This window comes from Eretmochelys imbricata, chromosome 3 (assembly GCF_965152235.1).
Source record: "Eretmochelys imbricata isolate rEreImb1 chromosome 3, rEreImb1.hap1, whole genome shotgun sequence".
Classification (NCBI taxonomy): Eukaryota; Metazoa; Chordata; order Testudines; family Cheloniidae; genus Eretmochelys; species Eretmochelys imbricata.
The window spans coordinates 7,290,377-7,407,947 of record NC_135574.1 but is presented as its reverse complement, the minus strand read 5'-3'; the positions used below and the strand labels follow the sequence as shown (position 1 = coordinate 7,407,947).

General features: G+C 47.5%; 1 protein-coding gene across 1 annotated transcript; it reads right to left on the bottom strand.

Moving 5' to 3' along the window:
* Positions 1-64,282: 64,282 nt before the first annotated feature.
* Positions 64,283-117,043, bottom strand: ZNF395 (zinc finger protein 395). The gene is given in 11 exon segments (XM_077812337.1): positions 64,283-72,568; positions 80,668-80,771; positions 81,148-81,240; positions 84,805-85,063; positions 88,461-88,561; positions 89,397-89,632; positions 94,004-94,116; positions 96,051-96,310; positions 100,898-101,155; positions 116,854-116,883; positions 116,885-117,043. Coding segments are annotated over 11 exon segments (1,725 nt in total). The 3' UTR covers positions 64,283-72,456.
* Between the last annotated feature and the right edge of the window lie 528 nt (positions 117,044-117,571).

Sequence of the window (117,571 nt, the reverse complement as noted above, 5' to 3'; positions counted from 1 at the left end):
CCTGAAGGATTCTAGGGATGGCAGCCTTATTTCTTCCTTCACAGTAGGACGCATTCCCACACCACTCTTTACAGAGTTCGTCTGGCATCATTGCAGTAAACAGACTAGTGGCATATGGGTCCAACTGGCTTTTGGATGCCAGCAGCAGCTGTGTTCTCTGTGCCTTTGTCACTCTCAGGGGTGAGATATCAGCTAAAATCATGGCCGCCTGTGGAAATTAGAGCCAATTTTCAGTGCCATTGCCCTATGCTTGTACCCACGGATATATGGACCAAATTGTTTCATGCAACTTAAAATGTTAATTTCATTCTCCTTCCCCCCAGTCCCAGTCCCTCATGGGCAATACTCATCATAGCTGGGGCTGGAAAGCAGTACAGTGCAGAGGCACTCCACAGCAGAAGTGTCAATAAGCCATGCCTTACTAAAAAATTGTTAATGGGGACGAAGGAAGAGAGTTTTGAAATGTATCTTTCACTTTCCATTGTGATGGTAAAGACAATACGTTTGTCTGTTTTATCTATAGCTGCCGCCATTGTGGCCTTGAGGGGGAATCTTCCCCACACCCACAGAATGCCTGACCCTGTTGCAGAGGAGAAAGAAGAGGATTAGGGAGAACATGTTCAGCAAGATGCTGCAAGCCAGCTCTGCATCGAATTGTGAACAAAGGGCCTGGCAGGCCAACATGGCAGACAGCATGGAGAGAGATAGCGAGGACAGGAGAAAATGGAGAAAGAGCCAAGAATCACATCAGGAAAAAAGGAGAGGGAGATTCACCAGGACACAGTGGGGATTCTCAGGCAGCAAACACAAATGCTGCAGACTCTAGGTTGACCTACAGGTCCAACAATCATGGACTCACCACCCTTTGCAGTTCCTGGAGATTCCTCCATGATGGCAGGTCCCTACACCCCCTCCAATAATCCAGGTGGCACCATGGGTCACATCCTTACCACTGTATGCTGGGAGACAGTAAGGACAATCACAGCTTCACATACAACAACCATGCCTCTCATAGGTCAGTGTATGTGTAGCCAAACTGGATTGTATTTCTGCACTGAAATGGACAGAGCTGTTTGCTGCCTTTCTATATTTAAAGTTTCATTTGGTTAATTTATGTTTGAAGTTTGCATTGTATTGTCCTCTTACTTATACATTTTTTACACTGCTTTTGTCAGTTGATAAAATTCCATTTAAAAAACAATATAGCTTCATTAGCTCACTGCACATACTGCAGAATGTATAGTAGGACTCAAAGCACCCAGTACTTTAAGTGTGCAGCCCGACAGTACTCGTACCTTCAAGAAACCACCCAATCGTGTGTAATGTACAGCAAGCATTGCATAATGCATTGTGTGAGTGAAAGAGCGTCAGTTATAAATGCACAGCAAAACAGGAGAATTCCTAGGTTCACTATAAGACACAGGGTTATACGCATAAACGTACACCAAGCACTACAATGTTGCATTCCTAACAAACCGTTAGGGCCAGAGCAGTCAGGCACAGCACATTACTGTAGCTGATTGTTAAAATGCTCTTTCAAAGTCTCCCCTAACCACATAGCTCCACGGTGGGCTCTGGCAATGGCCCTTGTGTCCAGCTGTATAAACTCAGCAGACAGCCACTCCACTTCCATTCTCCACCGCAGCAGCAACTTTTCCGACTTTGCCTCATGTCAGGGTTCCTTCCCCACTCTGAACTCTAGGGTACAGATGTGGGGACCTGCACGAAAACCTCCTAAGCTTACTTTTACCAGCTTAGGTTAAAACTTCCCCAAGGTACAAACTATTTTACCCTTTGCCCTTGGACTTCCACTGCCACCACCAAACTTTATCTGGGTTCCTGAGAAAACGTAGTTTGGGCACGTCTTTCCCCCCAAAATCCTCCCAACCCTTGCACCCCACTTCCTGGGGAAGGTTTGGTAAAAATCCTCACCAATTTGCATAGGTGACCACAGACCCAAACCCTTGGATCTTAGAACAATGAAAAAGCATTCAGTTTTCTTACAAGAAGACTTTTAATAGAAGTAAAAAGGAATCACCTCTGTAAAATCAGGATGGTAGATACCTTACAGAGTAATTAGATTCAAAACATAGAGAATCCCTCTAGGCAAAACCTTAAGTTACAAAAAAGACACACAGACAGGAATATTCATTCTATTCAGCACAGCTATTTTCTCGGCCATTTAAAGAAATCATAATCTAACACACACCTAGCTAGATTACTTACTAAATTCTAAGACTCCATTCCTGTTCTGTCCCCGGCAAAAGCATCACACAGACAGACACAGACCCTTTGTTTTTCTCCCTCCTCCCAGCTTTTGAAAGTATCTTGTCTCCTCATTGGTCATTTTGGTCAGGTGCCAGCGAGGTTACCTTTAGCTTCTTAAACCTTTACAGGTGAGAGGATTTTTCCTCTGGCCAGAAGGGATTTTAAAGGGGTTTACCCTTCCCTTTATATTTATGACACCTCACATATAATATGCGGCACACAAAACAGGCATCTAACACGATTGGGATATTTTTCATACTTAAATCCAATCTAGTGAGTAAACAATACCAGCGACCCTTCAATCTACCAAAAGCACATTCAACTGTCTTTCTGCAGCTAATGAGCAGATAGTTGAATCTTTCCTTGGTGCTGATGAGGTGGCCGGTGTATGGCTTCATGCACCAGGGGAGCAAGGAGTAGGCTGGGTCCCCCAGGATCGCTATTGGCATTTCAATATCACCAATCGTAATTTGCTGGTCATGAAAGAAGCTGCTTGCAGCTTTCTGAACAGTTCTGTGTTCTTAAAGATGCAAATGTCATGCACCTTCACTGGCATCCGTGTTGGCTAGTCAGAGACGCATCTGCAGTGATCCACCAAAGCTTACATAACCATAGAAACTATTAACCATAGAATAACCATAACCATACACCATTACATAACCATAGAAACCATATACTATGTATGTAGACTATAGCAACATGGGCTGGTGCCAAAATAGGGATATGCATGCCATCTATTGTCCCATCAGAGTTCATAGTGAGAGTCACAATCCTGCATAGCAGGCCACAATTAATGGCCCTGCACACTTGCATGACAATGGCCTCCATTGTGGATTTTCCTACTCCAAAATGATTTCCCAGTGACTGGCAGCAATGCAGCATTGAAGTTTCCAAAGTGCAATCACCACTCACTTCCCCACTGCCAGGGAAGCTCTCATTCTGGTGTCCATGAGCTGAAGGGCTAGAGCGATCTCTGCATACAGACCCAGAAATGTGGCCCTTTGCATCTGAAAGTTCTGCAACCACTGCTGATCATCCCAAACTTGCATTATAATGCGATCCCACCAGTCAGTGCTCATTTCTCAAGCCCAGAAGTGGTGCTCCACCATCTGCCGCTGCTCTGTGAACACCACTAAGAACCTTGAATTGTTTTTCACTATGTCCCTCAGCAAATTGTCCTCAAAGAAATCATCATGTCCCCCCCACTGTTACGGACCTTCCTGCAGCGCTGATAATACTGGAAAAATTTGAACACTGCAAATACAGGATGCATGACACTAGTACACAGCTGTGTGGGCTCCATGCTTTTGTCAGAGTTGGCAGACACTGAATAGTGCCATGTGGATTTGTGGGATTTTTTTTTAAGCAAAAATTATGGGATATAGATGGCATTAGGGAGGGAAAAAGTTGCATGCTGGGAACTTGACCTCTACCTCCCAGAGATCCCTACGTGAGTTATCTGTCCCCCAAACTATTTTGTAAAAGCTTCCCAGAAGGCATTGCACAAGATGGTAGCACATGGCACACTGGGATACCTACCCATGGTGCACTGCACTTTGCATCAAGACTCAAGCACTCTTGGTATGTGCAGCACCAATGCAAAACAGCCAGGTATGCACGCACATGAACAATACACTAACTTCCGCAGCTGAATGCCAATGTAACTTGCATCGACCAACGTTTGTAGTGTAGACATGGCCTCCCATCCAAGAACTGATCCAGCCATACTGGCTGATAACATCTCTTGGTGTACATGCAGGAAGGAAAGGAATGAGCTTCCCAAAAAGCTGCATTTAATAAAAACTACACAACAGCTGTAGGGAAAGGAACCTGCTGGGACCTCAGAGTTCAGAACACCTCAGGAATGGAGGGTGTTCGTATCTTTGAAATGTTCGTAACTCTGAACAAAACGTTATGGTTCTTTCAAAAGTTTACAACTGAACATTGACTTAATACAGTTTTGAAACTTTACTATCCAGAAGAAAAATGCTGCTTTTAACCATCTTAATTTAAATGAAACAAGTACAGAAACAGTTTCCTTACCTTGTCATATCTATTTTTTTTTTAAAAAAAAACTTTCCCTTTTTTTTTTTGTAGTTTACATTTAACACAGTACTGTACTGTATTTGCTTTTTTCCCCCTTGACTCTGCTGCTGCCTGATTACTTCCAGTTCCAGATGAGGTGTGTGGTTGACTGGTCAGTTCATAACTCTGGTGTTCATAACTCTGAGGTTCTACTGTATCCCGATTTTGGTTAAGAACAATTGTAATTTGGTCTGCATTTAGTGCAACTACCTGTTCAATCATTTACTCTTTCAAAAGACAGACTGAGAGCCTCAATATACACAACACAATGATCCAGGCAGGGGAATGGGATTTTTACAGTTGTGCTTGAGGAACCTGAGATGTCAAAGCAAGTTCCCCTAGGCCCATTCGTGGTCTCTGTTCAGGAGCAAGTTACAGATGCCATGGCCACGTTCAATCAGGGTAGGGAGTGCCCTGGCCCCAGCTAACCTTTACTCTCTCAGGAAAACAGCTGCTAACACCCACAGCTGCACGTGAGCTACAGCTGAGTGCAGGAGGGCTGATGCATTTACCTGCAACAGTCACAGCACAGGAAGTATAGAGCTCATTGCTTTGTTAAGTGCCTAGAGTATGAAAGACACTAGTTATAAAACCATATTCTATCCGAATAGGAATAATGGTCTTGGCTTACAGGATTTTTTGTACGTTAATGGCCCACAGCAATCAGCTCTTGGCAGGGAATTCGTTTCCCTGGAAATCCCACATACTTGCACCTTTTTTCTGAAGGAGAAGGAAGTCTGGTCATGTAATTAAAGACCCAGATCCCAGCTCTACTGCCAAGAATTTCCTAAGCGACTTTGGGAAAGTCACCACCTCTGTGACTTAGCTTCCCTATCTGTAAAATACGGATCATATCTTTCTGCTTCACTGGGATATTGTTGCTGTAAGCCAAGGGGTTCACCAGCTGCAGAAACAGGGGAAACACTGGTGTTTCTCTCCCCATCCTCTTCTCCTGCTGAGCTGCTCCTTAGCTTCCTTACCAACCCTCAATAATCCCTGCAGCTCTCCCAACAAAAGCTTCTTCCCCCATGTTCTTAGGGCATATGACCAGTCTATAGGAATAGGGCTTCTGGGATAGGAGTTTGGAGGCACCCACGCCCTCCTAAAGCTCACAGGGATTGTGGGACCCTTTGCCAACCAGGTGATACAATTGTCTGAGAACAGCTCTATTCCTGTGGAGCCCCTATGGTCAGCAGAAAATGGGCTCCCCTCCTAGAGAATGTCGGAGATGTGCATTAGTCTGGCTCTCACCCTGCCAACCTCAGGAAGCCACGAGGAACGGAGGGGAAGTCCCCAACCTGAAAACTTCCATCATTCACCAGTACCATGCCATGCCTGTTTTAAAAACTAAGGAAATTTCTACACCAACAAACTTCATTAAAATGAAGTTAAGGCTGCAGGCACATATTGTTAAGGAAAAGTTAGCACATGTGACTCCATTTTGGTTTGGGGCCCACCATTGTTTAAATGCCAGCACATCATACACCAGGAGGAGTAATCCTTAGATACTGAATCCCTGTGAAAATCCTCCTCCTTGTCTCCAGCCTGCCTTGACTCCCAGTATCTGGTTTTTGTCAGTCTCTAACTCCCTGTCTCTTGGCCTTGATGTGAGGCCTCCCATCCTGATAATAAAAGTTACTGATGCATGGCTTTAGGACCATGCTGTGTAACTAACGTACTGGTATAGCACGAGGAATGCACCAAGCAGGGATAGGTGGTAGATAAGACAAGGGTTTGTTTATTGGCTAAGGTTTCCGATGCACGAGGGCAACATGCTTTGCTAAAAGGTATATAACCTTTGTATAATCTGCATTCAGGGTCCCCTCCTGACTAGCAGGGGGGCACCACGCTCGAGCGTAATAAACTTAGTGTCTTTTGTCTGCAGTTGTGTCTTTTGTCTGCAGTTGTGGACTTTATTTCTGTGCCTCAGCCTAGATTCGAACTGTGCGTGACCTATCAGGTATAATTTGCAGCACTTGTGTGCGTGTCCTACCAGGTGTAATTCGTAGCATTTGTGTGCGTGTCCTACCAGGTGTAATTCGTAGCATTTGTGTGCGTGTCCTACCAGGTGTAATTCGCAGCAGTTGTGCGCGTGTCCTACCAGGTGTAATTCGCAGCAGTTGTGTGCGTGTCCTACCAGGTGTAATTCGCAGCAGTTGTGCGCGTGTCCTACCAGGTGTAATTCGTAACAATATCAATGGTTGGAGTGCTTATTACTTTCCTTGAATGTAGGAGTTAAAACACTCTCAAGCATTAGATACCCAGGAAATGCAGAGATAAAGATATATTACTCTAACAAGATACCCAGCTCGCCTTAGCACTGCATATGTATCAATGCCCTTAAATAAAATAAACACTGCTATTCTTCCTCAACCATCCATAGAATATAGAATCATAGAATATTAGGGTTGGAAGAGACCTCAGGAGGTCATCTAGTCCAATCCCCTGCTCAAGCAGGACCAACACCAACTAAATCATCCCAGCCAAGGCTTTGTCAAGCCGGGCCTTAAAAACCTCTAAGGATGGAGACTCCACCACCTCCCTAGGTAACCCATTCCAGTGCTTCACCACCCTCCTAGTGAAACAGTGTTTCCTAATATCCAACCTAGACCTCCCCCACTGCAACTTGAGACCATTGCTCCTTGTTCTGTCATCTGCCACCACTGAGAACAGCCGAGCTCCATCCTCTTTGGAATCCCCCGTCAGGTAGTTGAAGGCTGCTATCAAATCCCCCCTCACTCTTCTCTTCTGCAGATTAAATATCCCCAGTTCCTTCAGCCTCTCCTCATAAGTCATGTGCCCAGCCCCCTAATCATTTTCATTGCGCTCCACTGGACTCTCTCCAATTTGTCCACATCCCTTCTGTAGTGGGGGGACCAAAATTGGACACAATACTCTAGGTGTAGCCTCACCAGTGGAGGACCTGACAAATTTTGTGAGAACAGTGCCAGACAAATTCACAATAAAATGATTAAAAGTAATAGTATGCCTTGCCCAGGAAAACAATACAATAGAAATACTGAAATCATCAAGATGCTTTGATACAGACATGGTATTCCTATTCTGATAGGATAATCAAGAAGGATATACAGGGAGGATAACAACAGAATTACATCCCTCTTTCTCCTTTATCTTTCCTTTCTTTCTATTCTCCTGAGATACTTCCCTGACCAGGAAACATTCTGCTTCCTCCCCGCCCCCAAAGAAGTTAATATGAATGGTATAGCATGTTAAGGTTGTCTTTAAATAATTGGGGGAGGGGGTGCTATAACTATAGATGGTCAATATACAATATGTTGCTTAGTATTGGTAATTCTGTAATATGATATGTACTTAGGTGTGTCAAGACTATGTAAACGACCCAAATGATCCTTAGGAAGCCCCAGGAGGATAACCAATCAGAAAGGGTCACACAAAAGGAAATGAAGACTTAATCTCTCATTGGTTATTGGTAGCTTCTCACTGGAAAAAGAAAAATAGCCCAACCATGGAGCATGGTTAAAAATATATAGGAAGTTGTGGTTATGGAAGAATTCACACACCAATTACGTACTCAGCAAAATTGACAGAGGACAGATAGATACGAAGATATTTGGTTATCTTTTATTCAGTACTCAGACATAGTACATTCACCTGCAAAAAGCCCAGCACACCTGTCCAATTATTTTTAATATTAACATTTGATAGACATACCTTGTCTGTTAAATGTGTATGTAAAGATTTCACTCAATTTAATAAAATCACTCGAAACATAGGTGTTGTAATGATGCTCACTCTGTAACATGGTAGCACCCTGTTAAATAGAAAGATCCAGTGACTATATTCCTGTATCATGTCTCTTTAAACAAAAGATAACTGCTGTAATGGATTGTTTTGTTTCTGATAATTGCATGGCAAGGATTTGTAAACTTGTTAAAAACTTCCCAAATAAATAGTTTAAAAAATTAAATAAATGAAATCTCCCTCCCCTCCAGAAAAACAATATCTATAACACTCTTTTCATTTTCAGTCATATAGCAGCTGGGTAGTTTTGTGGCTTTCTTTATCATCAGACACATACAGGGTTTTTACAAAACCCCATTGCCTTCAGCATGCTATCATTCTCCACTCTTCTTTAAGGGGCCTGAGCCTGCAGAAGCAGGCAGGAGCGGGTCATAACAGAAGGCAAACACTCTGGAAAGGCTTTATTCGAACACAGGATGAACACAGATAGCCTTTGATGACATCATAATGTAGTCATCATGTCTATGGTTACAGGGAGCTGGCATCAAGCCTGTTTCCCAGCTGGCTTAGGATGTGTTTCTGAGGACACCATCCAGATGTTATTCACCTACCAAATGTAGGGTGCTTGGAAAAAAGACTGTCTTGCCAATAGGGAGGGAATCCTAAAGAAGGGATTTCCAGAGAAGGTCTCTGAGAATCAGCTTGTACCTGTAGCTTCCAGGTAAGTGACGCACCTGTAAGCCTCAGCATTAAATCAAAAGACTTAGCTCTGCTTATCTTCTCCATCCCGTCCCATTGTATTGTTACACCCTATTCCATGTTTGTTGTAACATGATAATTTTGCCTACAGTAACAAAGGCATCAGAGTTCTCTCTGATCAAATTGTCCCACATTCTGCTCGATAATTCAGCGCAAAGGAATGAAATTCTCCATCTGCTTTCTCCTGCCTGCCAAGGTATGTCTAAGCTGCATTGTGAACCTGGGTCTGCAGGACCCAGGCTTGTGGACTCAGGGTTTCCGGTCCACATTTGAGCATCCCCACTGCTTTGTAAATCTGGACTTCCATTTGCTGGACCCAGGTCTCACAGCTGTGCTAACGCCTCTGTACTACACTGCGCGGACCTTCTGACTCAGGTCTGAGGCTTGAGCTGCGTCCAAATTGCAAAATAAGAGGAATTGTATCCAAGTCAGAACAGGATTCAGGCTCTGACCCATCCCTCTAGTGATGTCCTAGCACCTGGGTACTGAGTGCTTGCTGACCTGAATCAGACTGATTTGCGTGTGGACGGAAGGAAGGTTTGGGCTCAAACCTGAGTCAGAGCCCAGGCTTAGTGTGCAGTGTAGACAGACCCCCAAAGGAATGCCTGCCTTCTTCTCAGCTCCCTCTGTTTATCCAGCAGGAGCCAGGCCTTTTTGACTATCTAGTCTTTGCACTCTCAGCTCTCCTATAAAGCTCATGCCACCTAGAAGAGCTTACCTGTATTTCTCCACCTGACTCACTCCAGTTTCAAATCTCATCTTCAAGCCTTAGGCCAGAGTCTCCTGTTCATTATTACGGCAAAACTGCCTTAAAACTGGTACATCCAGTTACCAGAAAGGATCACTGGAGTGCAGAGAAATCCTCTGGTGCCATCCAGATGCTGTAGAGTTTCATGCTGACCATGTTGCAAAATCCTTTATAGAGATGAATAATATGAGACAGCTGTTGCTCCAATACCACCCCTCTCCTAACCTGCCAAGCTGGTGGCACGTCTGGGGAAACAGGGGCATTTCTACACCCCTGCAAGCCTCAGCAGCAAGAACAGTTCCTCGGGACCATTGTCAGACAATTCAGTTTACAGCAAGAAGATCAGGGGCCACAAAATGGCCTAAAGACACCTGTTCACTCCTCCTGCACTCTGGGTGTTCTGCTCCATACAGTTCAGCCAGACTGGAAGACCTGGGCTAAGATCTTTTCTCCCTTCCCTAGACATACACACACCCGCCAGTACCTATCCCCCTTTGTTATTAGCAGGGCTCTGTGTAAATCACAAAATTTTGTTTAGAAAATTAATGATAGTATAAAGGGGCAAAGTACTGAATGTCACAGTGCATACATAAGTAATATTACAACTAAAGTCACCAGTAAACACAAAAATATACAGTTCCCTAAAGGTCACTAGCAAGGGCTACCATGTGGTTATGTCTAGCTGCACAGGGCAGTGAAAGGCTCTGGCAAGGAGGAAGCAGTAGGACATTACCCAGCTTTAAATAGCACCATAGACATTGGAGACACTGCTTGGGCATGTAGAGAGCCTATATAGGCTACATACCCTTGGGGGAGGAGGGGGGGAATCAGGCATGTAGGGCACTCCACTAGCTTAAGCCACACCTCACAGTCTACATTGTTATTTATACCCATGGTAGCTGGGCATGCAGTGTCTGTACTCTACACACCACTGTAAGTGTAGACGTACCTTGAATTAAGCAGTGATCCCTGATGTACTGGACTGTAAACTTTTAACATGTACGATGCACTGTCAGCGATAAATGCAGCACTATCATCAAAATCCACCCCAAAGGTATTCTAGCATTTTACAATAGCTTGTGCAATGGTGTTGTAATTAACAAATCATATCAGCCAGCACAACTTTCAGTTCTGAATTAGATGTGTCTTCATCGTTTAGGCCTTGCAAAACAAAATAAAATGTGACACATATGGATTGTGAGCATCAGTCGATTTGACAGTGATCATGGACAAACAATCAGACTGCTTTAGCAATGCTATAATCTCATCCTTGTGACAATTGGTAACATTATATATTCACGTCTTAGTGAGGCTGATGAAGGAATCGATCAACCATTTGCTACATTAGGACTGAAGAATTCCCATAGCGTTTGGTTGTCCATATTTGTGCAAACAAACCCCTGTGTAAGGTTAAAATTTAAAGTTACGTACTTTACAGTTTTCCACAGAATTTTGAAATGAGGAATTTTTGTTCCTTCACAAGTAAAGCCGTTGCCACAATTTGAATTTCCATCTTTCTTTTGGTGAAAACCCAAATCCAGCTGCCTGTCAACAGACCCTTTTTGGTAGTGATCGACGGTAGCATTGCAGGAGGTACAGAGGAGGTTGCCTCCATCACTGTGTAAAACTCCTGGTGGATATCGGTGGCTGGTACTTGACGAGATCTGCGGCAGACACCTGTTTAGCTTTTTTTAGAGACATCCAGTTTCCTGTTTCAGCGTCTCCCACCTAGATTGCATTTAGATCAATTCCCTTACACAGCACTCTATGTTGCGCATGCAGAAGAACAGGACACACAGGTGCGTAACAGCTGGGCTGCACAGTTTGCTACGCTGATTTTTTGGATAAATTACTTTATATTATACACTTGAGAATATTGAAAAAAATTATGGTATTGAAGTATTTTCATGATTTCCAGGCATTCCATGAAATCATGATTTACACAGAGCCTTAGCTATAAGTCCAGAGCTGAGACAGCTGATCAGAACTCCAGAGAAGGCTGAATGTGTATGTCCATGTCCAAGCTCAGGGCCATCTCTAGTTAGCAAGCTGATGACTGAATGCTTCCATTTACTCTCCATATGATGGCCCTGATTCTCCACTACTTTGCACTTTCGGACATTTACATGAGTTCCCAGTAAGTGTAAAATGGAGCCCTCAGATGACTGTAGAGACCCTTGAGAGAGTCCCATGTGTGAGTTAGAAAGTTTGACTCTTTGCATGGGTGTTTGCATGTGCATGTTTGCTTGTGTGCATGCTTGTCTGTTTGGACTGTGGTATGTAGCTAGAGACAGCACCTGCCACAAGGTGAGCTAGAAAAGCCCTTGAACTTCCTGCCTTTGGTTCATTCTGTCATCATGGCCTCTGGGTTTCTGGTACCAGTCTTGAAGCTGCAGGGTTTTGTTTGCAGACACCGCAGTATGATGAACTCCACTATCAGCCAGTCAGAAAGTGAGGTCTCTTCCATGGCCCGGATCCTCCACAGGGAAGACCTTCAAAGATACCTGGATGAAGGGGAATATCCTCCCTTTCGGTCTGTTGCAATGTTTGAGAGCAACTTCATCCAGGTAAATGGGGACTGGACATTGAAGTGGGAGGGTTGGATCGCAGACCTGGGAGCCTTGAGTACTTGGTTCCAGCACCTGGCTTTACCACTGACTTTAAGACCTTGGGCATATCACATCACCAATCTGCAAAATGGGGATGGGGCAGAAAGGGGATAGTAACATCACGCCTGTTCAACAGGCATAGAGATTTAACAGCTATTGGAACCAGAGATCAGTAGAAGCATCTCCCTGGCAGTTTTAGGCATCTATCTCTCAGCTGTAATCCACATGCTGTCCCTGTGCAGCGGTGGGGGCCGGGTCACACGTAGGGGTTGATGAGCCAGCTACCGTGTCAAGTAGCTGAGGTGTGTCTTTTGGCTCAGGCAGTAAAGCTCATATGTTAAGACCCAGAGTTCCCAGGTTTGATCCCTACTGCACACTACCCACACAGGTGTGCAGTATTACAGAAGGAGGGAGTGGCCAGGTGGAATAGTGCAAGGAGGTTCATTCCCATGCGCACAGGCCCCCTCCTGGATCATACTAGAAACTTGGGTCTTATCAGTCTACTGCTAAAGCAGAATATGTCCCCTTCTAGTCCACGGGAGAGGCCTCAGACACTCCCCTTCTGCTCCCATGGGTCGGAAGGGAAGATACCCTAAAGGTTAACATAAATGCTGAAGAGTTTATCTACTGCCCCCAATCCCAGAGCTGAAAGAGATCCCTGGGTGTAACCCCCTTTCTCAACATGCTGCTATTTATACGGGTGCCATATACAGGCGTGCCAATCACAGCTCCACCACACCAGGCACTGTACAGACATGCCAGAGAATGACAGTTCCTGTCACAAAGAGCTCACAGTCTAGGTTATGATAAGAAGCAGCAAGTGGACAAAGCAAATAAATCAGATGGAGATTTGAGGGGGAAGTAGCAGTGAAGTGAGCAAGTTATTGTACAGTATCCACTCCCTTGTATTGCAATGTAGCTATTGCCATGATATCTCAGGCTTTCTGCACAGATTACTAGGAAGGGCAAGAACGTGGACGTCCATAATCATCCGACCGAGGCCACCATCGGCATCATCTCCACCGACAACAAACTGCCACTGCCCAACATAATGCTTATCGCTCGCCCAGTGCCCAGGCAGAACGGCCAGGTCTCTGCAGGGTGCCGCACTGAGCAGCTGGTGCTCACCAGGTGAGTTCACAAAGGTCCTGCCCTTACGCGGGCTGGCTTTGGGAGGCGGGGGTGTTGACTTCTACTCACTCATGTAGCCTCCTGGGGTGTATCTATGCTGCAGCCAGGAGGTTTGATTCCCAGAGCGAGTAGACAGTCAACTAGCTCAGGTCAAGCTAGCACCCTAAAAGTAACAGTGTGGACGTTGCCGCACAGTCAGCAGCTGGAGCCAACCTCCCAAGCCCAAGCCTGCCTGAGGCCCTGGGTCTGAGCCCAGCTGGCTAGCCTGAGTTGCTGCCTGCACCACAACGTCCGCACGGCTCTGGCTAGTTGTGACGGGTTGGGGCACAGAAACTCCCCCAGGACTGTCACTAGATGTTCTGGGATACCACTGAGAACAAACCCCCAGCCGGAAAACGCTCCCCTCCACTCCTGTCTTCAGCTGGCTCAAGAGATGGCCCCTCCACCCCAAAGACATGCCTGAAAGAAACTTGGACAAAGGACAGTAACTACAGGGGTGTACGCGATTGCTGGACCCAGACCATAAACTACAACGTTGGTCTCAAAAGGATCGGGCCCAGATTAGGAAGGAGTCCAGTCTGTGAAAGAAGCTTATTGGAACATCTCTAAGGGTGAGACACATCTAGGGACAGTCCTGAGGGAGTTTCTGTGACCCAACCCGTCACACTCATGTGCTAGCTTAAGCCTAGCTAGGTCAATTTCGTCTACCCGCACTGGGAATCCCACCTCCCAGCTGCAGTACAGACATACTCCTAAAGGAAAGGGAGAGAACACAGTTATACCCTGGGCTAAAGTCTGTAGATTAGTATCACCACAGTGCGTCCGCCCAGGTGAGTATGTCTACACTGCAGCTCGAGGGGAGTCCACCCAAGCTAGAAAATATACCCGTGTGCTAACTTTGATTGAGCTTGCACACCAAAACCAGCAAGGCAGCTGTAAGGGCGCAGGTAACGGGATGAGCTAGCCACCCCAGTATAATTCTGTCCAAAACCTTAAGTGTGTAGGTGGCTAGCCCGTGCCACTGCAGCTACACCTATTTTCATTGCGCTACCTCGATCAAAGCCAGCGTACGTAGGCCTACCCAGGCTGGAAATTACACCTCCAGCAGCAGAGTAGAGGTGCCCTGTGAGGCCAACCCAGGTGCAGAATGCTAGTGGGAGTAACACAGCTGAACTCTTTTCCCCAGCTCTAGGGATTGCCCAGGTGGAAAGTCAAGATGCCTTTGCTTCTGCTCAGACACAGCAGGGATCTAACCCAGGCGTTCTGGCCAGCATCGTCATCTGTTTATAAAATTGATGTGCACAGAACAGCCACTGCACTAGCCTGGGTGGTCCCGGCACCAGACTCCCTGCTGTGCAAAGTGCTTTGGCGCTTAACTTTGGTGCTTTAACTCCCTGTCTGTTGCCCAGTGTACTGGGTACCCGGAGACAGAACGCAGCTCCAAAATAGGATTGATTCCCTATAGTTATCCCAGCTTCTTTTTTTAGAGTCTCCCAGGGCTATATTGCCTGTCTGAGACTGGAGCATCTCCCTAGGGAATAGAGTTCTAGGATTCCACTCACCTACAAGCAGAAGCCGCAAAAGACTAGGCTATCCCTAGGGAAGATGATATGACCCCCACGCTAAGCTTTTACTAGCTGTTTGGAGCTGCTGTTGTTTAAAGCTCTGGCAAAAAGCTTGTTCCCAAAATTAAGGGCAAAAAGGCCCAGCTTGCTCCCACAGATACTAGTGCATGCTGGGCTGAGAAATGGCTCCTGGAGTCTCTTCTTAAGCCAACAGCACATTACCAGCATACTCCCCATGCATTTCCACTCAAGCTCTTCCCTCTGCACTCCGAGTTCCTCCACACAGTGATAGGTGCAGAGGTTCAGCGAAGAGGCATTATTTGGTCTCACACTGGGGTTTCCTTGCAGGCTCCTGCCCTTGAAGTTTGTGCGCATCTCCGTTCACGATCCCGACAGGCAGCGCATCAAGCTCAAGCTGATCAATGGGCGCTCCTACTACCTGCAGCTTTATGCCTCCCCGGGTGAGCAGCAGCTCCTCTTTGATCGCTGGCTGTCACTCATCTACCTGCTGCATCACCCCCCGGACTGCTACCTGCGCCCCAATTCCTGCATGTGCAGAGACAACCTCAGTGTGCAAATCCTAGCAAGCGAGGAGGAAGACGAGGTGGTGGTGAGTCCACAGTGGGCACAAGCCTCACCTTCAGCATATGCAAATAAGATAAGCTCAAATACAACCTGCCTGCAGTGTCCGCCCCAGCATCCACAGTTGCCTCCCATGATCATCCCCTCCCATATGGCTTCTCCACTGTCTCTTTCAAACTGTAAGTTAACCCTAAAATCTATGGTGCTGTAGCCTCTTCATTATCTCTGGCCCATCATATGCTGCATTGCTACAGCTCTTTCTCCCCTCACCGTCACACCATAAACTTTAGTCTCCTGATGTAGCTGTCTTGCTGTATGTTTGCTGTCTCTGATTTGCTACTGTGCTTAACTCCCTAAAGCCAGAAAGCCAGAACAAGGCTCAGGAGGATGCAGATGCAGAAGAAAAGGGAAAGGAGGAGGTGGGCAATGCTGCAAGTCCTCTTGGAGAGAGCAGCAGCAGAGAGCACCTCATCCAAGGGCCAAGCACAGACACCAAGCCGGAGCTCAACTCGGAGTCCAAAGAGCATGAGAGTCTCACACAGACAGATGTGGTGAGAAATGAAGGGGATCTGGGAGAAAGGGCCAACAGCAGCTCACTGCACTCCAGCACAGCATTAGATCAGGCCAGGTATGTAGGTGGCAAAGGGGCATAGTGGTTCTGACTGAGGGGCCTGCCACACACCATTCTCAGAGGACGCCACATGGCATAGACCTCAGATGCAGGGGATCTTTTAATTCAGAATTGATTGGTACATTAAATCACTACTAAGAACCATTCCTAGTGTTGTAAACTTACAGACATCGAATGAGACACAGTCCTTCCCCTGAAGAGCTTCCATCTTAAGCCAGCAAAGAAAAGAAACAGGACAACAGGTGAGGGTGTGAGGAGAAGGGAAGAGTGGGTTTTAAGGAAGGATCTGAAGGATAGAGGATACTTAGCCAAAAGGGAGTGGGAGATTGTTTCAAGCCAAGGAGGAAATATGAGTGAAGGTAAGAAGAGCAAGAAGAGTATAGGTTGCAGGGAAGGTGGCAGGAGATTATGTAAAACTGTGAAGGGTTTGCTCAGATCAACATGAAAGCAACGCATTCTGGGACCTGTACTCTCCATGGGCGCTAACTCTGTACTGAAGATCTGAGTGATTACAGTCTGCTTACTTTCATCTAAATTGGCTTCAGCCCTCAGGCTCCTGACAAATCAAACTGCAGACCTTGACTGGGCAAAGCTTAGGCAGCCCCGAATGTACCTAGCATGCCCATTGGTCAAGGCAAATGTGAGATCCAGACTTGCCCACACAACTGGAGCTAGTTTTGTCCTTGTCCCACAACTGGCTCCTGGCTGTGCCAGTAAGAGCTGCTGCATCCAGGGACATATGCAACTCCAGGAGAGGCCATAAAACACTTCCACTGCTGCCTTTCCTTGGGAGTTCATGCGGCTTTCAGTTCCATAGAACTTAAGATTGGCTATACTGGGTCAGACCAAAGGTCCATCTAGCCCAGTATCCAGTCTTCCGACAGTGGCCAATGCCAGGTGCTTCAGAGGGAATGAACAGAACAGGTAATCATCAAGTGATCCACCCTGTCGCCCATTCCCAGCTTCTGGAAAACAGAGGCTAGGGACACCATCCCTGCCCATCCTGGCTAATAGCCATTGATGGACCCATCCCCCATGAACTTATCTAGTTCTTTTTTAAACCCTGTTATAGTCTTGGCCTTCCCAACATCCTCTGGCAAAGAGTTCCACAGGTTGACTGTGTTGTTTGAAGAAATACTTTCTTTTGTCCATTTTAAGACTACTGCATATTAATTTCATTTGGTGACCCCTAGTTCTTGTGTTATAAGGAGAAATAACTCTTCCATATTTACTTTTTCATACCAATCATGATTTTATAGACCTCTATCAAATCCCCCTTAGTTGTCTCTTTTCTAAACTGAAAAGTCCCAGTCTTATTAATCTCTCCTCCTATGGAAGCTGTCACACACCCCTAGTCATTTTTGTTGCCCTTTTCTGTACTTTTTCCAATACCAATACATCTTTTTTGAGATGAGGCGACCACATATGCACGCAATATTCAAGATGTGGGTGTACCACTGATTTATATAGAGGCAATATGATATTTTTGTCTTATTATCTATCCCTTTCCTATCGATTCCCAACATTCTGTTACATAAATAATTCTAGTAAATCAGCGAGACATGATTTCCCTTTACACAAACCATGTTGACTCTTCCCCAACAAATTGTGTTCATCTATGTGTCTGATAATTCTGTTCTTTACTATAGTTTCAAACAATTTGCCCAGTATTGAAGTCAGGCTTACCGACCTGTAATTGCCGGGATCACCTCCGGAGCCTTTAAAAGAAAAAAATAAATAAGTGGGTGTCACATTTACTATTCTCCAGTCACCTGGTACAGAGGCTGATTTGATAGGTTACATACCACAGTTAGCAGTTCTGTCATTTCACATTTGAGTTCCTTCAGAACTCTTGGGTGAATACCATCTGGTGCTGGTGACTTATTACTGTTTAGTTTATCAATTTATTCCAAAACCTCCTCTAATGCCATCTCAGTCTGGGTCAGTTCCTCAGATTTGTTACCTAAAAAGAATGACTCAGGTTTGGGACTCTCCCTCACATCCTCCGCCATGAAGACCAAAGCAAAGAATTCATTTAGTTTCTCCGCAACGGCCTTGCCTTCCTTGAGTGCTTCTTTGGCATCTTGATCATCCAGTGGCCCCACTGGTTGTTTATCTGGCTCCCTGCTTCTGATGTACTTACATTTTTTGCTGTTACTTTTTGAGTCTTTGGCTAGCTGTTCTTCAAATTCTTTTTTTGGCCTTCCTAATTATATTTTTATATTTCACTTGCCAGAGCTTATGCTCCTTTCTATTTTCCTGAAGAGGATTTAACCTCCACTTTTTAAAGGATGCTTTTTGACCTCTAACTGCTTCTTGTACTTGGTTGTATCCCTGAGACAGGTGCTGCCATGGGGAAACTGAATCAGTTCACACACACCCCATCTGAGCTAGCCACGCCCCTTTCCTGGCTAGCATTAACCATCTCGATGGACAGAAGCTTGCAGCACCTTTGCTCTGCAGTAGCCTCTGCTCCAGGTGGAGCTTTCTGCCATGGGGGCCTTGCTCCTGAGTCTGGACTGGTGGTGCAGACCATGAAATGAATGTGGACCCAAAGTGATAAAGGCTGACCTTTGGGGATAAAATAGCAACTCTTCTTTCACTCCGCTGAACTCCACAGGGGCTGGGAGAGACTTCCAGAGGGAAGGAGCATCTGGATTATATCTTGGCTATATTTATTAGGCTCCCACCAACGTAGGGTCCTGTTCACAGCTCTGCCAATCCCAAGTAGACCGGGGCCCTATCTCCCAAAAAGTGGGAGACCGGAGTGACAGGCGTTCACAGTTTAGTGAGGGGATGGATATCCTGGCAGCACTTTTGCTGCTAATCACGTCTGCACCAGGATATCCAGGTGAGTGTGACAGTACAGAGCCTACCAGTAATGATTGAGTTGTCTGTGTTAATCTGGGTTCTTTGCTTCCAGGGAAAATACAGCAGTGTCTGACAGAACAGACAAAAAAGCTAAGGATACAAACACATCATCACAGACTTCAGGTATGAAACAGATCCTGTTACATTTTTACATATTCATCCCCTTTAACTACTGCAACAGTTCCCCCCCTCGCAGAGGTCAAGACTGAACAAGCTAGGCACTCCCCAACAATTAACATCCTACACCACTCACTGCCACACCCTCCTGCTGGGGTCCCCCCACTGCCAGTACTCCTGCACTCATCCCCTGCTAGGAAAGGCTAGAATTGAATCCCCTACAGGTGATGCTCCTTCACTGTTCCCGACAGTGAGATTCTTTTTATTTCAGGCTGCAGGGCTTGAGGCCAACTCATGTAACGGTTTCTTACAATAGTTGTTAACTACTTTATACTAAACAATCCGTTCCACCTTGTACTTAGCTGTGACACCCTGGGTACATCTACACTGCAGCAAAAGACCACAGCTGGCCCAGGTCAGCTGACTCAGGCTCAGGGGTAGGGGGGCACTTGGGCTGTGGGACTGTAAAATTGCAGTGTTGACATTTGGGCTCAGGTAGGAGCCTGGGCTCCAAAACCCCATGAGGGGAGACGGTCTCAGAGGCTGGGCTCCAGCCCGAGTGTCTACAATGCTATTTTTAGCCCTGCAGATCAAGCCCCTAGGAACCTAAGTCAGCTGACCTGGGCTCTGAGACTAAGTGCCACGGGTTTTTTAATCGCAGTGCAGACATACTCTCTGAGTACCTTTCCCAGACCTGAAGAGCTCTGGGTAGCTCAAAAGTTTGTCTCCCTCCCCAACAGAAGTTGGTCCAATAAAATATATTACTTCACCCACCTTGTCTCTCTAATAAGCCTTAGAAGTGTCTATTCAAGCAAGGACACTTGCCCTTCTCTACATCATGGCCCTGGTTGCGTTGGAATGTACTAGGCATGGCTCAGACAGCATGGACCATGCTAGAGACCATGCTGTGTGTTGTACAGAGACTTCCCCTCTTTGTACTAATAATAAACTCTTAACGATTCCTGCCTGCAGATGAACGAGTCAATCCATCTCCCTCCTCCCACTCCCTATTGTCTTGTTGTGTTCAGATGTCTGATGAGATCTTCCGTAGGTGAATTTAGACTAAATAGAGCTCACAGACGCCAACATTTGGGTTCTTTCCAAAACCCACCAGCCCCACCCCCTACCCAAGAATTTTCCCCAAATACACTTCCTCTTCTCCCTTCAACAAACGGTTTTGTTCAATATCTTCATAAATGATCTGGAGCATGGTGTGGATTGCACTCTCAGCAAATTTGCAGATGACAATAAACTAGGAGGAGTGGTAGATACGCTGGAGGGCAGGGATAGGATACAGAGGGACCTAGACAAATTGGAGGATTGGGCCAAAAGAAATCTGATGAGGTTCAACAAGGACAAGTGCAGGGTCCTGCACTTAGGACGGAAGAACCCAATGCACCGCTACAGACTAGGGACCGAATGGCTAGGCAGCAGTTCTGCGGAAAAGGACCTAGGGGTGACAGTGGACGAGAAGCTGGATATGAGTCAGCAGTGTGCCCTTGTTGCCAAGAAGGCCAATGGCATTTTGGGATGTATAAGTAGGGGCATAGCAAGCAGATCGAGGGACGTGATCGTCCCCCTCTATTCGACATTGGTGAGGCCTCATCTGGAGTACTGTGTCCAGTTTTGGGCCCCACACTACAAGAAGGATGTGGATAAATTGGAGAGAGTCCAGCGAAGGGCAACAAAAATGATTAGGGGTCTGGAACACATGACTTATGAGGAGAGGCTGAGGGAACTGGGATTGTTTAGTCTGCAGAAGAGAAGAATGAGGGGGGATTTGATAGCTGCTTTCAACTACCTGAGAGGTGGTTCCAGAGAGGATGGTTCTAGACTATTCTCAGTGGTAGAAGAGGACAGGACAAGGAGTAATGGTCTCAAGTTGCAGTGGGGGAGGTTTAGGTTGGATATTGGGAAAAACTTTTTCACTAGGAGGGTGGTGAAACACTGGAATGCGTTACCTTGGGAGGTGGTAGAATCTCCTTCCTTAGAAGTTTTTAAGGTCAGGCTTGACAAAGCCCTGGCTGGGATGATTGAGTTGGGGATTGGTCCTGCTTTGAGCAGGGGGTTGGACTAGATGACCTCCTGAGGTCCCTTCCAACCCTGATATTCTATGATTCTATGATTCACCCAACTCTGATACACTTCTTGGTCTCCCTGCTTCTAGCCTCCTGGCACAAACTGAACTTCTGTCTGATTCTCTGTCCAGGACCCCACAGACCACTGGACCCACTTCTCAAAGATCCCACCTTTGCTCACCTTTGGGGCAGTCTGTCAGTATGCCTGTGAAGGAGTCCAGTTGGCCACCTGTGAGCTCCTGTGTGTGGCTGGGTCAGTGATGTTCTCTTCCCTTCCCTGGAGAGTCATGTTCCCGTATCCATCTGTCTGGTTTCCATTGCCAGTGGGTCTCTCCCTTGTCCCTTTCCCTGCTGCCTGTCACAATATTGCCAAGCCCAAGCATTTAAAAATCATGAGTCAGGCCCAAAAAAGTCATGAAAATTTTAAAATAAAAGTAATCTTTTTTCCATTTGCCTTCTTGTTTGAGCCTTTGGGGGTGCACTTGAGTCACATTTTCAAGCTTTTCTATGCAATTGTGAAACTTACTTATTTTAACAAAAGCCTGAGATTCTCACCTCACACACCTCCAGGAGCTAGGGCTTTGGGAAATGCACCAAATATCCCAAGAAAGAGTTGGCAGCACTGTCATCACCCTCTTTGTTTGGTTGCAGTGAAGGGGAGATGCAGCAGCCTTAAGACTGTGACGCTCTTTAGTGTCATTTCCAAAATACTTCTGAGAAAGGGGAGTGAGGAAGAAAAGACTGAAGTTGACCATGGATGATGGAGAAACTGAGACCAATCAGCACAGAGGAAAGAGAACAGAGACCCTAATCATGGGAGGAGAAGGTAACTTACAAGGGAAGGCTTCTGCCCAAGCCATTCATTACCACTAGAAATGGGGCATTCCCAGCAGTCTTCCCTATTCCCCATCCAGACCCTGAGGGCCTCCAACCCACATGTACCCACCACCACCACCACCTTTCAAGGCATACATCACAGGTCCCAGCTTTTTGAAAAGCACTAGATAAAATGAACTCAGAACTTGTGAGCACAGCTCCTTAAGGCCAGAGGAGTCATAACTGAACAGTCTTTGGCCATCTCACAGAAGTGAGTGTGACCCACTCACCTCCTGGGTGTGGTGTTCTGTCCCCTTTACTGGCACCAAGACCACTCAGAGAGAGATTAATGAGTCTGTTCTACAGACACATTCATATGCCACAGTCATATGGCTTTTAGCTCACGCAATATAGGTTCATGCACTAAGTTCCAGAGGTCCCACGTTCGATCCCGCCTGCTGACAACCAGGGTCTGTCGGCGTTACATGAGCATGCTCCCCCACACCACCAGTGCTGTGGGGGACTATCTGGGCTCTCTCCACGGCTGTGTCGAGTACTAAGGCCTGGCTACCGTGTATCATTCTCTGAGCCTGAAATCAGAGGGAACGGTGCTGGATACAGCAATATCCCTCCACTGCAGGAATCACTGGGAGAGATTCTATGGCCTGTGCTATGCAGAAGGTCAGACCAGATAATCATAATGGTCCCTTCTGGCCTTAAAGTCTATGAATCTATTAGCCACAAGATACTAACAACTGAAATGGGACAAAATAAAGTTAAAAACAGTGTTCGATATAGGATGAGCTACATCAGATCAGATGAAGTGTCCCTTAGGTACCCTGCCTCTACTAGGGACCAGGACTGATACTTTGTAGGAAGGCAAAATCCTCAGAAGATCCATTTGAGGAAGTGAGATATTCCCTCCTGACCCTAGCAAGCTAAGGGGCCCTGAATCATGAGATTTAATTTCCCTCATCTTAGCAGATATAACTATAAAAAGGACCATTATGATTCAGGTTAAGATTTCATCACAGTTATTTTTAGTAAAAGTCAGGGACAGGTCGCGGGCAATAAACAAAACTTCATGGAAGCCCATGCGTGACCTGTCCCTGACTTTTACTAAAAGTAACTATGACAAAATGAGGCTGAGCCAAGCCCTGCTGCGGATCGGGTGGGGGGGGGGTCCAGCATCTGCCACTGCCTGTGGCAGCTGGGAACTGCGGGGCCCTCTGCCAGCTGACAGCTCCAGCCCCGCTGCCCTGAGGCTGAAACAGAAAATGTCACGGAGGTCACAGAAGTCATGGATTCTGTGATATAATCTTAGCCTTAATTATGATTAACTAGTCTGACCTCCTCAGTCCAGAGTCACAGTCCAGAGAACCTCACCCAGTAATTTCTGCACCAAGCCCATGACTTCTGGTTGAGTTAGAGTGTATCTTTTTAAAAGACATCCAGGCTTAATTTAAAAACTTCAAATGATGGAGAACCTACCATCTCCTCTTATGTCACTTACAGTTACATTTTGGGCAAGTGTATACAACAGGGACTGAATGGTTTTACCAGACCTGTCATAATCAGAACTACCTGACTAAAGTCTCCTCTAATAGGTAACCTTTTTCCAGTCTAAGGAATCATTTTCTGCCATTTGTTCTCATATGCAAGTCCCATCAGGACTTCTCCCTCCATCTAGCTATCTTCACTGCCCTTATCTGGCCCTTTTCCATCTCTACCACATCTCTACCACACAGTGCTCCACACGAGGGTGCCCAACATTTGACAGCTCCTCATTGTGATTTGTTATCCTGCTACACTTTCTGATCCTCTTTCTCTTCTGGTTTGTTTGCAGGGAAGCAGAAGGGCAGTGCCCAGCTGGAATGATCCAAAACTGCTTCCATATAAGAATGAAGAGAAAGAAACAGAAGAGAAATGGATGGAGAATGGGAAGCAAAGTTTACCACCTAAAAGACTTATCCATTCCCTCCTTCTCATGCATTTTAATCCTTTAAAATTCAACATTCTTCTAAATATCAGTCAGCAACACTGTGCTGAAAAAGCCAATGTCCAGGCTAGAGAGAAGGCTGCTCTGAGACATTTACAATTTATATTTACAAGACAATTACAGCCGTCAGCAAGAGGGTCAGAAGGGACAAATTTTAAATACTCTAGCCTCTGCCTAGATTTTTGTTGCATTATCTTTCACACTTTTCTATTGTGTGAAATGCTCCTGATGGTCAGCTCTCAGAGAGTTGGTCATAACGGGGAACAAACAAGGAGTTCTGGTTTAATCACAAGAAGCAGTTGCTACCCGCATGTACTGGAGCCGAATGCATCAGATACATCCAGGTAGAACTCAGTTGCTGAGCAGCTAAATTGTCAAGTACATTCAAGAAGTCAAGCTCTGTTGCTAATGTATTAGTTATATAATGTAGTCTCTGCTCAAGATAGATCTGGAATAGCAGGGGCTGTTGCAGGTCTGGACTGGTACATTGGCAGAGCTGCGTGAGGGGTCCAGAAGTGGAATAGTAAGGGGCTCAAAAAGCTATTTTTACCACCCCACAAGTAAAGATAACAGCTCCTACTTTTCTTTTTGCGAATACAGACTAACACGGCTGTTACTCTGAAAACAGCTCCTACTCTGTAGAACTTACAATCGAACATTAGATATGACACAATGAGTAGAGCAACAAAGAGTAAGGAGGGAAAAGCAATAATACAGCAATAAAATCCATGGTTACTCAGTTATGGCACGTACACACAGATTCATAGATTAAGGTCAGAAGGGTCCATTATGATCAAATCAACATGTTCAACAGCCTAAGGGTTACTGGAAAGGGTTTAATTATTTTAAACATAACCCACTGGAGCCAAGAGCTTAACACCTACAAGGTACTGAGGGATAAAAGGCTAAATCCCAGTTTATAGCCACAAGAGAAAGAAACAAAAAAGTGACACATACCTCCATACTGGGGTTCTTTACTGCAGGGCAGGCTGCTGGTCTTTCCTTTTCTAGCCTGTCTCAGAATGACTCCTCTCTGGTAACTCTTATTTTATAGCCTAGCGAGGGTTCCCAGCCTGCCCTACTCTGTCACAGGCAGGACAGATTTTTTTTTAAGGAGGGATTTGAATGAGAGCATCATGGTTTGGCAAAACCGTCAAAGTTGAGCTTGGTTGCATTGGCAGAGCTGTAGTAGGAGTGTTTGGCCTTGCCGGGAAAAACTGCAGAGAACTTCCAACCTGAGACTCCAGCCAATAAGAGAAGCCACAGCCAAGCAGGGACTGCTACACTGGGGGAGGGGGGTAAAATGGGGCCCAGCTGATGCCACCATCCCCTCAAGCACCTCCCTAGACTCGGAACTGTGCAGGGAAGACCCCCCTCTTGTAGCAGGAGGGACCTAAGTGGTGCTTTTCCTTTCCTTCCTCAGTGTGTGGCCTTGGGGAAAAACAGCAGAGAGCAATCTGCCAGACTCCAACTGGTAGGGACACAACAGCATCCAAAGCAGGGACATCTTTGGTCTGGACTGGACATTACAGTCAAAACCATACATTGTCCTCTGACTGATTCTCTGCCCTGTGCCAATTGGCTGTTTGCTCCAACCCTCCGCCTCCCGGCCACAGTCACTTCACCCAGCTTTGTCCCTCCTCTCCTCTCCTGCCCTGTCCTGTCTTCCTCCCTTTCCTTTTCTTTCCATTTAGCTGATTGCAGGGGCGTGCACAGGAATAAAATTTTGGCCACTTTTGGAGGGGTACTTTCTGTGCCCCCCCGCAGCCAGAGGAGCTGCCTTCCTCCCCCACCCACACAGCTGGAGAAGCTGCCTCTTCCCTCCTCCCCACCCCCACCCCCACCCCAGCACCGGCACTGGTTGAGCTGGTTCTCCTTCCGCGGCCCCCAGGACCGGTGGAGCTGTCATCTCCCACCCCAGCCTAGGGCCAGAGGAGGTCACTCTCTTCGCCCTGGCACCAGAGGAGTTCTGTGCCCCCACTGATTGGAGGGCCGTACCCCTGCTTGAGCGCCTCTTGCCCACACCCCTTCCTAAGTAAATCCATCAACCCACCCACCCAAAAAAGCGACCAATAAAAGCAAATTGTGGAACAAAACATGCCATTTGCTACTATCCCTCTGTCACTCCACTTGTGTATTCTGCCCCTTCCCCCATCCTGTGTCTATCTGGTCTATTTAGACAATATCATCTGCTTCCTTGGTGTAATGGTCTCCACTCAGAGTCTGGTTGGGAAGCGTGGCCTAGTGGTCATGGCCACAACCCCGGACTGCCAAGGAGGTTCTGGGGAGGGGAGCCCGGGCCCTTCCACTCCACCGACCACCAGGTAGGTGGTTTCCTCTTTCCCTATTTTACATTTTGTAGGATTTGCTGTTAGTCCAGCCTGTCGCAGGGAGCAGAGCACGAGCGTCGCTTGGGCCAGATGTTCTTCCCGGCTTCAGCTGTAGATGACTACATCATCTAAATAGACTGTGATGTATGAGTTATGGGGCTACAACACCTGGTCCATAAGGCATTGGAGGGTTGCGGGTGCCCCATAAAGTCCAAAGGACATAGTTCAAAACTGCTACAGACCGAATGGAGTGGCAAAAGCATTTTTTTCTTGAGATTCTGGTGTGAGTGGGATTTGACAATACCCCTTTGTTAAGTCTAAGGTGGTGATGTACTGAGCTTCACCCAGCCGTTCTAGTAATTCATCCACACAGGGCATGGGGTAGGCATCAAATATGGAGATCGCATTAACCTTCCTGAAGTCAGTGCAAAATTGGACAGTGCCATCCGGCTTTGGGACTAATACGACAGGGCTTCACCACTCGCTGTGGGATTCCTCAATGACCCCAAGCTCCAACATGGTCTGGACTTCCTATATTACCACCTCACGCACTTTCCAGGGAAGCGGCCGGGGGTTCTCCTGGATGATCGGGTCCAGGTTCCATCTGGATGTGGTGGTGTGTGAGGTGGGTCCTTCCTGGTAGGGAGGAAAACACTGTTGGGAAGGCTTTCACTAGACTCTGTACCTGGACTCTTTGTTCAGGGCAAAGTTGTTCCCCACCTGTATAGCCTCTGGGGACATGGTGTAAGGTACTTGGGGCCCCAGTTCTGGTTCTGGGGAATACGAGTTGATGAATAGAATTTCTCATTCTTTCCATGCCTTCAGCAGATTGATGTGATAGACCTGGGTGGGCTTCCATTTGACAGATTGTCTAACCTTATAACTGACTGGTCCGACTTGGCGCACAATTACATAGAGTTCCTGCCGCTTGGCCAGTACTTTAGACTCCGTACTTGTGAGTAGAAGGAGGACCTGATCGTGTGGCCTGAAAGTATGTACCTGCGCTCCCTTGTTATAGGAGAGTTCCTGGGTTTGTTGGGTGGTGAGGAGGTTTTCTTTAACCACAGCTCCCACAGTCTCAAGTCTCTCCCTGACTCTCAACACGTACTGTAGGACATTCTGAGTTCTCAGAGTTTGTCCTTCCCACATCTCCCAGACCAGATCGAGGATTCCTGGGGCCATCTCCCATACAGGAGCTCAAATGGGGAGAAGCCTGTAGAGGATTGTGGGATTTCCCGAATGGCAAACAGGAGTGGGAGGATCAGTTGATCCCAATGGTGGAGGTCTTCTGGCATAAACCTTTTCAGCATCTGCTTCAGGGTTCAGTTGAAGTGTTCAACCAGGCCATCCGTTTGCGGGTGATAAATGGAGGTACAGAGGCTCTTTATTCTCAAAAGCTCACAGACCTATTTCAGCAAGCCGGATGTGAAATTGGTGCCTTGGTCAGTGAGAATCTCCTTGGGAACTCCTACTCAAGCAAAGACTTTCAAAAGTTCCATGGGAATAGTCTTTGCATTGGTGTTACACAGTGGGATTGCCTCCGGATAGCGAGTTGCATAATCAACTATCACCAATAGGTGTTTGTATCTGGCGGCACTTTTTTCCAGGGGGCCGACAAAGTCTATTCCAATTTGTTTGAAGGGGACATCAATGACTGGGAGAGAGACAAGGGGGGCTTTCATCCCCCATTTTGGCCTGACTAGCTGGCATTCCGGACAGGAGTTGCAGAAGTTTTTAACTTCTTGATGTACACCAAGCCAGAAGAAGCGGTCTAAGATCTGGGCCAGAGTTTTCTCCTGTCCAGGGTGGCCTGCGGAGGGGATGGCATGGGCCAATCGCGTGACTTCTCGCCAATGCGGCCAAGGGACAAGGAGTTGTGAATGGATTTCCCCCATCCAATGGTCCTTTTCCAGCTCATATAATCATTCCTCTTGGAGTTCAAAGTGGAGGTACTGCGCATCCTGGTGGGGATCTACAACCTCACCGTTAATCTCTGGGAGTTGTTCATGTGCATGGGTCAAAGTCTCATCCTTAGAATTATAGAATCATAGAATCATAGAATATCAGGGTTGGAAGGGACCCCTGAAGGTCATCTAGTCCAACCCCCTGCTCGAAGCAGGACCAATTCCCAGTTAAATCATCCCAGCCAGGGCTTTGTCAAGCCTGACCTTAAAAACTTCCAAGGAAGGAGATGTCCACCACCTCCCTAGGCAACGCATTCCAGTGTTTCACCACCCTCTTAGTGAAAAAGTTTTTCCTAATATCCAATCTAAACCTCCCCCACTGCAACTTGAGGCCATTACTCCTCGTTCTGTCATCTGCTACCATTGAGAACAGTCTAGAGCCATCCTCTTTGGAACCCCCTTTCAGGTAGTTGAAAGCAGCTATCAAATCCCCCCTCATTCTTCTCTTCTGCAGGCTAAACAATCCCAGCTCCCTCAGCCTCTCCTCATAAGTCATGTGTTCTAGACCCCTAATCATTTTTGTTGCCCTTCGCTGGACTCTCTCCAATTTATCCACATCCTTCTTGTAGTGTGGGGCCCAAAACTGGACACAGTACTCCAGATGAGGCCTCACCAATGTCGAATAGAGGGGGACAATCACGTCCCTCGATCTGCTCGCTATGCCCCTACTTATACATCCCAAAATGCCATTGGCCTTCTTGGCAACAAGGGCACACTGCTGACTCATATCCAGCTTCTCGTCCACTGTCACCCCTAGGTCCTTTTCCGCAGTCCTTCCTCTGGTCCTTCACAAAATCCGTCTCTTGGGTCAGTAACTCCCCTTCCAGGAGCAGGGTTTGTAATGTCTCCTGATTGGGCGGATCTTCTGGCAGCATTCCCTCTTGGCGGGAACCCCCATCCCCGGGGTCCTGCTCCTCACCTACTCCCACCAGGGTCACGGGCCGAGCTTCCCTGCCTGCCCTGGTTCCCTCAGGCACTTCCTCCGTGCTCCCGGGAACAGGTCTACATCCCCTCAATAGGTCAGAAAAGTGCTCCCAATCCAGACCCAAGATAACAGGGTAGTCTAGGGCTGGGGCTAGCCCTACTATAAGGGGCCTTGTGTTATCCCCTATGGTGACCTCTACCCGGGTACTGGTGTGATGTCTCCATGAATGCACTGCAGGAAGATGGTCTCTCTGGGGGCTTCAGGGTTGGGGACCAGGTTGTCCCAGACCAGGGTTTGCCCACACCCTGAGTCTACTACACTGATTACCTCAGTCCCATTTATTTGTACAGGAACTGTTAGTTTTGCTGGGGTGCACTTCTGGGTACGTCTCTCTGCCATCCATACTTGCCCATAGCTGCTCTCCATATAGGGGAATTCCTGATAATGGTGGCCAGGACACCCACAGGAGAAACAGGCCCCCATGGTTAGCCCTGAGACTGCTAGTCAGGGCCCAGGCCTCGGGGGATGTCATCCCCCAGGTGCTTGGCCCCCTCACCCTTCCTGGCCTCGCAGTTTCCAGGCAACAACCCGGGGTCGGGCCCCTGGAGGGTACCTTCCCCTCCAGAACCTCTGGAGGAAGGTCTCCTCAGTAATGTTGAGGTACTCCAAGATGGCCGCTCTGACCTGGGGGGTAGTCTTGGGCGCTCTCTGAATCCAGTCCCCGGTATGCAGCCTGCGCCGGCCCCGTTAGGTAGCGTGCCAACAGGATGGCCCACTGGTCAGGGGGCCATTGGGCAGCCGTCACCACCCGCTCAAATGTTGTCAGAAAAGCCTCGCGGTCATCCTCTGGGCCCATCTTTGTGAGCTTCATGGGTACTGGCAGGGCTCCTGAGCTTGGGCCCAGGCCCCCTGATGGGGAGGCTCCACGGGACCCCGGGACTGCATCAGCGCCACAACTTGTTGAACTAACCTTTGCTGCTGTTCCTGTTGCTGGGCCGCTAGGTCCGAACCGTTTGCCGCAGGAGTTGTTGCTGTTGCTGCGCCACTTGCTGCTGCTGCTGGTTGTCGGTCAGCCATTTCAGCAACCGTTCCCACTCCATCATGGATGGCTGAGCAGCCCACGTTGCTCTAAATCAGGCTGTTTGGCTGCCTGGGTCAGTCAATCGCCCCTTCTCTCAGGGGTGGGATTGAATGCCCGCATTCTCCACCAGCAGTAATGGTCTCCACTCAGGGTCTGGGTGGGAAGCATGGCCTAGTGGTCACAGCCACAACCCCGGACTGCTAAGGAGGTTGTGGGGAGGGGAGCCAGGGCCCTCCCACTCCACTGGGCTCCAAACCAGGGCCCTTTGGGCTACCAGTAACCTGGCAACCAAGACTACTTAAGGCTGTCCTCCCTGGGCCTCTTCCTCTCGTCTCCCCGCTGGGGTCACCTCAGTCCAAGACCTTCACCTGGTGGGAAAATCCAAATCACAAGGAAGCAAGAGGGAGTCACCACTGTCCAGGGCCACAGGATACTTCCCTTTCTGCTTGTCTCTGCGGAGGGGCCTCCCTTTCCTCATGGAGGGCCCCTTTGGGCAGCTGTGTCAGAGCCTTTAGATTTTGCTTCACTCTGCTTTGCTGGAGCTGTGGGCTGCAGGTCTGCTCACCTTCAGCACCACCTGTCAACTGAGCTAATTCACTGCCTTTTAATTCTTCCGGCAGATGGCACATTTGCAGCAGATGTGGTGGGACGGGGCTGGCTGAGCCAAAAATGAGCCCTTCAGCCCTTGTTGCTCAGTGTGGGGTTTGTACACCCCATCACACTTAGATTCCCACATGTGTCTGCAGCTAGCTGTTGTCTTTTTTCTTATACTTAGATTGTAAGCTCTTTGGGACAAAGTCTGTCCTTTAGTTCTGTGTTTGTACAGCACCTGGCACAGTAGGGTCCTGGTCCACGACTAGGTCTCCTAGATGCTTGATAATACAAATAATAAAATAACATATTGGACTCTAGAAAAAGGGGTTCATTAATCAAAATTAATATGGCACACAAATGGATTAAAAGCTGGCTAACTGGTAAGTCAAAATGTAATTTTAAACTAGGAATCATCAAACAGGTGTTTCTCTGTGGGGTCTGGCAGGGATCAGTTTTTGGCCCCATGCGATTTAACATTTTTATTAAGAAACTGGAAGAAAAAACAAAATCATCACTGATAAAGTGTGCAGATGACATAAATTTGCAAGAGTAATAAATAATGAAGAGGACAGGTCACTGATACAGAGAAATTTGGATTGCTTAGTAGCTGAGTGCAAACAATGTGTGTTTAAATAAGGTTAAGTGAAAATATATACATCTAGGAACAAATAACACAGTACCCTGTCTTCTGACAGTGGCCAGGGCCAGATGCTTCAAAGGGAACAAACAGAACAGGGCAATGTCAAGTGATCCATCCCCTGTTGTCCAGCCCCAGTTTCTGGTAGTTGAAGGTTTACAGACACCCAGAGCATGGGATTGTATTCCTGACCTTCTTGATGGTCCTAACTTCCATGATGGACCCATCCTTCACGAACTTGTCTAATTGTTTTTTGAACCCAGTTATACTTTTCACCTTCACAACAAGTTCCACAGGTTGACTGTGTGTTGTGTGAAAATATACTTCCCTTTTGTTTTAAAGCAGAGGAATCTTGAGGAAGAGTAGAGAGGTTATTTTACCTTTGTGTTTGACACTGGTGTGACCCCTGTGTCCAGTTCTAGTGCCCAGAATTCAAGAAGGATTTGATAAATTGGAGAGGGTTTACAGAAAAGCCACAAAAATGATTAAATGATTAGAAAATATGGCATAGTGAGACTCAAGGAGCTCGGTTTATTTAGTTTCACAAAGAGAAGGTTAAGGGCTGACTTGAGTTTATAAGTGTCTATACAGGGAACAAAGATTTAATAATGGGCTCTTCAATCTAGCAGAGAAAGGTATAATACAGTACAATGGTTGCAACAAATTCAGGCAGGAGATAAGGCATAAATTTTTAACAGTGAGAATAATTAACCATTGAAACACTTTACCAAGGGTCATGATGGATTCTCCATGACAGACAATTTTTAAATCAAGATTGGATGTTTTTTTAAAAAGATCTGTGATTACTCTAGTAATTACTTTGGAGAGTCCTATAGCCTATTATACAGGAGCTCAGACTAGATGACCACAATGGTCCCTTCTAGCCTCAGAATCTATGAATGACATTAGCATGAGAACTAAACTAACACACAAAATGTTATAGAAGAAAAATATGATGAAAGTGTTAAACCCTAAATGTCACCCTCAGAGGATCTTCAAACACTGGTGCCTTTAAGACAAGGGTGGTTCTTGAGTCTGCAAATGCCCATGCAGCTCTCCCCCAAGAGATTACAGAACAATTACAGCTAGCTGGAGAACAAGTATCAAGTGAATAAAAACATTTGAAGGTGGTTTGTCACACAGACTCAGGACAGTACTGAAGGACTGCTAGAATAAAATTACCTCTGACGTCTTTACACACTTTAGAGCAGGGACATGGCAACTGGTAATACTCTAATATCATGGTTAAATGGGCTGGGATTATAGGGGGTGGGGACAGACTGGGACCTAGCATTGTTTGTGATCCGGCATCTGTAAAAATGAGTGTGAAGTTAAGTGATTTATTTGGGTGCAATGATGGAAACCAGGATGTCATTCACGAGTAGAGATTGGTGCTCAGATACCACAGGACTGGGAGAGTTAGGAGAAGACGTTATAATAAAAAGTGGAAGAAATCGCTCTTTTTGCCATGGAAATCAGGACTGGGACAAACAGAGCCTCATTAATATACCCCATAGAACATTTCATTACAAAGTCATTGAGTGGCTCAGAGAGAGTTTTAATATTAGGTCTCTAGTTCAAATCGACCCCATTTTGGTAGCCAATAAAACTGCTACCATCTCACAGCTATTTAATGGCCCTGGTCTGAAATTAGTTGAGTGGATCTCACTCCAGTTTCATGCAGGCAGGGATCTGCATCACTAAAAACACTAATGGGTCTCCTCATTGATAATGTCAGAGAAACCCAGGAGTTAATAACCCATGGGGATTAAATGCCTCTCAGAGGGTCCTTCCAGGGCAGGGAATATGGGGAGCTGAGGATGGCAGTCTACAGGGCTGTCAATGCAGTATATTCTGCATCATGGCATTTGTCATTGTAAACTACTTGCTATTACGGAGGAAGAGGGGATGATTTTTGTATTTCAAAGGAGTGACTCATTTTAGTAAGTTCCCTATCTTCCCTATCTTTAAAAAAAATATCTCCTTCACTTCAGCATGCATCCGGGATGGGGAGGAAATTGAAGAAGGGGTTAACTCAGGATTCGGGGAGACAAATAAATAGCGACTTCAGAGCTATTTTTAGCATTTCCATAGAAACCAGTGTCTTGTGGCTGCAGTTCAAATATACCCAAAAGGCATATGGGTGGTGTTGGTTGGGGAGAAAGGGGTGGAGGGTCAAATATCCCTCAATTCTCTATCTATACAAAGTTCTTGTAATACTTTAAAGATGGGCTTGAACAAAAGTCTGGGCACAAACACACACACTCTGAACTCTGCAGGGGGATCGTTCAAACCCAGAACTCCTGCTTTTTCTTGATTCTCTGCTATTCACACTACTAACTATTTTTTCTTCCTCCCATCTCATTTCCAGTGCCCATAAAACACAGATTAGCACAGGTTTCACCTCCCAGCAAACAGTTGGCTCTGTTATAGCCTCAGGAATGATGAAGTCAGTTAAATAAGAGAATCACAGTTTAATTTCAGAGAAACAAATCTCCATCTACATTTTCTAGTGCACTGAGCATAAAGAAATATGAAGAAACCCCCACTGGATACAAGTATATTTCATTAGCAAGATCATCATCGGCACCATAAATTTGTCCAGAGGGAAATTCCACTAATTAATATTTCTACCCATATCAACTGCTACAAGACCAGACTGGCAGGGAGCATCATTCTCTTAGGTCTTACTGTTGGCCACATTACATTGTTTGCTACACAATGCACCTTCTCTTTTGGGGCGGGGAGGCATAATACAGCATATCCATTCCAGAGCGCCCCCTTGCAACACTGTCCAGCGTAGCAGCCAATCAGACCCAGCTTCCCTGTTGATCTTCCACTGCTTTGCCCAGCTTCCAATATTCCAACATCTTCCAGGTTGCAGTGACTTAGCTCTGTGACTAGGTCACTTACAGCTCCACCCCTTTGGAATACCCAAAGTCCATAACAAATACAAAAAATAAACATCTTTCCCCCCACGTGCCCTGATAAGTCTTGCCCCAGCCAGCCCTCTTCTGCATAGTGAGAGTTGCACATCTGCTCTCCATGTCTTCCTCTCTCCAACTGAGCAGGGGCTTTAACTCCTCCTTGGAAGCCTGACTCCTGCCCCAGGCATCCAATAGCCCAGTAACCTTCTCCTGCCTTTTGTGGAGTTTGCATGCCCCATCACAGAGGACACCAGGTTTGTCTCCCTAGAATCTAGACATGGGCCACAAACCATAATCCCAGATTCAGATGTTGATGGAACTTTGGTTTTGAGCTTTGTTGTCAGCTTTTTACCTTAGATACTTATACCATTACAACAGTAGTTGAGCACCTCAGCTAATGTATCCTCCCCACACCCCCCGTGAGATAATACAGAACTATTATTCCCATTATACAGGTGGATAACTGAGGTACTGAAAAGCCATATCCACAATATTGCAGTGCAATCCTCAGCCCTGAGTTAGACACCCAGGCTCTCCATACAATGCATGGGGAGAGTTAGGTGCCTAAGGAAGAGATTTTCAGAAGCTAGCACACTGAGCAGGGAGCCACTTAAGCTAATCTGGAGTGAAATGCAGAGGAAAGGAGCAGGGAGATAAAAGAAGGCTTCAGTGCCTGGCTGATGGGCCAGAGATAGGCACATCCCTCTGGTTCGGATGTTCAGCCATGACTCTTCTCCTGTAGTTAGGCACCTTAACCAAGTCAGCCACTTAGGTAGCTCACACCCTAGCAGCAAAAACTCATCTGGCTGAAACAAAGACCTGCCTCAAGAAAAACGAGAGAGAGCAAGAGACACCCCTCTACAGCAGATTGATTATTAGGGCACTAACATAGGATGTGGGACCCTCAAATTCAAGTTCCTACTCTGCCTGATTCAGACAAAAGACTTGAACCCATATCCTTAGTGACTGCCCTGACCCCCAGGCTGCTGGCTATTCTGAAGTGGACCTCTCTCAGTTTCTCCTACCAGAGCCATTCCATTGTGTATAAATAATTAAATATTCAAGGGAGCAGGGACTTGAACCTGAGCCACTCATCCCAGGTGAGTGATGTAACCAATGGGCTATAGAATCAGACTCTCTCTGTCTGGTCCAGTGCATTATTTATTCAAAATTATGTACCCAAAGGTTTTGTTGAAAAATTCCTGATCTGCTCACCCCAGATGTCTTTCATGACAGGTACCAGGTGTGCTCAAAGCACACCTACAGGATTGGATCCTGCTGGACAGATATGCACTCCCCTGCCTAGTTTGAGAATCCAACTTCGGCTTGAGCTAGGGCTCCGAGCAGCTCATTGTCTGCACATAGGTGGCTTTGTGAATGCTGACTGGTGGAAGCTTAGGTACCTAGGGAACTCAGGCAGTTGCTGTACAGTTGTTTTGAGAAGGGAGTGGCACTTAAATTGTGAACTTACATGCCTAAAGACCTTTGCACATGTGGTCCTAAGTGATCTGTCCAAGAGTATGGGAGAGCAAGTAATTGAAATCAGGGCTCCAGAGTCCTTGGCTAGCACCCTAACCATTGGACAATTCTTCTTCTCTACAACAGGATGAACCAATACCATGGATCTGACTCCCACCCACTTTAGGACAACTTGGGTCCATCTCTGCTGGAATCACATATTCAACTCCCAGCAGGGTCAGGTCAGCCTTTTGTCTTTCTGCGGTAAATTGATAACCAAGAGGATGGCTATGGGAGTCTTTTGGATGAGACTTTAAAGATCCAGTGGGATTTTTACAAGAGTGAAATAAAATTGTAGAACACCATGCCACCTGGTATGGGCTCACTTCCACCTGCCGTGGTCAAGCTATGCATTATGAACGTGACTACCTGAGGCAAAGCTCTCCATGCACGGGTTACATGTAAAGACCACAGCCAAAGAACTGAAGGTGCCCAGACATGGTAGTGGCACGCATGAGAACAGGACAGATATGTAAATAAATTGAGCCAACAGATCCACTTCAGGCAATGAGGTGGAGTAGCTGAACATTTGCCCACCAATTCTCAGCAAGCAGAAGCACCATTCAAACAGAAACACAGCAATTGCCATGCTGGATCAGTAGCCCCTAAAGTCTGGTATCAAAGGCTTCAGAGAAACATACAAGAATCCATATGATGGACAAGCATTCCATAAATACATACATATACACACACTAGCTAATGTAGCTGTGGAGGTTCTCATTAGACATAGAAATGTCCAATCGTTTTTGGAATTCTACTAAGCTCTCAGACATTACAGTGAAGAGATGCTGCAGCTCAAGCCTAAGGTACAATGGCAGATCAATCCTGGTGGAGGGCAAGGCTGGAATAACAGGAGGCTGCTGCAGATCAGGACTAAGGTGTGGTGACAGAGCTGTGCAGGGGTCCTCAGTACTGCAATAGAAGGAGTACTTCTGATGAGGACTCCAGTGCATTGGCAGATCTGTGCGTAGGAAGCTTTAGAGCGGCTGCCTACACTGTTAGGCAGATGATCCTGCTAATACTGCAGCATTTTTATCATCCTGAAGTTGAAATTAATCCACAAGTTTTAAGAAAAGAATGGTTTCCCATTGCGTAAATGAGAGAGGAAATAAAGCAGCCGACAAGCAGGTTGGCAACATAATGAAGAGCTCAATGATTCAGAACGAGTTTATTTTGCATAACCAGCAGCAACTCTTGTCGTCAGCATTCATAAAACAAGCCCTGGAAGTATTTAGTTTTGAATGACGTTCCAGCCTTTTGTCAAACTGCAATTCCTGGTCACACTTGGGAGGTTGAGTGACTATCATAAAGCCAGCCCAACAGAGAGAGACATGACAATTAAGTAGTTTGGAGTAATTTATGTTTTACAGACTGAGGGGGTGAAAAGGCCAACAGCCGCCAACTTTGAAGTTAATCATTTTCTAAAAGGGTGTTAGTTTTATTTGTATAACTGGCTATGACACACTTCAGAAAAGAGCTGCAGGACTTCCACATCACCTTGAGCAGTGACCTATCTGATCTCACAAGGTTAGGGAGGTTTGGGAGTTGGTATTTAGAAGGCAAACTCATGCAGCACAGGAAGAGGTGATGATGATGATTCAATCAGTGCAATTTAAAGCGGGTCAAAAGTTTTATGATGGAATAGTTTTCCCCACCAGAAAACATTGATTCCGCTAAACTTAAATATTCCACAGAAACATGCTGACTCTGTCAAAACGTTTGACAGAAACCAAGCAGGCAGACTGGCCATCCTGCCTGCTTTCCTGGCCCACCCACCTCCCCAGGCTCCCCAGCAGCTCACCGGGGAGGCTGCTTGGGTTCATGGGCTCTTAGTCAGCTACTAAGCTGCCCAACAGGAACAGGCAGGCAGCTAGGAAGCTGGCCAGCGAAGGAACCAGGCAGCTCACCCACCCACCAAGTGGGTTGCCATGGAGCCAGGGAACCTGCCCACCCCTCAGATGAGCGGCTAGCAAGCCAAAACTTGCCATTTCAGCTCTGCCAAAACAGAATTTTCCTCCCCTTTTGTTCTTGTGAAAAATTTCATTTTTTTTTTCTGGTTCTGATTTGGAACAAGAATTTTTTCAAAATCTCAATTTTTTTCCTTGGGAAGGAATATTCCATTCTTCCACTATTCTAGTGGCATTGTTCCTTCTGAGTCAGCACTGAACCAATGACCCATAATGGTGACAGGGGGCTGTGTGGTTGTCATGCACAGGAGCTGTAAAACCATTTGCAATCATCAGTCAAGGCTAGCCTGCAAGCTAAATATCAGTTAAGGGTAATTACATTCTGCTTCTCTACATTCCAGTGGTATCAAATGCAGAAGTGCATAGATGCAATACACACTTGCGGACACTAGAGAGCCTGGAGGGGTCTAGACTCCTCCCCCAGTGGAGGCTGCTTACATATTCGTACATTTGATGAACAAAGAATCCTAATTAACTCTACTAACTGCTTGCTTTCCTCAATTAAAACACAATTCCCTCTGCAGTTTCACTTCAAATATGATTCCTATTCACTTCCTTTCCCTGAACTGTTGGCTGTGTTGTTGTGTACTGCCATAAGAACACCACAGAACGCAGAGATGGATGATTAATTACTGATTAATTATGTTTGTAGCACCCCCTCTCCACCCGGTTACCTTCTTTAATGCCAATCTGCTGACAGGTTTTGATGGACAGGTCTGGGTTCTTCTGGATCCCGCCACCCACTCAGCGGGATGTATCTTCTTTATTTTTCCCTATGAATTTATTCGGCAGTGCCTCCACCCCCCTCCCTCCTTCCTGGCAGGGTCACCAGGGCAGCTTGGGAGGCAAATTCTAACCACAGGGTAATCCCCACTTACTTGTCAGATAGTTGGAAACTTCCAAGAAATAACACAAACACATACAATATGTTCAACACAATAATTATATTAAACAGGAGACAAATATAACATAACCGGGTAAAACACTATTTTTAGGTTCATCGGTGCCCACGCTGCTAATACCTGTGACTTTCCCCAGTCACATGACTTGATGTAGCAAACGTAAGATTAGTGTCCCGTTGGTACGCGTACTTTGTTGGGGCCCTTGATGACCTATGACCACAAAATTCTTCTCTGCAGGGGTTTAGCAGCGTGGCTGACTGGGTTCAGTACAGCCCAAAGGACTCATGTGTGAGAAGGTGGTAAATCCCTCCACAGGTTTAATATGCAGCAGGTTATAAAATCCCTAAACCCTTACGCCCTGGCTTGAGGACACAGTTCCGGGAGTAGGGGGTCCCCAAAACAAATTTCCTGACTGACTAAAAGATGGTGCACTCACAAACTCCATGAATGATCCTCAGGTTCAGAGATAACTCTGGACTCCTCCGTCACTGCAGAGGGGCTGATCTCTGCTGGCAGGGATCCTCTTCCGGCAGGAATCAGGCTGCTTTGGTCCCAGGATTTCCCCTCACCACAAAGGGGTACAGGGCTCAAGCTGCAGATTACACAACTACACTAAAATCCAAACTGTAGTCTCCGAGCCCAGCGTCCAGACACACACACAGCAGGCAGCAGCCCTGAACTAGCAGACAGAGAAGAGCTGACCATGTGGTGGTGACTGGTCTCACCTAGGGAACTGGAGGGCTAACTCAGCCTGGCTGGGGAAGTTTCCCAATAAAACTCTACAAACTAGGAATCATCTGTGGAGAAGGAAAAGCCCAGCTGAGGGATCTTGCTTTCGGGTCCCTAGAGGCCAGTTCTCAGGGGGAACCCTGCATGCAGGCCTGGGACTCACCAGCACCCAGGGCCATCCCTAGTCTGGGGCCCTATGCAGCCCCCCTGCGGGAAGGGGGGGGCCGGCAGGCCTCTGCGGGAGGGAATGGGCCCCAGGCCTCCAAGGGGGGGGGGAGCGGGGCTGGCTTCGGGGGCAGGAGGGAACCACCCCCCAGCACTCACCAGTGGCACAGCTGGGGCTGGGTTGCTGCACTTCCCGCCACCGGTGAGTGCAGCCCTGGCCCTGCTGCAGAGCTCAGGGGAGTGGGGGCAGGGCTGGGGTGGAGCAGGCGCGGGAAGAGGTGGGGCTGGGGCAGGGAAGAGGTGGGGTGGGGTGGAACAGGGGCAGGGGCCCTGGGGAAGAGCCAGAGCAGGGGCTGGAGCAGTACGCAGCTGTGCAGGTCACCACTGGTGCCCTACGCAGGTGCGTACTTTGCGTATGGGTAAGGACAGCCCTGCCAGCTCCCCACACAGCGAATCCTGCCCTGGCTGGCTCCAGACGGACTCAAAAATGGCTTCTCCCCTTTCCTGAACTCCCTGGGAAGGGCATCTCACTCTCTGTCGGTTGCCCAGCAGACTCTTAGTTTGCCTGGGCTCCCCCTCCCTACCAGGGACAGTGCGCCTCTCCCTGAGCTGCCAGCAGCCAGAGCCCCAGGAATCTAGGTCATCTCCTTGGGGGTTACATGTACAATCCATTCATCAGAAATGGCTGAACTGTCCATATGCCAGTGAGGATTCTCCCCAAATCATCCATTCATAACAGCCCAAACGTCAGACGTGCACATTTTTGAACTCCCAGGGTTTTACGAATGGTTCCAAGAAGCATTAATTCAGTATTCTGGATTCAGTTTGCAGCTGGGTTGTTGGAATCAGATGACATAATTACAGTGCTATGATTGACTGTCCTAACCTTTACAAACAGAAGCCGCGCCTACAGAAATCACTGGTAAATTGACTTGCAAGAAGAGGGTGGGCAAAGATATAGGAAGAAATGAGCAGCTCTAGCAAATCTTAGAACATTTTAGATCGTTGTGTTCTCTTTTGGCTACATACATGAACCCTGGACCTAAAAATTCCAAGCAGAGATGGGCAGCAGGGGACAGGGGCAATATATATGGGCTATTATCTAGCACACTTTGCATTCTTTTTCTCTTAAACATTGACACCAAGTAACCATGTCTATATATTCCATTTGTGAAGAATGCAGCCAGATCCTTGTCTGACTCATTTAATTCACAGAGTGCGAGGGCTCTGGCCAGGGAGTCTCGGGGAGCTGCTGTTTATTCCCACACACAATCTGCCATGTGCATGGATTGAATCCATGGGTGTTCATTTTATGCCATGCTATCATTCGCTTCCCACAGTCACTAACTATATTTCAATGTGAAGCGAAGTGTGTACTGACTCATTTGATTGACTGCCAGGGCTCTGCATAGGTGGCTTGGGACCTACCATGTATGTTTTAAAGGTGACCTGCAGTCAAAGAAAATAATTGGCCTTCTGCCCTTTTCCCCTTCTTTTTGGGGGTGTAAAGATGGCTTGAAAGGCATTTTTTAAATTTCTGTCTGCCTTTACATTAGCATTTCAGGGCTTGTCAATCCTAGAGGATTCTATGGACAACTGGTCAAAAAATGGAGAACATCTCTGTCTCCTGCCCCCACAAAACTCCCTCTTTCCCTTTTCACTTTTTCACAAATATGAATTAATGGGCAGCTCTCTGAATATATTCAAAGAGAGAGAGAGAGCCTGCAAGTGATGCTAACTTGCTAGTTTCATTTGCCAAAGTGCTAGTAAAGAAACACGTAAAAATAACTATTTGCTGAGCTCTAAAGATAAGACAAGTTCTGGGGAAAATTCCACACTTAAAATTCAGTTATAAACCTAGATGTGATATGCTGTCAATTTGTGTTAACGTTACTTTTACACAAATGATGAGTATCCAGGAAGAGTGGTCACTGCTGAAGATAGATTTGCTTTAATTTGTTTGAAGGCCTAGGTTTTTATGGTCACAAGAGAAAAGCAATGACGAGGTGTGATCTAGGGTCCAGATCCTCAGCGGTATTTAGCCTCTTAAATTTCCATTTTTCCCATTACCTTTGATGATCTCAGCCTAGGAGACTACTATTGTGTGATTTGATCTTGCATTGCTTGGGCACTCCAACCTCCAAGCATTCAAAATGAATGGAGCCAGGCACCCCAGAATCACAAGATTAACCAAATATAACAGTTTGCTGCCTGCCTTCTGATCCAAGAGGAAGCTTTCCATTCCCGATTTGTGTGTGATCATTTTCAGGTTCAAAATTCAACACTAAGTGTATGCACAAAAACGTGAGTCTCCACACCAGCTGTTTTTGATAGAGGCTCCACTTACCCTTTAACCTTTGTGGGGGTGGATCTGCCATTTTTATCCCTCCCCACTACCTCTACCTCTCCATCTAGACTGCTTCTTCCCTTCCTGTCTCATTCCCTGCCCTCCGCCCCCAACTCCTGCCCACCAAATGTGCAGTATCACTGCTTCGGGAGCCAATCAATGGTTCCCACCATTCTGGGACAAAAAACGGCATTTTGCAGATTCTGCATTTGTCTGTGTCCTGTTATAGAAACCATCAACAGCATCTGCCTCTCCTCGCTCCTCCACTCCCAGCCTCGGCAGCAGGAGCCATCCAAGCAGGAGATAGGTGTAGGGCCATGGCAGGACAAAGCCACCCTTTAGTATTAGGGTTTACTCATGCAAAGCATTCACATTGATCGGAGAAGTGGGTCTAACACAAGGGTGCAGCAAGTGTTTTGGTCAAAGGGTAAGTTAAAATGGAAGGTACAGTTCCAGACTGGACCATAAGGAGGAGCTGCTCACCGGGGCCTCCATCTGGCATGCTTGGAAGTAGGAGAGTGGGGTGGGGGAGCCAGCCCAGGAAGGAAAAAAAACAGACACTGTGGGCCCTGCCCCTCCCACTTTTGTTGGGCTGTCAGAGAAGCCCAATCCAGAGTGGGTTCAGGAAGAGCTCTGCACAGAAAGGAGTACCGCACCGAGGGAAGGAAGCACCAGGAACAGCTACTGACCATAAGAGTTGCAGTCTTGTCACTGTCAAACTGCTGTGTCCACTTTCTCAGGCATTTGAGCCTGTGCATTCCTCCCAGTCCTCCCTTCCATTCAGAGCACAGCACTGGGAAGGGGCAGAGGTTGGACATTGGTGTTACATACCCAGCCTTACCAGCCCAGCTTGAGCAATCGGTATGCCTTTAAGAGCAAGTCTGCTGATGTGCATCACCACCACGTAGCTCATAAAAATCAGCTATTGGGCTTGTGGGCATGATGTGTAGATTAAATATGATTTTTCATTCAAAACAGTGTTCTCTCCACCACTCATTCTCCACACTCCCTTGCTGTCCAAGGTCACACTAGTAAATCCTTTCCTCGCTGATGTTAGCTAATTAACTCCATACCAACTTCTGGCCGCTAGTGCGTCAGAGGCGCCCACGTGAGCAAGTTAGAAAAGCTGCCAGTGCACGTTAGTTTTCATCCTGCTGCTGGATTAGGGCGAGTTCCCTGCAGCACAGGAAAGAGACAGCATATTTTGCACCTTCTTGTTAACTCTTACGTTTAATTTTTCTATCATTTCGTGTTTCTGCAACACAGAGATAGAGCCCTTAGAAAAGGCCTAAGGGAGAGTTTATACCTCTAGATTCGTGCAGTTTGCTTAGAATGAAATCACTAAGAGTATGTCTACAAAGCCAAAAACCCCTGCAGCAGCAAGCCTCAGAGCCTGGGTCAACTGACTCAGGCTCGCGGGGCTTACACTATGGGGCTAAAAATAGCAATGCAGACTTTCAGGCTCAGGCTGGAGCTCAGACTCTGAAACCCAGTGAAGGGGGAGGGTCTCAGAGCTCAGACTCCAGCCTGAGTGGGAATGTCTACACGGTTAGTTTTAGCCCCACAGTGTGAGCCCAAATCAGTTGACCCAGGCTCTGAGACTTACTGCTATGGGTCTTCTTTTGCTGTGTAGACTGTAGACATACCCTTTGATGCAGATCCTCAGTCCCTTCCTGCAGAGCAGGACTCTGGGAACTTGTGAAAGGGATCCCAATCCACCACACTTGCATGCTTCAGAGCACAGTTCTATGGGATCATTGCCCCCCGGCTCCAACTTATAGACCAGGGGCTCTCCTTCTATCTCACACTTTTAGTCTCTCCTTTCTTTTCCATTGTGGTTTCTTTCCTCTTCATTTCTCTTTTCCCACCTGGTTTCATCCCTCAATATTTTACCCTCTGTCCCTTTCACCTCTTATCCCTCCCACCTTAACCTCATTGGACTCTCCACATTTTCCATAAATGACAGATTTTTACCAAGCTTTTCTTATCTAGAGACAGCTTTTATATCCAAACACTGAAAGTGTGATTTTCTAGGTGATACAGACTCAACAGTCATGGACAAGTCTTTCAGGGCAGGAACATGAGGTTGGAAATCAAGGGCTGATGTGGGATGGAGAGTTCTCCAGAAATGTAAGACATTGCTCATTTTCCTGTAGTGACACAGATCCAGATTTTAAAAGGCAGAAGGGGCCATGATGCTCATCTAAAAGACTGTTCTCCTGTGTAAGACAGGCCACAGAATGTCATCCAGTTACTTCTGCATTAGATTTGGCCAAAGCAACTCTTCCACAAAGGGACCAAATCTTGATTTGACATAAAGAGATGGAGAATCCACCCCTTCTTTTGGTAATTTGTGTGATGCTGGCAAACCAGGTGCCAGCTCTTGCCAAGGCTTTGGGCCTCAGCTGAACACTGACAAATTCACTGGTGGAAACTAGTCTGTTTTACCTGTATGTTAATATGGTTAAGAGAAGTACTAGACTTCTAACAATGTGTTTGCTGTTTAGACTTTGTGAAATGCTTGTAAATTACTGCATGCATTTACAATTTCTTTATCACATGCTATACGGTAATATTAAAGTTTTTGCTTTTTAACTGTAAAAAATGTTTGCTCTGAAACTGTGAACCCAGTCAGGAGTGATTATCTATGATCTCCTGCCTATCAATAAGGCCTATCAAAACTAAATGGGCCATTGTGGGACGTTACAATACCAAGACTTTGTTTATTTCGCTTATGTGCAAAAGGGCTTGTCCCATCAGCTTGAATTCTGGAAGAAGGAAATAAAAATAGCTGACAAGAAAAATTTTCATCTCTTTTGCTGTTTGGACTTGGAGCTATGAAACAGAAGCAGAGATCCCCAGGGTCTACTTGGGTAAGCCCTACAAGACATTTCTAGCTGACAGATTACTACAACTCCATCACCCTTTGAACCCACAGACTAACTCGTTTGTGTATATTTGTTTGCCTGCTTTAACCTTGTAATAATTCATTTCTTTTCTTCGGCCAGGTCTACACTACAAACTTGTATCAGTAAAACTATGTCGCTCAAGGGTGTGAAAAATCCACACACACCCCCATGAGAGATGTTGCTATACCGACCTAACCCCCAGTGTAAACAGCACTAAACTGATGGGAGAGCTTCTCCTGTCACCATAGCTGCCATCTCCTGGGGAGGTGGATTAACTAGACCAATAGGCGAAGCTCTTTCCTGCACTGCACTGATGCTGCTATAGCGCTGTACATGAAAACAAGCCCTTTGTTAATAAATCCTTAGTTAGTTTATTATAGGATTGGCTACAAACAGTGCCTTTGGTGTGAGATGTAAGCTTCAAATTGACCTGGGGTAAGTGACTAGTCCCTTTGGGACTGGGAGTAACCTGAATCTTTTGTGATCTTGGTATATAGCAACCATCTATCACTAAGACCAGTTTGCCTGAGTGGCAAGATAGACTGGAATGCCCAAGGGTCCTGTCTGTGACTCCATGGTAAGACTGTTACAGTGCTTTTGGAGTTCACAGTTCTTACTGGGTTGGTGGAATCTAATTATAGAACATACAACCAGTTTGGGGTCTCTGCCCTGCTTCTTGACAGTCTGCCCTGAGATTGGCTCTCACAATCATGAGTCACTTCAGACAGCATAATAGTTTGTTCTGGTGGCTAATCTGCTTCGCTGTTAGAAATGTTACATGGATGACACCCAGTTTCAAAGCACAAGACTAGAGACTTTTGTCTTTTACTAAAATACCTGTGGTTTTAGGCTACTCAGGAATCACACAGATTGTTCTGTAAGAGGAGGTAATGAAGGGAGGGTGCCTGGAGATTACCCTGCTGTGGACTGAGGGTCAAAGAGTACAGGCTGTAGTCAGTTGTTGGCTGCAGGTGTGTTCTGTCTGTGTGCTGCACTAACTCTGGCCAGATTGCCTGTACAGCAGGCTCTGATCGAACTGCTCAAAAAGACCACAGACTCAGTTTGGTAGTGAAGGCACTCGGGCAAGTTAATTACCGATGAAGCACGGTCCTAGCTTCTCGGATCAATGGGTCCTAGCTTCCCGGATCAATGTCTACAGTTACACTAGCATGTGTATGCCTATGATAAAGAATTTGGCTCAGTGAATGGCGGGACTTTTCATTTCCCCCTTGGCTGGACAAAGACCAGGCGGGCCCCCTCTGAGACTCCTCTTTATACACCAATACAGACAAATTACGTATTGCCCCTCTCACGTTACCACCCTTACTTTGTACATGTTGGTTTGATCAAAACATCTCTATCCATCACCCTGTCATCCTGACCTTATCTTTAAGAGGGGTCAGTGTGTCCCTATTATCTTCAGAGAGTGTGTTTATACCATAACCTTGTATTGGGGTGTTGTGATGCTACCCTTCTGGAATGTGTTTAAGTGAATGTTTAGTGCCTAGGAGTGCTTGTGTTTTTGTAACACCCGCCCTGGTCTTGCCAAGTTCATGTATTGGACAGTGAACTTGCAAGCAGGCATCTGCTTTGTAACAGGGCCTGACTTTTGCTCATAGCTTGACTCTTGCTAACTTTGCTTTATCTCAACAGGGCCTGACTTTAGTGCAGACCTTAGGCTTTATACCAGGCCTCATGTCTCAGGCTCTCCTTCTACTAAGGGCTCCTGTACTGTCTGGCATGTGGCTGTGAGGACTTGGATTCTAATAATGCCCAATGACCACACATGAGAACCTCTGTGACACCTGAGGAACTTGTCACCGTTTACTCTTTAGGAACACATATAGTTTACTACATCCACAAAGTATTTTTGCTCCTTGGAATGAGCAATTAATCAATATTCAAGGCCTTGCTGGATTGTTTCCAATAGGAAGAGAAACTGATTATATGATTCTTTGACCCAGTCCTATTTGTTTACAGTGAATGCATACAGAATCCTGTTTCCCAGAACACTATCATACTCATATGGTGCCCCTTACTGCATTGTCTGAGTACCTCAATCTTTAATGTATTTATCCTCACAACACCTCTGGAGATAGGGTAGTGTTGTTATCCCTATTTCATAGATGGGGAACTGAGGCAGAGAGAAGCTAAATGACATGTCCAAGGTCACACAGAGGATGTCAGGAGGAGCAGGGATTTGAACACAGGTCTCTTAAGTCCTAGGCTAGTGCTCTAATCACTAGGTCATAGAATCATAGAAGGTCTTCCTTCCTCATGCAGGAATAAACAGCAGGCAGTTTCCTTGCTCACAATTTCCAAGCCTGCCTTTTCAGCCAGTCCTGTGCCTGAAGGAGCTCCATCTGCGCTCCTTCTCAGAGCCACATTCACAACTGCTTCTGTGGCTTTCTGTTTACTTTCTCCTGGCTTTCCAGGTGCTTTCTGCCTCTGACACCCACAGACAAACACAGCTGCAATCACTCAGTTCCTGTTTCAGACCTTGTGTTTGCAATCGGTCCCCAGGGAAACCCTTCTTATTTTCTCCAAGTTCTTGCTCAGGCCTTTCCATATGGCCCATCCCTTGGATGGGGGCTTCTGTTGTTTCAGCTGTCTTACTCCATAACAGAGTTTAATTGTTTCTCTTATTTAGCCTGAATGAAAAGCAACTGGCATGACCAAAGGCGGTCTGTTATTTCCCATAGATCAAAGACAAGATGACAGCCATTAACCCCTTCCAGCATAACAGTATAATGGAGCTGACGGTACTGCTTGCTCCTGAAACTACCAGAAATAATTATGCTTCCCTACCAGTGTATCATGTAGGGAACTAAAGAAGTTCTGGTCCATCTTATAGACTTTGTGGTCAGAAGGGACCATCGTGATCATCTAGTCTGACCTCCAGCACATTGCAGACCACAGAACCTCATTCACCCACTCCTGTAAGAGGCCCCTTAACCTCTGTCTGAGTTACTGAAGTCCTCAAATCATGATTTAAAGAGTTCAGGTTTCAGAGAATTCACCATTTACACTAGTTTAAACCTGCCAGTGACCCATGCCCCATGCTGCAGAGGAAGGCGAAAAACCCTAGAATCTCTGCCAATCTGATTCGGGGAAAATTCCTTCCCAAACCCACATATGGCAATCAGTTAGACCTTGAGCTTGTGGGCAAGACCCACCAGCCAGGAACCTGGGAAAGAATTCTCTGTAGTAACTCAGAGCCCTCCCCATCTAGTGTCCCATCACCAGCCACTGGAGATATTTGCTGCTAGCAGTCACAGATTGGCTATATAGGCAGTCTCATCATACCACCCCTTCCATAAACTTATATCAAGCTCAGTCTTGAAGCCAGTTAGGTTTTTTGCCTCCATGACTCCCCTTGGAAGGCTGTTACAGAATTTCACTCCTCTGATGATTAGAAGCCTTCTTCTAATTTCAAGCCTAAAAACTTGCTGGTGGCCAGTCTATATCAGTTTGTTCCTGTGTCCACACTGGCACTTAACTTAAATAACTCCTCTCCCTCCCTTGTATCTATCCCTTTGATGATTTTATAGAGAGCAATCATTTCTCTCTCTCCAACCTTCTTTTGGTTAGCTAAACGAGCCAAGCTATTTGAGTCTCCTCTCATGCAGGGAGCTTGGGATGTGGTGAAAGATTGGGGAAGGCAATTTTCTAATGTCAGTATTTCTTTTCTATTTCTGAAACTCTGCTGTGGTATAGATCAGAGCTTAGTCTTTTCATGACTTGGAGGGAGGTGGAAAATATACAGTTAAATCTCTGATAGAAGGAGTGTGACAAAATCCTTAACGGAAATTATTTACTGAATCTATAGGTGAATGAATACATAACAGTTCACTTGTAATCCTTCAAGCAAATGTGAGTATTGTCATAACACCTCTTGAAAAAGAATACTTTCTTGGGGTTCCCCACAAACTTCTGACGGAGCTCTCAAGGCCTTACACTCAACAGCATTTCTTTGTTTGTAATGTAATAACTTTTGAACACTGCATCCAAACGATTCCAAGATTTCAGGGAATGTTCTTGGCATCATATTGATTTTGGGGACAATCAGAATATTGAAAGAAGGAAAATGGGGTACACATGGAGCCGCTGTCATCTATTGATGGCACCTACTAACACCTTGCAGCAAACACCACCCCAGCACATTCTCCCACTATAGTTTAACATGTTCAAATCCTAAACAACAAGGGAAATAATTGCTCTCCCCGTGAGGTGGATACTCACCCAGCAGGGACAGCCAGAGGGAGAAAAGAAAGAAGTGTCTTTCATTCCTTCTTAATGCCCTACCTCCTCGAAGCCTGCTCCAAATGGGGAGGAGAGGGCATCAGATGTTTACTCCTCTCTTCCAATCTGGAGGGAAGAAAGGTGGGGATGTGGTAGGGGGAAGCATGACACAGAGATCCCTTGATGTATGGTGTAGACAATGAGGGGCCATGCTAGTGGGTACCCAGAACCTGTGGTAAGGGAGATTGGAGGACCCTGCATGGGGGGAAGGAGAGGCACACAGAGCCCCTACCATTGAGGAATCATAGAATCATAGAATATCAGAGTTGGAAGGGACCTCAGGAGGACATCTACTCCAACCCCCTGCTCAAAGCAGGACCATTCCCCAATTAAATCATCCCAGCCAGGGCTTTGTCAAGCCTGACCTTAAAAACTTCTAAGGAAGGAAATTCTACCACCTCCCTAGGTAACGTATTCCAGTGTTTCACCACCCTCCTAGTGAAAAAGTTTTTCCTAATATCCAACCTAAACCTCCCCCACTGCAACTTGAGACCATTACTCCTTGTCCTATCCTCTTCTACCACTGAGAATAGTCTAGAACCATCCTCTCTGGAACCACCTCTCAGGTAGTTGAAAGGAGATATCAAATCCCCCCTCATTCTTCTCTTCTGCAGACTAAACAATCCCAGTTCCCTCAGCCTCTCCTTATAAGACATGTGTTCCAGACCCCTAATCATTTTTGTTGCCCTTCGCTGGACTCTCTCCAATTTATCCACATCCTTCTTGTAGTGTGGGGCCCAAAACTGGACACAGTACTCCAGATGAGGCCTCACCAATGTCGAATAGAGGGGGACGATCACGTCCCTCGATCTGCTCGCTATGCCCCTACTTATACATCCCAAAATGCCATTGGCCTTCTTGGCAACAAGGGCACACCGCTGACTCATATCCAGCTTCTCGTCCACTGTCACCCCTAGGTCCTTTTCTGCAGAACTGCTGCCTAGCCATTCGGTCCCTAGTCTGTAGCTGTGCATTGGGTTCTTCCGTCCTAAGTGCAGGACCCTGCACTTGTCCTTGTTGAACCTCATCAGATTTCTTTTGGCCCAATCCTCCAATTTGTCTAGGTCCCTCTGTATCCTATCCCTGCCCTCCAGCGTATCTACCACTCCACCTAGTTTAGTATCATCCGCAAATTTGCTGAGAGTGCAATCTACACCATCCTCCAGATCATTTATGAAGATATTGAACAAAACCAGCCCCAGGACCGACCCCTGGGGCACTCCACTTGATACCGGCTGCCAACTAGACATGGAGCCATTGATCACTACCCGTTGAGCCCGACAATCTAGCCAACTTTCTACCCACCTTATAGTGCATTCATCCAGCCCATACTTCTTTAACTTGCTGGCAAGAATACTGTGGGAAAGGGTATGGGGGCATGGGGGTATGAGGAAAATGGTATGGGGGCACCCTGCCATTGGAGGAAAGAGGAGAATGGGGGCGGGGAGTGGGAATGAGGGCACACAGAACCACTGGGGAGAGAGAATGGGGACCCTAGTGTGGGATGCACAGATAAGCCTGGCAGAGGGTTTGGGAGGAATTTCAGGGACTCCCTGAAATAGAGGGGGATGGGAGGTGGCACACAGGGAGCTTGTGCAGGCGAATGGAGGAATGCAAGGAGTCAGTGGTATGTGTAATGAGCTCAGCTGACACAAGGGACGAAGCATGCACCCCCCAGTAGTACCGGTTACTGTCACAAGCTCAAATGCAAAATATTACCTGCATGTACATACAAATGCTCCCCCTAGGACACTTCTCTGGGCAGACTTAACTTTCTCAGTTGCTGTGGCATGGGGTCAGCTCCTTAAAATTGGGAAATAAGTGATAGTTCCATTGACTCGTTCACACTCCTTTTGGGTCTCTACCACTATAGCCTGCAATTAACTAAGCCTGCAGCAATTCTAGTCCTCTTTCTTCCTCAGTGGGCTGAGGGAACCTGCTGTCCAAATCCAAACTGTCAAAGTCCTTGAACACAGTCCTAAGGCTTACAGCAAACCCTGGTGGTCCTTGCACTGCTCCACAGCTGAGTCCTCCTGTTGGTCTGGCTCCCTCTCTTTATAAACTCCGTCTCCTACCCTTGAGCTCCCATTGGTTCCACTCTCAGAGAGTGACTCTGGGTGTGTCCTGCCAGGCTGCATGCCCACAATGGAAATCGCCTAAATAGCTTCAAACAGCTAATGAGCACTTCCAGTTTCTGGGTGATTCTTGCCCAACCAACAGAGTCACATTATCCATGTCTGGTAAATCTGTGGGCACACAGCATCCCCTGAAACAAAAACAAGAGCATAAGTATCCTCCCTGCTTTTACTTCCCTTATTTACACCACTAAATGCTGCAGTACAAGTATGTGAGATAGACACCAATGGACAATGCATTTGGTAGTAATTCCCGTTGGGTGGCAGGGCTGCCAGGTCTTATGCACCTGCCTGCAGCTCAGTCTGAATTGCCTCCACCCAGCTGAGCTGTGAGCAGAAACCCTTTTGACTGCTGGAGGTCATCAAGCCTGGCTTCATGGAGTCAGATTACCTCTCCTCTGGCTGCTTTTCCTGCTAGATCTCAGAAGGGAAGGAGGCAGTGACAACAGCCCAGTTGGCTCGTCACTACACAAACTAAGGGAGCTAAATACTAGCCCCAGGCTCCCGCAGTTAACCTCCACACTGACCCCCACCCCCTCCCAACCCTCAGGAAAAGTCCTTGCCTCCCAGCTAGGGGAGTCATTTCAGATTTTGGTAGAGGGAGGCGGTGGCAACTTTAACCGCAACTTTAACCGTGATTCCAGGGGCTACTTAGACACTTGAAAGCTCTGTTTTTTTGGCAGATAATTTAGCAATAGGTGACAGGAGCATTGCATCTAATTCTGATATAAAACAAAGAAAAGTAAATAAATATTAGACCCACTCAGCTCTATTACTAACATGTGGTTCATCCCCTATCGCCCACTCCCAGATTCTAGCAAACAGAGGCTAGGGGCACGCAGAGCATGTTGTTGCATCCCTGCCCACCTAGCTAAAATCCATTGATGGACCTATCCTCCATGAACTTCGTTAGTTCTTATTGGAATCCTGTTATAGTTATGGCCTTCACAGAGAGTTCCACAGGTTGACTATGAAGAAATATTTTCTTTTGTTTGTTTTAAATCTGCTGCCTATTAATTTCAATGGGTGACCCCTAGTTCTTGTGTTATGTGAAGGAATAAATAACATTTCCTTATTCAATTTTTCCACACCAGTCATGATTTTATAGACCTATATCATATCCCCCCTCAGTCATCTCTTTTCCAAGCTGAAAAGCCCCAGTCTTTTTAATCTCTCCTCATATGTAAGTTGTTCCATACCCCTAATCATTTCTGTTTCCCTTCTCTGTATCTTTTCCAAATCCAATATATCTTTTTTGAGACGGGGAGACCAAATCTGCATGCAGTATTCAAGGTGTGGGTGTACCACGGATTTATATAGAGACAATATGCTATTTTCTATCTTATCATCTATCCCTTTCCTAATGAGTCCCAACAGTCTGTTCGCGTTTTTGATTGCCGCTGCACATTGAGCAGATGTTTTCAGAGAAGTATCCACAATGACTCCACGATCTCTTTCTTGGCGGGTAACAGCTAATTTAGACCCCATCATTTTGTATGTAGAGTTGGGATTATATGTTGCCATGTGCGTTACTTTGCATTTATCAACACTGAATTTCATCTGCTATTGTGTTGCCCAATCACCCAGTTTTGTGAGATCCCTTTGTAACTCTTTGTAGTCAGCTTTGGACTTAACTATCTTGAGTAATTTTGTATCATCTGCAAATTTTGCTGCCTCACTGTTTACCCCCTTTTTCCAGACCATTTATGAATACGTGGAACATCACTGGTCCCAGTACAGACCCCTGGGGGGGGGACACCACTGTTTACCTCTCTCCATTCTCATCATTTATTCCTACCCTTTTTTCCCTATCTTTTAACTGGAGTGCCTGACAATGCTTTCAGGATCATCTAACAATCCTTAATTTTATTTAATTTAATTTAATGACAAGACTTTTGTTATCTTAATCACCTTGCCTCTGTTTATAAACAAACTCCCTGCCCCAAAGATGACGCTAGGAGCAGCACAGAACTCTTCGGGCTGCATTAGTAGGAGCATTGTCAGCAGATGGAGGAAAGTGATTATTCCCCTGTATTTGGCACTGGTGAGGACACATCTGGAGTATTGCATCCAGTTTTGGGTGCCCCACTACAGAAAGGATGTGGGCAAATTGCAGAGAGTTCAGCGGAGGGCAACAAAAATTATTAGGGGCTGAGGCACATGATTTACGAGGAGAGGCTGAGGGAACTGGGTTTATTTAGTCTGCAGAAGAAAAGAGTGAGGGGGGATTTGCTTGCAGCCTTCAACTACCTGAAGGGGGGTTCCAAAGAGGATGAAGTCCAGCTGTTCTCAGTGGTACCAGATGACAGAACGAGGAGCAATGGTCTCAAGTTGCAGTGGGGGAGGTCTAGGTTGGATATTACGGAAAACTATTTCACTAGGAGGATAGTGAAGCACTGGAATGGGTTACCTAGAGAGATGGTGCAATTTCCATCCTTGAGGCCAGGCTTGACAAAGCCTTGGCTGGAATGATTTAGTTGGGGTCAGTCCTGCTTTGAGCAGGGGGTTGGACTAGATGACCTCCTGATATTCTATGATTCTGTGATTCATCACTAAGGCTCAGATTTTGTCATGGATATTTTTAGTAAAAATCAGACAGGTGATGGGCAATAAACAAAAATTCACGGAAGCCCATCACCTGTCTGATTTTTACTAAAAATATCCCAGACAAAATGGGGAGGGAGGATGGTCAGCATCAACAGCAGCTGGGATCCCCTTGTCCCCCCACAGCGGCTGGAAGCTCTGTGGTCCCCCCGCCGCCCGCTGCGGCTGGGCAGCTGCAGGGAGCCGCACCACCTATGGCAAATGGGAGTTCTGGAGGAGGGGTTGGGAACTCCGGGGTCCCCCTGCTGTCCTGCGGCTAGGAGCTGTGGCTGAGAGCTGCGGGGCTTCCTGCTGACAGCTCCAGCGCCGCGGCAGAAAATGTCACGGAGGTCTCTGGAAGTCATGGATTGTGTGACTTCCATGATCTCTGTGACTTAATCGTAGCCTTACTCATCACATATCACACTCAAGCCGAGTTGCAGTTATGAGCTCCATCTGGGGCTAGGGCGTGGGCTGTGAGCAGAACTCAGGTATGAAATTCTGTCCCCCACACAAATGGCACCCCTGCTCCCGCGGATACCTCTACCACATAGGCGCACTCCAGACATCCAGAGAGGCCCCTATCACATCCCATTTCCCTGCCTTCCAGAAACATCCTAGCTATCAGTCCCACAGACAGATTTCAGTTCCCCTCCCAGGCAGCATCCACCCACCTAACCCAGCACTCCCAGACATCCCAGCACCCCCCTACCCTGACAGCACCCACCTAGACACCACTGCTACTCTTAGGCAGCACCCAGGCATCCCAGATCGCCAGCACTCACCTAACCAGCCAATTCCAGACTCCTACCAGCACTCCCCTCTTCAGATACCTCAGCATCCCTAGACACCTAGCCTGTATTTTGCACAGTTCCATATCCTACACTCACCACTACTAGAGGAAGGGTCAAAGGCGGTATTGACTATAAACTTCTATTGAAAGTCATGTGTAAATTATTTGAAAATATGCAAGTTCACTAATATTTTTTGCAATCAGTGTGACACATGGCGTTGAACAAAACTTGGCTGCTATGTTTGTGTTTGATTCTACTGGGTGTCTTTGCAGAACTGGTACTGCCATCTGGTGGTTTGAAAAGGGCATGATGAATAAGCAGTAAAGATGAAAACCTTGGTGGATAGCACTATCTAGTGGTGTCATGGCAAAACTATTCAGTCTGTAAGAATAGACAGAGGCTTAAATGAGATTGTAAAGTTAGAAGGTTAAAGTGTACAAGTCACCATCAGTGCTTTGCATACTCTGGCTCATTCGTTCATTTAGATAGGGCATTATTAACTATGCAACCAAAAGGAGGTTTTTGTCAGTGTCAAGGGTTTCTTGTTGCTTTCCAGGTTCATTTTTAGAGTTGCTGGGTATTTCAGACTGTAGCTGACAGTCTTCTTTGCTGGCTGGGTTATCACAGCTGCAAATGCTACTGCTATTTTTCCTCACGAGGTCTGCTAAGGTGTTTGGGAAGAAAAGGGATTCTGTGTGGGTTGTTTGGGTGGTCTGCATTGTTTAAATGAACTGAAGTAGTGGAGTTAGATATGAGTCATGCTACCTGCACAATTTGGATTGTGCTGGCTGGAGTTTTGGGGTATCCTTTCATTTTGATCTTATGGCCACATGAGTGGAATTACTAGACTTCTTCCCTCTCTTTCCTGGTGTCCCTTCACCTTTTTCCTCCTCCTCTCAGAGAGCCTGGGCTCAGAGTGAGCAGGAACAGGCAGAAATGTAGTTCTAACACCTCTCTGGAGGCACCATCAGTTTCTGTAGCATCTATGATTTCACTTGAAGAGTTACGTTTCTAAACTTTCTGATTGTGAAGGAAAATATTTCAAATGTGAACCCAACATAAACTAATGCACTGTTATCTACCTGACCATCCAGGCAGCTATCTAAAAAATATAACCTTGAGGGGTATAAACAGTCTCCATACATATTAAATTACTGTTACCTTGAAGTCTAATGATGTCAAGTTAAGCTGACCCTGAAAGCTAACACTGCCGATCCTTTGAGCCAAAACATCACGCTAATATGCTTAGCTAGAGTGGTTTGATACCATAGAAAGAAGAGAAGGAAAAGATCTTTTATCCATCTGGTGATCTGGAATTAACTATAAAAATAACTACTGATAAAATTTGCAGATGACATAAGAACAGCCATACAGAGCCAGACCAATGGTTCATCTAGCCCAGTATTCTGTCTTCCAACAGTGGCAAATGTCAGGTGCCCCAGAGGGAATGAACAGAACAGGTAACCATCAAGTGATCCATTCCTTGTCGCCCATTCCCAGCTTCTGGCAAACAGAGGCTAGGGACACCATCGCTGCATCCTGGCTAATAGCCATTGACAAAAATTGGCACAGTGGTAAATAATTATGAGTATGTGGACAGTCACACAGAGCAATCTGGATCTCTTGATAAGCTGGGCCCATTCAAAGAGAATGTGCTTGAAAACAGCCAAATGCAAAGTTATATACATCTAGGAACAATAAATGCAGGCCACACCTACAGAATGAGGGGACTGTATCCTGGAAGCAGTGACTCTATGGAGGATTTAGTGGTCACAGTGACAAGCAACTCAACATGATCTCTCAGTATACTGCTCTGGCAAAGAGTGCTAATGTGATCCTTGGATGTATAAAGAAGGAAGCAGTGAGGTGATTTTACCTCTGTATACAGCATTGGTGAGACCAAGACTGGAAGACTGCGAAGAGTTCTAATGTCTACATTTTTTTTAAAGGGTGTAGAAAAATGGATCAGGGTGCAGAAAAGAACCACAAACATTATTTGAGGGCTGGAGAAAGTGCTTTACAGTGAGAGACTTAAAGAACTTGATCTCTTTAGCTTATCAAAGTGATGGAGAAATAACTTTATGGGGAGAAGATACTGGGTACTAAAGGGCTGTTTAATCTAGCGGAGAAAGGCAAAACAAGAACCAATGGCTAGAAGCTGAAATCATACAACTTCGATTTAGGAATTATGCACAAGATTGTAATAGTGAGGGTGATTAACAATTGAAACCCAACTACCAAGGGAAGTGGTGGATTGGCCATCTCTTGATGTCTTCAGATCAAGAATGGAAGCTTTTTGGATGAGATGCTGTAGCTAAACACAAGTTATTGGGTTCAAAACAGGGATAAGTAGGTGAAATGTAGTGGCCTGTGACATACAGGAGGTCAGGCTAGATGTTCTAATGTTCCATTCTGGCCTTAAACTCTATGAATCACTATCTTCTTGGAAAATTGTTTGTGCCAAATTTAAAATTCCTACTAGCTTGCCTTCTCTTACTCATATAGAATGTCTTCCATTTTACTTTCCCCATTGCCCAGATCTGTCGGTTATAATTTGTAATTCACACCTTTACTCCCAATATTCTGAGAATAAATTTATTTCCCTGGCAGAGATGCTTAGGAAGCGGAATTTGATAGTTTTCTTTTTACTCCTTTCTATACTTTTAATATTTTCAAACAGAAAGCCTCCTTACTCTGCCTGCTAATAAGACAGCACAGAGCAGAAGGGAGCTAATGGTTGAATCTGTTGTATTTTTGGTCAGTGAGTTCAGAGTTAATGAGATGCTTATACAACACACTCATGAGTACAATGAAATGCAGGAATAGGGAGCTGGGTTATTAATTTTTCCTAAAGAATGTGGGTTGAGATGGGGAAATATAATGACCAATTTATGCTCCAATCATAGTACTGAAAGGGACCTCAAGAGGTCATCTAGTCCAGTCCCCTGCACTCATGGCAGGACTAAGGGTTATCTAGACCATCCCTGACAGGTGTTTGTCTAACCTGCTCTTAAAAATCTCCAATCTTCTACAACCTCCCTAGGAAATGTATTCCAATGCTTAACTACCCTAACCATTTGGAAGTTTTTCCTAATGTCCAATGTAAACCTCCCTTGCTGCAATTTAAGCCCATTGCTTCTTGTCCTATCCTCAGAGGTTAAGAAGAACAATTTTTCTCCCTCCTCCTTGTAACATCCTTTTATATACTTGAAAACTGTTATGTCCCCTCTCAGTCTTCTCTTCTCCAGCCTAAACAAACCCAATTTTTTTCAGTCTTCCCTCATAGGTCATGTTTTCTAGACCTTTAATCATTTTTGTTGCTCTTCTCTAGACTTTCTCCAATTTGTCCACATCTTTCCTGAAATGTGGGGCCCAGAACTGGACACAATATTCCATCTGAGGCCTAATCAGCACAGAGTAGAGCAGAAGAATTCATTATCGAGTCTTGCTTACAACATTCATGCTAATACAATGCCATATCTGTAGATATTGTAGAATTCCAGAAGAAAATATACCTTGAGTATCAAACTCTTGGTAAAATGCTAGGGTTGCCAAACCTCCAGGATTGGCCTGGAGTCACCAAGAATTAAAGATTAATCTTTAATTAAAGATTATGTCATGTGATTACATCTCCAGGAATATATCCAACCAAAATTGGCAACCCTAATCTTGGCTCAATAGATGGGCTAAATATTAGAGTGACTATAACTAAAATGCCTCACTGTTTATATACTTTGAGCCTGACCAAAACTTATTCTGGTCTCTTGTGAATTTTTTTCCATGTGATGGAGTACAAGTACAATGTCTTTGAACTCTGGGACAGCTTCATGTGCAGGAGGAAAGCTTGGTCAGCACACAGGCACTGGAGAAAGATGAATCCTCAACCCCTGTTAGAATGGTTAAATCAAGTATGAAAGATTGCTGAATAGCACACATTTTTTCAGGCAGCCTAGATGATCTGGTGATCTCTTCTGGCCTTAAACTCTATAGACAAAAAAGGATTGTATTTGTTATTAGCAGATTATTTCAGGAGCTCTAAATCTCCTACCCATTATCTCCTTTCTCAGAACCACCATCCTGCGCTTGTCACTCAGGCCTGTAACCTGGGTGTCATCTTTGACTTGGATCTCTCTCTCTAGGTCAGAGATTTTCAAACTGTTGTGCGTGCCCCCTAGGGAGGCAAAGGAACATTTGTGGAGGGTGAGCGGAGACACCAGGCAGCTCAGGCTTCAGCCCTGTGCAGCGGGGCTTGGTCTTTGGCTTGAGCCCTGCATGTGGGTCTTGGGGAAGGAGCGCCATCTCCACCCCCTGACTCACTTAAGTGAGCCACCCAGCTTATGGGTCAGTGTCAATGCCTCCAAGACCTGTGCTGGCTCCTTGCCCCCCCTCCAGACCATTACACATACCTTCCCCCACCCTGAAAACCCAAGTGGGAGGAGCAGCTATTGGGGTGGTACAATCAAAAATTATAACTCAAAGCAGGGGCTCAGCTCAAAAAGTTTGAAAACCAGTGCTCTAAGTCCTTACTTCCAGGCTATATTTAAGAATTGCAGATTCTTTCTGCATAGCATCTTGAAGGTACAGCCTTTCCTATCCATTCACATAGCTAAAACTCTCATCCATCTCATGTCTCGATTACTCCAATAACCTTCTCTCTGGCCTTTTAAAATGCACTCTTGTCCACTCATATCCATTGAGAATGCTGTGTAAAGACAATTTTCCTAGCCCATCACTTTGATTACGCGATACTTCTCTTTGCATCCCTCCACTGGCTCCCTCTTTATCTATCATATCAAATGTAAGCTACTTGTTCTTCCTTTCAAGGCCCTTCATGACCTGTCTCTACCTTACCTATCATCTGTAGCTCAGTATCAAAAGGTCATAGAATCATAGAATATCAGAGTTGGAAGGGACCTCAGGAGGTCATCTAGTCCAACCCCCTGCTCAAAGCAGGACCAGTCCCCAGTGTTTGCCCCAGATCCCTAAATGGCCCCCTCAAGGATTGAACTCACAACCCTGGGTTTAGCAGGCCAATGCTCAAACCACTGAGCTATCCCTCCCCCCGATCTCCATGATGCATGATTCCATTATCTACTTCTTAAATTATCTACTTCTCAGGCCTCCTGCTCAGGGCAGGTGGAGGGTCCGGGGCTCTCCACAGAGGCCCAGGCTCCCGGGGTGAATCTTAACATAGCCTAGGGTGAGCATACTTCCTGTTTTGGCCAGGACAGTTCCCCTTTTTAAGCCCTGCCCATGGCGTCCCAACTTTTTTGGCAAACTGGCCATTTGTCCCATTTGCTCTTCCCAACTGATGGCCCTGCAGATGACCAGTTGGCAAGAGCAAATGGGACAAATGACCAGTTTTGCCAAAAAGGGTCTTGCGGGGGGAGGGGGGGCGCGGGGGAAGCGTGTGAGCGGCAGGGCTTGGGCCAGCTCCGTGCGGGAATTGCGGGGGGGGGAATCTGGTCACCCTACCACAGCCCAACTCCAGCTTCCGGCCTGGCCAGGGGTGGGGCCCTCAGGGGTAGAAAAGGAGGAGCAGCGGGTGGGGCCACAGTTCCGGCACCATTGGCTCTTCTACTTCTATACGGATTCCGGTGCTCCTGCAGGGGTCCCCAAATTAGCTGTGGACCCTGGGCCCCGTGAGCCTGTGCGTTAATCCATCACTGGGTCCAGCAAACTCTTTGCATAGCTGAGCCAAAGCTCCAAACATGACTACATTTGTTTCCACAATACAAGGCACCTCGTTTGGATATCTGATGGACATACAGATCAAACAACAGTGTCTCTCTCTTTCTCAGTTCCAACCACATCCTTTAGGAATTTTAATTTCACTAGCACACATCCCAGGGCTGGGTACTGGTTATCTCCTAACCCCCATATGGCCAACCTGGATAGGAGCTGCAGGGACTAATGAGTCTGATGCTGCTGGTAAAATGGTTTGTAGATGATAAGTGACCTGAGAGCCATTATGTAGAACAGTGGTACATTCCATTCCCCCAATATTCACTCCAATCTAAGACTTTGATCTCCACAGGCCTACAGTCAAGCCTGGCATAGCTAGAGGCAAAAACTCAGCCTTCACGTTTTTGAGTTGGGGGAAGGTGTTTAGGGGACCCAAGGTGCTCCCTTACCTGGTCTCTCTGAAGTTTCCCACAGTCTTAGTGATGTAGAGGGCCTTAAATATTTCCTCAATCCTGAACCAACCCACAGGATATGGACATCCATGTAGGTAGTGCCCATCTTCTCCACACCAATAACAGAAACGCATGGGCTCCAAGAGGCAGGGGTTTTGCCAGCCCCTATCATTTTCTTGATCCCTGCCTCTCCGGTACAGCTATCCACCTTGTGTTTGCTATTGGGGGCTGAGTTACTCGGCCTCTTGCAGTGGAAGCATTACATTGTTAATTTAACAGCTGTAAAGAGTTCATAGAATTGGGAAGAGGGTGCATTTATTTCATTTTAATTGCACTGCTCTGACAGGGGCCAGTCTCCCAGGTGCTCTCGTATTAGGATAACCACTGCATACAGCACACTTGTTTGCATTTCCTAGAAGAAAGCCTGGAGATGGCCATTCTGGCCCATATTTAAAATGGAAAATATACAGTGGAAGAATGTGAAGAAATGAAGTAGTCCGATAAAGGATGGATGAGCTAAGATACGCTATTCTTGTGAGAATTTGGAGGAGCCCACATCCCATGACATAAATATCAGGAGCATTACTAGTAGCCCCTCAAATGCATTCACCCTGCACTAGGAGGAATCGGTGTCAGAGACAAGAACGTACTCCATGAGGGAAATGTAGTGTAATGGTTTATTGCTAAAGAAAAGTCAATTTGAATTTGCCATTCACGCTCCTCCTAGACCCTCGGTGCAGAGTGAGAGAATCAGCAGTGGCACATCATTTCAGCAGCTGTCCCTTTCTCCTTCTGCTTCTGGTGGCTCCTTCTAGTATTGCTCTCTCCCTTTTCCTTCCTTCAGCGCATTGCCATTTCCCTCACGGTGTTCCTCTCATACACTTTTCCCTACGTCCACCTCATTTTTCCTCACTGCCTAGTTTCTGTGCTTCCCTGTCTCCTCATCCCCCTCCTGTCACTATACTTTCTTCAGACCCTTTCCTCTTTCCGAAGACCTGCCCATTTCTGCCGGTTGTTCCCACATGCCACTAACAACAGATCTGGAGTTGGATTCCAATACTCCCTCTTTTCTCCTCTTAAAGGAATATCACCTAAACCCTGCCAGAGTTTCCACAGCAGTAGAGAGAAGATTCATGTGTTGCATCCCACTGCACGTCCTCATAGTCACATAACTATGGCCTCCCGTACTTAGGCATAATGGGCCCAAAGGCCACAGAAAGACACTGGAGAAAAAGATACTTGACCTTCCTTTGTGACTCCATTCAAGCCAGCTGGCAAAAAACAAAGCAAAAAGTGGGTGGTAAAGCAGAGGGTTTGTTTACAGTGTAGAAAGCTCAGCCAGATTAATTTTTTCCAAAAGGAAATTGTACAGTTGCCTTCAGCCTCTGTGGGACTCTTTGCCAAAGGATGTTGTGAAGGCCAAGCAGAGCTGTCCCTCGGGTATGGTGAATCAGGGTGACCGCCTTGGGCCTCACACTTTGGGGGGCCCTACAGGCGGGGAGGTGAGGCGGTCGGGGTGAGGAGGCGAATGCGGGGGCAAGCAGCCCCCCATTAGAACCTCCCCCCCCCAGTGCCTCCTGCCCACCGGTGGGCCGCACCCATCAGCACCTCCCCCTCCCTTGCAGCATCTACCGCGGATCAGATATTTCGTGGTTTCAGGAGGCGCTGGAGGAGAGGTCAGAGAAGCGAGGGCGCAGCGTGCTCAGAGGAGGGGATGGAACTGGGCGGGGAAGAGGCGGGGTGGGAAGAGGTAGGGCGGTAGCAGGAAGAGGCAGGGTGAGGCCTTGGGGGAAGGGGTGGAGTGGGGGCGGGGCCTGAGCGGAGCCAGGTGGAGCACCCCCTGGCAGATAGGCACCGAGTTTCTAATGTCCCGGGTCTCGCAGCCTCCTAGGGACGGCCCTGGGGCCCAGACCGTAACAGCGTTCAAAAAGAACTAGATAAGTTCATGGAGGATAGGTCCACCCATGGCTATTAGCCAGGATGGGTAGGGATGGTGGCCCTACCCTCTGTTTGCCAGAAGCTGGGAATAGGCGACAGGGGATGGATCACTTGATGATTCCCTGTTCTGTTCATTCCCTCTTGGGCACCTGGCATTGGCCCCTGTCGGAAGACAGGATACTGGGCTAGATGGACCATTGGCCTGACCCAGTATGGCCGTTCTTATGTTCGTAGGGTTTGTTTACAATGTAGAAAGTTCAGCTAGATCTATTTTTTTTCAAAGGAAACGGTAAAGTTGCCTTGAATCTGTATGTCAGGGATGGGGAACCTTTTTTCTATCAGGGGCCATTGACCCATAGGAAAAAAAAAAGTCAGTTACAGGCCACACACAGCCCCATGGGGGGTGGGGATAGGGGCGCAGAGGCTTAGGGCTTCCCCCACAGCAGGACAAACCAGCACTTGCAGCTCCAGCCCCGCAGGGGGGTACGGAGACTTAGGGCTTCCCCTGGGTTCTGGAGTGGGGCCAGAAATGAGGGGTTCAGGATGTGGGAGGGGAATCTGGGCTGAGGCAGGGTGTTGGGTGCAGGAGGGGGTGAGGGTTCTGGCGATGAGGGGTTTGATGTGCAGGAAGAGGCTCCAGGCTGGGGTTGAGGGGTTTGGAAAGCAGGAGTGGGCTCATGGCTGGGACAGGGGGTTGGGGGGTCTGGAAGGGAGTTAGGGTGCGGGAGGGGGTTCCCACCTGGGGCAGGGAGCTCAGGGTGTAGGCTCCGGCCGGGCAGCGCTTACCTCAGGAAGCTTCCAGGTGGCAGCGCAGCGGGACTAAGGTAGGCTCCCTGCCTGCCCCGGCTCCGTGCTACTCCCGGAAGCGGCTGGCCTGTCCAGACCCTAGGCGGAGGAGCGACCAGGCAGTTCTGCCGAGCTGGTGCTGGAGCAGCTCACGGAGCTTCCCGGGCCACAGAGACATGCTGACTGCTTCCGGAACTTGTGCGGAGCTGCTCAGACTTTTAACAGGCTGGCAACCCTAGCTTCCCCCCGCAGAACGAGACAGCGCTCGCGGCTCCAGGCCCGCGGTGGGGCGCCGAGGCTCGAGGCTTCAGGCCTGGAGACTTGCCGCAGGCCGTAGGTTCCCCACCCTTGCGGTATACATAATGGGCGCAATGCAGCTGTCATTCCAGTCTCTTGTCTGCTTTAAAAACTAGGTTAATACAATGTATAAAGAACAAGACTTTTTAGCCAAACAAAAAAGTGGTCTCATGTTAGGAAACATCAAGCTGGAAGAAATGTTCCCTTCAGTGCTCTGGGACATGAGCATCAGGCTAAACAGTGAAACATGTAATAGCTACCCTAGTCCAGGACAGCAAGTTCTCTTGCTTTTTCTTCCTTCTGTACAAGAACAGGTAAAAGGACACAGTCAGATATCAGGCAACTTTTCATTTTATTTCTTATAAAATATATTTTATATTGCTGCTGTAAAAATTACATTTCACATTTTTATTTTATTACAATAAAAAATAATACTTGGAAGACAGCTGAAAAAAGCTCCAATGAGACAGAAATTCACTGATACGGCATATCCCCGTTAAGCTGAATAGCATGCCAAAGAGCAGCTATTGGCAACAAATGTCCCATCCTTTCCACACTTTCTCATATCCCATAACTCCACAAAAAAACAAGTTACACCCTACCCTAGCTTTGTGTATCTACCTGAAGACTTCCCATTTCTTTAATCCAATGGGGGTGTAGAGTGACAGAGTGGGGGGGCGGGGTCACCAGGTGCTGAACTTCACACAACACAACTGCTTTGCTTCTTTTAGGGGTCCAATCTCCCATCAACAATGAAGGGTCACAACGTGTAGGCTGGACACACTCCAGTTAATGCCTAGCAGAAAGGTTCCTATGTACATACATATACATTCACAAAGAGACAATCAGACCAAACGGGTGCATATGGGAGGTGTTTCTTAGCTGAATTCACAGGTCACGGCTACCTAATGTTTGGAGGTTGAGGGGGACTTGCTTAAGATTAGAAAAGCTCTTAAGTATGGAGTCTATGCAAGAGTGACAGAAGGAAAACTTTCAGAGTAACAGCCGTGTTAGTCTGTCTTCGCAAAAAGAAAAGGAGGACTTGTGGCACCTTAGAGACTAACCAATTTATTTGAGCATGAGCTTTCGTGAGCTACAGCTCACTTCATCGGATGCATACCGTGGAAACTGCAGCAGACTTTATATATACACAGAGAATATGAAACAATACCTCCTCCCACCCCACTGTCCTGCTGGTAATAGCTTATCTAAAGTAATCGTCAGGTTAGGCCATTTCCAGCACAAATCCAGGTTTTCTCACCCTCCACCCCCCCACACAAATTCACTCTCCTGCTGGTGATAGCCCATCCAAAGTGACCACTCTTTACACAATGTGCATGATAATGAAGTTAGGCCATTTCCTGCACAAATCTAGGTTCTCTCACTCCCTCACCCCCCTCCAAAAACCCACCCCCATACACACACAGACTCACTCTCCTGCTGGTAATAGCTCGTCCAAACTGACCACTCTCCAAGTTTAAATCCAAGTTAAATCAGAACATCTGGGGGGGGGGGGGGGTAGGAAAAAACAAGCTGTAGCTCACGAAAGCTCATGCTTAGAAGGAAAACTAGAGTCTACCAAGTGTGGTTGGAAGCAAGTTAGAAAATTAGGCGGAGAAAAGCAAAGAAGGAAAAAAAAAAAATTTTTTAAATCTTGCTGTGTCATTTCTGCCAACAAAAAAAGTGTAAAAAATAAAATTAAAAAATACGTGCACCAGCTGTTCCAACAAAAAAAAAAACACCCACATATAAAACAACCACCATATTGTTAAGAACTATTTTGTCCAATTAAATCTGTACCGCAAAAGCCCTCAAAATAAAGTGTAAGAATCCCCCATCCCCTTTCAAATCTTTTAAAAAACACTGATACAAAATATTCCTATGTAAGATGTTTTTTTCTTTATTATGATTAAGTAAGTGCTCTTCATTTTGGAATCAGGCATTGCAAGATGGCTATGTGTACAAACAAAGGTGCTGCAAGATAGGGAAAAAAAGCCAGTGGACAGTATTTAGTGTGTGTTAGTGGTGTAATACTTCTCTTCTGCCTACCTTCCTCCCATCTCACACACGCCTGTGATACCAGGCAATAGCAGACAGATTCTGCATTCCTCTCTGGCCTAAGAGTTTGTGCAGCTTAGCGAGGGTATACGGTATACCACATGCTTCTATAGGTGACTGCTTATTCCAAAGTCATTTACACTTTTTAAAAAAAATCACATTTAACAAAAGCAAAATGTTATTTTTTTCAAAACCCAATCTTCTGTCAGCAAAAAAATTATCCTTGAAATAAACATATATATAACACATACAAATGTTTGGGTTGAGGACTCTGGATTGTTCAAGGCCAGTTACTGAGGGGTGAACCTTAAAGAGGCTCATAGGATTGGTTTGATCAGCACCCGTGTGTCTGGATGCATATTTTAATTTCCTGAGTGACCCAGATTGACCTCATGAATTGCAGGGTCCTAAGCAAGAGAAGGGCCCCAAGAGTCCCAGAGAAAGAGAGGGAAGGGTGGTCAGGGTGAGTTTGTGTCCTGTTCCTCCAATCTCACGGCTGGAGAGAGAGATGAGACTACAATCAGTAAACTGCTAAGATGGCTTCATTTGAAGTCTGCAAATTGTACTAAAAATGTCATAAAATAGGCTCTCTAAGAAGATTTCTGGACCTCTCCACTTCCTGAAAGACACAATGGGTCCAATGATTAGGGTGCTAGCCTGTAACTCAAAAGACTTGGGGGTTCAATTCCTTGCTCCACCACAAACCCTCCCATGAGTTAGGGGCTTCTGAAAAATCCCAGTAGGTGCCTATATCTGGATCTTTAGAAATCTGGCCCTTAGTCTCCCTGGATCAGATGTATGCAAGTGCCTAACTCCCAGTGAAATCAATGGGAATTAGATGGTGTCATGGGGTGCCTGGGCCCCTTTAAGGGGGAGCTGGTCTGCACCTGGGCTAACTGCCCTGGGCTGAGGCTGATCGGAGAAGTTCAGCAAAGAAGGTTTTAATGAACAGCTGGACAGCTTGAGTGACCCTACTGGTTACACCTGGAGAGGGCATGGTCAGGTAGGGAGGAGAGGAACTTAGAGGAAATGCAGGGTGGAACCCTCTCCGGGGTGGAGAGTCTGAAGAAGGACCTTGATATAGATCCCTCAAGTTGTCACACCCTGTATCTGTACAACTTGCAACTTCTGGTTGATACTACAAAGTTACTATGAAGTGGTTGCCATGAAAAATGCTGTATCACAAATGCTCCTCCAGCTATGCGTATCCACTGTGGGCTAAGCAGAGCTGTATCACATCCTCTTAGTAGACCAGATACAACAGAAGGTCCTTAGAACTTATTAAGTGATAACACCTTGGAACAGTGGGTGAGTTTAGGCCTGGGGCGGGGAAGGGGGGGAGAAAGTGGGGGGAATAAACCCAAACAGTTTTACTCTACCTCTCTGAAGGAAGGAACAAGAAGTGGAGAGTGGAAAATTACCAAGCAGAACAAAGATACCTAGGTGTTAATGCTAGCCTTTAAAAAACACAGAGGTTGGGTGGGTCAGGAGAAGATTGAGAGACACAGGATGTTTGGGAAGAAAGAAGGAAAGACATGGATCAGCCAAGGTGAAAGTACTAGTAACTGAGCTGGGAAGAAGACTCCATGTTTCAGAACGTAAGGGTCCACAGCAGAAGGACCTGGTTGGCCCCAGAGGCTCTGACCCCAGCCCAAATAATGCCCTGGTGAAGAAACTGAGAAATGAGCATAGGTTTTGTTATTTTTGTATGGACCTGTGTATTTCTTGTATGATTCAGTAAAGAGCAACAGCGTTCTAGAACTCTGGGCAAAGTGTCTATTATGTGTCACAACTTTTATGTGTCCCCTGAGAGGGTTGAATGGTAACCCAGAAGGCTCATATTTTTGGTGCGGTTTTGGGAGAGGGGATCTTTAAGCTACAAGGGGAGTCTATGGTGTCTCAGCATTGGTTCCAGGCGCTGGGTAGTGGATGGCGAGGTCACAGCTCTCCCGAGGGAGTGTTAAGAGGATCTGTGCTCCAAAAGTATGCGTAGGGATCTCAAGATTGGAACATCTGGGGATCAAGAAGGTTGATCATAGCATCTGCTGAGGTGACCAAATTTGTGACAGGGGGAAAAGCGGAATAAACTGCAGAAGCCACAATTAACTATAGCCATGCCCCCTCCCCACCCACCCGGGGGGGGGGGGGGCGGGAAGAGGACTTGGGGCCCTGCAGGTCAGTATCATGACAATAGGTCAGAGGACTAAAGGGAACTGGAAGAGAGAGACTGAAATCTCAAACTCATAGGGCTGGAAGTGAGTTGCTGTTACTGTTTCACTTGCTGTCACTCGGTGAAGAGACTGGAAATGAAGACCCCAGGTGGGGCAGAAGACTTTTTGGTTCACTATGTTTGTTTTAATACTGATGAAGGACATTAAGAACACATGCCCCAAAAGGGGTGGGACTCTAGAGGGAGGCAGCCAGAGGGCCAAGTACCCCACGACATGAGAGAGATGACACCACCACAAGAGGGCACTCCAGGATGGTGAAAGACAACAACGCCACAAGGGAGCGCTCTGGGATGGTGAGCCCCATAACAGGCATCTAACACATTTAGAAACCTGGCTCTCTGTGTCTCAATTCCTTACCTATAAAATAGGAACCCGAGCACTACTCTACCTCACAGAGGTGTTGCGAGGAAAAATACATTAAAGATTATGAGGTGCTCAGATACTATAATAATGAGGGATGAAAACCTTAAACAGCAGACCCAGGAATAAGAGATGAGGCATTTCTCTGGTTCCAGAACTGGGAATAAAAAACAACTAATAATATCAGAAACTGAACTTTTTGGGCCTCAAAAGAGACTTCTATTTGAATTGCAGGCAATGGTTCTAGTCAGTTTTACTTTACCCTTCCATAACTCGAGTGCAAAAACACAGAAGCACTTGCATGCAAGTAAGCAGCATCCAACATCAAGAGTTCAAACTGGGAGACAAGAGGTTTCCTTTCATAATTTTATCAATGGGCCCAGGTGCCAGCCTTAAAGGAAAACTGCAGTGTAACCCAAGAGATAGTTTAACCACTGCATTTGAGAGTTATGTATGCAATTCCGCAATCCTTTCTCATGTGAGTAGTCCCACTGCAGTGCTGAGGTCACTGGGAGTACTCAAACAAGCACTTCAAGAGTAGGCCCCAAGTGCCTGAAATACAATAAAGACGAATTATTAATAAACAGAAAGGTGCATTGGCAGGTTAGGATTCAGCCAATTCAAGTCAAGTAAAAACAGCTGGAAATTAGACTGTTTTAAAGGTTTGTGGGCTTTTACATTGTTTTTGAAACGGAAACATTTAAAAATAAATAGAATATATTTTAGAATGGCCCAATTTTCACCTATGTCCTGTGAGGGGTTCAAGTAGTACCCTGGCTGCTGTGAAGCACAATTCTTCACCATGAAAATGGCAGCCCCAACTGACTATCATCAACCCCTTTCTCTGAATGGTACTTTTTAGGCGAGCAACCACTATGTCTGAAATCTCTTTTGAAATTTCATTCTTTTCCAGTATTTAGTAAAATATTAAGCCCCAGGGAGGTATAACAACACCTGATATGACAAACCACTGCAGTATTCCTTTAAAGGTCACCTATATAGAACAGTTCAGCAACTTGTCTGCTTTCATAATCCACATTTCTCACATCAGACTAAGACAGTGGATCTCAAACTGCTAGCTCTTTATGGTGGTCATCAGAGTAAGAGTCACAGTGGAGGGACTAAAGTGTAAGAGAGGGCCTCTTACGAACTCCTTCCTTCATAAAGTATCTGAACCGCAGTCACTGAAGTCAACTGAAAGACTCCCATTGTTTTCAATGGACTTTGCATCAGACCCACATGGACCCAGCTAGAGAACCTGACCCTACTGAATCAGACCTAGATGATTCCATTGGCTCAGAATCAGTGGACTAAGTAAAAAAACAAACAAATAGGGAGACACACTCACTTTGTTCCTGCTTCCCATAGGCCAATTTGGCAACCACCAATTTAACAGCGAGCAGAAGACTGGGTTCTAAAACAATATACTGTATATATGTATAAAATTACAAAAAAATACCAACAAGCACCCCCATATATAACCCCTTTGACTGCACCACCTGCCCCTTTATCAACCAGGCTCACGTTGATCCAGGAGGAAATAACACCCTCCTGGTCACATGAATTGTTTTTACAAAGAAAGTGTAGTCAATCCTATGGTCCTTAAAAATACACCAGGCTTGTTTCTGCCTTGCCCATGGGTTGAGCTCTGCAGTTTATGGCCTACGATTATCAAAAACGCAGCAAAAAGTCCAATGATCCCCTTCCCACCCACTCCCATTAATACAAAACCCTCAACTCTGACTGCAGCCGAGTTACGCACAACATGGACCACATGGCTCGTGTGTAGCTGCCATTTTGTATTTACAAACAGAACAGACTTCACAGCGCCAGTATTCTCTGCACAACAGAGTGTAGCATTTGAATGGCTTTAGTGACGGGGCATTCCTTGCCCTGTTAAGAGAAACCAGGACTCCTTAGTGACTGTGACAGAGCACTTCTGTGACACCCGTTGAGTTCAACACGATCAAAATGGCACCCTCTGGGGGCAGTGTCCCAGTCAACCTGCACTGCTACCATCGCATACTGTACTGAGTTCAATGATGGAAACACCACTGACTCCCCAAGACACAAAATGGGGACGTATAGAACAAAATTCTTTGCCTCTGTGCTCCAAGGCCACACAGTGAGATGGACAGAGACACTGATATTAGCAACCTGGTCGCCAGGGTCCTGTCCATGCAGGGCCAAGCTTCCACAGGACAGCTTATTGTGCCATGGGATGCACTCTGCTGCTCCTCACAGCAGCTGCAATGTGTGTGCTGGTATTGTGGCTGGACTGCACTTGCTGCCAAGTGGCTTTTCACAGCTCAGACAGTAGATTGGGCACTTCCTACATGTGGCTGATCAGCCATGAGTGCAAAGACCAAAAACAATAAAAACTGGACCTGACTGCTGGTGGTGGATTAAATGGTGCTCTTCTCCAAAATCAGAGGGGCCTCTGGAACCTTTGATCTTTCCCTCCAGCTCCCCCCGCAATTCCAGAAAGACTCCTTGGGCTTGATTCTTCTCTTATTTAAACCTGTGCAAGTCAGGAGTAACTCCACTGAAGTTACACTGCTATAAGTGAGAATCAGGCAAACAGGGATAAATTCTACCCCCAGAGGACAGTAAACTGTACACAATGACAGATCAACTCAGAAACATTTGAATCATGTAAAAAGAATATGAATTTTTAAAAAATGAAAGCCAGAAAGCTGGGTTCAGACATCTTTCACAATTCAGGATTTCATAACATACGTATCTATGACGCTGATTCAGCAAATGACATAAGCACGTGCTTATCTTTAAGCATGCAAGTAATCCCAACTCATTCAGCATGTACTTTAGTCCCACTGATTGCAACATAATGTAAAAATGTATGTAAGCATTTTGCTGAATTGGGGCCTAAATTTTTGTGTGTCCACCCTTTCTAGTCCTCTTGGGTTAACAATATTGATCCTGCCAACTTCGCAGAAAGCTACATCAGGTTTCAAAATAAAAACTCATTCCCTGTAGGTTAAAGAGACACTGTGAGACCCAAAAAATAGGTTTTTCAAAGAAATACATTGTTTTCATGAATCTAACAAAAAAATTAGTTTTGTTTTAAAAAAATTTGTTTTTAATTAAAAGATAAAAATATATGTAGATGTTTATTTTAAGATTTCAACATTGCTGATGCAGCTGTATCAGAACACATAAATACCAGGAAGTGAAACTGACCAGAGACATAGCAAGTCCAGCTTTAATGTCAGAGCTGAGAGGTGTAAAAAGTAAACACAGTATCATTGGTAAAAAGCAAAGGAAAGAACTTTAAATTCCTCCCATTCCAATAATTTAAGGTGTTACTAGTAAAACATGAACATCATTTTCCTTTTTTAAGCTATGATTGTTATTCTGACAGTGCCCTTTAAACTACAGCAGACTTTGAGCTTTCTAGCCAGTCACGTAACAGAGAGAGAGATGATCCTCACCTCCTTATCCCAGCTACTGACCTGAAAGTTCAGTAGACTGTACTGTTGAGCTGGGAGATCAGTAAAGAGCTTTGGTCCCTGGATCACCAAATAACAAGTCTGCTGTGAACACCAAGCAACCAGCTTTCTTTCTTTCCCTCCCTATTTTTACTATAAAATAGGAGGACTTTTTTTTTTTTTTTTTACGTTTGTAAAAAACCCACAGAAAGTGTAAAAAATTAATAAATCCAGCTGACATACAATATACAGAACTTGGAATTTACACACAGCTCTTGAGATCTCTGCTGAAGCCACAGGAGATAGATACCTCCAAGTTTGCTGTGCCCTGGTTGCAGCAATGACCAACTTTGGGAGCTCTCGGCTGAGAGAGAGAGAGAAATTCAATACTCCTGAAATGTTCATGTGCTCAGTCCAGGAATCGCTGGCAGGCCTTTTTCCACCGGCAGGCCGTGCACCACTGGTCTCGGTGCTCAATTCCATACACTTTACGGCATTTCTTGGCTTCGCCACGGACTTTTCTGCAGAGTAACAAAAATAACCGAGACGGTGACATGGTTATTAAAGCATTACAGAGCTCAGGGGAGAAGAGAGCATGTGCAACGCAATGCAAGGTTGAGCTAAACCTGAGGAGGAAGCCCCAGTGTGAACAAAGCATTAGACGTTCCCAGTAGAGAGCAACCCTGCAATAGCAGAGGGATGGGCTGAACCCACAGTAACATCTCTTGCTTATGTGGCAGCTTCTAGAATTCTAAGGGCTTGTCTGCACTTGAAATGTCACAGCATTGCAGCTGCAACTACACTCCTAGAGCACTTCAGTGTAGACACCACCCATGCTGACAGGAGGGATCCTCCCACAGGTGTAGGTAATCCACCTCCCCGAGAGTTCTCCGCAAGAGTTCTTCTGTTGACCGAGCACTGCCTACACCGGGGCTTAGGTCAACTTAACTAAGTCTCTCAAGGGTGTGGATTTTTCACACCCCTGAGTGACGCAGCTGGGTTGACCTAACTTTTTGGTGCAGACCAGGCCTACGTCAAAGGGCTGTTCCCATCCTGAGGGAGTCCAAAGAAAGTGGAAGTTTAAACCAAAGCGTTTCCTTCTTTTCTTTTGGACTGTTTTCAATCAAGAATCAGCAATACTAGCCATCTCCACAGCACCATTATTAGAATGCTAATAGAGAGGAAGGCTGGTCTTATTGTTAAGGTACCGGACTGAGATTCAAAAGATTGAGAGTCAATTCACAGCTCTGCCACAGGCTCCATGTGTGATCCATGGCAAACCACTTGATCTGTGTTGTGAATTCCCCATTTGTAAAATGGGGATAACAACACTTCCTTTCTCCCACGCTTTATTTCTCATCTATTTAAACCATAAGCTCTTTGGGGCAGGGACTGTCTCTTACTATGTGTATTATGCACAGTGCCTATGCATAATAGCTGATCTTAGTTGGGGCAAATAATTCAAATACAGAATAATACCCGCTTTCATTCTGAAGAGTCACAAGCAGCAGACAAACTACATACAGAGTTCAGTCATCCACCATTTAAATGCAGTCACCTCTGGGGTGGAATGTGGAAGCTACTCTGAACCAGCAGCGCTACATAAGAGTTTTTAGAAGGAGAAATGAAGAACAGTGTCCCCAGTTATTCAGTATTTAGGCAAAGCTATTACATGCAGACAGCAAAGAGGAAGAAGTATACAACAGGTTGGTGGATTGAATGGACATACTGGAACAGTTATGGACCTGACCTAAATTAGACTGTATAAAAGCCAGTCAGCCAGTCAGCTGCGAACCAGCTGAGCAGCGAACAGCAGAGCAGCTAACAGAGGGAGTTTGCCTGGGAGTTCCCCAGGGAGAGCCTGCTGAGGCTTACATCTTGCCGGCTTCTCTGAGAAGTTACTACAACTCCTGAGTGAGCTCGTAGAAGGAAGATAATATGGATGGGGGGTGTTCAGCTGTTGTGACCTGCACTGGATGTACCATGTTTGTCTTTCTTCCACAGGACAGAAGCGACTTTGTCTGTACAAAGTGCAAGCTGGTCTCCATATTGGAAGAGAATATTGGAGAAATGAGTATCGACCCTGCATTGCATAAGAGAAACTGAAGATTTCCTGGACAGACGTCAGGATATGCTTCTACGGGCACAACGTTCTGAAGACTCAGAGCAGGCTGCGCAGCAGGGACAGGAGGACGGTGAATAAATTTAGCAGCATGTGACCTCCGGAAGAAGAAAGGGGAGCATCCCTGTACCAGCAGGGCAGATACAGGTAAGTAACCGTTTTCATGTTTTCTCCGCAGGTACTAATGCGGAGAGTGGACCAGATGATACATCTGAGGGAAGGAAACAGAAGGAGACTCTGCCGATTGGAAGGCATGAGATGCGCTGTCCTAGGGTTGGGGGTTCCACGACCACCTCTCCCAAGAGAAGGAGGCGGGTGGTGGTGGTTGGGGACTCTCTCCTCAGGGGGACTGAGTCATCTATCTGCCGCCCTGACTGGGAAAACCGAGAAGTCTGCTGCTTGCCAGGAGCTAGGATTCACGATGTGACAGAGAGACTGCCAAGACTCATCAAGCCCTCGGACCGCTACCCCTCCCTGCTTCTCCACGTGGGCACCAATGATACTGCCAAGAATGACCTTGAGCGGATCACTGCGGACTACATGGCTCTGGGAAGAAGGATAAAGGAGTTTGAGGTGCAAGTGGTGTTCTCGTCCATCCTCCCCGTGGAAGGAAAAGGCCTGGGCAGAGACCGTTGAATCGTGGAAGTCAATGAATGGCTATGCAGGTGGTGTCGGAGAGAAGGCTTTGGATTCTTTGACCATGGGATGATGTTCCAAGGAGGAGTGCTAGGCAGAGACGGGCTCCACCTTAAGAAGAGAGGGAAGAGCATCTTTGGAAGCAGGCTGGCTAACCTAGTGAGGAGGTTCACTGGGGGAAGGAGACCAAAGCCCTGAGTTAAGTGGGGAAGTGGGATACCGGGAGGAGGCACGAGCAGGAGCGCGTGAGAGGGGAGGGCTCCTGCCTCATACTGAGAAAGAGGGGCGATCAGCGAGTTATCTCAAGTGCCTATACACAAATGCAAGAAGCCTGGGAATCAAGCAGGGAGAATTGGAAGTCCTGGCACAGTCAAGGAATTATGATGTGATTGGAATAACAGAGACTTGGTGGGATAACTCACATGACTGGAGTACTGTCATGGATGGATATAAACTGTTCGGGCAGGGCAGAAAAGGTGGGGGAGTTGCACTGTATGTAAGGGAGCAGTATGACTGCTCAGAGCTCAAGTATGAAACTGCAGAAAAACCTGAGAGTCTCTGGATTAAGTTTAGAAGTGTGAGCAACAGGGGTGATGTCATGGTGGGAGTCTGCTATAGACAACCGGACCAGGGGGATGAGGTAGACGAGGCTTTCTTCCGGCAACTCGCAGAAGTTACTAGATCGCACGCCCTGGTTCTCATGGGAGACTTCAATCACCCTGATATCTGCTGGGAGAGAAATACAGCAGTGCACAGGCAATCCAGGAAATTTTTGGAAAATGTAGGGGACAATTTCCTGGTGCAAGTGCTGGAGGAACCAACTAGGGGCAGAGCTCTTCTTGACCTGCTGCTCACAAACCGAGAAGAATTAGTAGGGGAAGCTAAAGTGGATGGGAACCTGGGAGGCAGTGACCATGAAATGGTCGAGTTCAGGATCCTGACACAGGGAAGAAAGGAGAGCAGCAGAATATGGACCCTGGACTTCAGAAAAGCAGACTGACTCTCTCAGGGAACTGATGGGCAGGATCCTTTGGGAGAATAACATGAGGGGGAAAGGAGTCCAGGAGAGCTGGCTGTATTTTAAAGAATCCTTATTGAGGTTACAGGGACAAACCATCCCGATGTGTAGAAAGAATAGTAAATATGGCAGGCGACCAGCTTGGCTTAACAGTGAAATCCTTGCTGATCTTGAACACAAAAAAGAAGCTTACAAGAAGTGAAAGATTGGACAAATGACCAGGGAAGAGTATAAAAATATTGCTCGGGGATGCAGGATTGAAATCAGGAAGGCCAAATCACACCTGGAGTTGCAGCTAGCAAGGGATGTTAAGAGTAACAAGAAGGGTTTCTTCAGGTATGTTAGCAACAAGAAGAAAGTCAAGGAAAGTGTGGGCCCCTTACTGAATGAGGGAGGCAACCTAGTGACAGAGGATGTGGAAAAAGCTAATGTACTCAATGCTTTTTTTGCCTCTGTCTTCACGAACAAGGTCAGCTCCCAGACTGCTGCGCTGGGCAGCACAGCATGGGGAGGAGGTGACCAGTCCTCTGTGGAGAAAGAAGTGGTTCGGGACTATTTAGAAAAGCTGGACGAGCACAAGTCCATGGGGCCGGATGCGTTGCATCCGAGAGTGCTAAAGGAGTTGGCAGATGTGATTGCAGAGCCATTGGCCTTTATCTTTGAAAACTCATGGCAATTCGGGGAAGTCCCGGATGACTGGAAAAAGGCTAATGTAGTGCCCATCTTTAAAAAAGGGAAGGAGGAGGATCCGGGGAACTACAGGCCAGTCAGCCTCACCTCAGTCCCTGGAAAAATCATGGAGCAGGTCCTCAAGGAATCAATTCTGAAGCACTTAGAGGAGAGGAAAGTGATCAGGAACAGTCAGCATGAATTCACCAAGGGCAAGTCCTGCCTGACTAATCTAATTGCCTTCTATGACGAGATAACTGGCTCTGTGGATGAGGGGAAAGCAGTGGACGTGTTGTTCCTTGACTTTAGCAAAGCTTTTGACACTGTCTCCCACAGAATTCTTGTCAGCAAGTTAAAGAAGTATGGGCTGGATGAATGCACTATAAGGTGGGTAGAAAGTTGGCTAGATTGTTGGGCTCAACGGGTAGTGATCAATGGCTCCATGTCTAGTTGGCAGCCGGTGTCAAGTGGAGTGCCCCAAGGGTCGGTCCTGGGGGCAGTTTTGTTCAATATCTTCATAAATGATCTGGAGGATGGTGTGGATTGCACTCTCAGCAAATTTGCAGATGACAATCAACTGGGAGGAGAGGTAGATAAGCTGGAAGGCAGGGATAGGATACAGAGGGACCTAGACAAATTAGAGGATTGGGCCAAAAGAAATCTGATGAGGTTCAACAAGGACAAGTGCAGAGTCCTGCACTTAGGAAGGAAGAATCCCATGCACTGCTACAGACTAGGGACTGAGTGGCTCGGCAGCAGTTCTGCAGAAAAGGACCTAAGGGTGACAGTGGACGAGAAGCTGGATATGAGTCAACAGTGTGCCCTTGTTGCCAAGAAGGCCAATGGCATTTTGGGATGTATACGTAGGGGCACTGCCAGCAGATCGAGGGACGTGATCGTTCCCCTCTATTCGACATTGGTGAGGCCTCATCTGGAGTACTGTGTCCAGTTTTGGGTCCCACAGTACAGGAAGGATGTGGAAAAATTGGAAAGAGTCCAGCGGAGAGCAACAAAAACGATTAGGGGACTGGAACACATGACTTATGAGGAGAGGCTGAGGGAACTGGGATTGTTTAGTCTGCAGAAGAGAAGAATGAGGGGAGATTTGATAACTGCTTTCAACTACCTGAAAGGGGGTTCCAAAGAGGATGGATCTAGACTGTTTTCAGTGGTAGCTGATGACAGAACGAGGAGTAATGGTCTCAAGTTGCAGTGGGGGAGGTTTAGGTTGGATATTAGGAAAAACTTTTTCACTAGGAGGGTGGTGAAGCACTGGAATGGGTTACCTACGGAGGTGGTGGAATCTCCTTCCTTAGATATTTTTAAGGTCAGGCTTGACAAAGCCCTGGCTGGGATGATTTAGTCGGGGATCGGTCCTGCTTTGAGCAGGGGGTTGGACTAGATGACCTCCTGAGGTCCCTTCCAACCCTGATATTCTATGAGTCTATGATTCTATAGCAGGGTGGGAAGCTCTGATGGCTTCACCTGAAGGCTAGACTCCAGAAATCTGAGAACCAAGGTATGATACAGTGGAGATCCGTTATTATTTATAAAGTGCCACACACAGCTCCATGCCAGAGCTGGGGCTGGCAGAAAGCACGTCATTTTCCTTTTTTAAACAGGAACAAGAAGGAAGGGGGCAGAGGACAGCAACTGACCCCTCAGGTTTGGGGCCCCAGAGCAACAGGAGCCTTCTGGGATGGGGATGGATGATACTGAGGCTACTGTAGAAGATTCTCACACAGCTTTTGAAATACGGAAGGGCCAGCTCTGGTCTTTGCTGAGGAAGGGCCCCAGGGTAACCCTGGACTAAGGAGGAATGCACCTGGTCTCCTGAACATGTGAAGTCTTCTTGGGGTTTTCTCAGGAACATGGGGCAATTCCCCTGCAGGGCACTAACCTACTCAGGGGACCACAAGTGTAGACCCCGGCCCAACGTAGAGTTATGCAGGTGTGACAGCACCAGGCCTATCACCTGGATGCACATTAGACATGTCTGGGTTAGTCTGTTAACATCTTGTACAAGGCTAAAGAGGTTGGGTTGAAAAGACCTATTCAGGCAGAAGCCCCAGCAAGGAGGCTATGCAGACTGGAGGGGTGATTAGGCTTTAACCAATACAAAATAGCCACAGGAGAAGATTATAAGCCTCTAAAACGTCCCCATTAACATCTCACCATCCTAGATCACCCAGTCCCAGAGCATCCATGATTTCTACAGTGCCCAAAAGCACGCTGAGCACCTCAGAAGAGCATATCAAAAGACAAGGTGCTGATGCCAGGTTCCAAGCTAGCCAGGGACATGACACAGGAAGGACAAGGTCTGTAGTGAGGTCATGGGGTACCTCAGTTTGGGTACGTGCATCAGGAGATTTCATTACCTATCATTCTTATTATTTTAGTTCATGCTTCTTGTAAGCCAGGTGGTCAAGGGAGTTCAAAGGGAGGCTCCTAAGCCAGGAGGGGTTGGTGGCTTGGTTAACAGGGATTGGCAGAGTGTTCTAAGCAGGGTTTGCATGGAAGTGGCTTAGGAAATACAAGGCTGTCCTCCTTTGCAGAATGGAGGAGACAGGAGGAAACTTGATAGGAGACAGGTTTCAGAGTAACAGCCGTGTTAGTCTGTATTCGCAAAAAGAAAAGGAGTACTTGTGGCACCTTTGAGACTAACCAATTTATCTGAGCATAAGCTTTCGTGAGCTACAGCTCACTTCATCGGATGCATACTGTGGAAAGTGTAGAAGATCTTTTTATACACACAAACCATGAAAAAATGGGTGTTTACCACTACAAAAGGTTTTCTCTGCAAAAGGTTTTCTCTGGCCCAACTTGATTATCATACACATTGTAAGGAGAGTGATCACTTTAAATAAGCTATTACCAGCAGGAGAGTGGGTTGGGGGGAGAGAAAACCTTTTGTAGTGGTAAACACCCATTTTTTCATGGTTTGTGTGTATAAAAAGATCTTCTGTACTTTCCACAGTATGCATCCGATGAAGTGAGCTGTAGCCCACGAAAGCTTATGCTCAAATAAATTGGTTAGTCTCTAAGGTGCCACAAGTCCTCCTTTTCTTTTTGGTAGGAGACAAGGCCAGAGATCTGGGCCAGGGCAGAAGTGAGTCAATAATAATTGGCACCTGGACAGCACTTTCTCTCTGGGGATATCAAAGAACTCTGAGGACATTATTTGTTACCGCAGCTACCCATGGAGCAGCACCCCACAGTGGGAGGCGCCATGCAAACACAGAACAAAGAGATGGCCGCTGCTCCAAAGAGCTTAGCCTCAGAAAGTTTCTGGGAAATTATTATTATTATCATCCTCATTCTGGAGATGGGGAAACTGAGGCACAGAGAAGTTAAGTGATTTGCCCAGGATCACAGAGAGTCTGTTGCACAGTTGGGAAGAGAACCCAGGACTTCAGATATTCAGTCCCATGTTTCCCCCAAAAGGACAGTTACAACCATCTTTTATACCACCTAAAAGATTGTCAAACAAGAAGTTTTTCCATCTAAAAACTCTCTTCACCTAAAGGCAACAAGGGACATGGTTAAAATGAGAGCCTCACGTAATACTTTTACATTCCAAATGCTTTAACTGTTTTTCCTTCTTTCTGTATATCTTTAATAAAAGGTTAAAAGGATGTTTAAATGGTGTGTTTGCCATGGTACTAAATCTCTCTGCCAAACCCGGAACCTTGTTTAACACTGTTTAATGTTGGTCAGTGACAGGGCCACATTAACACCTTTGACTCTTTGGGCCCATATAATCCACCTAAATTAATACAACACAACCATAACAACATCCTTCCTCTCTTAAAAAGAAAAGGGAGGACTCGTGGCACCTTAGAGACTAACCAATTTATTTGAGCATAAGCTTTCGTGAGCTACAGCTCACTTCATTGGATGCATTCAGTAGCTCATGAAAGCTTATGCTCAAATAAATTGGTTAGTCTCTAAGGTGCCACAAGTACTCCTTTTCTTTTTGCGAATACAGACTAACACGGCTGCTACTCTGAAACCTTCCTCTCTCACTGTCCCACCTGCAATGGTGTAACCATACCCAGCTGTCCCTGTGCAGGATATGGTATCGGCTCATTGCTACCTATGTTAACACTCTCTCTTCTCCGACAGTACCAGGGCAGCATGGTCCCCACCCGCTTCCCCTCTCTGCAAACTCTTACCTGGTGCCACTGGGAGCCTTGGGAGGAGACGCGACGATCAGGTGTGACTTCAGCATTGATGTCGGCTGTTGGTGTTCACTGAAGCTCAGTGATCTGCTTCGAACCTGCACATGAGAATCAATTCCAGATCTATGAGTCATCACACACACCAGAGCTCGCTTTCTGCTGCTGAGATCTGTCCAGTCAGACGAATCCAGCCCAGTCTCTGTACTCAATAGCCTATGGAGACTGGTTTTATTGTGTGCGTAAAGCAGCATAGAGAACATAGCTCAACCATGTGGTGCCATGTCCTCTGAGCTGGTGGCAATGCACAGATCTCCTGTCAGGCAGCACATAAGCTTCAGGGAGCGACAAAGGCTAAACCAGGTTCTCTTTAAAACTCCCACTCCCTATGCCCTCCCACCCCTGCCCGATCACCCTTTCCAAGGTGCTGGGCAATTAACTGTGTAAAGAAAAAAGAGCCAAGCAAGCGGGACTCACCGGGGAGAGAGAAGGGATGGTGGAGGTGGCAGCAGCCCAGCTGATGCTGGTGAATATGTGTGGTGACACCGGAATCTGAATTGACGGTAAGGCCTGTAGAAGGAAAGGGGAGCAAAGGTTAGTGGTTTAACATTAACCCTTCAGAGGCAGTGTTAGTAACTGCAAGGACAGGGAAGCCAGGACTCCTGGTGTTGGATCATATTAAAGAAGTTCTGTATTAAAATCACAAATGAGTTTGATCCCCCATAGTTTAAATTCCAGGGTATTACTAATTAAGAGGTCTCTTGGTTTTTGGTACTGTTTCTCTCCCTCTATGTGTGAAACTTGCAAGCTGCTAATTGTGTTAGTACATTCTAAGACAAAGTCTGTTCTCAAAGCAATTCTTTGTAACAACAACTACTCACACAGAGAGAGACTCAAAGCAATACTCTGTAATAACAGAAACAGCACCCAGAGACTCCCCAACCTTTTGTTGTATTCATCTCGCTTTGTTAACAATTGTGACTAAAATAGAGATAGAGGATGTATGTGGATGGATGCTTGGTGTGGATAACAACTGAATGATCAGGGAGGTGCCAGCCTAAGAATCCGGTGTCCATCGGCTGAAGAAGGCGTCAAGTGGAAATAACCAGAGGACCCAATGAGGGCAGACTGGAATCCACCCAACAGCCTCAAGAATGGGAGAACCAAAGAACAAGATAACATCTGGCAGCACGGAGCCGTCAGGAATATGCCATCTGCTGATTGATTCAGCAACAGCATGATGAAGCAATTCCCATAGACTAGCATAGGAAGAAATTCCTATAAAAATTGACTCTAGAAAGTGAGAACTTTGGGATCTGATTCTGCAAACCAACCTCCAGGAGCATCAAATGAGCATCTGACAAGGCCCTGCTCCCTCCTCATGTTCAGGCCACCTGGCCAGTGGCTGGGCATGAGCAACTCTAAGGCTGGTAACTAGGATAACAGCCTTGCAGAACCTGTGTGTGTGTGTGAATGAATGTGTGAATAAGTATGAAATTGAATGGAATGTTATAGCTATAACTAACTGCTTACTATGATTCTTTCTGTATTCACAATAAATGTGGCATTTTGCCTTTTCCCCTTTAATAAGATCCTGCTGGTTTTTATTTTATTGGTATAACACTGGGTTCCATCTGACTATCACTGACTCACTGGGTGAATTGGCCAAACACCTCAGAGCCTCAATACCCCTCCTCCCTGACTTTTGCGCTCTAAACCATGCAGCCTGCATGTTCTCTTAATGGAGTTTTTAAAAGATGTTTCTTAGGTAAATTCCTTAACCTGGAACGATTTCACTAAGTCCCACCAGAACACCTTCTCCAGGACCATTATAAGGTCTGGAGAAGAGGGTACCTGACCTGCCAGCCACAGGAGCTGTGGGATACCAGCCTTCAGAGCCCCTACTCCAGCACAGACTCTGAGCTCCACTGGGCAGACACCTAACACAGCTGCTGGCCTGCTTCAGAGCCCAGAGGCAGAGTCCCCCACCCTTAGCAGGGCTGCACCTTTAGTTCACTTTTCAGCATGCAGCCTCAGCAACCATATGTGCATAGCAACCTTCCTTACGATTATTTATTTGTATTACGGGAGTGCCTAGAGACCCCAGCCAAGCCCAGGGCCTCACTGTGGTAGGTACGTATATACACATATACAGCAAAAAACAGCAACAGCCCTCAAGATAGGAATTAAAGAGACAAGACAAAAGGGGAGGAGAGGAAATATTATCCTCATTGTACAGATGGGAACCAAGGCACGAGATTGGAGTAAAATTTCCAAAAGTGATTTAGAAGCCGAAGTCCCATTTTTACGACAGACTTAGGCTCTGAGAGCCATTGGAATTTAAACTCCCAAGTCATTTAGGCACTTTTGAAAATTTTACCCTTAAATGACTTGCCCAAGGTCCCATGGACTCTGTGGCAGAGTCTAGAATTGAGCCCTGATCTCCCCAGTCCCAGTCTAGTGCCTTGACTACAGAGTAACCCTTCCTCTCCAACCTTAACGCTCTCTTTCTGTGCAAGGGGTACTGCTCATGCACAGTGGGCGGCTTTCTTTCCTTCCACCCACTGTGCATGAGCAGTACCCCTTGCACAGAAAGAAAGAGAGCAGAGTGCCCCAGGGCACTAAGAAACGTTTCCCTCTGAAACAGATTTCTCCAAGGTAGTTACACAAATTTCAATTTCAACCCCCAACTGATTGGGCTGTGGGGCTAGTCAGAAAAATGTTACAAGATTCCCTGCCCCACCCAAACACCCCCAATGTGTAAAGTGTATTTTTTCCCCTCTCTCTCTCTTACTTAAAAAAACAGGATACATTTTTTTTGTTCAGACTTTCCACACACCCTGCCCCCTGCCCCCAGGCAGAGACCACGCCTGAAAGGTGAAAGTGACTGAAGACAGGCAGCTACAGTGGAAATGCTTATGCTGCCTTAGCTCCACAAATCGTCCTGTGTGTAACACAGAGGTATCCTGGGCTGTAAAGCCTGGTCTACGCAGTTTGTCCACTAGTATTACTAGGTTGGGTAAGGGTGTGATTTTTTTTTTTTAGCGAATGTAGTTATAGCAATACAAGCCCTAGCGGGCAAATAGATATAAAGGTGCCTTATATCAGTACAGCTTATTCCCGTCCCCATAAAGGAATAAGCTACACCAGCCTAAACAGGCCGATACTGGTATAACACCACCTACAACAGGAAAGTTGTATCTCTTTAACTAAACTGGTTTAGGTACACTTGTGTGTGTACAGAAGGCCTAACAGTTTTAGCAGCATGAGGAACTGCAAGTGATGCAGTTATACCGGATCCCCATGCTTCCCATGTATTTGAACTCGGGACTCCTAATACCCAAGACATGCAAGGATCCGGTATAGTTACATTCCTGGTTGTGTTTTTTTTGCATACATAGGGATGTGCTGCATACCACCAAGCTGGCTAATTACAGGGTGGCTGGAAACTAGAGTGCTCACAGCAAGAGAATGACTGCGTTATACAGGTTAGCGAAAGAAATCCACTGATCACTTAAACAAAGAGTAACAGATACGCAGCTCCATGGTTATGAGGCCTAGCCAGCAGGTAGGAGGACAACAAGGATGCAAATGTTTACAAGACATAATGAAGTTCCTCCCATATGCTGTCTTGTAGTATGAAAATTATGGAAACACTGGATCAAAACTAAGTAAATTTGAAACTAACAAATCAAAATACTTTATGTCTCCTATAGCCAATCTGTGGAACTCACTGCAGCAGGAGGTACAGTCAAATTCTGTGGCTGGATTTTAAAACAGAACTGGGTCATTTTAGGATCACTAACTTTTGTAGCTATCCAAGCCAAAACAACAAGGAGAATCAGACCATTAGCTGATCAACTGCTGGGTCCGAGAAGGAGATTTTCTCCTTCCTGCTATGCACAACCACTACAGAATTCACTATGTGTTATTTTCTCTGATGCATCAGGCACTGGTCACTGGCATAGACAGGACCCTGAACTTGATGGACCAATGGTCTGATGTGGTAAGGAAGATTCTATAAGTAGCCAGCTGGTTTCTGAACCTTGTCACTAGATATGAAAACAAATGCCCCTAAGAATGAGGATGCCAGATGCCACTCCATCATGATGTTTCCGTAAGTGGCCAACATACCTGATAGGCATGATCTGCCTGGATGTGCCAGAAGGAACTGGGGGCAGACTGACTGAGAGCACTGTTTGGGAGGTGAGACTCCAAGGTTGCCTGGTCCAAAACCAAAGCCTCTGGTTTGGCTAGGGCCTGCTGGATGACAATGGGTGAGGACCCAAAGGTGGGGCTGGTGGCAGACTCTGGAGCAGCTTCTTCTTTCACCTGCACTTCGGTGTAGTAGAAGTCTTCCTCCCTCCTCCGCTGGTCAGAGTCTGCGCCATCTCTGTGGTGGTTTAAAAAGGGGAAAGGGTATGAGTCAGTAATCATGATAAGTAACTCCCCCTTCCAATCAGATCTGTGCAAGGTGCCAGCATGATGCAGGTGGCAGCACTCAACCAATGAGCTATAAAAAAAAAATCACAGGTTCAAGACCTGCCCCAGTTTCAAGCTCATTCTCAGAGCTGACAGTGTGAGGCAGCAGGTGGGGTCACCCTTGCGGAGGGTTCTCTTCTTCGGTTATGCTGTTAAACCCAGGTCTCTTTGGCCCGGCTGGGATTAAAGATTCCACGCACTTTTCCAAGAGACCAGGTGTCCTGGCCAACACTGCCTCGGCCAACAAAGCAAGTTCTGACGCTCAAGACAACAGCGAGCTATTGCTCCGTGCAGGAATGCGGACGGGCTTGCGCACACCCGTCGTACTGAAACCTGGAGAGCTGGCTGGCCCCAAATGGAGATGCAAAGGGCTATGAAATAATCACACAGCAGCAACAGCACATGCTGACCCAGTAAAACATTGTAACGCAACATCAGCATGCAGTTCTGCCAATATTTTGTGACCCCCGTTCGTACCATCTAATGTCTCCTGCCACCATATCCAGTGTTATTAGCTGCTTTTGGGAAATGAATATTTTTCCTTTCTCCCTTTGCTGGCTGCATAAAGATTCAGTTACTTCGGTTCCTTTGCTCAGCATCACCTGTGTTGTGTCACGTACCTCAGAAAGTACGGAAGACATGTCAAGCAAACCTTTGGACTCTAAGGGCACTTCTCCACAGCATTTTAGAGCCTGCGGGAGCGAGCATCCCAGATCTGGCCGACAGACTTGGGTTAGCAGGACTTGAGTGAGAGCTGTAAAAATCGCTGTGTAGACAACGCTTTGAAGTTGTGGCTGAGGCTGAAACCGCAACTTCAAAGCGGTGTCAACACAGCGATTTTGTCAACCTGGGCTGGGAGACTTGCTCTTGAGGGCTCTGAACTGCTGTGCAGACATACCCTGAAGCTTCAGGGTATATGGTCTACAGTCACTGCACCAGTAATATTTAGCACTTAGACGGTAAGGTGCTTTGTACCTTCAAAGGGATTTAGAAGCATTAACTAGTTAAACAGACATCATCGGCTTAAAAATCTCACTGCTTACTAATTTTGTTTTATCTACCATTGTTGCAAATAAAACCCAAGAGGAGTGTAGGAAAGAGATTAGAAAAGAGGTTTTTTTCCCCTCGATATTGCCAGCATGTTTATTTTGTGCTCCTGACAGTATTTCGTGAATTGTCAGTTTCCCCACGTCCTCTGTATAGTCAGTTTCCCCCATGGTTTGTTTGGAGCTTTCACATGGAAACAAGGTGAGAGAAAAAACATTTCACAAAACAGAAAAACGTGAGGCTGTAAAACCACACTGGCACGGGGGACTGAGTGGTAGACATGGGTTTTAGAATGGACAACACCACAATATCCCTACAAGGAGGGGAAGAATTATCCCCATTTTGAACATGGGGAAACCGAGGCACACGGGGACGGACAGACTGTGAGATGCCCATGGCGAGAATTAGTGGCAAAGCCAGGCTTTGAACCCAGGAGTTCCTGGCCCCCAGTGCTCAGACCCAGCTTCTCTTCTGCGATAACTTGTACAGTACAGCAGGGAGACCATGGAACACAAAAATTAAACCAAAAACCAACTTCCATTCGAGGCTGGATTTTTCTTGGAAACATGAGCAAAGCAGGAGGTTTGACGGGATGTTAGCTTCCCCTGCGCGTCCTGCTCTTGTGTGATAAAAGCCTCTTTCCTCACTGTACCACAGTTGCTGTACAAATGCAGAAGTGTCAAGCTTTGCGGCTTGTGCCTGTATCAGTCAGATGGGGCAGCTGGAGGTACAACCGCTTTTTCTTTACTCTGGGCCCTTGATGGTCAGGGAGAGAAGAGCTTACAGCTCACTCCTGTCCCACCTTTACACCCCTTCGCTTTAGGGAATTTGCAATGCCTGGAGAACCCACCCTGAACTGAAACTAGGGGGCCCCACCACACCAGAAACAAGCCTTAGCTGAACTGAGCAACTATAGTCATTACTTGAGTTCTATTCAGTTAATTAGCAGCTTAAAGGGGAGCATAAAGCAAAGGGCTTATTTCCAAGAAATACCAGTTTTACCCTGGGGGGGGGGGGGGCCTTAAAGATACATCCCATCTCCCCTTCTCAATACCCCCCAGTCTCCGTCATTGTTATTTATTTGTATTTCAGCTGTGTCCAAAGGCCCTAAACAGAATTAGGGCCTCCACTGTGCCAGGTGCTATACAAATGTAACGCACTGGTCAGTGTCGGTCATGCATCCCCCTCTGTATGAGCCGGATAAAAACTCCCTGCCAGCCCCACTCTTAGCTTGGGCTGCAGAGACTCATAATTTAAGCTCTGGACGTCCCCGGTTCGTTCCCTGGTGGTGGCCAAGTGGCAGCCATCACACAAACACACGAGACTGTTCCTGTCCCAAAGCGCTTCTGCTTCAAAATAGACAGGGCAGAGAGGCTGGAGAAAAGGGATGCAATACACGAGCAGAATGATGGTTGGCAAATCTACCTTTTCTTATTGTATTCTTGGGCAAAGGTGGGGGTGGAAGGCTGGAGAAGAGTTAACAGAGCAAGAGAGCAGGAAACATGAGGGAAGAGGGACACAGAGAAATGGGGAAGGGAGAAAAGGAAAGATGGAGAAGAGCACAGAAGGCAAGGGTTGGGGTGGGCAACGCAGCCCTGAGCTACCGTACAGGGCCCATCTCAGTGGTGTCCGAGAGGGAGAGGGGAGGGCTGGAAAGCAGGTTATGGCAGCCATCAGCCATCTGGGCCAGCAGCAATTCTCTAGCCAGGGTAGTTTCCTGCGTTCCCTACTAGCCCAAGCAGCAGGTTTAGTGAAGGTCAAGTGCAGCAGAAAATCCTTTGGCATCTGCCCTAAGCACTGGTGACAGCTTAGACTCCACAGCTGACTCCACAGCTCTGGAGACTGAGGAGCTTTACCCACCAAACAGCCGCAGTGTGTTAGACCTGCCCCAAAGGGATTCCTCTTCAAGGATGAGAGGGAAGTTCATTCTCCAGGGCCCCTTCAACCCTTGGCCTCATTGCAGAGGCTGTGGACACATAGGGACAACAATGATGGTGGCTTTGGTGACATGGATGACTGGTGGGCACTGGACTGAGAACTTCCAAACGCATTTCACACAGGCCAGGGCAGTACCAGTTTGATACCCAATATATCCTCAATTGGGAGACTATGTCCTGCCTTTCCGAGGGATAATCTCAATGATCTGCCAAATCTTTTCCGACTTTTAATTCTGTAAGCCTCTGAAATTCCTTCTTCCTTCTGCCCCCAGCCCCTCAGACCCTGCTTGGGTTCTGCAGGTTAATCGCCATTCAAGGTCTTACCCAAGGTGCTGGGTCTTGATGTGACGCTTGATACCGACAATGGATCGCAGGACTTTACCACAGTTTGGCCACAGGCACTTGTACATCACCTTCACCGAGTTCTAGGAAAAAGACAGCCCCACGTCACGGAAAGGTTACACCCCAGCCCTGCTCCGAAGGGACAGAAACAGCCCCAGAGAATTAAGATTCACTCAGGATCACTGAAAACAGTCTGCATGATGCTGCCGTTTTGTCCCATCCACCCCACACACATTCCTGGGCCTCCCTGGCCCTCTCAAGGTGCCAGTTCACAGAGGTGCCAAGTTTCAGCCAAACACAAGGAAGACTCCAGTTATCTGGATTTATTTCTGCCCTCCCATCCTGCCTGTTTCTCCCTCTCTGCTCCTCTTTCTCTTGCCCTAAAGTTGACTTGTCTCCCATACATTATTTTCCCCCTCCCCCAGCCCCTTTGACGATCAGTGAGCCTGCTCCACCTGGCCCATGTGGACAGAGGGGGGAACTGAGCCGAGAAAGAGCTCCATGCATGGAACAGAGTACTCCCCAACCCGCCCCGGCTCCCTGCTCTGGTCACAGATATCAGGCAGAGTGGGAAATGCTGATGAGTAAAGGACAGGAGTGAATGGGAGCAGGGAGAACTCTGGAGCCACTAGCAGGATCTGGGGAGATGGCAGGCAACTGACCCTTGGGCTACTGTCTCTTCTTCCCCGCCAATCCCCTTTGCATTCCTGGGGTCTCTTCCCTTCTCCCATCCCCAGCACCCCTTCTGCTCTGGGATCTCAAGGTGAAGCTTGCCAGGGGTTAGTAAGAGGCACTTTGTTTCCACTCTCTCCTGCTAGCTTCAGAGACAGGTGAAACTTACCAACACCTTGTCAGTTTCACTAGGCAGCAGATCCCATGACTGAGAGTTCACAGCACAGTTCCCCCTGCCCTGGGTACCTTTCTCTTTCTTGGGGCAGGCTCATCGAGAAGAAAGGGATCCGAGTCTGTCTCAAAGCCATCGTCGGCCTGCGGGGAGCTCAAGGCCTCGCTCGAGTACTTGGGGCTGGCTTCAGGATGCGGGGGTGACGGGGTGGAGATGTCGCTTCCGCCACTCCAGTGACCACTGGTGGTGCTGCTGCCACTGTCTGAAACGTCGCCGCTCTCCTTCCAGGCGTCGCAGGCTGCCTGGGACGCTGAGCCGGGGGGGAGAGGAGAAGGGAACAGACATGAAAACCGACAGGTACGAACACAGTTCCTGCCTCCGGGATGCGGTAGCTCTGCTCCCAGCCCCCTGCCCCTCTCCAGTCAGTCTGTTCGGTTACCCTCATCTTGATCAACACCCAGGACCGAATCACGGACCTCTGGAGCTAGGAGCACCTGTCTCTACAGCTCTACCGAGCGCCAGGCCCTGTAACACTCCCATCCGCTGTGGATCAGGCACGGTGGGGAGACGCGTAACGCGCTTCCCCCTGGGTTACGGCACCATTAAGGACGGCGTGGATGCAACCAGAACAGAGACCTTTGGCCCAAAACTTAAACCACAGGCTTCAGGATCAAAACAACGTGTGTAACCTTTACCTTCTCCCCGCTGCACAGGACTGCGAGCCAGGAGCCCTGGATTCTATACCCAGCTCTACCAACGATTCACTGCGTGGCCCTGTGCCTCCCTCTGCCTTCGCGTCTCCTTCCGTAAAATGCAGCTAATGCTGCCTACCTCATTTAATCACAGTCGCAAAGCATTTTGAGAGCCCTGGATGGAAGATGTCAGAGAGGAGCAGAGAATCTTCCTCCTCCTTCTCCCAACAGTTCTGCAGCTACAGGTTTTGGCCAGGGTGGCAACAGGAGGGCTGAAATACCACGACAAAGCCTCTCTCACACCATCACTGGCCAGCCAGACCTGGGAATCTGGTTTGGCATGGAGATTTACTCCCCCAGGAACCAAAAGCCTCCATCGACCTGAAGACAAACTTTTCCCCAGATGGCACAGAGGGCTGATTATATGGACTCTTGCAGCGTCTTTTTCAGTTCAGGGCCCGGAGGCTGCTGGGCTGTTCAGCGATACACAGCTGCTCTCTAGGGGAATGCGCTTTATAACGTGGGACACTGGCGTAGCTGCCCTGCACGCACCCTCACCTTGGAAGAGCTTAGCTGTGCCTTTAGTGACGCATGGTCTGAATGCAAGTTCATTTATTCCGCTTTAACCCGGTTTCCATGTCCAAGCGTTCCGGACAGGGCTGCGGCAGAAACTCACAGGCCTAGCCCCTCGAGGACTTGCCTGTTGCTAGCTAGAGCCAAGTCTGCGTGCAGAGAATGAGCTAGTGGCAGGACATGCAGATTTCCCACAGCTGCAGACATCTATTTTTAACCACCTGTATCCACTTGACTACTTGGGAATGGAGCCGCCGCTAAAAAAAAGGAGCCGGGCCACTCTGTGCTCCCATGCCTGTGGCTCCCAGAATAGGTCCTGCCGCTCTATCGTACATGGCAGCTGCGGGCAGGGTTACGCTCTCCTCTCTCTCGAGAAATATACATGGCCTCCCAGCTTGGCCAGCCGTTCAGCAAGACCGCATTAAAGCGGCTGTCCCAAAGCACCCTGCTCACAGAGCCCCACAGCTTCTGAACAGCCAGCACTCCCATGTGCAGACTCTTTTGGAAAGCCAGTCCCCCCCACCCCCCAATTCTTAGTTGGTTCATCCCAATCTGTTAGGCCTGATAATTAGAACAAACAATTCCAAATAAATAAGAGGAGGAGGGGGCCAGCCTGAAGAGCCATCTCCCAATTAAAACAGTGGCTCCCGGCACTCATAACTCAGGCTTTCTGGGAGGAATTCAACACATTAAGCTACACTATCCTCCCAGCCGCATGCTGCTCACAACACCCAGACCCACTTATGCAGGGATTTGTATCAAAAGCCCAGTAAAGGTCCCTCTGCAGGAGATACACAGAACATGATCTGCTGCTGTCCAACACATGCCATGGGACACTTCTGCAGAATGGCCATGTCCCTGGCATTTTTCCCCTTTGTAATATTATAAGCGGGATCCGGACCTCATGTTCTCCTGACAGACACCAGCATGAGCAAAGTCAGAACCGGACCCTGTGCATTTCTCTGAAGTAGGGAAGGGTTTAAAAAGGTTACTTTACAGAACTTTTGGATCGAAAATATGAAAAAACAAAATTAACAAGCCCAGTAGGAATATTTAAAATAAAAGCCGGTGCTCGTACAATAAAATGCCTTTCAGTCATAGACCATATTGCACAGACCTGGAACCTGAGGCGCAGAGGGTTATGTGACTTGCTAAGTAGCTGGGAATTAGACTCAAGTCTAACCAAGAAGCTAACAGCTGTCAGTATCCTGGATCCCTCTCAGTCAGGATGGGCCAGGGCATGGGTCAGACATAGCACCTGGTAAATGGCCTCCTCCCGCTCACTGACAGGGGAATTCCAGCCAGTCAGCTGGCTGCACCTCTCTGCTGCATTTGACTCACTTGCCATTCATCACCAAAGACACTTCTCCAGCCTCCAAGAAGTTGCAAAGGTGCCTGGAAACACTTGAAAATGGCTCAAGTCCTTCCTCTCAGACTGAGCTCACAGGGTCATCACGGACCCCTCCAACCTCCCCACCCCTGCAGTCTCAATCCTCTCCCGCATTTTATTCCAGGTCTACAGGATGCTGCTGGGAAAATGCAGGCTGAATGCACAGACACCACACAGCTCTACAGCCAATGCAATCGGCACCATCTCCCAGCACTTAGCTACAATTAGCAGCTGGATGGAAAGCAGCAGGCTCGAACTGAGCCCTGGCAAGACTACGGTGATGCTAGAAGGAAGAGGGAAGCACTTTAAAGAACTTGCTTCTTCTGCTTCGAGGGCACCTGCTCTCAGATTGTTAAGGCTGTCCACAGCCTTGGGTCCTTTGAGAGTCTTCAGCTCAGCTGGAACCTGAAATAGCCACGACAGCAAACACTGCCCACATCCATCTCTGACAGGCCAGAAGATCACATCCCATCCTATCGGGCACAGCCTGGCAGCGTCCACGCTAACCCTTCAGGTTCCATCACTGCTATTCTTTAGGTCTAGGAATGATAACCTGGAAGAGCTCCAGCTAATACAGCCCATGTGCTTAGTAACAAAGGTCGCCATGAGGAACCTGGTACACCAACTCCTCACAAATATGGAGCTCAGTTTCGAGGTCTCTGTCCTGATATTCCAACACCCTATGAGACTGGTCCCATCACCCTGGGAGATTGCTCTCCCTCTGCAGGCAGGCTGTCCCACGACAGCTACATGCCATGGAGCAATGTAACCGTTGACTTGCACCTGTCCACGCTAGGAGCACTTTACCAACAGAGGCACATGCCCACTCCTGATTAGCCAGACAGCAGAGGGGACATGGATTTTATTTGGATACTCGAGAGGGCAAAAGCCATTCAGCCATTCACCAGCACATTGACCTCGCAAATGGGGCTCATCCTCCTCTTCCTCACAGTCCCGGCCAGGACTCTGCTCTGCCCCGCCAAAACCGCAGGCTTCCCTGCACCTGGTGCCTGCAGGGATCGGGTGCCACCGGCCCTTCGGCAGCACAGGGAGCCCTCTGCAGCTTTGCAGTCACAGCCCTGCTCACTCACTCCCGTCACAGTGGGGCGGCAGAGGGCTCCCCGAGCTGCCACAGGAACCATTCAGCAGCAGCGTGGCCTCCCCCGCAGCCGGGGTCTCCTCTTGCCCCCCCTCCCCCTCACAGTCCTGGCTGGGGGTCTGTGCTCTCTTACCCAAACCTCCACATTATCTGACCCCCTTCCTCGTCCCCCACCATCAGGTCGGTGGGGGGCAAGGAAGGGCTTCAGATAATGCAGAGGTTCAGACAACAGGGTTTCGGGTACATGGCAGCATACTGTACTCTACTGCTACAGCGCTCCCAGTGTGGACGCAACCTCTACCAGCAAACCTGGGCTTTTACCAGCCTGGTTTATTCCAGCTGCCCCACACCGGGAAGAGGGCAGGTCTGCCAGAACAATGCGTCTACACGAGGGGCTTCTGCTGGCACAGCGACATCGGGCAGAGGATGTCCCCTCACCAACACAGCTGTGCAGGCAGAGCTCTGTACGTACCCACAGCCGTCGAGTCCCCACCATTCATTCCTTCACCAGCACAGACAGAGAACATCTCCAGCCACATTCTCGATCCGGAGATACATTAGAATGGGTCAGACAACTGATTTCCCGCCCAGTGGCTTATCCACTGCAGCACGGGGCCTCTCTATGTACCTGACCCCAAAGGCTGGCTCCAGTCTGCGGCAGAGTTTCATGGTGAGGGCGACATCACCAGCAGAGAGCATGCTGGGACACCAGAGTGTGCAACGAGACAGACGTGGCAGTCAGACAGCAATCTGTTCACATTGCACTTGGGGCTCTGGTTACCTGGGAAAACTTATTGTTTGAGGTGAGCAGTTTTCCCCTCCTTCTTCGGGGGCACCACAAAAGCAATTTAATTCAGCCTCCAGTTGCTGCAATACAGAGGCAGGCAGGTTTGGGATCCCAGCGTCCAGCTGCACAGTCAGACTTACCCGGCATGCTGCTTTCACGGCTGGGCGGGCTCTGCACCACAGGGCTGCAGGACAAGCTAGTCAGCACCATAGCTGCCATCATCTCGTCCATTTCCACAGCAGCATCGGACTTCCTGTGCCAGGAGACAGAGAACCATTAAAGACTTCAGTGGGGGAGGGGAAGGCAGATATTCAGGAGACAAGGCGAGGATTCTATTTCAAAGACCCCATATAATCAAAAGGGCCATGGGAGCAAACACAGAGCCCAAAGGTGTTACACTTGGGGCTGATTGGACCCACGGAGTTCTAATGATCATTGCTGCCTTTGAGTACCTCCTTCCTTTCTACAGGACCCCAGTGTGCCTTCCTGTATATAGAAAGCACAGCACCCATGCGAGAGCCTTATGCTGATGGCTAGGATGGGGACTGGGTGGGGAAATGCTACCTGCTGCATCTGCCCCCGCAGGAAGGGAGCTTCTGGCAATGAGACAGGAGACCCTCAAGAGAAGACATTTCCTTGAGGCTGCTCTTTAACAGTGGCTGCAGCTTCTCGGTGGCCTGGCCCTGAGCTCCCCATCTCTGCCAGGACTCGCTCCCCCAGTCCCCTGTGGCAGCAAGGCCGGCCTGTGGATCTCGACTCACTCTGTTACCCATCTGGAGTCAAGCCCAGATCCTAAGAGGAATTTAGATGCCTAAAGATGGCAAGAGACATCCAGTGGGATTTTCAAAAGTGCCTCCCAGTGCATCTTTAACCACCTAAATACCTTTAAAAATCCAGCCCTGAGTCCGAGGTGTCTGTCCCTCCCCCAGAACCCCAGCAAAGCGAGCACCTGGGTGGGGACACTGCCTACTCACAGCATGAGCTATACCGCTGCTCCCAAACTCATGCTTATGAAGGCATCAGTGCAGCACAGACCAGGGAACAGAGGTTGGGGCTTGGGAGAGACCTTTGTATTTAACGGTTTAAGTGGAAGTCAAAATTGAGGATTATTGTAGAGGTACGTGAACAGTGGCTCTGGGGGTAAGAACTGCTCCACAAAATGACTAGGGCCTCTGTTTAAATCATCAGGCATTTACACAACCACTGTAGCAACATGTTGCCCCTAGCGCCACACAGAGGCCAGGGTTCAGAAAACAATCCAGCTGTCTACGGTTAGCCGCGGCTAACTTCCTCTGCTTCCAAGAGGTTCCCTTGAAAGTCACCCATCCAACCACTGATCAGACCTGAACCTGCTTAGCTTCCCAGTCCTAAAGTGTTCACACACTGAGGCTGCATGGCTCGCCACATGTCTCTTTCCCCCTGTAACCTCTCCCCACTCTGCTGTCCCCGGGGCCAAACAGGACCAGAGCAATTTTTAACTTGCAACTAGGGAAGTTTGCTTTAAAAGAGAACATTTTTCTTCTCCTAAACCACCATAAAAATATCCTCTTAATCCTAAATTCAACAGCACTCTGGATAATCCACCCTTTGGAGAGGCTGACACAGTATGTCACAATGACGTGGTCTCATCTCGCGTACGAACAAGGCAGAGGTGGGAGACGGTTCATTTCTCATCATACACTGAAACAAACAGCATTTTACTGCTCTGGGTAAACAAACACTAAGGACCATTCTAGAATTAACGCCTCTGCATTATTTTGAGCTTCCAGTGCAATCTAACAGCTCCTCTGCAGACTCCTGCTAGATTTTTACTACGTCCTCCCAACCCAGGGGACTTTGATTCTATTTTAGCCATAGTGACACTGAGCAGAACCAGAATTCAGCATCTCACATTTTATGTAGCCATGCGCAACTGTTTCCAGAAATATGCTTTATACTATAGGATTCCAGGGCATTTTATAAACTATACACAGGGATCATTTCACCCCCACATGGAAATGCGGCCACCTCTGCAGTAGAATCCAGCCGCTGTTTAACAGCTCTCAGCAACACTACATACTAGTTTAGAACAGAAAGAGAAGAGGGATTCTGTAAGCAACCAGTGCGCAAACCCAGCTGTTGAACCAGGCAAGATGAACCTGAATCAGTCTCCAAAGCTAAAAGCACCAAGCAGCCAAGGACACATACCTTTTAGGTACATCGATATTCCTAGAAACCGATCTCTGAACTGATCCATTGGCAGGACTATGGTCCATCGCAGTGGCAGGACTATGGTCCATCGGAAGGGTAGGGGGCGGCGATCTTTGCATCTGAGCCAGTCTCACATCCTCTGTCTTCCAGCAGGTGTGCAGTCCCTGCTCAAGGAGCAGCACCTTCACCTCATCACTCAGCTGACTGTGTTGCTCTACCAGGCCAGCGCACTCCTGCCCGTTATAGGTGACGTAAACCTACGTGAGGACAAGTCACAGCTGGTCAGTGTTACTCTCCATCCTTTAAACAAAATCCAGCCAAAACTCACCTGCCCTGTCTCTGAGCACCCTCCTGTGCAAAGCCCCAGTTGCAAGGATTCCATCACCGGGAATAGCATAAAGCCAGGGTTTTTCCTTTCCACCAGTTCAGCACCCCTATCCTGCACCACCACTCTGAGTGAAACAGTATTAGCAACTGTCACCCATCTCAGGACTTTCTCCACTTGCCTGTTGGGACTCAAGGGTCCCCCCTCAATATATGGTCATGGCTGATGCAACAGAGCTGCAGCAGGATATCACTCCATGTGATCAGCAGCGTTAACACAGGGACTCCCCAAGGGGGTAAATACAAAGGCGGTGGCATTCCTCAGAGACCCTGTGGAATAACGAAGAACTGGAATGCTCCCACTGAACCCAATGGAAGTTTTGTTGATTTGAATGGGAGCAAAATTGGGCCCCAGCAGGTCAGATTTCAGCCAAATTTAGGTTTTTGCAACAACAAAGTTTTATAAAACTTACTAGCAACATTCCCATGAAATTAAAAAAACTCAACAACATTGCAGTACTGTGCTGGGGCATGAGACCAGGAAAGGAAAACAGACTAGAAACAAACAATAAAACTGACAAGTCTGCTTTCAGTTGCCAGACTGAGTGAAATCTAAAATCCAAGGCCAGCAGAAATGCTGAAAGTCAGTTAGATTTCTTTACTTCTCAATTTCAACTTTTGAAGATGTTATTAGAAACATGGGAGACGATTTTAATTAAAAAGGATTTTCAACTTGAACAAGGTCCCTTTAAACTCAGCTGGACAAAGGTGTGTGGAATACAGTGTAAAACACAACTTCCCAGGGCTAGAGGAGATTTACAAAGAAATTGTCTGAATCCCTTCATTTCAAGCATAGAAACATTGTAAGGACCATACACACATACCATTGCCCTCTACTGGTTGCACTCAGAACTGCTCAGCTGTGTGTCAGGCCATATATTGCTAAAAGGAGATTCTTGATTAGCCCAAGTATCAGGAGGAGCCCAAGCCTTTAGGGTGTCTAACCCCCATTATTACCAAGAAGTTCCAACTGGCCGTGTTATTCAAAGCATCAGTGACAACCATGCGGTCCTACAAGGGCATGGATTTTTCATAATGCAAAGCCAAACTTCAGTACAAAATGGACAGAGTGAACAGCTGGGTGCATTCAGTACAGAAACACACAGAAAAGAAAGTGGAGGATATAATGCTTGAAGAGACTCCTTAGCAGGGATGGTGGTAACTGGCCCTTTAACAGTCAGAGCAGGACTGCAGGAGTGTGGAGACCCTCCCCCCCCACCCCATTTACAGGGTGGCATTCTTGTAGAACCTCCACTATACAACCCCAGAGCAAAATTCATGGCAGGCGTAAGTGGGCACAACTGCATGGAAGTCAATGGAGTTATACCTGCTTAGGCCAGCAATACATTTGACCCTTCTAGTCTAATTTTCATTTGCGGGGGGAGGGGGGGGCGGCACAGAGGAAGGAAAATGTACTCTAGCTTCCCCTGTCAACTATCCTCTTAAATGACTGTGCTCTGACCCCCAAAGCAACAGACATAGTAAAAACATTCCTCCCCAAAAGGAAAGAAACCAGCCCCATCCCCTCCCCACATCACATCCTTGGGTTTCCACTTATCATTATTTGCATTACAGTAGTGATCAGGGTCCCTTGCACTAGGTGAACAGAGCCATGAAGTACCAAACAGTCCCTGCCCCAAACAGCTTACAATGGGGGGGGGGGTGGTTATGACAAGACATAGCAGGTGGATGAAACAAAAAGACAGGAGGGGAGAGAGGAGGTTTCCTTGTTTAAACACCATCAACTTCTCAGAGGAACAGGACTGATCAACCATTTAAGGAAAGGGAAAGAAAACCCAAGAGCTGAGACATTTCTTCATTTGAGTGAGTGGACAAAACCAATGGAATATGCATCCTCCTTTGCAAGACAGGCAGAGTCTGGCAGAGAAGAGCTCTCATTCATGTCATGTCTGGTCCCCATTCTCAGCTTCTCCACAGAGGAAAGTAGAGGAAATATTCAAACACTTCCTTTCTCTCAAAATGACAGGTTTCAGAGTAACAGCCGTGTTAGTCTGTATTCGCAAAAAGAAAAGGAGGACTTGTGGCACCTTAGAGACTAACCAATTTATTTGAGCATGAGCTTTCGTGAGCTACAGCTCACTTCATCGGATGAAGCGGTCTGTAGCTCACGAAAGCTTATGCTCAAATAAATTGGTTAGTCTCTAAGGTGCCACAAGTCCTCCTTTTCTTTCTCTCAGAGACACCCAATGACCTAATAGGCTGCTTCTCCTAATGTCTAAATGTCTGTTTTTATTAAGGTAAATATATCTGTGCTGAAATATAGCACACTTCTGCTGGTTAGCGTTCGTAGGTATTTATAGGGACATGCACTCCTATACCTAAATACCAGAGGTGACGTGTGGACAGGCCTGTATATGATGGATACATAAACGCACAGTGCTCTGAGGCAGAGAGAAAATGTCTCAGCTGACACTGGATGCAGAAACCAAAGCAGAGAAGGGATGTGATTTGCCCAAACTCAAAGAGAGCAGCTGCAGCAGTGTAGGGATTAGGACCCAGGAGCTCCTGACCACTACACCCTGCTTCTCTCCAAGAGTATCTTTGCAGACAATAAGGAACGAGGCTCCACAATGAACTACGCCAGCGGGCTCCCCAGACCTAGACAAGCACTGAGCAACAGAACACGTATGCTCGAGCATCTGCTGAGGCTGCAAAGCAACCAAACACAAAAAAGTCATCTGTCACTGGTATGTAAATACAGCACCCCACTCCCAATGACTATTTTTATGCTGCTTCTAGTGTGAAGAACAAAAAAGCTCAACACTGATGTGTACTGGAGAAAACAGCCCTCACTGTCACGGGGTTAAAAAACGTAGAGCAAAAGGAATCTGGCTTCTCTGTGAGCTTGTAGGACAGCTCTGTGTGCAAGCCAAAAAAAATCAAACGAGGGCCTTATTGACACTTTGTTCCAGGCAGAACTCAGGGGCCCTGGTGGCACATCAGCAGCTGCCCCGCTCCATTCGGACAGCCACACTCCGAGACCTTTTACTATTACTTCCTAACTGTCAGGGTGGTTAAGCACTGGAACAAGTTGCCTAGGGAAGCTGGGGAATCTCCATCACTGGAGATTATTAAGAACAGGTCAGACAAACACCTGTCAGGGATGGTCTAAGAATAATACTTAGTCCTGCCATGAGTGCAGGGGACTGGACTACATGAAACTATGGAGGTCCCTTCCAGTCCTACATTTCTAGGATTCTGGGAACAGTAATCATTCCTATACCACTGAAGATAGATCCAGTGCTCTGCAAAGCACCCTACCCCTAACAGTGTGCAATCTACTGCACTGACCCTCTAAGGGCCTCCACGCCCCTGAGCACAACCAGGGTGGAGGGTACTCAGCATGGGCAAGGCAAGATGCCACACATCTCTGCCTCCTCCTTATCCATGAGAGACAAGGAAGACAGGTGTGTGACCCTGGCTCTTACAGTCCCTAGTCTCTCTACTGAGGCTGCCAAAAGAAGCCAGTTAGTATCTACTGAGCTGCTGATGGAGACGCTTGTCTACTGGGAACCCACTAAACTCATTCCACACTGGCTACCCAACAGCTAGCAGATGCTAATGACTTGGTAATTACAAAGCTAGGCCAGATTTGAGCCAGCAACTCAATTGTAATCCCTGAACTAATGCAGTCAGACGCTTTGATCCCATTTCCCATCCCCTGAACCACAGAGGGCATGTCTTCACTGCAGAGTTAGCCCCTCCTGCTGGAGCGGCCCCCCTGCAAAGCCTTACCCGGGTCAGACCCATGCGGTTGCATCCACAATGGTGCTGTAGCCCGTGTGCTGGGCTGGATTTTCTAACAAGATATCCCATGGCTCTCACTGGCGCATTAAACTGGGCCAACCCAATGAATTCACTCGCAGTGTATTGTGAGAGAACTTGTCTGTCCTTCCTGGGCTCCCAGGCGAGAGTGCCCTGATGAGTCTTACTGGCATCGCACCACAGCGTTACCTGAAGGCTGGTCACAGCTTCTGGCCAACTGGCAGCGTGGGAGATGGATTTCTTGGCTGGCACCTCTGTCCAAATGCTATGGAGGTACAGCAGATATGGAGCAGGCAAACTGGGGGGTGAGGGGGCTAAGACCCAGTGACGAAGAAGGGAGGAGTTCAACAAGAAAGTACAGCCCAGGTGGCACTGTGGGATAGGACTGGAGGACTAACAGCACCCTGGCACGCCCATGTTTTCACTGCATAGAGGGTGGGTTGCCAGCTTGGAAAGTGAAATGCTAGCTCAAGCCTAAACCACCCTCAGTGATGCCTGCTAGCTTGTGTTTAGAGTACCCTCAAGCCTGGGCCAGAGGTTCTTATGTGTGGACGGAAGGGGGAGGCTACAGCCCAGGCTAGCTCTGCACTGAAGCCAGACCCACAGCGGACTGCACCCAGGTTCAAGGGATTAACACTGCCGGTCAGCACTGTACAAACAGCCTCCTTACGTACTCTTTGTCCTGGGTGGAGCTGTAAGCGGTTCAGGTTTGGGAAGCTGGGATTCGTGCTGCTCTCCTCTGCCTGCTCCGTGCACCGACCACCCTCATACGAAGCCAGGTGGGAAGACACTCTGCTGAGCTCCGCCTGCAACGTGGGGATCTGGGCCGTCCCCAGCATCCTGTCTGCCAAGGAGCTGGGCGTGGAAACGCGGGCGCCCAGCAGGGAGCGCTTCCCCAGGCGCCTGGACAGCACGCTCGCCATCTTGACACTCTGTAAAGGACAAACAGACAGCTGCTATTACCTCCAGTGCAAAACACAAACTGCTCCGCCTCTGGGGTGCTGGCGAAAGGTACTGGGCTGAGAGTGCCCTGAACTTCTCGTGCTCAAAACAGGGGGCTGGGAGTCAGGAGGCCTCATTTCCGTGACTGGCTCTGATGGGACACTCACTGAGCCAACCTGACCACGTCCCTACCTCTCTGTGCTTCAGTCTCCCCCATCTGTAAAACAGAGATCACACCACTGACCACCTGCCAAATGGAAAGTGCTTCGAGATCCTTGGCTGGAAGGAACGATGCCTCCACACAAAGCGCTCGTCACAGCCCATTTCACAGCCTTTTGAAAAATCACATCCCTCCCCCTCGCTGTTATTTCTCAACCTCTTCATTGAACCTGGACTGACGTTCCTTCCCTCCCGTCCTGCACACAGTGGAAGGAGGTCCCGTGGTTAGGGCGCAAAGTGGATAAAATCAAATATTTAAAAAACAAAACAGATTTATGTCAATGAAGTTTTTTTAAAAACCTTATTTAAAATTTAATTTGAAATTGAGACAAAACCCTGAACTTACAATACAGCTATTAAAATCACTGACATTAATTAAAAAAATACTGTTAAGCTGAACATCTGCTGCCAAGTTTTAAAGAAAGGGAAACCACTGAACTGGTGGGAGTCACTGACTAAGCACCTGGAACCGGAGTTTAAAGTGCTAAACCAGCTTCTGACAACAGTGGCCTCTTCCGCAGGTTCAGTGAGAGAATATATTCTTCTCCATTTATTCCACTAGTTCATTCAAAATTAAGAAACCACTTGGGAGTTGAAAAAGCAGGAAAGTTTGTTTTCCACTTCCAATCTATGAACAAAAGCAAGGTGTAAGAGGATGAGACATACTAGTTCTAAAATTCTGAAGGATTTTGTGACCTAGAATCAATTCAATTCACTAACTACAGAAAATACCTCCTTAGTTTTATAGTCAAAACATGTTTTGATAAACGTTTTGTCTTATCTATCATCATGTCAAAGGTAGTTATATTTAACTAAACAAATACTTTTTAAAATGTTTCTGTGCATTTTAATTTCCATCCAAATAGAGCCCAACATAAATCACAAGTACAAGATTAATCAAAGTCTTGTAAAGTAGAAATGCATCATACACAATTTGCTAACTATTTTAAGTCTGAATAAACATAAGTTACATAACTGCTTGAATGAATGTATATAGATACAGTGTACCATCCCGTTAGCAAAAAGCACCACCAAATCTAATGTAAAAGCTATAGACAATTGCAAATCAACATGTTTTAATGGTTACCAACTAATGAGAATCAACCTTTCTTTAGGAAATTAACTAAAAAGTACAAATGCAAAACAAGATTAAAATTGTTGATTTAAATCAAGGTTTTCTGTTTGCTGATTTAAATTATTATTAAAATCAGTGATTTAAATCAATCCACCCTGTTAGAGCACTAGCTTAGGACTTGCAAGACCGGAGTTCAATTCTCTGCTCCATCAGACTTCCCATGTGACCATGAACAAGTCAACTAGCCACTCTGTGCCTCAGTTTCCCCGTCCGCAAAAGTGCTGCCCTGCCTCACAGGGTGTTGTGAGGATACACATATTAAAGACTGTGAGGTTCTCTCATATCTACTGACGAAAAGCACTATAAATATTATTGCTATTATCGGAAGGGTGCACATGAGGGCTGAGCAGCACAGGGAGGTATATTATCACAGGGGGACACACGAGGGCTGAGCCAACATCCATGGGTATGGTACTGTGCGGTGGCCTATGAGCACTGGGCTGCAAGCACCAATTTATCTTGTTAAACCAGGAGCAGGCCCAGGCTTTGGCCACATCGATCATTACACGTCAGTCTCTTTGGGTGGCTGCCACCCCAGGAATATCAGTAGAGACACTTTTAAACCAATTGCATTGTCCGAGGCTAATGGGAATGCACCACGGGCAAGTTTACAGCTCCAGCAGACAGCTATGGTTTGCTCTGAGGACATTCATCAGTTGTGGCAGTATCGGATCCAGTGGGCTAAGGGGTTTTACCCTGGCTGTCAGCTCAGCTGCCACTAAATCAGGTTCTACAGTCCATCTACAGACAAAGACAAAGCCCTTCGGGGATTCAACAACGATCCACAAAGCCACATAATGCACCCAGACTGTGCTTTACAATACGTAACAGGGAAGCCCAGCAAAGCAAGAACAATTAAAGCTTAAAAAATAGACAGGAGAATCCAATGTTACTCTTACTACACCTACCACTGCATTTGCTGCAAACCATGGTTTTCTAACAGCCACCTCTGATCAGATTCCCCTCATCTGAACCTGTTTAACCTGTAACATTCCTGTGGGTGTTCCCCCCCACCCACTGAAATGATGTTCCCAGATGGATCTTCCAAATCGACCTCATCCGCTGTTCACAGCTGTGGCCCAGCAATATTCGTGGCCCTGGAGAGCCAAACATCATGTAGAGAACAGCTAGGAAGGCTTCCCACACACAACCTGCAGCCCCCTTGCTATTACAGACCGGGCCCTCCAAAAGAGACTCTGCCAGTGCACCTCAATGGGGGGCTCCCCTCAATTCCGCAACATCCACTTGCCAGTCCTGGGCACAGGGAAATAGCGGTGCCTAAAGAAACTGACAAGCTCATGATGTGGACAAAAGTCGTCTCTCAGGATATCAAAGATCCACTTTATTCCACAAATAAATTAGTTAGTCTCTAAGGTGCCACAAGTACTCCTTTTCTTTTATTGCTCAAGTAATCCAGATTCCAATTAAGGACTCCAGATGCAGAAGAACTGTGCCCGAATGTGCCACTCCCTCCTTAGCACTATTACCTCATCTCACTCTCGCTTGTGTGTTCCTGGTTTAGGGTTCAAGTTCCCACAGGCAACACTTGGGTTTTTTTAGCCTTTGGTACCTCTACTAACCCACACAGTTAAGGTGGCAGCCAGTCCACCCAGAATACACATGCAGCAGTCTCAAACCACTGGATCAAGAGAACCATGGAAATTGGTGATGGCAAAGTTCACCTGCACACTCTCTGCCAAGGCAGGGCTGTCCCCTCCAGTACCCTGTCCAGTCTAGTTTTAAATGATTTGTGCAATGGGGCTTCCACCCCTTCCTTACGGGGACTATTCCACAGGCCTATGGAGCTTTGCTCTGCAGGCCTGTGTTATAGACGTCAGACTAGCTGATCACAATGGCCCCTTCTGGCCTTAGAACCCATGAATCTATGGATTCTATAGAAGTTTTGGGATATACGGCCTAAATTTTCCTGACCTAATTTCCAGCCCACTCCTCCTAGTTATATCCCCTTGGTCCGACCTAAGTAAATCCTTGGGTTTTGCAGTTACATACCTCTACATTGCCAAAAGACACATACTTAACCCTTTCAGCCTCCCCAGCCCGGTGACCGCTTTTGCTGCTCTTCCCTGAATTCCCATCCATTTGCCAATGTTTTTCTGGCCGGGTGGTGCCCAAAACTGCAGACAGTCCACAAGGTGAGCGCCCACCAGACCCGTCAAGAGAGAAACGATCACCTTCCGAAACATCACATTAGGGCTGGCACTTCTGCATCCTTCAGGAATTCCTTTCCTCTCCCTTCCCTACCTGGGAGGAACAGGCGTTTCAGCCAGATGCGTTTTCCAGGGTGGGGTTCCTCTCACACGCTCATTGGGTGCTGCCAGTCCGGTAGATTCTCTCCCTGATGATGAATGCAGCATTCAGGCACTGGACTACAATCAATAACTAAATGTGTAGTTCCCTCCTAAAGGCCGTTTCTTCCCTTGATCTCTGTGCAAAACCAGCCACTAACACCAGTGAGCATGCACACATTCCTAGACTTTAAAGCCAGAAGGGATTGGCCTATGTTATACAGGAGGTCAGGAGAAGATTCCCTCTGCACTGCAGTAAATATGTATTTTTGGATGTGCACCATGGCCCACAGACCATAATTAAACACAACGCTTGACCCTCAAGTCCCAATGAATTTGACACCTTGGCCAAGACTCTAGTCAGACTAGGACACAAAGTTCCAACTATCCTCCTACACCACTGAAACAGGTGGATTGGTCTTAGCATGCAGAGGGAGAATCAGTGTTCTAATGTAACTGAAGCTTTAAATCCACTGTCAAAACCTTATTCTTTCACAAAGATTCACACTGTTCCCCTTGAAGTCAACAGGCATTTTGGTCACAACCTTCAGCGGGAACATGATCAAACCCTCAAAGAGGGCAATTAAATCTAAACTGTGTCATTACCGCCCCCTCCTGCAAGGCAATGTTGGCTCAACAATTTAAACTTGTTTAATAATCATAAAAAAAAAGGAGGGGGGGAAATCTAGAACTCAAGAAAAATAAAAGTGCAAAAAAAAAAATACATTTCTCAGGGTTGTGCCTTTAGGACTTAAGAGAACAGATGATAGGAGGAAAGAAAATAATAAAGGAGAAAGAGTTACACAAAGCTCTGAGATGAAGGAAGAGAGGGAGCATGCTGTAGTGGTCAAAGCACAAGACGGGAATCCAGGAACTCCAAGAATCTAATTCCAGCTCTGACACTGACTTGCTATGTAACCTTGGGAATGTCACGTAGCTTCTCTGTGATGGTGTTCCCTCACCCATAAGCCTTGTGAAATGGGTAAGAGTCCCATTAGGATATCGGTAAAACACGTGGAATGCTGGGTTATTAATGAAGTAGCCATGTCTTACCACTCCACTTTATTTGGTTAAAGCACCATTAGGAGCATTTTTCTTCTCTCTTGGTGACATTAACACATTCACAGTAATTTTTCTTAGGCTTTTTTCTAAAATTATTTCCCCCCCCTTGAAAACAGGCAGTGATGGATTTTCCCTTTTGACTGGTGCATGTAGCAAGTACATAAAGAGAACTTCTCTGTCTGGCTTTTTCTATTCCTTTAGATTTGCATGTTTTTCTGTTGTAAAAATATGGGTTTTCTTAAGAGCAAGGAGAATTCATGCCAAGGGAGGACAGACCTTCCAAGTTTACGCATAAAGAACCAAAGAGAGAAAAGACTGTAACATGCACTGTTCAGGGTAAACAGTGTTATAGTAATACTTAGCACTCTTCATCTTCAAAACACATTACAAAGTCACAGTGCCCTATTTTACAGATGGGGAAACTGAGGCAGAGAGTGGCAAAGTGATTAGACCAAGGACATACAGTGAGTGCGTGCCACAACTAGATTTAGAACACAGGAATCCTGACAACGCTCTCCTCTAGCCCCCCCCCCCCACAGTTCTATGCTCTATCCACTAGGCTTTGAGCGCTTGAATGGAGTAGAGGAGGGCGGCTGCAAGCAGTCAGATGGAGCTACCGGCACAGGGCCGGCCCTAACTTATAGCAGTAGAGGATAGGACGTAGGTCTGCTCCACTTATCACACTCCCTCCCGCCCGTGCCCCACCTAGTCTCTCTCTCCTTGCATCAAGCATAGGCAGCAGGGCTGCCTCCATCAGCAGGGAGTTCCCCTGCCCACAGGGAATTCTCCACCGGTTGCTTTCAGGCCACTCTGTGCGGCCTGTGCAAAGCGTCCTCGGCAGACCTGAGGACCCGACCTGAGCTAGCTCTGCTTGAGCTAGTGCACAAAACACAGAAGCGCGGACACTGCAACACAGACAGTGGCTTCCACCCAAGGGGTTTGGCAGGCTTGGACTTGAGTGACTATCCTGAGGTGCCATCTGTTCTGAAACGCCCACACTGCTATATTTAGCACACTAGCTGAAGCAGAGCTAGCGAGAGTCTGTCTGCCCGGGCTGGGAGGCACGCCCCCAGCTCCAGGACAGACGTACCCAAAGAGACTTGCCCAAACTCACACTCTGTAGATTTGAATTCCGAATGAAAACTTTAACCTGCCACCCCACCTCAAGCTTCAGAGAAGCCACTCAAAGCTAGGGAGCTGACAAACGTGAAATAAATGCACCACACTATGGTCAGGTCTACACGACAGACTTAGACTGGTATGACAACATCGCTCAGGGGCGTGAAAAATCCACCCCCGAGCGACGTCGTTATAACCCCCCATGCCGCTGGGCTGCTGTACGGGATGACAAGCCCTAAATGAATATATTACATTAAAGATGAGAAACTGAAGTGGAAAGTAGCTGCCACCTCGTAGGTGCTTCAGGGAAAGGTATTGGAAGTGGTGCTTTTCCATATGACTTTGTACTGAAGCAATGCACCTGCACGCCTCCAGGGGTCGCTATGCTGTTGGACGTGCCAGCTTACTGATTACAAATAAAACTAAGGTCCTAGCCGCTTTTGGTTTTTTAAGACAGATGGTGCTTTTCCAAAGAGTTTGGGTGTTAAACCATGGTGTTCTGACTAAATACCAACTCTAGCACCTATATTCTGATTCCTCTCACTGAAATTCCCCGTGTACTTTCATTTGACTTTAGCATTCTTTTTCATTTCCAGGCCTAAATTGTTGCATGGTGTTGCTGTGTGCTGTTAAATAGCTGTGGAGTTCTCCCCCAGAGATGGCCACATTTCAGTGATGGATATATGTAGTTTATACAGCACTCTTGTAGCCTACATACCATTTCAGTCACACAGAATTTCAGAAAAAAAGGAGCCACAGAGATCACAATTTCAAACTGACCCTGATCCCAAATAATATCTCATTTCAAGACTGAAGTGGAAAGTAGCAGCTATTTAACAGCCACAGTAACACTACAAAAGTGTTTCCAATGGGAAGTGAAGAAGAATATTGACAGGTTTCAGAGTAGCAGCCGTGTTAGTCTGTATCCGCAAAAAGAAAAGGAGGACTGCATCCAATGAAGTGAGCTGTAGCTCATGAAAGCTTATGCTCAAATAAATGTTAGTCTCTAAGAAGAATATTGTATCCACTTGAAACTACACAGGGAATATCAGGGAGAGCCGACACAATACAGTTACCAGGACACCATGGCTAGCACCCTACTCTTAAGAAACATGCTATTTATCTTTAAAAATTAAGGTCCTGATTCAACAAAACACATAGGGGCTGGTCTATACTGGAAAATTAGATTGACCCAGCTACGGCACTCAGGGGTGTGATGAATCCACACCCCTGAGTGAGGTAGTTAAGCCGACCCCAGTCCCTGTGTAGACAGCCCCAGGTCGATGGAAGAATTCTTCTTCAGCCTACCTAGCCACCACCTCTGGGGGAGGCGGATTACCTACATTGATGGGAGAACCCCTCCCGTCCGCGTAGGTAGCGTCTGCACTGAGGCACTACAGTTGTACATGTTTCAAGTGCAGACAAGCCCTTAACCACCTCGCTCCCTCTGTAGGTGCTCCAAGTGCTTTGCTGGGATTATTCAAGTGCTTAAATTTAAGCATGTGCACCTCAGGGCTTTGCTAAACCAGGTGCTGAAAGCGGTAGGCCCTTTTTCAGCAGAAAGGCGCTCCCAGGAGCACAGCACCCCCTATGCCAGGTCAGGCCAGGCCTTTAGGAAGAGCCCCACCTTCCGTTTCACTGGCACCACTTCCGGGAGCACCTCTTAGTGGGTGGCAAAGCCTTTACATTTTTACTGCCCCCACTGCTGACACATACCTCTCCCCTCTCTTAACTCAGTCACATGGAAAACCTATACCAAGTTTTTTTCTGTTTTTAGGAACTTATGGAGACAAATTTGCTGACTTCTCCCCACCCTTCCTTAAAACCTCAGGGAAATCCCTCAGCATCCGAACTAACTTGCAAGTACGTTGACCACACCAGATTGCTACTAGAACAGCAGGGCTCTTGGGAATCACTCTCTCTCCTTATAACTAAGCCACCGTGTTCCCAGACTGGGCACTCATCCACACCAATTTACCATGAAATTTAAAAATAGGACACCAGGGGACTTTTTCAAGGTACAAATGCACATTCCCTGAGGCAGAGGGAAGCTATGTAGCAACAATCCAAATGTGTATTTATCTATCTCGATTTATCGCCTTCGGTTCACAGATCTAACCCCTGAAAAGATTATTCCCCATTCTACAGACAGGGCAGCAGAGGCAGAACGAGAAAGAAATTTGCACCAGATCACACAGCAAGCCTGTGGTAAGGCCTGTCTATCCTGACTCCGTGTTTACCACTAGACCACGCGTCAGCCCATAGCCCACGCCTCCTGCTTTCAATAACTTGCACTCAAATACTGCCAGTGCCAAGAACTCTGTTCAGACAGTGGATTCTGGATTATCAGTGGCATTTTTATTCCATGCTGTTTGAGGGGCTTGACAGTTTAAAGACTTCCCCTTGCACCAGCCTGGCCCTACTCCTCCATACCAAGAAAGGCTGGGATATAATGCCCACTTCAGTATCTCTCCAGAAAGTTTATTTTTTTTCCCCGATACCTTGTAAATTCTATTCACATGACCCTTCCCTGCAGGTTTTACTGCCGGCCAAGCCCAGTCCTCTCCCACTTTAAAAGGTCCCGCTCATCTCCCCTATGCAAACAAACAACTACTGAAACCAACAGGGCTGCAAGGTTCCTTTAAATTGTGCTAATCTTTCAGTGCAGCACCTGGCTCTGATCCAGAAGAGGGGGTTGGGGTATTTTTGACTTGCAAAAAGAGTTTAAGAGTAGGGAGCTCAGGAACGCCAGAGCCACAACTGCTTTCAGCAGACCCTGCAGGGTGAAACTGGGATCTTCTTTCAACACCATGTCCCATACCGCGTGGCCTGTGATTAGGAAGTGTACATGCTAACACAGCTACTCAGCTGAAAAGAGGACTGCTGAGGGGCTTTAGCTGAACGCTACAGGGTGAGTGGAGACGGCATTAGGATCGATCGCTGTGAAGTCCGCTGAGAGCCACACCCCACTTAAAAGAACAAGGGGGAAACCCCTGTGAAGACTTCCGATGGCAGCTGAGCTGAAATGCTAGGAAACAAGAACCCTTCTGAGAGGGAAGCTGTCCAGATTTGTGCTGGAGAGTCATGAACACGGCTCCAAAAAAAGGGAGGCTAAACAACCTACAGCAATGGCATTTGAAAGACCCTACCTCTTACATATAGCAACTGCAGTTTACCAAGGCGGGGGTCATTATACCCATATTCCAGATGAAAAAACAGAGGCATATAATTTCTCTCTGACCTGCCCACAGCTACAAAGCAAGCTCTGATGGCAGAACTAGGAACGCAGGGTCTTCTGCTTAGACGCCCACCACTTAGACTCTGACCCATATGAACACTGCCGACTAATGCACACAGTCAGTTGCTAGCAACCACACTTCACACAGGTGAGAACCAGCAGAGATCCAGAATTATTTCTTGAACACTGAGCATACACTTTGGAGGCAATTGTCAACGTTCGGCTTTAAACAAGCAGTGGGGAAGACATCCGTCCATCTTCAGCCTTTCCACACTGGAGTCATATACTAATAAATAACAGCAATGCTTAGGTGCTTAACTGGGGTCTGAAAACTCTTTACAGAGAAGGTGAAGTATCATTCACTCAATTTTACAAATGGGGAAACTGAGGCACAGAAGTGAAACACTTTACTCAAATTCACACAACAAATCCACAGCAGAGAGCGGACTAGAACCCTAGTTCCACATCCTAATCACTAATGCTCCCCAGTCAGAACACCCAAATGTGGCAGGAAAGTAATTCTGCTATTAGCATTTGCATTGCAGAAGTGACTAGAAGCCCCCCCTGTACTGAGCGAGGTACTGTACAAGCACATTACAGAACCATGGTCCCTGCCCCGGAGAACTTACAATCTAAACTGCTGCCTACTTTCTTAAAAACAGAAGTTTGTAGGTTTCATCATCTTGGAAATATCAATTAGCACACGCTAAAGCCAAGCTCACATAACACAGTATCCTACTGCACTGAAGTCAATGGAACTACTCATGGTGTAAAACGTTACTCAACATGAATAAGGGTGTCAAAAGTGAAATGGGACTGTGACCGACTGAAAAACGTATATAACTTCTGCCTCCTCAACTCCACTAACTCACATTTATACAGTGCCTTTCTTCCAGAACGATCAGAAAACACTTTACAGACTATGGCCCCAATCCTGCAATCTGTTGCATGTGTCGTGGATGCCTGCCCAGACCCAGTTGCAAGATTTGGGTCCTATATTCAAAACCTGCTTCAACCAACACTGAAGTGCAACCACCACTGAGATGGAACATGGCTGCTATTTATAATTATGATAGATGATATATATGATAATTTAGGACAGGAAGTGAAAAATTGCATCACCTATTAAAACTGCGTGGGGAAAGTTTAAGAAAGAAAACGAAGTGGCAAATCAAAATTTGGCCAAGACCCCCACTCCTGCAGAAAATGCCCAGGAGTTCCTTAATTACAAGTGGGTAAGACTCAATTTCACAGCATAAATCTGGCCTTTACTTATTCTTATTAAATGCATTTATTAGTGAGAATAACAGCCGGCCTCTCTATATATGTGGGAGGCAGTGTGGTCAAGTGGGCAGTGCAGTGGACCGGGTTTAACTCCTGGCTTGCTGTCTGGCCTAGAGCAAGTTCACCTTCACCTATCTGTGCTTCAACGTTCCCATCCTTAACGTTACAAAAATGATATTCCCCTTCCCTTGTAAAGAACTCTGAACGTGATGGATAAAAAGTGTTATACACCACTCAGACATTACCGACTCCAACAGGGGCAGAACTGGGCTTTTGGCTTGGAATATTTCAAATCTTTAGAATCAAAGGTTCAAATCCCAGCTGAGACAATTCACCCCTTCATCCTTCTAAGGCACATAAATTTAATTCCCCCTACTTTACTGAACGAGGATCTGCCAGATGAGACTTTAAAAACCCAGCTCCTGCCTGCTCTTCATGGACACTGAAGATCCCATGGTGTTTTAGTAAAAGAAAAAGCACTTTGCTCCAGCACCCTTTCCCAAAATTTCCCTTTCATTCTGCTATGTTGCCTGCTGCCCTCCATCTCAGAGGTGGCTGCATTTTAGCCATGCGGCCTGTATTTATTCATGGTCTTTGAAATGCTGTTGGGATCCTTCTGATTAGAAACACTTTTTACTGTCCCAGCTTGGAGGATGCCAGAGAGCCCTGTTAAAACTGGGGCTAAGCTGACGACAACTATGACAAGTTTCATCTCCACCCGTCTCTCTCTCATGCACTGAAGTTACAGAAAACTTCAGACTTGCCATTTCGTACTCTGCTGCATTTTTCCGAAGGCCTTAATTTAGGGTGGGTAGGGGTCTCCGGCCCTCCCATTGGGGCTTGGACGAAAGCCTGAGTGTGTGTGTGGGGGGGGGGGTCTTGCCCATTTCACTCCAGTGTGAATGTCTGTGTTGCTGCTGAGTTCAAGAAGGAGATAAGGATTTTGAGGAGAGAGAATTTTTAATTGGGCAGTAAACATATATAAACACTCATACACCTACCTACACATTCACCAGGCTGTCCCTAAAACAGCAGCAGCCCCACCACCCTAAGAAAGCCCCTCAACCAACACCAGCCATCTGCTAGCATTTGAGAAAGACAGCCGGCTCTAAGGGGTTAAGGTAACAGAGTCTGGGAAGTTTCAGAGTAACAGCCGTGTTAGTCTGTATTCGCAAAAAGAAAAGGAGTACTTGTGGCACCTTAGAGACTAACCAATTTATTTTAGCATGAGCTTTCGTGAGCTACAGCTCACTTCATCAGATACATACCGTGGAAACTGCAGCAGACTTTATATATACACAGAGAATATGAAACAATACCTCCTCCCACCCCACTGTCCTGCTGGTAAGGACAGTGTCTGGGAAGGAAAAGGTGGAGATTTGCTACTTTCTCAAAACCAAGCCTACAGCTGGCAAACTCCCATCTGATACCCTCAGCACATGACTGCAAAGGGACAGGTATGAGTCTACAGGAGGGGCTGTGGCATGCTTGCAAAAGGGCAAGGATGGGAACACGAGGGGCACGCAAAGCGGCACGGGGGGTGGGGGCTGTAAGGCGGATTGTGGAATGCATGCAGTGGGGCAGTGCAAGAGTGTGGCAATCATTCAAGAGAGAGGAGAGCAACAGAAGGGGGTGTGGCATGCCTGCAAACTGGCGGACAGAAAAATATGAGAGAAGGAGTGGCCTGCACGCCAGGGGACTGGGGAGCACTGGGGAAAACGCTGAAGTTCACGCAAAAGCGGGCAGTGGGGTACAAGGAATTGACATGCAAGCCGATGAGCTGGAAGGGGTCTGGAAGGCATACAAAGAGTCATGGACAAGCACAAAATGCATGCAAAGGGCAGAGACAATGGTGTGGCATGCATTGTAAAGCTCCAGGAACAGAGGTGCTGCAGGAGGGTGGTGTGCGTGTGTGCACGAGGGCAGGAGTGTGGCAGAAGCGGGAGGCGTGGCGTGTGTGCACAGGGCCCAGGAGTGTAGCAGAATGGCGGGGGCATGGCATGTGCGCACCAGGCCAGGAGTGTAGCAGAGCGGGGCGGGGGGTGGCATGCGTGCATAAAACGGGGCAATAGTGTAGCCAGGAGGGGGCGTGGCACCCATGTAATGAGCAACAGTACAGCCAAGAGGGGGCGTGGCACGCATAAAACAGGGCAAGAAGTGCAGCCAGGAGGAGGCGCCCGGAGCAGGAGTGCAACAGGGAGGGGGCAGGGCCCTGGGACAGGTGTGCAATAGGAAGCAGCATGCTGTACGTGAGGGAAGAGGTGCCAGAGGAGGCCTGGCATGTGTGCAGAAGAACAGGGAATGGGTGCATGCACAGAGGACTGAGGAGTTAACAAGCAGGGGGACACTGGGATGACATGCAGCGGGCACTGGGGAAGCATGGGGGTTATGTGCAGAGGGAAATGGGGGGATACTCAGAAGTAACAGGTGAGTTTCCAAGGATTTGCACAGTGGGAAATGGAGATGGGCCCAGAAGAGGAATAGGAATACCTGGGCAGTGCTACGTGCAGGAGGAAATGGGGTGATGCACAGGGGGACAGAGAGGTGCCATGGAGGGAGCTGGGGGTGAATGCAGAGGGGAACAAGGGTGCATGAGGGAATGGAACGACAGGGTGTGTTGCACACAGAGGTAACGGGGTGCACAAGGGAATGGGGACAAATGGGACAGCTCCACGTGGGGGGAATTGGAGTGCAGTCGGCAGATGTATAGGAAGGGAAACAGAGGGTGTAGAGCAGGTTGAGGGCAAAGGGGCTAAGGGTGCATGGAGAGGCTGGACACAGATGGGAAAAAAGGTGCATGGGGAAGCTGACATGGGGGGTGCACGGCGCGGTGGCACCCAGCGAGGGAATACGGAAACAGGGACTAAAAGGGGAGGTTGCATGCAGGGAGGAATAAGGTTGTACATGGCGGGGTGCAAGCAGCGGGGGAGCACGGGGCGGGTGCATGCAGCGGGGGACTATGGGAATAAGGGTAAAGGGGCCACTACATGCACCGCAGAATGGGGGGTGCACGGGACGGTTGTGTGGCGGGACAATATAGGAACAGGGGGTGCGCGGGGCTGCTGCATGCGGCACGGGGGCACAAGGGGAGCAGGGCACTGCTGCATGGGGGGGAGACAGCGGGATACACGGCGCGGCTGCACGCGACAGAGGATGCACGGGGCGGGGGGGGAACGGGGGGATGCACGGGGAACGCGGGGTGCACGGGGCGGGGGGGGGAACGGGGGGTGCGGGGGGTGCACGGGGAACGCGGGGTGCACGGGGGGGATGCACGCGGCGGGGAGGACGGGGGAGTGCACGGGGAACGCGGGGTGCACGGGGCGGGGGGGGGACGGGGGAGTGCACGGGGAACGCGGGGGGCAGCGGGAACGGGGGGCGCTCGGGGAAGGCGGGGTGCACGCGGCGGGGAGGACGGGGGGATGCGCGGGGTGCGGGGGGAACGGGGGGCGCACGGGGAACGCGGGGTGCACGGGGCGGCCTGTTGCAGCCCCAGCGCCCGCGCACCCCGCCCCGGTCGCCCCCCTGCAGCCCGCGCCGCCGAGCCCGCGCCTCCTTCTCTCCGCCTTGCTCCCTTCCCCCGCCTTTTGCGGGCAGCGGGCCCCCCGCGCCCCCGGGGGGCGGCTCCCCGCAGTGCCCCGGGCCCGGCCCCCCTGCCCGGCCGCGCGGCGCGGCACTTACCTCCCGCTCCGCTCGCTTCGCTCGCTCCCTCCCGAGCTCGGCTTGTTTTGAAATTAACCTTCCCCTTCCCCCTCCCCGAGTCCCCGGCACAGGCTGCCTCACGTACGCGGCTGCAGGCAGCCCCCGGCCTGGAGTCCCGGCCGGGAAGGGACTGCGGGGGACTCCACTGGGTAACACCCCGGGACAGCGGTAGGCAGAGAACAGCTACAACTGCGGGGCCAGGGACGCAGCGGGAGCTACCTCGACCTAGACAGACACCCGTCCTAACAGGGAGACACTCAGCTGCCGGCAAACACGGACACGTGCGAACACACGCCAGGCTTGGTCCGTGCAGACAGAGGCATACAGCTAAGTAGATACACAGGGCCGGATCTTCAGAGGTGCTGACTATCTGTCTTTAGTTTGCATTTGATTCCTTTGGAATTATAGGTGCTCAGCACCTCTGAAGATCAAGATCGCGGCCCGGGAAGGCACGTATACATACACCCCCATACACATGACTCCATGGGTCCCACTCAAGGCCCGGTACAGCAGGCATAGGTACACACAGGGTACATATACATGGCTGGATGCCATCACACATATATGCAGCCTCATATATATCTAATATATATGAATTACACATATATAATTTGCCACACACACGCATGCAGCCACACAATGTAATCAACTGTGTTAATGTTTTATTGGCGTGGCAAGCTATACCAGTGTAGACCGCCGCTAGGTAGCCACAGAAAGAGGCACAGGGGTGCACCCAAAGACAAGCATGGTCTCTTGCAGGCAGGAGCAGCCAAACCCCAACGATCTTCCTTGCAAAGAAAAACAAAGTCGTTGTTGCACCCTTATTCCCAGAGGTGCTGGAAGGACGGGTGCTGGGGACGCAGCAGCACCCCTGTCTTGAAGTGGTTTCCGTCATATGCAGGGGTTTACAGTTTGGTTCAATGGCTCTGGGCACCCCCACTCTACACATTGTTCCAGCGTCCCTGCGTAGTCCCCATAATAAGAAAAGGAGGACTTGTGGCACCTTAGAGACTAACCAATTTGTTTGAGCATAAGCTTTAGTGAGCTACAGCTCACTCCATCAGATGAAGTGATCAGATCACTCCTTTTCTTCTTGCGAATACAGACTAACACGGCTGCTACTCTAGTCCCCATAATGGTTACTCTCAAATACCCTGGACACCGCTCAAGCCACTTTGCTGGTCGCCTCTTTGTAGAGGAGAAGGAGGCCAGGAAAATTCATCCTCCCACCTCCCTTCCAAGCTATCCCCTGATCCAGGCCAGGGCTGGCTGGAGTGCAGCCCCGGGGCCAAACACAGTCTGCGGAGACAGAGTGATACCGCATGGCCCTCCCTCTTTCAACCTCCACTGAGACCAGGGGTATGGGGAGTTGGCGAGGGATGCACAGATGCTGAGACCCGTGGCCTGTATGGTGGGACCGGCAGCGGGGACCAGTTGTCTCCATGGGCCACCCCTGCATTCAAGAGGAGGGCATGTGATGCAGCCACTGGTGCCCTTCCCTCAGAGCAGGTGCAGCTCTGAGTTTAGCAGCCCCTGTAACGTTGGAGAAGGGCAACTTGGGAGCCCTTTGGGCATCCTCCCTTGTTCCACGGTTACCTGCCGCCTCCACTGCGCCGCATGCTTTACCTTGGTCTGCGCCCTCCAGGAACGGCCCCGGGGCCCATCCCTCGGGCGGGCGGCCCGGGAGGCAGCGCGACGCCGCACACGTGCTCCCAGCGCCGGGATTTGCCTCTTGCCCGCTGCCGGCCGGGTTAAAGCGCTTCGGGAAGGTCTGGTGTAAACAAGCTGCCCACATGCTCAGCCCCTTCCCGCGCATTGGCTGCCCGGCTCCCTTTAAATACACGCCCCCACCGGAGCCTGCAGAAAATAAACAGTGCGGGGCTGGGGCGAGCTTGCCGCGGCTTCCCCCTGGCTCCTCCCTTGCGAGTCCTGCACCAGTCCCGCTGTGGCCTGACACCCGAGCCGGGACAGCCAGGGCTTTTTGGGGGGGGGGGTGCGCACTCTGCGGAATGGCAGCTGGGGAGGGGGGAATCCCCTCCCCACCAGCCCCCCGGTTCCTGCATCCAGTAGCCTGAAATCACCCAGCCGCTCCATTTCTGCTGCTCACGGGGGGCGGGAGGGACAGATAGCCGCTCTGTGCCCGCTTCACCCCCACCCACTCCTCTCCTCTCCCAGCAGCAGGGAGATTAAAGGAGGGGGGTCACCCCCTTAGTGATTCCTCCCCCCCCCCCCCCACACACACAGAGTGGCTGGCAGGGAACCAAGGCACACTTCACTGTCCAACTTCTCCCTCCCCCCGGAATTCGGTGACCGAATTAGAGAGGGAGGAAGGTCCTTGCTAGAT